Source organism: Acomys minous (assembly GCF_964271855.1).
Source record: "Acomys minous genome assembly, chromosome: 16".
In the NCBI taxonomy this organism is placed as follows: domain Eukaryota; kingdom Metazoa; phylum Chordata; class Mammalia; order Rodentia; family Muridae; genus Acomys; species Acomys minous.
In genome coordinates this window covers 58,264,453-58,399,575 of record NC_140498.1, presented here as the reverse complement: position 1 = coordinate 58,399,575, position 135,123 = coordinate 58,264,453, and the positions used below count along the sequence as shown (strand labels likewise).

The 135,123-nt window shown below is 49.2% G+C and overlaps 3 protein-coding genes across 3 annotated transcripts; 2 read left to right on the top strand and 1 right to left on the bottom strand.

Moving 5' to 3' along the window:
• Positions 1-28,659: 28,659 nt before the first annotated feature.
• On the bottom strand, positions 28,660-77,640 carry USP12 (ubiquitin specific peptidase 12). The gene is made up of 9 exons (XM_084761814.1): positions 77,217-77,640; positions 50,539-50,619; positions 46,394-46,607; positions 37,996-38,225; positions 36,243-36,319; positions 36,048-36,131; positions 31,500-31,697; positions 30,126-30,204; positions 28,660-28,909 (listed from the first exon to the last, which is right to left on the bottom strand). Exons 1-9 carry the CDS (start codon positions 77,262-77,264, stop codon positions 28,808-28,810), a joined length of 1,113 nt encoding a protein of 370 aa, XP_084617940.1. The 5' UTR covers positions 77,265-77,640; the 3' UTR covers positions 28,660-28,807.
• A 29,109-nt stretch (positions 77,641-106,749) lies between these two features.
• On the top strand, positions 106,750-109,744 carry RPL21 (ribosomal protein L21). The gene is made up of 6 exons (XM_084761833.1): positions 106,750-106,793; positions 107,850-107,928; positions 108,158-108,219; positions 108,797-108,909; positions 109,349-109,499; positions 109,609-109,744. The coding sequence occupies exons 2-6, from the start codon at positions 107,862-107,864 to the stop codon at positions 109,696-109,698; spliced, it is 483 nt and encodes a 160-aa protein (XP_084617959.1). The 5' UTR covers positions 106,750-106,793; positions 107,850-107,861; the 3' UTR covers positions 109,699-109,744.
• Positions 109,745-119,151: 9,407 nt separating this feature from the next.
• Positions 119,152-121,820, top strand: RASL11A (RAS like family 11 member A). Its single transcript, XM_084764068.1, has 4 exons — positions 119,152-119,409; positions 119,680-119,736; positions 119,871-119,950; positions 121,094-121,820. The coding sequence occupies exons 1-4, from the start codon at positions 119,286-119,288 to the stop codon at positions 121,559-121,561; spliced, it is 729 nt and encodes a 242-aa protein (XP_084620194.1). The 5' UTR covers positions 119,152-119,285; the 3' UTR covers positions 121,562-121,820.
• Positions 121,821-135,123: the final 13,303 nt, after the last annotated feature.

Below are 135,123 nucleotides of genomic sequence, written 5' to 3'. Positions count from 1 at the left end.
TACAGAGAGAGTTCCAGGACAACCAGGGCTACATAGAGAGACCGTGTCTTGTAAAACCAAAATAAATAAATGGAAGATAGGTAGATAGATAGATAGATAGATAGGTAGATAGATAGATTAAAATAAGGGACCTCTGTGGGCCAATAGGAAGACTTTGGAAGTCTCACCGTATAGCCCCTGATGGTCTGGAACTTGCTCTGTAGACCAGGATGCCCTCATACACACAGAGATCTTCCTCCTGCCTCTGCCTCCACAGCGCTGGAGTTATAGGAGCTCAGCACCCACACCTGCCTCACTGTGGTTTCCCTGCAGAAAGACCCAGACGCCCTTCACAGAGGTCTGCCCGACATGTGCTTGAGTTCTCCAGCAGACTTCTCACCCTGGAACCATTTCCAGGTGCTTCATAGGGGGCGTAAAGAGGCTCACTCTGTTTGGACACGATTCTCGCTGTTCGCCCTGAGGTCAGAGTGTAACTTCTGCGCCAGCAGCCCTTTGCTATATATCTAGGAAACCAATGCAACAACAATGCCTTTCCTAGTCTGTTGTTGCGAGAGGCATGCATTCCCACCTCCAGCCATGGACTGACTGCCCTTTTTACATGTGTGTGTGTGTGTGTGTGTGTGTGTGTGTGTGTGTGTGTGTGTGTAAAGTCTGTCCCCAAATACATTCGGCTGAGCAGCAATACGATACCTTTTCTTTTCGCTTAAAGATTTATTTATTATGTATACAGTATTTTATCTGCATGTGTGCCCACACACCAGAAGAGGGCTCCTGATCTCATTATAGATGGTTGTGAGCCACCATGCAATTGCTGGGAATTGAACTCGGGACCTTTGGAAGAGCAGTCAGTGCTCTTAACCTCTGAGCCATCTCTCCAGCCCAATATAATACCTGCTCAACCACAGAGAAGCAAAAGGCAAAGAGAGAGTGGACAATAGGAACCTCTAACCTTTAGATGTGAGATTTATTTTTCAGCTTGCACCTTATATATATATATATATTTTTTTTCAGGTTAAAAAAAATGATGTGTCATCCTACAATGCATTAAAAAGAAATGGGGGGGGAGTTAGTGGTGGAGAAGGAGGGGCAAGAACCACAACACACGTGAAGCCAGTCACAGGCGCCAGTCAGTCTGCAGCTGGTCCATGTTTATCTCTGACCATCCCCCGCGGCAGTTTGAAGCATTACAGTTCACTGATAACCAGAAATGAGTAAGCGCTAAGGCTGATCGTATGTCACCCTGCAGCACCAATAAAAAACCCATAACTCCTGCCCTGCGAGTACTGTGGCCAGCAGCCGGCAAAGGGATGGTTATATTACCCAGCCACGGGTTACAAATGGCTTTGTAAGCAGCGTCCTCCTTACCCAACTTAGCCTGCGTGGCCCTCGGGCTAGCACAGCCCCGGAGCAGATATGACACCATGCGCTTCCAAGTAAAGTGGATGTCTGAGGACTTAGCATTCCTGGACCCAGCCTTCTCAGAGCTCAGCTCCATCTCCATTCAATCCAAAGCTAATGCTTTGGTCATTTGGAGGATGGCAGGGTCTAGCTGGCCCCACTCCTACTATGAGTGACAGTCAAGGGGCAGTGAGACCCTTTCGAAGACTCTGAAGGCCACTGAGGCAGAGCCTCCACCCCCTGGAACCAGAAAAGGGGCACACACCAGCTGAGGCAGAAGCTTTTTTTTTTTTTTAATGATTTCTTTATTTTTATTTTATGCGTCTCAGTGTTTGCCTGTATGCACATAGGTTTACCACAGGCATGTAGTGTAGGAGCCTGATGAGGCCAGAAGGGGGCGTCAGATGCCCTGGACCTGGCGTTTCAGATGGTTATCAGCTGCCATGTGGGAGCTAGAAACCAAACCCAGGTCCTCTGCAAGAGCAGCCGGTGCTTTTAACCACTGAGCCATCTCTCCAGCCCTTGTTGTTACTGGTCTAAAGATGGATGACTACGAGAAAAACAAATGTGATTACTTTTTAAATTATAACCCAGGCCAAGGGCCGGTTAAGTACTTGGGGTCTGTCCCATGGGCTTTGTTCCACACTCCCAGCAGTTGGCCAGTCGGGAATATTGTTCAGTGACCAAAGAGACTGTTCTTATATCTTTAAAAATAAATTGGCCAATGGGTGTGGTGGCACATGCCTTTAATCTCAGCATTCAGGAGGCAGAGGCAGGTGGATCGCTGTGAGTTCGAGACCAGCCTGGTCTACAAAGCAAGTCCAAGACAGCCAAGGCTAACACAGAGAAACCCTATCTCAAAGGGAAAAAAAAAACAATAAACAAATAAATAAATAAATAAACTGGCAATTTAAAACATTTAACTAAATAAATTGGCCTCAGCTGGGTGTGGTGGCGCATATCTTTAATCTCAGCACTTGGGAGGCAGAGGCAGGAGGATCTCTGTGAGTTCAAGGCCAGCCTGGTCTAAAAAGTGAGTCCAGAACAGCCAGGATTATTTTTTTAATTATTTAATTATTAATGTATACATGCCTGCACACACACCTACATAGCAGAAGAGGGCATTAGATCACATTATAGATGGCTGTGAGCCACCATGCGGTTGCTGGGAATTGAACTCAGGACCTCTGGAAGAGCAATCAGTACAGCTAGGATTATTATCCAGAGAAATCCCGTCTTGAAAAACCAAATAAATAAATTGGCATTGTTTGCATAGTAAGGTGCGCACATTCTAGCAAAACGTTATGCGTGCACACACCCATGTAGGCAGCAGCCAGGTGATATTGCCAAAGCCCTGGTGTCCCCACACTTCTTCCAAACCCAGTCACCTCAGTCTTTCACCTCACCAGAAGTATCGTCTGAAAGTCTAGCACCATACCTTTATGGCACCTGGCTTTAGACTTTAAATAAATGGATTCACAGACCGCTTACTCTTAAGTCTCTGGCTTTTTATCACTCAACATTATGTATTTGATATTTTTGTGTATTTTTATTGACAAGGTAATATTATTATTGCTGCTCTTGTTATTATTTGGACACAAGATCTTGCTATGTAACCCAGGCTGACCAGAAACTCACAACCTTTCTGTTTTGGCATCCCTAGAGCTAGGATTGCCAGGAGCCTGGCCAATCCTCCCTGCCCCCCCACCCACCCCCGCCCCACATGTATGAGGTGTCTGGAAGGCCCTTTCTCCTATTTTTCCACTCCGATCACCACTTAATCTTGTCTATGCTCCTGGCACACAGATAATAGGACCCTTCCACCACGGAAGTTATGCTGGGGGCATCTTTCTTCTATAGGTTCTAAAGTGCTGGCAGTTGGGGTAGGTTCTGGGAAGCTGGTTTGGAAATGCTTTCCCTGAATGAGTTTAATCCTTGGCAAGAAACCGAGTTGGCTCTAGGGTCAACAAGAAATGGCTGTGCTTAGGTCTGAAGTCGTTGCTGCACTCTGCTCTCTCGGAGAGCGCTGGCCAACAGAAAACAGTGCCCCTGCTGGCTAGTAGCCCGGAAATGAGCAGGAAAGTCAAGCAGAGCTCGTGATGCACAAGGTGGTGAGCGATGCTCTGAAGCTGCCAAGAAAGTTCAGTGCAGGACCTTGCCCTCAAGGTCCTGGGAAGCACCACCACCACGTGGGAAACTAAAGCCTCCCCCACCCACCCACCCCACCCCCCGCCCCAAGACAGGGTTTCCCTGTGTAGCCTTGGATGTCCTGGACTCGCTTTGTCGACCAGGCTGGCCTCAAACTCACTTCATCCTCCTGCCTCTGCCTCCCGAGTGCTGGGATTAAAAGCATGTGCCACCTTTTTTTTTTTTTTTTTTAACTTTAAGGACAATTGGTGTAAATTCCGATACCAACTCTTAACAGCATGTAACTATCAAATCGGCCAGTAGGTGGCAGGCTAAGACCATTCATTCTCCATGGAGCAGCCTGCCAAGCTGAGAAGTAAACAGCCTCTCGGAGCAGGAATGAATGCGTCCCCTTCAACTCTGACTTTAGCCTTTAGCTAAGACCCGGTGTTAGGAATAAGACCTCTTGGTTCGGGCTGGAGAGATGGCTAGGAGGTTAAGAACACTGAGTGCTCTTCTAGAGGTCCTGAGTTCAATTCCCAGCAACCACACGGTGGCTCACAACCATCTATAATGAGATCTGATGCCCTTTTCTAGGTCACAGGTATACATGCAGGCAGAGTATTATATCATAATAAATAAATAAATAATTTTTTAAAAAAAGACTTCTTGGTTCTTGGCGCCACCCCGACTCCCACCCTGCGGGCGCCTGACCCCCTTTCCCTCTTAACCAGAAAAATCTCCCAAGTTAGAAAAAGACAACAGTTTGCTATAGGTTGCTTTTGAGACGTAAATATAGAGCTAAGAGGGTAAAATGTAAGTTACTCTCTTTGCATCCAAAGACGCCCCCAAGGCAGCGGCGACCCTCCAGAAGTTCTGAGTCCGGACGGTTCAAGGTTCCCTGAGTGCAGGGTCTCTGCTGACCCGAGAGTTCTGATTTCACCTGTCTGTAACATCCCTGGCCACCAACCCCAGACCCCTTCCCTCGCGGGTCTCCTACTCCAAGGAGTGTGTGTTCAGTTCAAGGATTTCCCCGCCTCTACGCTGAGCTCCCGTTTTAGCCGCAAGCTGAATGACTCCCCGCCGATCACACACCGATACCTGTTCAACTGTGTTTTGCTGTTGCTGCTGTTGTATTTCAGGCGCCTCCCACAAGAAGGAGCCGGGTCCTGTGGCTGCCTTTACAGTCCTGGTCACCATTGCTGTCTGGGGGTGCTGAGCATGTGGCCCGAGGCATGCACGCTTTAATTGTCACGTCTCTGTGAGGGCAGGTGTCCCAATTATCCCTCCTCTCTACAGATTCTCAAAACAAGATCTGCTCACAGCCACAGACGTTAGGAAGGCATGGTAACAGGAAATGCGGGAGGCTGCAGCAGGCATGTGGGGTCACCATGGGGCGACCGGCCTGCCCCCAGCCCATCTGTGTTTTAGGGGAAGATTCCCATGAGGTCGGTAAGGGCGATGACTGCAGAAATAGACTGTGTGGTGAGCAGGGACACACCTCAAGCATGCAACTCTTGCCCAAGAGCCCAGATACGGGGTCGCCTGTCGGCTTGGCTGTCAGAGCCTCAAGGATTCCCGCTAAAGAGCAAAGAACCAGAGTGCTGACTGCTGTAACTATGGAGATTTAACAGATGTACCATTTCAGGGCTCCGCTCAAGGATGGACCATTACAGAACTCCTTACGTTATTTTATGTGTCATAGGTCTGTGTGCAGTGCGTGTGCATTGCATGAGACTGTGTACGTGTGTGCTCTCGGCTGGAGCAGGGCATCAGGTGGCACGTTGTTGCCCTGGGCTTGCTGTTTCAGCTGGGCTGAGCGGCCAGCGAGCGAGCTCTTGGAATCTGTGTGTCTCTGCCCAGCATCGCTGGAGTTGCAGGCACATGCACCATGTGCAGCCACTACACGGGAGCTGGGGGTATCGACTCAGCTCCTCCTGCCCCCTGAACCCCACTTACAAAAACCTTTGAAGTATAGTCTTCCCCCACTTCCCTCTGTTAGTCTCGTGTGGCTGTGTTCAACCCTTCTCTGGCCCTTTTCCACACACACCGCCCCCCCCCCCCAAAGAGTTTTCACCTTTTAAATAATAACCATGTGGGGCTGGAGAGATGTTTCAGTGGCCAAGGGCATTTATTGCTCTTCCAGGGGACCCGAGTCCGGTTCCCAGACCTCACATGGTGCCTCCCAACAACCCTACAACTCTAGCTCCACAGGCTCTGGTGCCACCGGTGCCACCTTTGTGGGTTCGGGCACGTTAATAGCTGTCATTGTTCTGAAGCAAGCGGGAGCCACCCCCAGCTTGGGGGGACCGGTCCCTGACAACCTCCTGCCTGTCTGTGACCCTTTAATCAGCTCTAAGTGCGTCATCATGTTGAAACTGGACAGCAATGTTTTATTCCTTCCAGCCCGGGGTTCAGCTCTGTCCCGGAGGAGGGGTGGGCTGGGAGATCAGAGAGAGGCTCCGGGTGTGTCTGCAAGGCTGTCTCCAGAGAGTTAACCAGGGGGAAAGGAGACTCCCTGGGTGTGGATGGCACCATCCCCATCCGCTGGACGCTGGAATGACAAGGGAGGAAAGGAGGAAGCCGATGGGGCTGGCATCTCTCCTGCCCCTCCTGTACCACTCGCTCCCTGCTGCGTGGACTAACAGCCCTGAGACTGAACCGAAAGGAATCCTTATTTATCATGGGATTAAAAGCAACAATGACGACAAATCCTTGCAACTGACCAACACCTCACAATCACAGGAAATCTGGGCCATCCACACTCAGGGAGTCTGTTAGTAGACTCTCATGTCTTCCCGGCCGCCTTCCCTACACCATCCAATCAACGCTTCAGCCTTACAGCTGAAGGTCCTTCCCAGGCATTTAGTGTCTTCAGAGCCGGAAGCCAGTGGCAAGTGAGGCTCAAATCATTGCTTTGGGCTCTCTGAAGCGCCTCACATTTGGCAGGCAATTCCACTGAACTACCTTTGCCTCTGAAATAAAATTTCACTATTACACATGTACACTGTCTCAGTGAGGGTTTCTACCACTGTGATAAAACACCCTGAACAAAATCTTCTTACAGGAGGGAAAGGGTTACTCCAGCTTACAGCTCCAGGCCACTGTCCATCATGGAAGGAGGGCGGGGCAGGATCTCAAGGCAGGAACTGCAGCAGAAACCAGGGAGAAACACTGCTTACTGGCCCGTTCCTCATGGCTCGTGGCTCGCTCAGGACCCCAGGGCCAGCAGCCTAGGAAACGGCACCACCCACAGTGGGCTGTGCTTTCCCACATCAATCATTGGCCAAGAAATGGCATGAAGATTATTTACCAACTCCCCAGTTTCATCATCTTCTCCCTCGAAAACACACACACACACACACACACACACACACACACACACACACACACACACCACATGCCACATGCAGGAACACACACGCTGTTTGAAGCAGTCCTCCATTCTCAGGGTCCCCCACCCTAAATCTGCCATCCACTGCCAACAACTCCAGCAGCCTTTTCAGAAATGGTGCAGAACGCAGCACCGCTTTTGGCCTGTCTATCCCTGCCCCCTGACCACCAATCAGATGGTCAGGCCCCATCTCAGCCACATTTGATCCGTGGGAACTGTTTGTCTGCCCCACCCATCTCAAGATTTCAAATCACAACTCATTTCAAATCCTTTTCATAGTTGTTCCACATCTATACACTTCCTAGGTTCCCTGACATGAGTGGTGCTTGGGTGTGTGTGTGTGTGTGTGTGTGTGTGTGTGTGTGTGTGTATGTGTGTGTGTATGCTTGCATGTGCATGTACTTGTGTGCATGTGTACATGTGTGTATGGATGTGTACATGTGTGTGCATGTGCTTGTGTGCATGTGCGCATGTGTACGTGTGGTATGCTTGTCAGAGAGAGAGAGAGAGAGGGAGGGAGGAAGGGAGGGAGACTGTCCTTCCCTGTGTGTGCATTACAGCGCTGATGGGAAGGTATCCTGGCAGTCAGAGCTAAGAAATACCACAAAGTCACTCGGAACAACAAACCTCACACAAGAGATTTACTGGGAGAGAAACCCAGGAGCGCGGCTGCCTCTGCTCAGGTGAGAAGCAGCCCATTTATAAAGCTAACATATAAAAACATAAACATATACATCTGCGTGAGGCATGGCTTTGTGTTGATGCACGGTGTTACAGTGAGGTCGGACACACTCATCTCCTCAATGTTTGTCTTTTTTTTTTTTTTTTTTTTGAGGAGTGCAGCCAATGCTTGTCACCTGGCTGCACAGAAGCGAAGAGAAGGAACTGTGTTCCCATCGCTCAGCACCTGTTGGTTGGTCTCTCCCCAGGGTGGAGTGAATTCTTAGAGGTTGGGGACAAAGAGCATCTTCAAGGTCCCCAGGGAGAAGCCTCTTCATACGTACAAGGAGTGTGTGCCTGTGCATGTCTGTGTGCCAGTGCATTTGTTTGTGAGTGTGCATGCGGATCTCAGAAGTCAAACTCAGATGTCTTCCCCAATTGCCTTTCAATCTATCAGTCTATCTATGCATCCATCTATCTATCCATCCATCCATCTATCCACCTATCTATCTATCCATCTATCTATCATCTATCTATCTATTTATAATTTTATGTTTTGCCCTCATGCATGTCTGTACTGTGTGTGTGCCTCGTGCCCTCAGAGGCCAGAAGAGAGTGCTGGATCCTCTGAGGCTGGAGCTACAGACAGTTGTAACCTGCCCTGTAGGTGCTGGGAATCAAACCCAGGTCCTTTAGAGGGGCAGTGGGTGCTCTAAACTGCTGAGCCATCTCGTCAGCTCCAACTCGCCTTATGTCTTTGCTGTTGTTTTGTTTTTGTTTGCTTTCTGAGACAGGGACTCTTACTGAACATCACCAGTTGCCTAGAGACCCAGTTGCAAGCGAGACCCAGGCACGTCCTGCCTGCCCCCGTCATGTGTTGTATGTTGGATGCTGCATCCCAGCGCAGTGTCGCTGGGAGGTGGGACCTGCACGGAGGTGGTTTGGGCCATAAAAGCTCTACCCTCGTGCAGAGCTTGGCGTTGGTTATAAGAGGGGTTGAGGCTGAAAGCTTGACTTCTTCCTCTTTGCGGTTGCCTCACTTTCCATGACAGTGAGGTGCGGTGTGAAGGCCCTTGCTAGGTGCAGCCTAAACCATGAGGAATGTTCCTAATCTTCCTGCATCGCCCGGCCTTGGCTTTCCGTTACAGCGGTGCAAATTGGTGGGATAAAACATGTGTCCATACTCCCCTGTCTTCTCTGTCATCCTATCTCCCCCATCCAAATATTGTCTCTCAGTGCCCCTCACATCAGCCACTGCATGCTACCCTACTGTCCTGCCCTAGTGCTTACTCTCTCCTTCTAAGCATGGAACTCCTACAAAGAGCCCATCTCTGATTCCCCCACAATCTGAACAAACCCTGAGTCACCTCATTAAGTGTAGGAGGCACCCCAAGATAGGAGGCTGCCTTTGCCGAGCACCCACCAACCTCTGCCCATCTTCTCTAGGCCCGTACATCAACTCAGGAAACACGAAAGACTCCCCGTTGTTGGTCTCATGGCCCGGCTACGCCCTGTTTTTAAATGTGGTTGTTATCAATCAGCTGTGGTGGGGCTAACGGATCAATAATCAGCGGCCACTGGCACTAAAAATGTTGGAAAGCTATTGTTACTCTCCGACCCCCAAGAGGCCAGACAGGGAAGCTCTGTGTTGGTCAGGGGGGAAGAGGAAAAGAAAGGCTTAGAAAGCTTTCCGTGTGGTGTCTGTGGGAAGGAGCCGTCAAGGCCCAGTAAGCAGGTGCGGGGATGGTGGGGTCGGCTCACGTCAGTGCACAGGAGCGGTGCACAGTTTCTGGTACCTAGCTTTAGGGTGACCACAACAGCGTGCAGTGCCTCTGAGCAAGTAAGCGGCTTTGTTCGGCCGGCCCTGGAAGCCGCAGGATCCCAGACGGCAGAGCACACAACTCAGGCTCTAAACAACATAGCGTTCTGGTCCCTCCTTTGTTCCTGGAGTTAGTAGGGATAACGTGGCCCACGGCTGCACCAACAGCACCCCCGCCTGTCCGCTCCCCCCACTCCCCCGCCCCCAGCAGCACCTACATGAGGTCATCCTCTCTGAGCCCCTCCCTGGCTCCCCGTCTAGAAGGTGCCGCCCCCTCACGCTCTGCGCATGCTCTAGCGCACACAGCGCTGGCCACATGGGATCACAGATGTGTCTCCCCTCGGACAGAAGCTGGGCACTAGATCTGAACCCCAAGGCCCCGTCACAGGCCCTAGCTCCCTGTCACTTGAGTGGCTCAGCAAACATTTGCAGAATGAACAAATGAATCGCCATGTCTCCGTCTCGACTGGCACCCACTGGAGTGTAACGGAGGCTTTGCTGGGACAGACACTGGCTTTCGTGTGCTAACCCTTCTCTCCAGCCCTTCCTTGAAATCCGAACAAGGCATTAATCCATCTGCCCCTTGGGCCAGGCGGGCACCAGCTGGAGTGGGGCATCTGAACTCAGGAATTGATTTCCCAAGTGCACAGAGCCCGTGTGCACACCAAATGAGGCAGAAGGCCTGCTAATGAGGAGAGCGGCCCAGGCCTCAGCCTGCTGGGAAATGAGCGCGTCTCACCTCTGCCTGCCACGCAGGGCTCCTTGGCTTTCTCTCCCACGCGCCCTCACCTCAGACTGCTTCTCCCCGCCATCTTCATTCATCCCAAGCTTTAGCCAGTCTAGCTTTTTACTGAAAATCTCGGTGCATCAGAGGAGCATATTACAGCGAGCAAGAGAGAACTCTCCAGTCCTGAGCCATCCCTTGACCACTTACCTCCTCCAGTATGCTGTGGGACCTCCGCAGGCCAGCTCCTGCACAGATGGAGGCATGGACAAGAGCTTGGCAGCTCTGGGATCTCAAACTGGCAGGCTCCCCTCTGTGCCAAAGCATTGTCCTCCTCAGCTGTTGGGTGGCTTGTGACATTTGTTCCTGAGCACGAGAGGAAGAGAGCGGGGCGGAGGAACGCTAAGCTGCCTCTTCACCCGGGTCTCTGGGGGGCGTGGGGCCACGGGGCAAGACTGGGGAGGCAGCTGCTACCAGCAGCCCTGCTAATTCCCTGATCCCTCTGGGCTTCCTGCCACAGAAGTGCCTCCCTCTGCAAAAAGGCCAGGAGTCCTCTTGGGGAGGGCACAGCCGCAAGGAGTAGATCGGCCATGCAGTGCCACAGTTTGTGTTCGGTAAACAGTCGAGTTTCATGCACCAGACAGCAGGTGGGAACGGAAGCTACAAAGAGGGAGAGATTGGTTTTCCTCAAGGTACAGAGGTTCCGGTGGAAGGGTCCAATATGAAAACGTATTAAAGCCGGGCGTGGTGGCGCATGCCTTTAATCCAAGCACTCTGGAGGCAGAGGCGGGCGGATCACTGTGAGTTCGAGGCCAGCCTGGTCGACAAAGTGAGTCCAGGACAGCCAAGGCTACAGAGAGACCCTGTCTCGAAACCACCCCCCCCCAAAAAAAACGTATTAATAAAACATGACACAGTGGGCTCAAGAGGTGGCTTGGTGGTTAAGAGCAGGGCGGTTCGATTCTAGCACCCACATGGAGGCTCATGACCATCTACAACTCCAGCTCCAGGGGGTCTGACGCCTTCTCTGGCATCTGAGGGCACTGCATCCGTATACTGTACGTTCATATGTGGAGGCAAAGCACTCATACACATAAAGTAAAAACAATTAAATCTTGCTTTAAAAAAAGATTTATCCATTCATTATTTATACAGTACTCTGCCTACATGCATGCCTGCACACTAGAAGAAGGCACGAGATCTCACTTATAGATGGTTGTGAGGCACCATGTGGTTGCTGGGAACTGAACTCAAAGACCTTTGGAAGAGCAGGCAGTGCTCCTAACTTCTGAGCCACCTCTCCAGCCCCAAATAATTAAACCTTTAAGGAGCTGGAGAGATGACTCCGCAGTCAAGAGCAGGCTCCGCTCCTCCGGAGAACCAGAGTTCAATTCCCGGGCACCACTGGATGACTCCCAACCTTCTGTAACTCCAACTCTATGCACTCAGACTGGCAGGATTTGTGTTAACTTGACGCGATCTAGGGTCGTCTGAGAGGAGGAAGCCTCAACTAAGAGAATGCCGCGGTAAGACGGGCTGAAGACAAGCCTGTGAAGCATTAGTGATTGACGTGGGAAGCGCCAGCCCACTGTGGGTACCACCCTAGGCCGGTGCTGCTGGGTGCTATAGGAAAACAGGCTGAGCCAGCCAGTGAGCAGCATCCCTCCCTGGCCTCTGCCCCAGCCCACTGTGGGTACCACCTTAGGCCGGTGCTGCTGGGTGCTATAGGAAAACAGGCTGAGCCAGCCAGTGAGCAGCATCCCTCCATGGCCTCTGCCCCAGCTCCTGCCTCAAGTTCCTGCCGTGTGTGTGAGTTCCTGTCCTGACTCCCTTCAATGGGCTGTGACCTGGGACACATGAACCAAATAAACCCTTCCCTCCCTCCATTGCTTTTGTTTATTGTGCTGGTGTTTATCCCAGTAATAGTAACCCAAAGGCAGCATGCGCCAGCCCGTGTGCACACACACTTAAAAACAAAACCTGCCTGGAACACTGTATTCAGCCCATGATGGGGACAGGAGCCACCAGGTGGCTTGAAGCCTTGGCTGAGTCTTGGGGACATGAAACTTAGGAAGATGTAGGGACAGGGTAAGATATCACACCGTCCAAGGATGAATCAGAACAAATGGGGTTCAGCTTGGTTAGAAAACGTAAGTGCAGCCGGGCGTGGTGGCGGTAATCCCAGCACATGGGAGGCAGAGGCAGGCAGATCTCTGTGAGTTCGAGGCCAGCCTGGTCTACAAAGCGAGTGTAGGGTCAAGACTACATGGAGAAATCCTCTCTTAAAAAACCTAGATAAATAGAAAGAAAGATAGATAGATAGATAGATAGATAGATAGATAGATGATAGATAGATACATAGATATTTCAGGAAGACAGACCTCATGCATTTCTGGAGCCAGATGATCTTAGCTGTCTTGAGCTAAAATGTAGCCCACCTCCCTTAGTTTGTGTAAAGTTGCAGTAAAATTTTTTTTCTTTTTTCTTTGACAGGGTTTCACTATGCACCCCAGGTTATCCCAGTGTTTCCTATGTACCCCAGGCTATATCCTAGTGTTTCCTATATACCCCAGGCTATATCTCAGTGTTCCACTATGTACCCCAGGCTATATCCCAGTGTTCCACTATGTACCCCAGGCTATATCCCAGTGTTTCACTGTGTACCCCAGGCTATATCCTGGACTGAAATGGAAATAGCTAAGGAGTCCACGGTAAGTGCTGGCAGTACAGGTGTGCACAGGGCATCCAGCTAAAGTAGGAACAAATGACACTGGGGCATGGCGTTGGAATGGTATGTCCCATTACCCACTCACTCAGCTGTTCAGCCGCTATTTAAGATGTTACACAGTGCATCAGCACTTCTCCAGACACCATGGCTATGAAACAGTGGACTTCTCACCCTTGGGATATTTACTACATAGACCACATCTGACCCCAGATACGGTGAGGGACCTGGTGCTACCTTAGAGGTCATGGACGATCTGCCTTTCATTTTTCAATGTTCTCTCCAGGGCTGATGTGGAGGCAGAAAGTGAGTGAAAGCTCATGCAATAACTTACGTCAGAAAGGATCAGATGGGCAAAATAGAAACTGCATGCAGGAGGCAGAGTCCATAGCATTTCCCAATTTCACTAATGATCTAGTATCTGAGTGTAAGGGAGCAGAGACTCAACAGAGATCCGCTGCCCCTGACAGGAATAGCAGGAAGGGCACCAGGCAGAAAACATCGGATGAGGAGAGCAAGCAAACAGGAGGAAGTGCAGAGAAGTACCCGAGTTAAGTCAACTCGGTAGACTGAGTTCATTTTAAATACACACACACCCATCCCAAGAACACCAGTGATGAACGGAAAAACCTAGTTTTAAGTATCAATATGCAGCCGGATGGTGGCAGCGCACACATTTAATCCCAGCACTCGAGAGGCAGAGGCAGGTGGATGCTGAGTTCGAGGCCAGCCTGGTCTACAAAGGGACTCCAGGACAGCCAAGACTACACAGAGAAACCAAAAACAAAAACAAAAACAAAAACAAAAGTATCAATATGCAAATTTAAATGATACACCTGGGCTCAGTGATGCACATCTTTTATCCCAGCACTCGGTCTTGGTAGTGAGTTCCAGGACAACCAAAGCTACACAGAGAAACCCTGTCTCAAACAAAGAAAAACTGCCTAAGAGGCAGATTGTAAAACTAACTTAGGAAACAGAATAAGAAGCACTGTTGGGACTTACAAGCACAAATGTGGTACAAGAAAAGACCAGGAAAAAATATATATATACATATATATACGCCAGGCAAAAAATAAAAAATAAAAAGCTTTTTAATAGCAATACAAAGCAAAGGAAATCTACCATTTTCAATAAAGAGAATGCCATCGGCTGTCAGGGATGTGCAGCGATTGAAAAATGCCCACACATCTACAGCAGAGCTCCAAATACACACTGAAAAGCTGACAAACGGCTCTCAGGGGGAAAGGCAGGCCAGCTATAAGTTGGAAGGTGCAATTCTGCTTTCGTAGCCACTGACAGGACAATCAGACAGAATCTCAGCCAAGACATAAAAACACTTTGAAAACAACTACCTCCCAGGACAGAAGAGCCACACGTTCCAGTGCACGCAGTGCGTTCTCCAGACGAGATCGTGGACCGTGTTTTAGTGCAGGCGGGGGTTGGGGGTGGGGTGGGGTGGGGGTGGGCAAGGGAGATGTCAAAACTTAAGGGACACTGCATCTGTTCCCAGCAAGCACAGAGAATTTAAGATCAGCCACTGGAATGGCCAATAACCAACAATTTGAAAGTTCGTATACTTTTTGTGTTAGTCAGGGGTTCTATTGCTGTGACAAAACACCAGGACCAAACGCAGCGTCAGGAGGAAAGGGTTTCTTCCGTCGTCTTACAGTTTATAGCCCATCACAGAAGGAAGTCAAGCAGGAGCTACAGCAGACAGCTGGAAGACTGCTGCTTACCGGCTGCCTGCCGATGGCTCACTCACTCAGCTTTCTCATGCCATCCGGGGCCACCTGCCCTGGGGTGGCACCGCCTCCAGCAGGATGGACCCTTCTGCATCCATCACGAAGCAAGAAAATGTCCCACAGACTTGCCCACAGACCAATCTTATGGACACATGTTTTTCCTTTGTCCTTTGATGCCCCCTCTTCTCAGATAACCTTTAGCTTGTGTGAAGTTGGCAAGAAAACCAAAACCAAAAACTAGCCAATTTGCTTAGCTGTATATGTACGGAAGAGGGAGAAAAAGACAACAGCGACTCAAGTCACGAATCTAGGTTTCTTCCCAAAGATATTAAAGAAAGTCAAGACAAGCCCAAAGTTAACAGAAAGAAACAGATCAGAATACAAATGAAATGGAGCTGGGCGTGGTGGGGCACGCCTTTAATCCCAAGCACTCGGGAGGCAGAGGCAGGTGGATCACTGTGAGTTCGAGGCCAGCCTGGTCTACAAAGTGAGTCTAGGACAGCCAAGGCTACACAGAGAAACCCTGTCTTGAGAAACCAAAGAGGGTAGGGGGTGGGGAGAAAGAAATCGAAAACAGAAACCTAAAGAGAGAATCAATGTAATCAAAGTTGGTTCTTTGAAAGAGTCGATGAGTGAAGCTTCTGCCTGGGTGAGCAAGAGGGGAGGCGGTGAGGTTATGTCGTGGGTCGAAGATGAGGCTGGACATAGCGAACCCACCTAAGTGCCTCCCAGTGCACAGACAGATACCGTGTTATGTAAGGTACTCATGGTGGACTCAGACAAAGGGCAAACCCTGTCGTTTGTGACGACGAGGACCACTGTGGAGGGCGTTAGGAGGCAGGAAGTACGAATGTGTAACTTACTGGCGCCAAGGACGGCTCCCTGACGCCTGGCTCACGGTCACCGAGGCTATGCTGAAGGCAAGCACGGGCCCCTGCTCTCCAGACCTTCTCACGCACCTTGTGTCTGGGGAAGCACGTGACCCACGAAACCACAGCTCCTTCTTAACAGCCCTGGGAAAGCCATCTAGGGATGAGGTGAAACCGTCTGTTTAATTGGCCTATGAACTCTCACAACTTGTTTTTCAGCTCTTTTCTGTTTCATAAGCGTCTGGGAAAGCCACCTCCCGGCTGTCACCCTCAGGCCTGGACATGCTGTCTTGCTCTGTCATTTGTAAAGCACACACCACCCCCCCTCCCGCCCCGTGGGAGGCTCTCAGTTTATCACACAAGGCTAAAATGGCTTGTTGGTTTGTACCAGCTAAGAGGCTTGGGCGCTTGATCAGTGTCAAGAAAGATAAGGTTGTTAACAGCCAAGTAAATGCAAGAAGTATAGGAGGCCTCAGGGTTACTGTGTGCGCCAGTGACTTCAAGTGTCACTCAGTGACGGGAAATGGGAGAATGCTGAGAGGGAGAGAGAGAGAGAGATAGACAGACAGACAGACAAACACAGACAGACAGGAGACAATTTGAAAGAGAACAGAGGTTCTTGAGCAGAGATGTGGCTTTGATGAGGCTCAGGAGACCCAGGTTCTCTTTCCCAAAACACACTTTACTAAACATCAACATCTTTATGGACCGCATCAGATTTGAGACCAAAGCACAGAAAGAAGTCTTGGAAGAGGAAATGGGCTCCTGGAAGAGGAAGTGAGCTCCTGGAAGAGGAAGTGGGCTCTGTGTCCCATTTTCATATGCCCGGACCAGTGACAGAGTTTGCTGATCTCACAGTAAAAATGCTTATTATGCGAAAGGGAACAGTGACTCAAAGGCTGTGGGTTTCTCATTTATTAAAAAAGAAAAGAATGGGGCTAGAGAGATGGCTCAGCGGTTAAGAGTATTGACTACTCTTCCAGAGGACCCGAGTTCAATTCCCAGCACCACATGACCGCTCCATACGGGTCTGTAACTCCACGTCCAGGGAACCTGACAAAACACCAAATGCACATAAAATAAAATAAATATTTAAAAAAAAAAAAAAAGAAAGAAAAGAAAAGAAAAGAAAAGAAAAAAGTAGCCAGCACAGTGTCGGAACTCAGGCCAGGAATGGAGTGAGTGAGAATTCTGAATGTAAGAACATTCTCAAAATCCAAGAGCCGTGTGACCTCCGCATCTTCAGAGCGTGGGGTTGGAATTGTCCTTGAGATGGACTTCTCGGCTCCTCCCAGGATTGCTCGGTACTGCTTGCTGGTGTTACTCAACTGAATGCTGAGACAGACTGTCCTTTACACCCTCTATGGAAGAATATATTTCTGCTGTGTGCACCTTGTCCTTGTGGCTGTATACAACTCGAACTAATGAGAACTTTACCCATGTAATATTTTTCTTAACCCTCAGAGTCTAAATCGTCTGAGGCTCTGGATAAAGCCGGCTACCGCATGAGGCTTTAGTCAGTTCTATATTGGCTCCCTCCTCCCAGGGCCACTCTACAGCTGTGTGTGACAGCCGGCGACCTTACACCTGTCATTTTAAGGCTCGAGAGATGGAGGCAGAAGGACCATGAAAGCCAAGGCCAATCTGGGCAAAAGAACAAGACCCTATCTCAAAAAGGGGGGTAGGGGCTGGAGAGATGGCTCAGAGGGTAAGAGCACCGGCTACTCTTCCAAAGGTCCTGAGTTCAATTCCCAGCAACCACATGGTGGCTCACAACCATCTATAATGAGATCTGGTGCCCTCTTCTGGTGTGCAGGTGTTACATGCACGCAGAACACTATATAATAAATTTATCTTTTTTTAAAAAAAAAAAAGGGCGGGGGTAGGCTTTAGGTGGGCCCCTCCTTGTAAGTGGTCAGCAAGGTCTCTGAAGTTCCCAAAATAACACGGGTACTGCCCTGGTTGCACTCCGGAAGTAGGCAATAAGACCAACCCTCCTGCCGAAGAACCGTATGCTTTGGTTGTAGACTGTCAAGAAATCAAGCTGGGACTAATCTGGAGGTTTCCTCCTTGCTGGATAGTGTTTTAGTTACAGTTCTGTTGCTGTACAGAGGCAACTCTTAGAAAAAGAAAAGAAAGCATTTAATGGGGGCTTGCTTAGTTTCAGATGCTTAGCCCAATATCATCTCGGTGAGGATCATGGTGGTCTGAGGTACCTGAAAGCTTTACATCCTGATCCTCAGGCACCCTGAGAAAGAGGCAGGGCCTGGCCCCCATCCCTAGTGTAGTGCCACACTTCCTCCAGCAGGACCACACCTACCTACTCCAACTAGGCCACACCTATGGAAGCCTGTAGGGTCCATTCTTACTCAAACCCACCACAGATAGAGTTCATAGTGTCAAAAAGTGCCAGGCATTTTTCGGACAGCTGGGAGAGAAAAGTCAGCCCTAGTGACGAAGCTACCACTGCTGTTTCACTAAATGGGCATGCCGTGTCCATCAAACTGCCCCCTAAGTATTTACGTTCACACCAAAGACAGATTAGTGCAGCTCTCAGCATTGGTCACTCAGCTGTGGGTGCTGCCGCACGCTATACCACAACCCACCCGGCAAGGTATGCTTACAGGTGCAATAGCGGCACGGCTGTTCCGGGGGACATTTGCTACACTCCGAGTAGACCCGAGGCTCACTCCAACGGAGGGAATTCATGCCTGTTACTGTAAGCCCGCTCAGAACCAGTGACAGCAGCAGAGGAATACCGTCTGGGCGCCCCATTCAGCTCAGTGCCAAGGGATTGGTGTAGGAACCAGGCCCGACTGGGCTGCCTGCCTGTCTTGCTGTTTCATGTGCTGTTTCTAGCAGCTTCCGTGTCCATGTTTATGTTGGTTAGCTAGTCATGTTTACCTCTCTGAGAATGCATCCTCCCCTCCTCAGGACTTTTTCTCCTGTGCGTAATCACCTCTTGAGGGGTTTCACCTGTGAGTGGCGTTCCTGTTTTGCTACCTATAAGAAGGCTCTTTGAACACTGAATAAAAGCTACCGCTGCCGCTACTCTCTTAGCAAAAAGGACCTGCTGTGTTATTGTGAGTGTGTGTATGTGTGTGTGTGTTAAATCCACAGTCCCTCGCCTTTGACTCAGTACCGCCGTGGCGTGGGTGCCACAGATCGGATCCTCTCTTGCACCTCACACCAGTGCAGTCTCTCTCAGCAGAAGCCATTAGAGCTTCCGAGCTTACTGTGAACCACTGCATTACACTTCAGCACAGAACGAGAAGCCAAACCTCTTTATTCCCAATTCTAGACATCCAGTATTAGCAATGCCAGCTAGTGTTTACTCAACATGTACTGTGTGTTCATATTTAACCTTACAAAAATCTTGTCAAAGTAATTCTGTTGTTTTTATTAGTTTTACTGGTTTACTGGAAAACTGAATGATGATGAAACAGAAATTAAATGGATTTTTTAAAAGCTTAAAAACCCATGACTGTTGAGTACCTAGTGCTAAATGGGATGTCTGTACCACCCCCTCCAAACCAAGGAGCGTAAGAGCCCGAGGGGCTGTACAGTGCAGGCTCTTCTGGGGATGGCACGAGCCAGTGGCTGCGTTTCCGTAACAGTATGTGTCCAAAGACAGAGCTTCAAATGCAATGAGGGAAAAAAAAAACTGGCAAAACTAAGTGGAGGCATAAGACGGCTCAGCTAGCTCATTCAGTCTAGCACGAGCCCCTTAGACGGAGCCATGAAAGAATCCACAAAGACACCTGGAGTGTTCAACGTTCTCCTCACTGGGAGAAAGAGAACCAGCAAAGAAAGCAGTAAGGACGCAGGTGAACTAAACAACAGCATCACTCAACTGCATCCAACTGCCCGAGACCTGAGCCGAGAGCAGTGGAAGAAACAGCCAGCGAGACCGCACGTGGGCCATATGAAACCTTAACAAGAAAGGAAAGCCTGAAGCCGTATCGAAGACAACAGAACCACGCCGTAAATAACAGACTAACTGTTCAGTGGGAGCAGACGGCTGGGTTTTGTTGCTGGAGAGCTGAAGAGGTGACGCATGCGCTTGCTGGTGAGGTATGAAGCTGAGCAGAAGTGGGAGCCATCGCTGCGACTATGCCCAGGTGCCTGTGACATCGCTCCTGCGTAGCCATAGGCAACCGGAGGAAGAGGTGAGTCACAAGGCCACATATGCTTGGAGCTCAGTGGCATTGCACACGGAAGGACATTGACAGCAGGTTGTGCCAGCCCCATGCCAGCCTTGCAATGGAATCCTCACTCCACACCTCCTCCTCCTCCTCCTCCTCCTCCTCCTCCTTCTCTCTCTCTCTCTCTCTCTCTCTCTCTCTCTCTCTCTCTCTCTCTCTCTCTCTCTCTCTCTCTCGTCTGACTACAAGAAGGTAGCTCACTAGAGGGTTCAGGCTCTGGCTACTTCACAGTCCATCCCAGGTCCCTCTGATGTCCACACACTGTGCTGGCGTCTCTTTAGTGATCTTGTGCCCATCCCTAAGACACCACACACAGAGGCACAGCTGTCTGTGTGCTCTCACTCCAGTCTCCGCACCATAGCATGAAGGTAGCCTTGGAGATTTTCCCTTATGTCAGATTTCAGCAGAACACCTGCAAGGCTCCCCGCGCAGTCTGGACCTGAAGGAAAAGGCTGGTAGAGTGGGAGGCCGCCAAAGCAGGAAACGGCTTCTTCCTCCTCCTGCTTCTTCCCCACCTTGCTACTTCCCACAGGAAGTTGACGTGAATGGTTCAGTGCTCTTCTCTGCCCTCACCGACGACCAGGAGGCTCTTGGGGGTGCTCTGTACGGTGCTTTTGGGGAAAGACAAGAAGGGGCAGGTGGTTCGGGCACACTCCTGATGGGATGGGTGTGGGAGAACCTGGCTTTTCATTAGAGATGTTTCTGGAACAGTCTATCCTGGGATACTCTATGTATCCCTCTTTGCCCAAGACAGCCTTGGCTTACAGCTGTCTTTTAGCAGACAACTTACCGACACGTCCATGACTCTCAAAAGCATCCCACTTTGGCATTAAGATCCCACCATCCTTGTCATCCCAGGTCTTGGAGTGAATGCTAAAGCTTTTGCTCATAGTGTGTCTAGTGATTCGCAACTCCCTGTAACTCCAGAGCCAGGAGACCTGACGCCCTCTGCTGGCCTCTGTCAGTACTGCGCTCACGTGCACATACCCTCCACACATACATACAATTTTAAAAACTAGAGCTCAGTAGTTAAGAGTACTTGTTGTAGCCAAGTGTGGTGGCACATGTCTGTAATCCCAGCACTCGGGAGGCAGAGGCAGGCAGATCTTTGTGAGTTCCAGGCCAGCCTGGTCTACAGAGTGAGTTCCAGGACAGCCAGGGCTACACAGAGAAACCCTGTCTAGACAAACAAAAAAGAAACAAACAAAACAGATGAGTTAAAAATCAGAGCTTACAAGCAATGCCGGGACAACGGTCTTTTCAAAAGCACCCAGAAGATTCTCTTACGTGCTGAGAATTGAGAACCACTGGTTTTATGTGTTTCTTTTGCCAGGATGAAGAAAGAGGCCTTCTACTCTGCAGATGAACCCCAAAGGTGTCCTGATCTGTGATACACTAAGTGTCTTCGCTATCGGCTAGCTGCACACTGAGGCTGTGGGTGTATTAAGCACACATGAACGCCCCACTGTTTCATTCTGAGCAGGGTCTCAGCCTGTAGCCCAGCCTGGCCTCCAACTCAAGGCAGCTCTCCCGCCTCAGCCATCCAAGTGCCGTGATGACAGGCGCGAGTCACCACGTCTTTTACATGCACTATCTGAACAGCCTAAAAACCACCCTGCAAAGCAGCTCCCGCCCCTCAGGTTTCGTGTTATTTCAAACGGACTGGATGGGGCTAAGTGACTTGGTGAAATTTACACAGCTGTTTAGACAGGGAAGTCAGTGCCTGACGGCGAAGCTCCAAGCTTTGTCCTCAGGCTGTCTTGTCTTCAGACAACCTTCGGTGGGCAAAGGAGCTACGATTCAGCGTTGGAATCATCACCAGTACTTTCCCCGCGGATATTTCATGAATAAAAAAAAACCTCACCAGAAGCCCACTCCCCCAGAGAATTGTGGTGTCAGAAGAGCTGCCTGTGTGCAGGAGGCTTTGCTCCCTTCTTACTGTAATCTAATTTTGGAGAACAGCAAACCAGAGGATAATTCCGGGCTAAATCGCATTTTCATTTTTAATCAAGTAGCCAATGTAATTGATTATGTAATAATTCCATCCTCTGCTTATTTTTAATCCTCGGGACAGCAGTACCTCCCCCTATTAAACTCCTTTTGACCCTGGTTTTGAAGACTAGTTGCAATGCCCGAATCTGATGAGAGTCACATCCAGAACACGGAAGTGAGACACATCCAGTAACTGCAGAAGTGGCTTCCTAGGGAACAAGGGTCCACAGCGCCACCCTAAAAGGGCTGGCCGAGAGACTGGCTCCATCTTGTTTCCACACGGGATGGATGGCCTTGTCACTAACAGTCACACGATAAGAGTTTTGATTCTGTAGCTACTGCAGGGAAATCAAAGGGCTTGGCTGAGTTAGCCAAACACAGCAGCACCTAGTGACTGATGAACTCACACACTGTTTAGGAGGCTGAGCCCTGTGACGGCCAGCCTCATCTGTCAACCGGACTATGTCAGGAATAACCTAAAACCCAGAAGGCTGGGCAAACCCGTGAAGGAGGGTTTTTTCCCTAATAAACCGTTTTGAGGTGGGAACCCCATTTCTAATCTGGCTCTTCTGAGATGGGAAGACGCACCTGTAGGTTGGCCCACACCTTCCGCGGGCAGCCTAGGTAAGGACGTGGGAGAAGGGAGATGCTCTCGTTTTGCTCACTTGCTCTGCTTGCGCTACTGTGTCCACTCCTTCACTGGGGCTGACGTCTACTGCTTTGGGATTCCACCCTGTGTTGAAGACCAGCTAAGATGTGGATTCTTGGACCTCCTGTGGATGCACAGCCATTGTTGGACTAGCTGGACCACAGCCTGTAAGCCAGTCTAACCACCACCAGCCCCTCCCTCCCCCCTGCCCCCCCAGCACACACACACACAGGCACTGTGCGCATTGGACTCAAATGCACGTCTCTCCACCTCCACAACTACATAAGTAAAGAACTAAGTAGTGCTCAGCAGTTAATCTTGCAGGGGACCCAGGGTCTGTGTGTGTATGTGTGTGTGTGCGTGCGTGCGTGCGTGCGTGCGCGTGTGTTCTGTCCCCTAGAGAACCCTGACACAATTCCCTTCCACAAAGCATGAGCCTTCAGTGGTCATTAGTTCAGGGGACGTGGTTGTTCACAGGGCAGGTCAATTAAGAGGCCTCCTGGGAACGCAGCTGGCTGACCCCTGCTGACAGTGGCTCTCCAGGTTTGTGACAGTCTCGGGGTGTTCTGGATTGAAACTAACCATGAGCCCGAGGGTCAACCCCGTCTTCTTCGTGGGAGGCTCATAACTGTTTAATGAGGAAATGAGGGGTTGGGAGAAACGGCGACCCAGGTCCAACATGTGGCCAGGGCTTTTTCTGCATTTACCTTCCTCTTACAACATCCGCACACACAGGCTGAGCTGTAAGGAGGGGCCAAGTTTCAAACCAGTTCTAATAGGCAGCCAGACTGCTTGTTTACTTTAACTGTCCTGTGTATGCAGAATATGGGGAAATCATGGTGTACTGGTTAGGTTTTGTCAGCCGGACACCAACTAGATTCTACAGTCTTTGTGGCCCTTGCAAGGGAAGACACCCAGAGCACAGTCTTCCCTGGAGCCTGGCAGGCCACTTCACCCCTGCCTAACCTCAAGTCCCCACAGGACAGCTTTGTACATGGCACGAGTAGGGCGGAGGCTAATTGGTGCAGGCCAGACACGGCAAGTCTAGTGAATGGCGTGCCATCATGTCATTAGCATGCCCGGTCTCAGGAAATGATAGGCAAGGTCAGCTTACCAGAAACAAATACGAGTGACCAAACACTAGCCACCCAGCCCAGGCACAGATGTGGTCCTCTTTCTGCATCTCAGCCTTTTCCATCTCCCTCAATGGGAAGCTGGAGATAAAGGAATCACCCTAGTGCCCCTCCCCGTCATCTTACAGCCAAGTCCCATCTGAGTCTCCCCACAGGCCATGCTCCACACCAAGGTCACCACAGGCCACGCTCCACACTGTAGCCCAGGAGCACCCTATACAGGGCAAAGCTTTCCGATGCCCACTTTGGCACAGCATCACAAACTCTCACTCTGCATAACATCAAGTTAAGCTAATGTAATTTACAATTAGCTCTAACTAGTCAATTAGAATGGAGAACAGACTGTAATGCGCACAGACTGACATCACCATGTTCGTGCCACTGTTAAGTGGGCCTTCTTTTCAGTGGGTGTGGCGGGTTTGGAAGAAAATGGCTCCCATAGGCTCAGACGGTTGGATACTTGGTCCCCAGCTGGTAGAACAGTTCGGGAAGGATTAGAGGTGGCTTTATTGGAGATTGGTCACTGCAGATGGGGCTTTGAGGTTCCAAAAGCCACCTGCCATTCCCACTGTGCCCCTCTCTGCCTCTTATGGATCAAGGATTGAGTCAACTGCTCCACCACACACTTGCTCCACCACCACCACGGACTCTAACCCTCCCCATCTATAAGCCCAAGTTAACACTTTCTTTTACAGGTTGCTGTGGTTATAACTAAGACAGTAGGATTTTAACATTTTTATCCATTCAAAGAATAAATAGGCTCAGAACACAACGGATGGTTTAAAGAACGGCATACACACATACATGGGGGGGGGGGCTGTTGTTTACCTGTAGTTCTATTCTCTGAAGTCTCCCTCACGATTTTTTTTCTTTCTTTTTTGCATTTACTTTCCACATCATTTGGTCATCATCACACCCCCACCTAAAATATAGAAACAACTTTGGCAGCACATGTATGCACGCCCATGTGCGTGGGGAAGGGGGCGCATGAGAGAGAACAAGAGTGAGAGAGAGTGGGAGCGGGTGGGGGGGGGGAGAGCACACTTTTCCCTGTCTTCAGTGTTCGAGATTTCTCCATGGTCCCCTGCTGCACTAGAGACTTTTCCTGCCTTTTAATTTCTTAACTGGCAGAGAAAATGAAGCTACGAAGACCCCTTCGGCTGCATCACGAGGAGCCATGTCTACCGTGGACAGCACTGGCAGCCGCACTAACTGGGCCTGCGAAGGTCAGAACGGCCTTCATCACAGCGAACACACAGTTCTTCAAGGGCAGCTGTGGTTGTGAACTTGGGTACCAAGTCGTAACTACTTGGAGCCTCATGTGATCCTCTCAGCTGACTGTTTTGGTAAAGTTCTCCACTTCTGGAAGGACATCATCTGGAAGATGATGACGTCATAACTGACATCAAAGGACCTGAAATGCTCAATCCAGGGCTACGGAGACCAGCATTCAAACATGCTTACTTCAGAAGCTGGGGGGGCAGGCAGAAGGGACTTGGAGACACAGGATGTGTACTGACTGGTGCAAAGGGCTTTGAGGGGCGACTTCATCTGCTCACAGTGAAATGGACAACGTGCAACATGAAAACACAATCACCCCAGGTTTGTCGTCCTTGCAGTGTGGCTCACATGCTGCCTAGAGCGTTTCAGAGCCCTGACAAAGTCGGCTTCCAGACAGGGCTCTGGGGAATGTGAGGTCAGTTCCAGGAACAGAGGGCTGTGGGAGAGCAAAGGGCAGACCGGGGATGACAACCGCACATGAAGAGCTCATGTCACTTGGACTGGGGTCCAAGTACGTGCCGAGCACATCACAGGAGCAAAGGCTACACTGCCAGGAGGGACAGACAGACACTGGTCTCTGGGAACATTTTTACTGTTAATTCTACTAATCTATGAGCATAGGAGATCTTTCCATCTTCTGGTATCTTCTTCAATTTCTTTCTACAGACATGAAGTTTCTCTTTGACTAACTTACACCAAGATACTTTATGTTATCTGTGGCTATTGTGAAGGCTGTCCTTTGTATATGGGAGGTTTAATTTTTTTTTTTTAAATTAACCTTGTATGTAGCCTGACCTTACAGTCATTTTCTCCTATGAGGATCCCTGCTCTACGATGACTTTCGCTTGTATCAAGTTGACAAAAATAAAACAAAAATCAAGTACAGATAATGTCCACATATAAGTGAATACATATCTTCAGTGTCAAAATACAAACCAGGGGTTTGTCTTGAAGGGAAGCCAGCACATAAAAGCCAGCCTGGACTGGGGCTTCCCAAAGCCCAAGGAGGTGGCCTTTCAGGGGCAGCGGCGGCAGCTAAGGCCGAGTGTGATGTCCAAGTTGGTGAAGCCCTAGAGCCCTCTTTTTCTTTGCTCCCAGGCGCTCTGTGCCACCATGCCATAGGCCCAGCTCACAGGTCCAACTGCCGATGAACTGACAAATAAACCTTTCTTCCTCCTAAGATGCTGGACTCGGGAGGCGTAGAGAACACGCAGCAGACGGGTGCTCAGTAAGGAGAGCTGTTTTATCCTGTGCGGTTTTCTAGGCTCTCTGGAGAACAAAAGGACCAATCCAATTCCTAAAGTGTGTGCGTCTACTTGCAAATACAGTCTGGGCAAAAAAGAACAAATATATACTTAAAAACCAACAAGCACAAATAAGTCAACTTTAATAGGTATTATTCTGTATTCATATAGTGCCTTCTTTGAGAACCTTTATACTGCTTTACAGACTTCCTCTTTAGTTAATCCCCACAACAACCCTGTGAGGTAGGTGCTGCTCCCACGCACAGGAGGGAGACTGAAGCAGACAGGCTGAGCGACCTGCCCAAGGTCACGCTGTTAGTTCACGGAGCCCAGACCCCAGCGTCTGGCCTCCCAGCCACATCCCTCAGCAGAGACTCTTTAATGAAAACACCTTCACAGGAAGGACCGGGAGGATGTTATCAGTGAGGTCTTCCTATGGCCATCACGGAAAGAGAAGCCGACACATGGCTGAGGCCTCGAGGCCACTATAGCATATTTCCTTGCCCTGTCCGAAGCCACCCGGCTGCTGTTGTAAGTAACCTTCTAAAGGCAAAATCGCTCACAGCAGCCACACGACTCAGAGTGGGCTTAACTTAGAATATTTACTTTTAGTTATGATAATTCATAGAAACTTTTATTCTAATATACAAAATTTGGGACCGCTGCCCCAGCAAACATGTACATAATTACAATAACTAGCCTTGTCCAAAACTTGCATCTTCCTCATCATAATCACAGGCAAACCACAATCACCTGGAAAGGTGTGCTGGGTGGGTCACCTCTCACATCCTATACCTGTTATCCTCAGTCCCCAACCCAAACCCTGTATGTTTTTTACGTTTACTGAGTTTCTGATAAAATTCAAAATGTTTCACTTAGATCCATCTGCACTAAGAATAAAAGTAAATTTAGAGCCGACAGGCGCTAGTCCTTCCCCCGCAAAGGGTGCAGTGCAGACCTGAGCCAAGCGGGAGTGGCCGGCTGCCTGGGGGCCCAACAACGCGGCCGGAACTTAACCAGGCTTGTCTTGTGTTTTAAGTTCAGAAAACCATGTGCGAGCAAACAGCACAGTAGGTCAGTGCTGCTTGAGGCAGCCTCAAGGACTCAGCCCTATTTTATGCTTTCTCTCTGAGCACAGAGCTGCAAAAAACGCAGCTCTGAACTCTAACAGTTTGGTTTGCGCTCTCACGTGCACGTGTTCCCACGGCTCCGACTCTTCCACGCGCTCGACTGTGGTTCTCTGTGCAATGGTGGCAGATAACAAAACCCAGCCAGGGTAAGGCTTCAGAAACTATAAAAATGAGTGTGTCGAAGGTCATATTTTCCTCCCAGTACATCTGTCTCTGAAGCCCACTTAGCTAAGTGACCCTCTTACAAATCTGCTTATGGGATGAATACATGAAGTCATTTCCTGAGCTAGAAGGTACAGAAAATAAGTGTTAATCATAGCAGCACAAAAACATTTCTTTTTGCTGTTTGCTTCTCAGTCAACAGTTTTAGTAAAATAACTTTAGAAAATTGGGGGCTTGTCAACAGGCCACCACCAGTGCATGAAGAACAAATGTAGTGACCGGCTACCCCAGGACTGACCGCTGTGACTCTGCAGGTTATACTGAGCCACAGCCACACTGCCTGATGCTCAGGCACATGTGGAGGCTCCCCGTACTGTTGCTTAACTGCCACGGGGACCACACTGTAAGTGAGCATCTCAACATGGTTCTAATGGGATGGGTCGGGTGGAGTCAGGAGCGGGAGGCTTCACAGGCTCCAGCTATTCCCTGGCACCCGGCAGTGGGGGTGCTGGTGGATCTAGGGGTCCTTCCCAAGGCTAAAAAGAGACTAAAACAACAAAGCTGTGACAGGTTTTGGGGTTCCGGACGACAGTGTGCCGCCATCCATCACACTGGGGTTTCTTTTATCATTCTACCAAGAGAAGCTTTCTACTTTACTGAAATTAAAGCTTTTTTTTTTAAAGTGACAAACTGTGACCGAGAGCAAACACTCAGCCAGACAGTCCCTCCTGACAGTACTGACCTCGCTCACTGCAATCATCTCATGATTATCTTAGTGATTTCAGCTAGAATTTTCAGTTCACCTTAGAAACAGAAACAAACAACAGGACTACTTCTGCCGACAAAAAGGATTTGCTGGCAGAGTCGTCAGCACTGCAAACAACGCTTGGACTCCACCAGTTTAAGTAAAATAAATAAGGAAAAATGATCATTACAAAGCCAGTCTTCACCCTGGGGAATCAAGAACACAGCCCTGACCAACCGTCCCCTCCATGCGCATACACGGTGGTATCACCACACGCTTCTCCACAGAAGCAGAGTATCTCACTTCCTGACACTGGGCTCCGCGGCTGTGGGTTCTGGGCGTCAGGAAGGCAACTGCAAGGATTGGGCCCAAAGGAACTTTCCAGTATGTCTGAAAAGACCACTCAACCGCTCCTGTCCACAGCGTAAACACCCCACGCGCTCTCGCAGGGCGCAGTGTGCTCAATCAACCTAGCACACCCCAGTTCTCCCACTGCCCTCCCGGGAACTCATGGCTGGTGTGGGGACTAGAGGAAATGTGTTGGCAGCCGCAGCTGCTGTACAAGAGGAGCTGGTTTCTCTGATCCTACTTCCTGGTGTGGAACTGCACGGACAGCATGATTCCTGAGCAAAAAATTCAACTACTGTGATCGGAAGGGCATGTTAATCCATAGTCTTTGCTTTATTGTACGCAAAGTGAGCTACTGCCCCGAGCGTCCTGCGTGTCTCTGTCTTCTTGAACATCAGCGCTATCCTTTCCGAAGCAACCAGAGAAGCCGCAGAAGCTTCCGTCCACTGTGGCCCCTTCAGTCCCGAGACTGATAGAACAGGATGTACCCAGACTCCGAGTTCTTGGAGATATCGGATGTCAACCCGTAGAATTCTTCAATAGCTTGTGCATCTATTTTCTGTGAGGTAGAACAGAAACATTAGCACCTCCAGCTCTGACAGCAATGCTTTAAGTACAACGACCAACAGTGTCCAGTGTCACTAGGAATGGGGCCTGCGGTGCTCAGCCACGGCTGACGAGAGGCACTACAGTCACACTGGGAACACTCGAGCAGCAACAGGCACACTGGAACACTTGAGCAGCTACAGTCACACTGGGAACACTCGAGCAGCAACAGGCACACTGGGAACACTCGAGCAACAACAGGCACACTGGGAACACTCGAGCAGCAACAGGCACACTGGGAACACTCGAGCAACAACAGGCACACTGGGAACACTCGAGCAGCAACAGGCACAGCTCAACACAACAGCTACCCTGAGCCCGCACCTCTCTCTCCAAGTCTCGGCTGAACCACACGAAGCACGCTAACTGTCAGCTATCCTGGACATGTGAAAATGGTAAACCCTAACAGTCTAGCCTGATGCAGAGTCAAGGAAGGTGAGAGCATCTGTTAATAAAGGCGTGGTAGTGCACGCCTGCAATCCCAGCACTTGGGAGGCAGAGGCAGGTGGATCGCTGTGAGCTCAAGCGCTGACGCCCGAACACCTGACCACACTCGGAACCTGTGAGCCTGGTCTACAAAGTGAGTCCAGGACAGCCAAGGCTACACAGAGAAACCTTGTGTCAAAAAAACTAACTAACTAAATAAACGACAGTACAAGATGGTGACACTCAATAGCCAATGAAGTGCCACGTCTCCACTGCTGTTTCCACACAGCAGGGAGCAGCGGCGACGCCCCCCACGTCCCCCATCATTCCCGGCATGCTCTCTCTCCATGCCGACCACCTTGTGAGCTCTTCCTGCCATCATCATGGACTCTAGCCTTCTGAAACCATAGCTACACTCTTTTATAAGGTGCCTTGGTGCTGGTGTTTCATCGCAACAATAAATCCTAACTAGTACAACTGTAATTTGTTATATAGCGCAACACAACACATCTTTAGAAAAAGGAACATTTTTCTAGCATGGCAGTGGTGGAATCCTCCCCTCTTTGCTCGGGGCTGTTTAAGGCTGGCTGGCAGCTCAAACTCTAGGAGGAAGGAGAATTCAGACTAACTGAAAGCCCTGATCAACTGCCTACAATTCCCCATCAGCCACCTGCGAATGAGAAGCCACAAAGGAGAAAAGGAGGAAAAACACACAATTCCAAAGATATCAGGGAGCTACTTACTTCAACAATGTCGTCATCAAATAACAACCAAAAGTCATGACTCTTAACGATTGCAATATAATGGCCTCGATTGGGCCCACTAGGACAAAAGAGAAAAGGAAAGCTTATTTTAAAAATGGTACTTATATTACCTTCTTGTCCTGAAAGTCAGAGTTTGAAAAAAGACATTAAAAGAGAGAGAGAGAGAGAGAGAGAGAGAGAGAGTGTGTGTGTGTGCGCGCGCATGCGTGTGCAGGTGCCCAGGAGCTGGGGTCAGAGGCAGCTGTGAGCCTCCTGTGACTCTCAGCCTCGGGAGGAACAGTGTGCGCACGGCTCAGTGGTGCAGCACTTCCAGGGCATGTGTACGACTCTGGGCCGATCCCCTGCAGTAGTGGGATGCAGGCATGTGCATCATCCACACAGGGAGCACACAGGGAAGGATGCTGAGAGTGGGAGTGTCCAACGCCAGCCGCTTAAATGCTGCTCACAGCTGCTGATGCCCGAACACCTGACCACACTCGGAACCGTTTACCTTGCAAAATCTACTCAGGCAGCATTGTTTCAACACCAAGACAAAAAGGTGAAGGAACCAAGAGAAAGCCGAGCTCTAGCAGCTGAGACATGGGGCCTCCGACTAAGACTTGAGCAGGAATAAAAACAAAGGCATAGGTTTAAAATAGTAACAGTTTTAAGAACGGGTGATAAAATACCTAGCTCAAAAGCTAATTTCAAACCAGACTGCTCTTGAGAAATAAGAAGAATGTCAGTGAGCTGGGCGTGGTGGCGCACGCCTTTAATCCCAGCACTTGGGAGGCAGAGGCAGGCGGATCACTGTGAGTTCAAGGCCAGCCTGGTCTACAAATCGAGTCCAGGACAGGCAAGACTACACAGAGAAACCCTGTCTCAAAAAACAAACAAACAAACAAAAAAAAAAAAAAACCAAAAAAACCAAAAAAAAACCCCCAAAAAACAACAACAACAAAAAAAACCCCACCAAAACAAAACAAAACAAAAAACAAAGAAGAATGTCTGTGTCTAGCTAGGTGTTCCAGCACTCACGAGACAGGGCGGGGAGACCGAGCTTCAGGCCACCCTGGGCTTCACAGCAAAGACTTTGTCTTAGAAGGGTGGGGTGGCTCACGGGTTAAGAGCACTAGCTATTCTTGCAGAGGATGTGGGTTCAGTTCCCAGCACCTACATGTGGCTATCAACCACCTGTAACTCCAGCTCCAGGGCACTGATGCCCTCTTTTGGCCTCTGAGGGCACTGCACACATGTACAAGACAGGCCTCCCAGACACAGAGTCCTGCGTGCGTGCGTGCGTGCGTGCGTGCGTGCGTCTATCCGTCCGTCCCACTATGAAGGCCCGAGCACGCCCTCCAGAGTCACCATTACCTTCCGCAGTGAACCACAACAGCAACGAGGTCGTACATCCTGTCAGGGTTAGTTGCGTCTCCTGAAGTGTTGAACAGCCGAAGTTCTAAGGGAAACACCACTCGGTAGGAAAGCTTTGTGTAGCGATGAAGCTGGTCCATATACTTAAATCTCTTCAGGTGCAGAGCTAGGATCATGGGGAGTTTCTTAACTTTCATCCTGAACAATAAGATAAAGACAGAACCCAGAGAACAGTCACTGTGAGCTTAAAACTAAACCACTCAGCTGCTGCAATAGGAACCATGGTTTGGGCCCTGCTGAAATCTGACTTCGTTCTAGAAAAAAAATTCTCTTTTCTCTCTTTTCCCCAAGACAGTGATTCTCTCTCCAGCCCTGGCTGCCCCTGGCCTCCCTCTGTAGATCAGGCTGGCCTCGAACTCACAGAGATCCATCTGCTTCTGCCTCCTGAGTGCTGGGGCTGCAGGTGTGCGCTGCGGCCACCTGCCTGGAATACGTTCTTAATGAACCTGCTTCTGCTGCCCTTCATTTCAGTGCACCTCATGTGTTTGCTAACGACGTATCTACTTGTTGATATTTATGTTATACTGTGGCCCTGATATCTTATTTGAGTCTGAAGTGGGTCATGACCAGCAGAGACCGCTGACAACAGCACCAACTCATCCGGCCCAGGCACTGCTAAGGAGTGCACAGTGCCGTGCTGGGGGAAGAAGCCTCACAGAGGAGAGGGTCCGCGAAGACGCAGAGCATCGTGGTGGCCACAGAGCCAGTCCTCTTACAGCCGCAGGACGGTCATTTGTCCCACTGGCAATGACGAGCTGAGCAGCAGCTCCAGTGACCCCCAGCACACCCCAAAGCCAAACTTGCACCAGAGGGCCTGCCGCTGACATTCTGCAGCTCCGAGGCATGACAGCTTCCTGGAGCCCAGCAAAGGTTTGCATCAGAGACGCAGACACTGAGCAGCGTGCACTGCTACAGCCGGCATCCGCAACAGACAGGCTCGCTTCTCGGCCACAACAGAGCCTGATCCATCTAGCACAGTAATGCCTCCAACAGTAACGAGCCGGCTATGGAGCTCAGTCTCATGCACCACGGTCACCTCCACTTCCCACGCATGTGACGCTTTGCAGGGCAAACACTTCCACAAGCAGCAGGACACAGAAAACACTTTCTAGGAGCTTGGTGGATCCCAAAGCGCAGGCTTTTACACTACAGGAATAAACAGACCTACTCACTGGCAAAATGTGTTGTTTTGGTTGCTACTGATCGATAGACATGTGCTTGAGCCTGGTTACAGTGAGTTAAAATCGCTGTGCCCATTTAGCAGGGCGGCAAGAGCAGGTTTTACCTAGTGACCTAATCTCTGCTCTCAGCTTCCCTGACAGTGTCAGAGATGGGGTCCACCTCAAGCCCAGGACCTTAAATCCAATGCAAACACTCAACACCAATCCTATTGGCTCCTTTCCTTAGAGCACCCTAATTACACTGGGAAAGAGAAGACCCTTTGTGGGAGAAGGGAGAGCCAGAGACGTAGCTTTCCTAAGTTGTCAGCCATGCTCCAGGGAGTCACCCCAACAAACTCAATGCTATTCCAAGCTGGAATTCCCTGTCTGTCTTAAGTACCTGAGCTGAAAGGTGATCTCCCCAAGAAAACTCCCCAACAGCATTAAAGACTAAGTGAGAATAACATGGTGAGAATAACATGGTGAGAATAACACGGTGAGAATAACACGGTGAGAGTAACACGGTGAGAATAACACGGTGAGAATAACACGGTGAGAAAAACATGGTGAGAATAACACGGTGAGAATAACACGGTGAGAGTAACACGGTGAGAATAACACGGTGAGAATAACACGGTGAGAAAAACATGGTGAGAATAACACGGTGAGAGTAACATGGTGAGAGTAACACGGTGAGAATAACACAGTGAGAATAACAATGCCATATACTCTAGAATAGAACAAAATAACCTGCAAATTACAGAGTCCAGCTTTTAATTGTGAAACAGTCTAACATCGTATTTGCTTTCTTCTTCAATGCTATTTCTCCCAGGGTTACCTGCTTTCCAGTCCTCTTTCAACAATCAATTCTTTTAAACACAAAGCTAACATTGTTCTCTTCAATCCTCCATTGGCACTTTACACACTGGCCTTGACCTAGTACTGCTCGATGCCCCAATCTCTACTTTTTTTCCACTCTTCTTTTCCCCCCCCCAAAGACAGGGTTTCTCTGTGTAGCCTTGGCTGTCCTGGATTCACTTTGTAGACCTTGAACTCACAGCAATCTGTCTGCCTCTGCCTTCCGAGTGCTGGGGTTAAAGGCGTGCGCCACCACGCCCAGCTGTCCCCTCTTCTTTTTCTGAGCAATCTAGCTAGACTTTAAATGGGGCCAAGAAAGAGCAGTTTATGTAAGGAAGGGAGGAAAGACAGTACAGCCAGCTGAGGGCATTAGCAGGAGGGATGGGAGAGGGTCAGGCTGGGAAAGAAAGACTGGCCACTTACAGGGGTACTAACCAAAAAGATAAAGAAGACCAGAGCTAATCTCCACTATCGGAGACGGGCACTACAAAGGTCACACAGGAGACACAGGAGACACTGGAACAAGGCCCATACTGTCAGCTGCAACTGGAGCCACCCCCAAATTCATGGTTCTCAGTATAGACGGGTGCAGACGCAGACTTACACAGGACCACACACACCCTCTGCTCAGTTCAGCAAGGGCTCAGAGTCCTAGCTTCCAAATGCCATCCCTGCCCCACCGACAGGAGCACGGCCCATCACAGGAGCAGCTGGCTCCAAGTGCAAGAAGCTCAACTGAGCTCAGGGCGTGCGTTGAAGCACTGGGCAGAGCAGTCACCAGCTGAGCACCAGGAACAGGAACACTGATGGATTACAACCCCCTCAAACAGGAACGTCTCAGTGCAGTTTAATGAAAAATGAAGTATTTGTAATCTTTAAGTATCTCTACACTACTTAAAAATGACAACAGGGCAACAAAGTGCAGCTTACATGAGATTTCTAGGAAATATCCTTTTCCTTCCCCCCCCCCCTTTTTTTGGAGACAGGATAGCTTTGGCTGTCCTGGACTCACTCTGTAGACCAGGCTGGCCTCAAACTCAGAGATTCACCTGCCTCTGCCTCCCAGTACCTGAATCACAGGAGGGGACCACTGCATCCAGGCTCTAGCAAGTGTCTTAACCATCAGTTTGGTGGTGGCAGCAGCAGCAGTGTCACTGCAGAGGCCCAGCATGGCCAGCCTACCCCAGGAAGCTTGGTTCCTGGAGCTATTTGGACCTCAGGTCCCGCCTACATCAGTTAACCCCTTGTGCTCAGACTGTGTGACCAGTGCAGTTACTGCTGAATCCCACTTCCTTCCCGAGGGCCTGGAGTTTGGAGCAATGTATCAGAGAATGCCTATGTGACAAGCACTCGACACGACTCCTGGGCACGGAGCCTGCAGAGATGGTGTCACCAGGCAGAAACTTCAGTGTCCTGTGTCACTCTGCTGGAGCACGGCCTCCTGGAAGCCTGCCTGGCCTTGCTCTGTCCTCTGTGTCTTTGCATGGTATCTTAGCTATGAGTATGACTATATACCAAGGACCAAGTCCTAGGAAATGACCAGCACAGGGACACGCAGACACCTGGAACACAACTGTTTGCCACTTAACAGGACACATATCTGCAAGACTCCTTTCCAAGACATCTGAGCCAAAAGACTGGAGACACGAATCGTAAGTGTAATGAGTGGTTCTGGGCATCGCTCATCAAACAAGTCTCACTGGGCCTTAATTAACTGTGAGGGCGGACGTAAGACTGTGGGACTGCAGACACAGCTCAGTGGGTAAGAATGCTTGCCCATGTGTTTAAAAAAAGAAAATACCGAGAGCCAGGTGTGGTGGCGCTCACCTTTAACCCCAGCACTTAGGAGGCAGAGGCAGGTGGATCTCTGAGTTTAAGGCCAGCATGGTTTGCACAGGGAGTTCTAAGGCAGCCAGGACTACATAGTGAGACCCTGTAATTAACGCACGCACGCACGCACGCACGCACGCACACACGCACGCACGCGCGCACACACACACCAAATGGGGGTGGGAACATGAGAACAGGCAGGAGGACCACAGAGGCACGCTAGGTAGTCGCTAGCCGCAACAGTGAGCTGGGTTAGCGACAGACCCCAGGGAAACTAAGGCCGAGGGCATCAGGAGAACCCGAGGTCCAATGTCCTCCTCCACCTCTGCACGCCCACACATGCTAGCACCACACACACAGCTATGAAGGAACACTCAATACCCACATCATCCATGGCCAAAGCAGCATTAAAACAATTTCCAAAAAGGCTGGCAAATAGTTCAGTGGATTGAAGTGCTCTCTACACAAGCGGGCAGACCTGAGCTCAGATGGTGGAAGAACTGAGTCCTGACCATGGTCCTCAGCTCTCCATGCGTAGTGCCACTGCATACGCATGAGCACCAGCACACACACATGCATGTGCACACACACACACGCACACAACCCTCAGTCCCATTTTCCCTAAGAGGCGCTGACTTACCGTTTGTGTGCTTCCTGTTTGCTTCGGCACTCTTCACAGTAGTATTTGTATTCACTGCACAGGGTCTCTGTGTTACTAAACCCTCTGTGAAAAATACAAAATGAACTTAGGGACACTTGAAAACTACTAATTCACTTACAAATACCAAAACCAAAAGCAGGTATTAAATTGCAAGAGAAATAATTTTACACACACCTTAAGCAGTGAGTGATTGATGTGTTTTGTTCCACGTCAACAGAAAGGTCTAAAAAATCTTCATCTTTGCTGCTTATCTGTAAATACAGAGTTACTTCAATTACCAGGAAGCCAGTTTCCAGCTGCCTGGTTAAACGTATTATGCTCAAAAGACAACAACTTGCTTGGCCTGAAGCCAAAGGCACTGAGCAAATGCCCACCTCTCACACCTCCTACACGGGAGGACATCAGACACCAACCATGCATCTCACTGGACCAGACCCTCCTGCCCGGAGCTCACAGGCTGGAGATCTGGATGGGACTTGCTGGGACTCGTGATACTGCAGACACGATGTCCCTGACGCAGAGTGATAACTGCACACAGTGTAACGTGGGGATCACCATATTAAAGGCAAATGACTGAGTGTCACCTTCAGAGAACAGAGAGAAAAGAGGTGCACCAGCAGCCTGCATCCACCGGCTCCCTTCCGGTCAGCAACATCCCCCCCTCCCCAATGCACATGCACTCATGCCAGAACCCATGGAGCCCATCCTGCCCTTATTCTGATAAAGGCAGCAACATAATCCCTTTCTGCGGGTCAGCATAAGGCTTAGGTTTTTCAGGAAACTCTGTGCCAAGCACACTGCAGGCCACTGAAGACCTGGCTGGTAGAAGACACCCGTCTCTTACGAGCTACAACTGGTAAGTATTCACACACTTGAGCAGGACAGGGCCTGCAGCGCCCTCACATATCCCCAGAGGCCCAAAGTCTACATAGGAAGCTCACCCCTTACTACATTTCTAAACACGTTAAGTAACTATTTTGTTTTATCGAAGGCTGAAGTGTGCACACATATGTCTTCTGACAGATCAAAGTCCACTATAGTAAACATAGGGACACTCTCTGATCGTGTCCACTGCTGCAGTAATCCAGCACTGTCCTGCAGGGACCTGGCTCCAGCGACGGAAAGGCTCACACCCCGGCTCACACCCCAGCTCACAGCAGCCCTTCTCTAGCTGCAAAGCATCTTCACAGATGCTGCCAAGGGCACCTCCTCCTTGACCAGGTGAGGCCCGCCGAGGGTACTGTGAGGGCACACAGTACTGTTCTATTCCAACAACACTGTGCACAGATGAAGAAAAGGGGAAATAAACTGACACCCAATCCTGTGCCATACTGCGGTCGTTAGCAGCCCACACAGAGCATGGTAGCCGTGTGCGATGACTGTGGGACTGGGAAGTCCCTATCACCTAGCCACACTGTGGTGCGCACCATGTAACTCTGGGAGCAGCAATGCTGGTGCCCACAGGCCTACTGTGCTCCAGTCCCGCATGGGCACAGCACACCACGACGCAGGGAGTTCCGCTTTTGATTGACATCCCTTTGCTGCTCTTTAGCAAATACTCACTGCAGAGGAGCGCTGTGTCACATGGCAGCACTGCGCCCTCCTGTGCCAAGAATGCCCCTTGATGGTACCAACATGGAAGGATGGACAGACTCTGGGATGCCCCACGATGACGAACCATGCTTGGCTCGGTGTGTGTCCCCGTGGCTAAGACTTCCGACTATGCTTCCGTGGCCCTTACGTTCCCTAGCACCTCACCTTGCTAAGTTTCACTGGCATGGTTCTAAAGCCTCTTAAACTAAAACAAAATGAAGATATTCAGACTGCAGGATGCACCCTCGCACTGTCCCAAGCATGCCCTCGCCTGACAGAGCTACATGAAAGACAGAGCGACACCTTCAGGCTGACAAGTGTCCTGATGACTTACAGTTTCACACGTAAGACACCTGGTTTCATTAGTCAGTGTTCCCTGAAAAATCTCGTGGACCCACGTCGGGTCTGGTGTGCTGTTGTTCTCTTCGCTGTCCACGTCACCATTACGTAAGCGGCCATTTTGCTTCTCCTGTTTTCTTTCTTCTTGCAGAATATCCGCAATTGTGTTGAGTAGATAATTTAAGAACTCATGGGCATCTTGTTGCATGTAGTTATCAAACAGCTCTAAAAATAAAAGCAGGAAAGTGAGTGTACCTGGCATTTTATCAGAACTAGAAGCACGTGTTAATTATTGATAATATACAAGAAAACAGGAACTCGCGGCTCTAAAACAAATGGCTAAACTAGAGAGAAATAAAGTTAAGATGAAAGAAGCCTTTGAAAAAACTGCACTAACAGACCCACGGGCGCACAAGGGGCGAGAAGAAACAGCTCTTCGTCACCCCGGTTCTTACACAAGCACTTCACCAAGGGCAAAGCTGGCAGCGGGAGCCCGGCTAGCTTACTAATGAGGCGGCCAGAGGCAGTTTACGGAAGGACAGCACCAGGCCACATGCTCCAGTCTGATTTGGGAGGAGAGGCTGAGGCTTTTCAACTCCTGCAGGAGCCTGCCATGCAGCCAGCTTTAGGTGTGGAGACACAACTTTTTCACTTAGGCCACAGGATCACCAAAGTCTACTTAGGGTTAGAGCTTTGTGCATGCCCCTTCCTCAGAGCCCTGAGCAGATATGACACAAACACCGGCAGCCCATCAGGGCTGGGCCTGGCACGGCACCACGCTGAGCCCTCGGATCCTCTGAGTGCACAGGAGTTCTCTGCAGTCAATAAGCTCAGGCCTTGTTTACTTATCGCCCAGGGACCTTATTTTACAAGGACTGGAGCAAGTAGACTTTCCCCGTCAGGGAAAAAACGAGCAAAAACAAACAAACAAAACTTGCTTCCTGGGCTGGAGAGATGGCTCAGTGGTTAAGAGCACTGCCTGCTCTTCCAAAGGACCGGAGTTCAATTCCCAGAACCCACATGGCAGCTCACAACAGTCTGTAACTCCAAGATCTGACACTTTCACACCAATGCACATAGATTAAAACTAAATAAAATATTTTTTTTAAAAAAGGGAAGAAAAAAAAACAAAAACAAAAACAAAACTTGCTTCCTCCAGGCAATCGACACACCAGGCCCACTAACTGAAGAGCTGTACTTAGGGAGCTTTGGTTTTTCATTCTCAATGCATATTAAGGAAAACCACAGTTGTTTCTTTTAAAGCAAAAATAGGGCAGGGACTATAGCTCATTGCTGGAGCACTCGCCTAGCATTATGAGACCCTAGGTCAATTACACACACACACACACACACACACACACACACACACACACACACAAGCACACATATGAGCACACCCACAAACACACACCAAGGAACAAATGGAAATACATACTTAGGAAAAACGTAGAGAGTGTCTAAGACAGACACCATCTAAATTATGTCGTAAAGAGCTACAGGTGAGTGAGCACGTTCCTGCATCAGGGTCTTCTCTGAAGCCAGGCCTTTACAGAGCACCAGCAGCAAGTGCAAGCAGCAAGCCCGAAACTGTCTGGCCAGCCCCACGGCGTTGCCACAGTCGGCATCCTGCACCCCTGAGCCTTGGTCCTTGCTCAGCCCCAGGGACGGTAAGGCGCCAGCTCATGCAACTGAGTGAAGATTCAGAGAACACAGCACTGTACATGCCCGAAGGCCACTGCCCTGCCTACTGTGGACGACAACATTAGGGAACACCAGCTACATACACAACAGCGTGAGCAAAGGGACAGAGCAAAGGAGGGTGCACACCACGCATCCATAGTGTTCTAGAACTAACACAAACCCACCCTCGGCCACCTGAGTGGTCCTACGAGCTCAGGCTCCACCATGGCAAGGTCTAAAGTGAAGGCAATATAATGGAAGTCAGTGACCTTTAACCTTTGCTCTCAGTAGCAAACCCTCTGCCCTGAAAGAACGGACTGCTCTGTCCTCACTGACACACTACTTCCTTGAGCCAGGGCTCCCCTCGCTGCCACCTCCCTGCTGCTTCTAGGAGCTGTGTCTCAGCCCCTCTGCCGCCTCAGATTGCAGCTACATCTCTACCTTACTGCTGTCTTGCTCGAGTATCAAAGCTGCCACCAAAGGAAACACAGAAAGATCTAGCTGTGTAGAGGCCTGTGACCCTTTGACTCACACCGTATGCCAACTTCTCCCAGCCCACTGACGGACGGCTTGACTCATGGACTTCCCTAACACGCGGCAGCTTTAATATCCCAGTCAATTCCTTGACGAGAAGTGGCCTGTGTGGTGCCTGCTTCATTTGACCTCAGCACACAAGAGGCCAAGGCATAGTGAGCTCGAGGCCAAGCTAAGCTAGAGCTCAAGACCAGCCAAGGCTTCAGGGCAGCTGCCGGGGAGGAGTGACTAACTCACTGGGCAGGCAGCACAATGCTGGAGCAGCCACCATCTATAACACTGTCGTTTCCCCCCCCTTAAAACCACTTTCATATCTGGGGGTGGTGGCACATGTCTGTAATCCCAGCACTCGGGAGGCAGAGGCAGGTGGACATCTGTGATTTTGAGGCTAGCCTGGTCTACAAAGCGGAGTCCAGGACAGCCAGGACTACACAAAGAAACACTATCTCGAAAAAACAAAAACCAAATCAAACAAAAAGAATTTCACATATATGTATTTCTTCCAAAATAACAGCTATGTTTATTACCAAAAATGCAAATGAGTTTTTAATTAAAATCTCTTTGGGAAGGAGCAAGGGGGCGGCCCACAGAACAGGGGCTCCAGGTCCACTGAAGAACCATAAGTATCCTGACCGTCGGGAGTCCGCAGAGTGACCGGCACAGCAGGGCAGCAGCCTCTGCAGACTTTGGCCGCAATGTGCTTTTCAGTAAGCGTCATGCTCAATCTGCCAGAAGCTTGCAGTGACTGAGGGATGACGGCTTACAGCTCTAGCACATCGGTGGGAGCACAGAAGGGAGCTGAAGGGCTGCACTGTTTCCCTGTAAGACACTGCTTTTCCTATGGGTGGCTTCCACTCTACTGTCATAATGGGAAAGATGTGCTTCAAAACTGCTTTGGTTAAGTTAAGCCAGTTCATTCAAACACTCACTCATATTCAGTGAGCACCTACTACATGCCAGGAACACAATGGTGAGAAAAACCCAATGAGCTCCCTCCATCGTGGGCCTGACAGTCTAGGGAGAGAGACAGACAATTTCACTATTAAATAACTTATGAAAAGAAGCTATTAAAGTCCAAACACAGCTGCGACATTAATGCAAAAGAGTAAGAATTAGGTCATGGCTTACAATGGTTGACAGCCAGAGCTTTCATGAGAAAACTGTAGGAGGTCCTTGTAGCAGGCCAAGATGGCTACCCCCGCAGCTCGTTGGGGGTAGGGGGTGAGGCTGTCCCTGGGAGTGAGGTGTGCTGTCCTGGAACCTTCCAGGGATAACACAGGTGACGTGTCGCCACTCTGCTGGTAGCGGAACTCACGGGAGGGGAGAACCCTGACCAGGAGCTCCAGAAAACCCAGCTCACCAGAGCTGCTGCTCAGTGTCTGCAGACCCCACCATCAGCAAATTCACCAACCTGCCGATGAGAGGGCACAACAAAGAACTGGCCAGATCCCCCACGCCCGACTCTGGAAGCTGGGAAAAGGAGGCAGTTTGAGAAGTACCATGCTGCGTCTGCTGAGGAACCGGCCAGCACTGAACGTAACCCTACACAATCCTCCACCAGGCACTGAAGAGCTGTGAGCCCGTGACTGCTCGGTGCCTATTCTCAAAGCGGGCCATCTCTACCAGGTCCCTGTGCCTCTAGCTGACCGACGTCGCTGATTCCTGGGTATGAAATGGCTGATCGCCAAGAGGACAAGCCACAGCAGACACTGACGGCCCAGAAGCTGTTGAGCGAGCTGCTGGAGGCTTTTTATAGCAGAGGTCCTATGATCAAGAGGAAGCACAGCACATGAGATGGCAGAGGCCAACCGAGCCCTGGCCCAACTACTGCTGGTGGTAGCAGGAAAGACAGGTGGACAAGTCCAGGACACACTGCCACAAAACAACACTCAAGGGCCTAGAAAGATGGCTCAGTAGTTAAGAGCACTGGCTGATCTTTCTAGAGGACCTGGTTGGATTCCCAGCATCCACATGGCGGCTCACTTATCTTCTCTAACTTTGATTCCAGAGAATTTGACACCTTCTGACCACTGTGGGCACCAGGCATGCACATGGTTAACAGACATACATGCAGGCTAAACATCCATATATACTACTAATAATAATAAAGTTATGTTAAAAGGGAAAAGAAGAAAGAAAACTCTGTGCTGCTTATAGCGCGAAACATAACTGGGTAAAGTAAATATGGGAAACTTACACCTGTCTACTAGGTGTTATTTGCAAACTACTGGTATCTGCTCACTTGAAGGACACCCAGGCTTAAACAGACGTATTTACTGCTTTATAGACACCCACGGTTTTGTCATCACTCCACAACACCCGAAAAGCTGTTCTTCACAAGCAGCTCCATACGAACCAAGCCCCTTAGCTCAGCCACAGCTGTGTGGCTAGCACAGTGGGCTGGCAGGATTCAGGACGTGTTTAACATTGTTTGGATGAATGAATGAACAACTGAACAAAAGACAGGTGTTCAAACAAGCCATGGTGATGTGTGCAAAGGAAACGTGGCTCATAACAACTTGAAAAAATTTATATATACACACACATACATACTTGTTATACATAGCATATATAGCTAAGGTTCATAAGGTCAGAGCACAGAGCTACTGATAAAGCCTCCAGCCAACCTTAATGCCCATGAACTGTTTGGCTGGCAGTGAGCATTAAAACAATTCCATCACTGGCCTGTGCTGAACTTCCTCCACAGTAAAATGGCAAGCCTACAGGAAGCAGCGTGGGCCCTGAGAAGTGCTGCAGCCTCTGCACCCACCCTGCCCCGCCCCTCTCTGCCCCAAGCGTGCTGCCCTTGCAAGCCCACGCCCATCCACAGGGATATTCCCAAGCTCTGGACCGGCCTGTATCTAATGGTCTTCGTGGTAGCACACTGTTGCCGAGTGCCCTTTATGGCCGTCCTCCAGTGCACCTGTGCTGTGTTTCCCATCACGTTTACCCTAGGCTGTCAATTGGCTTCAACATGTCAAGTCTTTAATAGCACTTGGTCAGGGGCTTCCCGGCACCTACACCTTAGACGGCCACTCAGATTCCATGCCACCTCTGCTTTCTTCTTCCTGGCAAAGTCACACCACATATACAGTTAGTGGCACCTGTCCTGCCCTGTGGACACTCTGACACCTAAAGACACTCAGACACTTATTTCTGGATTCCCAGGCCTGCACAGAGCTAGTGCACAACAGGAAATCAGCATGTAATGATCAATGCGAGCCATCACCTAGTGTCCACCAGTCACCACAGACGGGGTACGTGTGGGGCTGGAGCCATCACACACAAGTCCTTACACTTGCCTAGGTATTAGAGTTAGAAGTCAAGGTCTGATCCTTCTCCAAATACAATGCCAACCAGCCTGCGCAAACACAGCTGAAAACGCATGCCGCCTCTACCACGGCATGGAGGAGGCTAAGGCAGGCAAGGCGGTCCAACAGCGGGGACCAGCAACACTGATATAACATGGGGTCCAGAGAGCTAAAATAAAGCGCCAGAAGGAAAACATGCGAAGACAGTACAGTAAGCGCACTCTCAGCTGTGTGCTCCCACATGAAATCCTCAAAGAAAACACAGAGGCCTGAGGTAAACGTTAGTGTGTTCCAAAATACATCTACAGATGCCAGCAGCACCAGTACTGAGAACTCTCTTCTAGTAACTGACTTCTGTGAAAAGACACAGTTATCATAAATATTTATTCCGGTAGCTGCCTCATTGAAACAGTAGTTAGGGAAAAAAAAAAACATTAGTTAGTAGGTCTGGTGCTCTGTCAACTTATTCTTTCTAAATAAAAACAGAACTTTAAAAGCCATCTATAAAAATATGTCGGGTTGTGACAAAGATAGGAAAATTCTTCAATTATGTAACTGAATATGACGTTCAAAACAGTGTAAGTTCAGGGCCTGAGCAACAGCTAAGTGTCTGGTGTAAGCTCGGATTCAAGGCTTAGTACTGCAGAAGGAGCGCGCGCACGCGCGCGCGCGCGCGCGTGTGTGTGTCTGCATGTGTGTGTGTGTTTGTCTGTCTGCATGTGTGTGTGTGTGTGTGTGTGTGTCTACACTCAGCCTAACCTGTGTCCAGCACAAGTCAATCAACCTTTAGAAGAACAAGTCATGGTGCGTTTAAAAAGCACAAGCATCCAGCTTAAAAAGCCAGTAAGAACACACTGCTAGCTAACCACATGGGAAATGGAGCCACTGTACGAACACAGAGGCGTGGTAAACATGGCACACCACTGTGCACAAGCACTTCCCACCGCACACACCTCCGAAGGCAAGCCTCGACTCAGACAGGATGACCCAACTCCCGTTAGTTTAACCCCCACGCCTTCAGCTGAGCTTCCTTCTTTCCTACAGGTTCCCCTGTGTAGCCCTGGCTGCCCTGGAACGCGCTCGCTCTGTAGACCAGGCTGGCCTCGAGCTGTGAGGTACCCACCATCGCCCCACCTGAGTTCCTTAAAAATAGAAAACCATGCAGATCTGGCATCTGAACAAGTAGGCGCCTCTCATGAGAGGGAAAATGTGGTGTTCGCAGGACTCAAAATGCTCTGCAACTGTAAGTAAAGTGAACACCTCCTCAGAATGCCTGTCAGCTTTAAGAACTGCCTCTAGGCATGCCATGCAGTGTGGGGTCTCTCTCCTGTCAGGGATCGCTCACTCTTACCAGTGCCTCCCCGCTTACTCATACACAATATAACTGCCCAGCTTAGAGGCACATCATACCCCATATACTAACTGCCAATCTTACTGCTGTTTCTCCATGACAGGTGCAGCAGACTAAACAACAATGCAATTTTATTTCTCCAGAAGCCTGGACCCCACAGGCTACCCAGCAGCGGCACATCTTACGAGGCAGAGTCTGCTGATGAATCAACGAGGCGGAACACCAGCTGCCGCTTCCCAGGAACTCTGCTGCCTTGGCCAAGTGCTGCACATGCCTTGGCCACATAACTTAAAGTCTTGTGAAAGTTAAATGAAAAGTATCTCAAAGAAGAAAGAGATGGGGGCCAAAGGTTGTTGTGCACGCCTTTAACTCCAGCACTCAGGAGGCAGAGGCAGGGGGATCTCTATGAGTTCAAGGCCAGCATGATCTACAAAGCGAGTTCTTGAACAGCCATCGGTACACAGAGAAACCCTATCTCAAAACAAATCAAAACAGAAAAGAAAAAAACAAAAACAAAAACAAAAAAAGAGGGAGGGAGAGGGAGAGAGAAGGGCAGAGAGAGAAGGGAGGGAGGGAGGGAGGGAGGGAGGGAGGGAGGAAGAGCTGGATGGACTTCGAAGTAACAAGGACAGATTAACATTTGTCCATTGTAAACCCTAAATGGCCTCAACTTGTGTGATTTTTGTTTTGTGGCCAAAGTAAGGGAAATAATGTACTCTCTACCTATGATTTTTTTAAAAGATAAATGAATTAATATAGGAAAGCAATATATAACCAATAAATCACATTCCATGGAAAATTTTGTTTTTGTTTTGTTTTAGGGGTTGGGGTGTGGGTATAGGAGCTTGTTGTCCGGCTACCCACACAATAGTTATCCCCGTGTCTCTGCCTCCTGAGTGCTGGGACTCCAGGCACATCTACCACACAGGGCAAAAACCTTCATTCTTGATCGAAGTGTCAAGTGGGCAAAAAGGAGGGAGGGTTCCCTATTCCCTGGCCCAAGGCCTTTACATGAGGAACACACTCCCAACACAGCTCAAGCCCCTGCTGCACTGTGCCCTGCTAACACAGCAGCTCTCCTAGCTCAGCCCCTGCTCTGCCATGCTAAGACAGCAGCTCTTCCCGCTCAGCCCCTGCTCTGCCCTGCTAACACAGGAGCTCACCTCCCCACAGGCTCCTGTGCTAGGGACTTAGGTCCAGCTGCTGATGCTTTGGGGAAGTTTATGGAACCTTCAGGAAGGGGTCCTTCCTTCAGGAAGCAGTCACGGGAAAAAGCTGGCCCACTTCCTGTTCTTCCTCTGCTTCCTGTGTAGGGCTGAAATGTGATCTCTCTGCTGGGCTGCCCCTGGAGCCATGTTCCACCCCTCAACAGTATGGACTACACTCCCCTCTGGTAACAAACTCTTTCTGCCCTAGCTTGCCTTTGTCAGAATATTCTAGTAAGAAGCTAACACAGTGAGGTAGAAGCAGACGCTGCAGTGTGTCTTCCCAGGACACGAGCGATACAGAGGCATTACCGTTTTCTTTTCGCAATCTCGTGATGAACTTCTTGGGTGGGATCACGCCGACCTTCTTCTTCTGGGTGGCTATACTGTGGAAGAGGTCTGCCAGGCAGGTGAGAAGGTTCTCCTTTTTTCTGGGCTGACTCTTGTATGCCAGAACTTTTTCCCGAAATGGACGACAAAAATAAAGTGCTTGAAGAACTGAGTTGCAATAGCAGGTATTCCCAAACTACAAGAGGAGAGAGGGACGTCGTTAGATGCCGAGAGTGAGGAGGTGAAGAGGGAGCAGCCCAGGAAAGCAGAGCACTGCAGCCTCACTGTTCTAAATCCCAGTTACTACTAACACTGGCCTTTATGTGGCTTAAAAAATCTGGCGCACATCTTGAATCCCAGAACTCAGGAGGCAGAGGCAGGCAGATCTCTGAGTTGGAGGCCAGCCTGGTCTACAGAGTGAGTGCAGGGCAGCCAGGGATACAAGAGAAACCCTGTCTCGAAAAACAAACAAAACAAAAAAACAAACAAATAGCACAAAATCCTTACACAAACTCTTCCAAGAAATACACGAAAGTAAAATTAGTGTATTTATCAAGGTCTCACAGGTGCTACATAGTAAGCAAACACAAAACATGAAACTAAAAGCGCAGTGGGCTGGGGGTGTCAGCCTTGGAGGAGAAGCCTATCAAGCGCCAGAGCCCAGTGGCCAGTGGCAGGCAGTCCTCCGCAACAGTCACCTCACGCTGCTCGCTGGCCGGCCGGCAAGCATTGCTGTGGTACTCTACTTCTATTTCCTCCCTTCAAAAAGCGCAGCGGGCACTGTCTTACAGAGTGAACACACGCTGAGATTCAGTCCCCTTGAGGTAAACGGAACCATCTCAAGTTATGAGCAAAGACAGAATCTGTGTAGAGCAACAGCAGCAAGGCGGAACACGGCACAGAACGCTTCCATGGTAAGAAAGCTTAACGCCTGGCTGTGGCCAACATTGCGTTTGCATGTTCGTCTTCCAAGAGACTGAGCAAACGGAGGTCCTCAGGCCCACTGGGATGCGCAGCACAGGGAGAATCTTTTTTTTTTTTCCTTTTTGAAGAAATATGAGGGAAAAAAGAAAAGATGAGAGCCTTCGAAAAGGTGTGACTTCCCATGTCAGGACTGCTCGGCAGAGCCAAGCTGGCTTCAGAAAGACACTGTGAAATGAAGACTTCCCAGCACGGTAGTTGAAGACTAGGCCGTGGCTCACTGAAAACACTGGCTATCTCCAGAGCAGGTGCACATGCAGGGCACACACGCAGCACCGTTTCTCTAGCGGTCAGCACACTCTGGTGCTGGCAAAGAGAGACAACATCCATGAGCAGGACACCCTCATCAAAGGATGTGTAACCCAAGTTAACAACTTCCACAGAAACAAAAGAAAAATAAAACACACCACCTCACAGTTACATCAGTAATGTTAACACGAGGACTCATGGCCTGTGAGAAGACAAGAAGAGACGCACAGGCTGAGACAGGAGAGGCGTCTGTAATGTGTACATATTGAGAAGACCGTAAGTAGGCTGCAGTAAAACACCACAACCACGGCAACTTGAGGAGAAAAGGGTTTATTTTGCTTACACTTGCAGGTCACAGTGCATTTCTGAGGGAAGTCAGGGCAGGACTCAAGGCAGGAGCCTGGAGGCAGGAACAGATGCAGCCCGGCCTGCTCTAGGCCTACATGCAGCCTGATCTTAGGGCAATCCCTTAATTGAGGTCCCTTCCTCTCAGATGACTTTAGCTTGTGTCAGGCTGACTTAAACCTATCCGGTACAAACCGGGTGTGGGGACACACACCTTTCATCCCAGCACTTGGGAGGCAGAGGCAGACAGACTGATGTGAGTTTGAGGCCAGCCTGGTCTACAAAGCAAGTCCAGAACAGACAAGGCTACACAGAGAAACCTTGTCTCGAAAACAAAAAACAAAAACTGTTCAGCTCAAGCCCCCACTGTGTCAACACAGCCTGTCCATCCTCTGAACACAGCACGGCAGGCAGAGGAGGCAGTCCTGAAGCCCTGCCCCTGAACAGTGCTCTTTTACTTAACTGCAATCAGTTCCGTTAGGAAACCAAGAGTCGGCATTCTTTCTCAACAATCAGCTAATCTTCATAATAAGTAGTAAACCCCCTTTCTGGTTTTTCGAGACAGGGTTTCTCTGTGTAGCCCTGGTTGTTCCAGAACTCTCTGTAGATCCGCCTGCCTCTGCCTCCCAAGTGCTGGGATTACAGGCGTGTGCCACCATACCTGGCTTCAAAACTCTTTCAGTTTTATTTTTTGTTTGTGTCTGTATGGTGCCTACTATGTGTATGCTGGTGCCCACTAAGGCTTAGAAGAGGGAGTTGGACAGCCTGAAACTGGAGTGACAGGTGGCTGGCAACCACTGTCTGAGAGCTGGGAACCGGACTCAGATCCTCTGCGAGAGCAGCCAGTGTTCTGAACCACTGAGCCTTCTCTCCAGCGCAGGACCGTGCTGCTGCTGCTAATGGTCCGCGGGAGCCTCGCACTGGATTCGCTGTGTGTACTGGAGAACGAATGAGAACAGGGCCAGGCACACAAACACGGGAGGCCACGCGTGGAGCAGCGAAGGGACAGAGCTGTACTCAGTGTGTGAGAAGCCTGTTGCACCTGCAAGTTCCTCACCAGCAAACACCACGGATGAACTTGTACAACCACATGATCAAGGTTCAAAACAATGCTTTCAAAGAACTTAGCTAATAAAAATTTTAAAACACATAAAAAACCCACCCATAACTAAAAATATATTAACCAGGTGGTGATGAACAATCACGAGAATAATCTCGTTTGTTTCCTGTAGGGTAATAAACTGCTTATCCCATGGTTTAGCCAGCACAAGATGCCAGACTCCCACAGGTGACTGCTAGGTGGTGGCCCAAAAGGGACGCCCATAAGGTGGGTCTAGTAGCAATTCTACCAGTGTACACTTTGTGGAAAAGCAATGAGGCCTGGAAATGCAGCTACTTACAGGCCTCTGCTTTAAACAAAACCCGGTGTGGTGTCCTCTCTCCTGCTCCAGCCTCCCCTCGCAGTTCTGGGCTTAGGATGCAGGGCCTTGCGCACCCTGCACAGCGCTTTCCCGCTCCCCCGGGGCCTGCCCTACTCCAGAGTATTTAAAGCAGCTCCAAAGATACAGGAGAAATGACTTGAAACACTGACCTCGGAATTATCCTAGCCATTCCTCACATCACCGCCCCCAAGAGCCAACACTCCCACTACCCTTAAGCAAAGCTGCAGCTTTAATACGGACTTAATCACACACATTGAGACAGACATTCATGCTTATGAAAGGACAGTTGTACGCCCCAAGTGTGGGCGTAGGCGGCTCAAGAGAGTTGAGCCAAACTTGATATTTAAGAGGCACCTATGAGTAAATAGTGTGATAATCCTAAAAATAAAAAAGTGGCAAACCAGCAAGAGAGAAGCAGAGAGGGATGGAAAAGTAAGAGCTGGGCAGAAAAGACTGAACATAAGCTGTCGGAATCCAGTGGTTTCTTCTTAGCTCCTTCCTCCTGACCTGACTGCTATGTAGCTTCAAGAGAACACTGCTCACAGTTACAATGGCCCATGCTTTCTGGATAGCATTTAAAAACAGTATCTCAAAATGAACCAGGCCTGAAGACCATACACCTAACTCCATGAGCTTCTCGCCAGAGCAGCATTCCGGCCGGCGCTGTGGAGCGGGCGTCGCAGGGATTTCGGGCTTCCACTACCAACGCATCCATACGCACCTGTGTACCACCAAGACTGAGGTTCAGCTATGTGAAGAACACGGTTGTTAAACTCCCAAGTGCTTGCTGGGCTTTAAGGACATCTTTATCCCGGCGGGAGACGCTCGCACCTGAGTGCCAGCTCTAGTTAAGCGACTCCAGGCTCAAGCGATCACTCGTCTAGGTATAGGTCAAACTTTTGCTGTGAGAATTTTGTTGCCAGAACTGGGAAATTGGGCCAACAAGTTAGAAACTGTTCAGGGAGTGTTTAAGGCCTCAGACAGCTTTATCTCCTTTCACCACTGGTCAGTTTAAAACCCTGCCGACACAATGAAGAAGTGCACTCGCTCACAGTCTCAACGCTCAAGGCTAGCGGAGGATTCTCTACGGCTGCTATCTGTGATACTTACATTGACTAATCCAAAATAGTGCTCGTTGACCGGAAACTGTTCTGGACCAATCTCTTTCTCTAATGCCGAGGCATTGGCGCCCTGTAAAACGAAAACCACAAATCTCAGCATTTATGGCATTTCTATAATTTCTAATCATACAGGCAGAGACATCCTTTAAAAGGCCATACTCAAATCACAGCAAACCGACATTACTAAAAACAAAAAATAAAACACTAAGAATGATATTGGAGATGAATAGCTTTTAATCACATGACTAAATACTACCCTGCACAAACTAGTCAGGAACCGTGCTCCTAGCACACTCCTCCACCCTAAGCGCTCAGGGAAGACTGCTGACTCCTATACTCTAACAGGACTAGACAGCTTGCTGGCAACCACCACAGAGCTCAGAGTATGGAAGGCAGGCTCGCACAGCGCAGGGCCAGCCAGGATGCTGCCCAGGCCTGGACTACTATCTATAACCCACTGTCCTAGAGGAAGACCCAGAAGTAAGGCCAGATGGCCAAGGGGTGAGCAGAGTTAGTGACCCCCGCACGGCTGACCCACAAAGGAACTCCCAACATGGAGACCTCTGGGATCAGAAACACTATAAAGCATGGAGCTGGAGTGCGACAGAGCACGCACCGCCTCCACTCACATAACTCTTCCTTTGCTCCAGCCCAGTGTAGGCTCCTGAGGCTCCTGCTCTGCTCTTGTCCAACACATAGTCTCCTCCCCGCTCTGCTTTCCTCTTCCCTCTTTTTTCCCGTTCTTCTCCCTAAGAGTGCAGCTGGCCTGACTGCTGGTCCTGATGCTGCAGCTCCTAAGAGCTGGGCTTATCTGTTCATCTTCATTGTTTTTCACTGTGCATATGTGTGTTGAGTTTGGGCACCATATGCATGTGTGTGCAGGTGTCCTTGAGAGCCAAGAGCTGTCACGTGGCGACATGCATGATAATGCTGCCGTACAGCACTGCCCATCCACTGCTGAGCGCATCCCCAGCCCCTGGTCCTGTTTCTTTACCTCTTTCTTTTCAGTCTACTTTTAGCCAAGAAATAATCCAGTTTTTACAGGAAGACGAAAATTGCCTGATCTGTCCTCACCGCTGGGAGAACAGGAAGAGGAAACACATCCCTTCCAACAATTCACACACGTGCCGAACCTCCTGAGAACCTGGCCCTACTCCGAGGGCCAGTGTGGTTTAGCAACAGCGTCAAACCCACCCAGGACACAAAGCCCCAAGATGCTCTAAGTGAACGGTGTTTCTCTACCCCACAAACGGCAAAATTCCCAACACACTGCGGAAGGTAGATTCAGTTCACCTGCAAAAGAGCTCTAATAAAATGCTAAGAAATTTGAGAAAAGAAATTACTAACACAAAATAGAAAGCACAGAGTAAGAGAACGCAGCGCAACAGATCACAGCTGCGAGGGGCAGAAGTGCAGAGGGACAGAGAAAATGGCCAACACCTGCCAACCAAGAGCAGGCACTTGGCACTGGCCCTAAAAGTCAATCGGGTTCTTAGAAAAGACAGAATAGTTACAGAGGTCAAAATTAAACCTGGTATTGCGCCACAGCTTTAACTCATTTTCCTGTCAACATGTGGCCAACTAACACCGTTCCATTAAAAATAGAAATGTTGCCAGGTGGTGGTGGCACGCGCCTTTAATCCCAGCAATTGGTGAGTTCCAGGACAGCCAGGACTACACAGAGAAACCCTGTCTGAGGGGAAAAAAATGTTTTACAAAAAAAAAAAAGAAAGATCCCATGAGAGCATGGATCCACTTGAAATGGCTATAGACACAAGCATCCCAGAGACCGGACTGTAAAGCCATAGGCCCAAGTCTGGCCTGCGCTACGTTAAATCTCTGCTGGGACCTGAGTTTCCTGAGGGGTAGCATTCTGTACCTCTGTGCCTTCCTTCCACCCACAAGAAGGCACGTCAGATCACGACACTTTTTTAAAACATGGACCGCACAATGCAAACGGTGTACCAAAGACCAAGGTCTAGAACAAAAGACGGGAGCACAGCCTCACCCATCGCTCAATACTGTTACCACGGGTAATCACAGCGTTAGACACACACTTAACACATAGACATTATGAACTTGCAGCCACAAGCAAATGCCAGGCCAGGCGTGCTCCTCTGACCTCCCCAGGTATATTCCCACAGTGAGGACTTTCCAGAGGACAACAGTGCGGACACCTGTGGACTGCCCTCTGATAGTGAAAAGTAGTAACATGTTGAACAATGCTGGAAAAGCAAGGATACCCTCTGCCGGTATCCCTCACCGACACAGGGAAACACACATCCAAGAAGCCTGCCTTCCTCCTCTGTGAGAAATACAAAATCACATAAATGCAAGCTGACATCCTGCAATGTTCTCATGAAAACGATTAGCTTATTTTATAACAAACATTATGTTCATAGAAATAAGCTAGAAATTAGGAATATCTTGTGTCTAAGGTCCACATCAAGGCTAGGGGTGGGGGAGAGGGGCTCAGGTTATGTCTAAGGTCAGGGGTCGGGGTGGGGGGCTCAGGGCATGTCTATGAGGACGTGTTATTTTGAAAATTTGATTATGAACAGCATACACTGTTTATGTGAGAAGGTAATGTACTTTAGTGAGAAATAAAGTATAACATCCAAACCTGCTATCTAGAAAATGTAAGTATGCATTATTGTACTTGGATGCTACACAGTTAGGTAAACTATTGATTCTCAGTTTTCCTGTTGTTTGATATTCCTCAGTTTCGTGTCCAATCTTATTTTAGAATCCGGCACTTCTCATCACAAGTCCAACACTGACCAGGGTCAGCTCAGGTCAGTGCATCAAAGAGAGGCAGGAGACGCTGCAGTGCCTTGAGGAAGCTAAGAACGCGTCAGGAGGGAGAGGAAGCAGCCGCAAAGCTAGGAGGGTGTGAACTCCACACCCCGAGAGCAGGCTGAGACAGTCCTAACACAGGGCAGTGCAAGACACTGCTTCATGCCGTGAAGGAGAGCAAAGCGTACTGCTCACACCGGTCCTAAGTGCCCTGAAAACCCTCCAAGGTCAGGAAGTGGTATGACAAAACAAATCATATTTATACCCTGAGTTCAGAAGCACCAGAGAAGAGTGTCGCAGCAGAAAGGGTGGGAACAGGGAAAAACACCTTCTAACTTGGTCTACTATGCCAGAAGGCTGAGCAGTAGCGAAAACTCTGAATCTGCATATCCGTCACCCCAAGTCTTGCTTCTTGACCTTGATTCTTAAAAACATTCAGCACTCAGGGGGTTGAATTCGAGATCACCTGGTCTACATATAGACTCTGGGCCAACCAAAACTACACAATGAGACCCCATCTTAAAAATGAAATAAAAATAATTTAAAAGTGCTGGGTGGGGTGGCACACACCTTTGATCCCAGCACTTGGAAGGCAGAGGCAGGAAAATCTGTGAGTGGGGTAATCTGATCTCCATAGTGAGTTCCAGGGCATCTATAGCTACAGGGAGATCCTGTGTAAAAAAACACTAAAACAAAAGAAAACCCTGTGCTCCAGCACTGACACCCCAGCCTGTGACGACAGCCTAGACTGCACTCTGTAGTATTTGGGGTGAGCATCAGCCAGGCCACGTGGCTGGGACACAGGCAGGCTGGCAGTGGACTGGCTGAGTGGCAGCTGCCCATGCCCAGGCTGCTCTCCTGACCTAGTTCTCACATGAACTCAGTTTTCTCTCCAGCAGGGAAGGGACCAGAGTTATGGCACGCGCTGCAAAACCACAGCGCTGACACACAGAATCCTAGACGGCACCATAGCACACACACAGCTCACATCTAAATTTTGGAGAACATTTCAGTCCTTTGAGCTCCATGTTTACACAGGCACAGAGCTGAGAACACTAATCATGCCCACCTCCCTGGAAACATGCAAAGAAAGATGAGAGCAAGTGCCCGGCACCTCAGAGCACAAACGTCATCTCAGAATGAGGACTTGGCATACGGCGACTCTGGGTAAAGCATATGCTATGACTAATAGCCAAAACGGAGCGAAGACTAAAATGTCAGCAGCCTCGCTGCCTCTTGAGAGACCGAACTCTGTACAAGCTCTACAGTGGAACTGCTGCCTCTGCCACCGCCAAGCTGGTTCCCACGGAGGGCATGTGAGTGTCCACCTCACCCCCAAAACGTCCAACCTCAGAGGGGGAGCCTTCCAGCAAGTCTTAAAGGACATCTCTCTTCTGGCAGGATGATAGGCGGTGCTTTCTCTTTTACCCATCCTCCCAGCGGCCCACGGTAACACTGAGCATGCCCATCAGTCAACCCAGAAAACTAATGTCAGGGCCAAATGCGCGCAGATTTAGATGAACTCCTAGCACTCCATGTATGCAATCCTTCCCACCCACAGCAGAGTATACGCACTACACCAGGTAAGCAAGCCAGGCGACAGGTGACACTCAGCTTTCTATAGTCATTAATAAATGATCAACAAAAACAACAGGCATATAACATTAACCCCCAAACCCAAAAGAGTCACTGCAAACTCAGCGCTCCCATTAAATGTGTGTTCATGGTGCCAACCTTCCCGCTGTGTGCCTCAGCATCTCAGTCTTACCCATGAGGTTCACCCCCAACCTTCTAAGGCAGCGAAAATGCAATTGTGAGAGGCTGGCCACATGCTAACTGACCTTCTTAAATTCTCTCTCTCTCTCTCTCTCTCTCTCTCTCTCTCTCTCTCTCTCTCTCTCTCTCTCTCTCTCTCTCACACACACACACACACACACACGTAAACTAACCTGCCCAGTCCGTACAATGCTCCTGGTGTGTATACAGCTCTAGCACTCACCAGTCATTACTGGGTAACTGCTTAGGGGACTCAGCCCTGAAGGAGACAGTTTCTCCCCTTCTCAGCAGTCCTTGGCTTCTGTCCCTTTTTGTCTAGGGTGGGGCCCTGTGAGATGTCCCTTTCCATGTCAGCGGGTCTGTTGATTGGTGCTGTGCTTGCTTTAGTCTTGCTTAGGCGGCCACACTGTTGAGGTATCATGGGAGAAGCTTCCTTGTCATCTCTGGGGAACGTACCCCCCTAGCAGACTCTGGTCCTCTGGCTCTTACAGTCTCTCCACTCTCTGTACTGGTGGTCCTTGAGCCTTAGCTGCAAGGCTTGTGTTGCAGATGGGGCTAGGCATCCTTTGATCAACGGTTTTATCTTCATTTTGGCCAGCTGTAGGTTTCTGTAATGTCTCCATGTACTGTAACATTTATTTAATGAAGAGTGAAAGCCCCACCTATCTGTGGTATGCAGATAAGTAATTACCACGCGGGCAGGAACTGTGCTGGCTTACTAACGTGAAGGTATGCGCTTCTCCACTAGGTCCATGGCTTCGCCAGCCACAGGGAGCTGGCAACACTTAGTTCCTTCTTACTGAAGGGGCCGTAAGTCCAATTAAGGTTAAGTTTAAGCTCTCGGTTGCCCCCAAGACTTAAGTGCCACTGCTGCGGTCCACAGGCGTTATAGCTGCGTAGGACTGTTGGCCGCTGCCTTCCCTTGGAAGCTTGGGCAGCACTTTCCAGTGCCACCAAAGCGTACCCTGAGGCATGAGGAGGCCCGCAGGCCCAATCCAGACCAGGTCCTCCAGGCCCTGTCTGAAGAGAGGCTTGTCACACAGGTCTATTTAGTCTCAGACTCACTGCGATATATGCTTATGTGAAACCTTTATTTTCAGGTCAGTATGGTTATAAAAGTTCTGGAATATGAAATCTTTTTTTTAAATGATCTTTCTTATATACGCATCCATCTTTCATTGAACACAAGATGCTTCTTTGACTATATACATTCGGTATTTACTTCTATATTTATGTATTTACTTAAACTCTGTATTGTAGTAAAATACGCATGAATATGAGATCTTAAATCTACAGCAACAAACACGCGCTTCATGCTTGTTATGTACTATCCGTCTGTAACAGAGTAACTACTAATTGTTAAGAAAGCACAGGGTGGGTGAAGACAGCTCGGAGCTAAGAGCACTCACTGCTGTGGCAGAGACCCAGGGTCAGTTCCCAGCACCCACAGCAGATCGCTGAACGCCTAAAACTCCATCTCCAGGAGCACTGCACATGCCCACATGAAGGCAGGCAGGCAGAGGTCTAAAAAGGATTTTTTTCTTTAAAAGGAGTCTACACCCAGAACTTTACATACATCACCTTAAATTTCTGAAATTTAATTCTCAAAACAAATTCTAATATAGAGATCCATATATATACATATATATGTATGTGTATGTATATGTATGTATGTATGTATGTTTAACAAAACCGGTATTCTCAGTTAATCCCTAAGGAAATTTTAATTATATTCTTTCTTCACTACATAATAAAAAATTCTTTACATATAACAAATCCAGACATTTTAGCTTGAAATACAACTTTCACATCTCAAAAGTTCATCTGCTCTAAGACAAGGCGTCCGTGACTATCCAGCCAAAAGAACAAAACAGTACTGCTGAGCTCAGAAACGCAGTCTTCACTGCTGATCTGATTTGAAAATATGTGGAACCCACAGGGTCGGGGAGGGGGGTGCTGCCATTCTCCACTGATGTAGAGTGTAAGCCCTGGGCTGGAGGTAGGGGTGGGCTAGGATTGTTTCAGGAGAAATGCAGACCAGGACAGGAGCAAAGGGCCGCTCTGCAGTCTGCTGACCATGAGGGCCGTGTGAGCCTTCGCTGTCAGGACCCGCATGGACCACAGTCTACACAGGCAAAGTCCAGGCTGCCTTAAATACATGAACAAATGAATGAACAGAACCTTCCCTCTTAAGATGACCTGCCAGCAGCACACAGAAAGCCTTAAATATAATGAATGAAATCTGGTGAGGACAGCATATTTACTGGTACCTCAAAAGTACCTCCCCAGAAATTAATTACAAAGTAAAAGACGGTAGTAATTTCACAGTGGAAAAACCTGATGAACCAGTATTCCTACTTGGAAAAATGTATAACCCAAATCTAATCATGAAGAAACATCAGCCAAACCCAACTGAGAAGAGCTGGCTTGTCCTGTCACAATGTCAAGGTCAACTGAGACCAAAACCCCGGCAATGGCCATGAAAAAAAAAATCATCAAATGGTCCAGAGAGAGTGTGTGCGCACAAACGTAATATCCTCCAAACAGACTTTGCAAAACTAGGTAAACAGCAGTGTAAGTAGAGGGCGCCCGCCTGGGAAGCTCTCCTGCTACACAGCAGCTTTCCAAAACTTCCAGTCGCCACAGAGGAGGAAAACTGCACGTCAAAAGTCAACACGGCCCAATCCCATGCCTCCCTCACGCCTCCCTCATCGCAGCAGGCTTGGCTGGGGCTCCTGTGCTCTAAGCGCACATGCTCCAGTGCAGCCCAGTTTCCAGTCCTCCTGTGGGCGCCTGGTATGCACTTCCTACCCCAGATGCAACGGCTGGCCTCTGCTTTCCTGGTGTGCCCCATTCATTTTTTAGTATACACGCTGGGGTGCTTGTTCAGGACTGTAGCTGGTTGGCTGTTGCTCAATGCTCGCTGACAGTAAAGCGATTTGCTTACAGGGAAGAGGACGCCTGCGGTCATCTGGACGGCAGTGGTAGCACACCCATTCTGTCCCACGTGAGTCAGTCACCTAGCACTCTTCCAGAACATGCCAGGCACCTACTTCCACCTCACAGTAAATCAGAGGGCAGAGAAGGAAACTTAAAGGCCACAGAAAACAAATAAACCCAGAGAGCCCTCAGTGTGGCAACCAGTCATGGAGGAAAAAGAAGAGGTCACACTGGGTTAAAGCAGGCATGACAATCTCGGCTGGACAGTGACTCCAAAGACCAAGGTGACGTTTCCAGCCTTGCTATGGAAACCGGCCTGAGTACCAGATGAGATCAGGAACCACATCACCATGACGCTCCCTGGGTAAGAAATGGAGATGTGGGCTGAGGAGACAGCGCAGCCAGCTAGTGGTTACTGAACAGTCGTGAAGGCCTGAGTTCAAGTCACAGACCCCATATGTAAAAGTAAGGAGGCTGGAGATGTAGGTGGCTTAGCGGTTAAGGGCACCGACTACTCTTCCAGAGGACTCAGGTTCAAATGGCAGCTCACAATTGTCTGTAACTCCAAGATTCAACACCTTCATACAGACATGCATGCAGGCAAAAACACTGACACGCATAAAGTGAAAATAAATTTTTAAAGTATTTTTTTAAAAACACTAAACTAAAAATCTTTTTTAAAAAAAGGTTGGCATGGTAGTGCACACCTTTAAGCCAGCCCTGTGAGACTGAGGTCATCCTGGTGTACAGAGCAGCCAAGCCAGCCAGGGCTAGAGCGTCTCAAAAGACAGACAACTAAATAAAATAAAGACGCAGTGCAGTAGAGTGAGGGGGACCCAGCAGCTTGTCCTCGCTGAGCTCCAGGCACTGGCCCCTCCCCTGCAGAAGTGGACAGTGTCTGGTCAACTCCAGCTGAGGTTGTCCTGCAGCCCCTCTGTTTGATGACCTCTAGGTAATCGCACCAGCTTATGACCCAGCCGCCCTGTGCATCCTGTGCGCCAGAAGACAACTCCTCATGGTGCACCCCACGGGTGCTGATTTTGCTCTGTAGCCATTTAAAAGCACACACTGCCTGCGGCCTGCGCCTTCACCTCTCCACCGTCCCTTCTGCTCTCCAACAACCGTGTTCTGTCTGCGCGTGCTACTCGGCATCCTCTGCAGGCCCGACCTACAGTGAGCAGATCTCTCACCCCCCTCCTCCCAAACGGCAGGTGCCCCCCAGTGAGTTCCCAGGGAGTCTCCTTCCTGGTGGACAGCAGGCAGCTCGAGATGCACTGTCTGGCTTCTGACGGAGGTCACTGTAACCAATTCCTCCTCCACCCAAAGCAGCAAGGCAGACCAGACCCCGCTGGGCCGGGGAACTGGGCTTAAACACTTTCTGTAGGAAACCGAAGCTCCAAGCAAAGACTCTTTGGAAATCAACTTTTTAGTTCACGGTCTCTTGCATGGCCATTTCCTCCCAAAGGCTGTTGCTCCTGCCGGGCAGCTGTTCAGAAGGCAAATTAATAACCAGCACAAACTCGCTCCCACAGAACTCACCCTACACTACCGAGACCCTGCTGCTCACTGTGACCCGAGCTCAGATCTAGTTCCGAGGCGATACTGACTGTCACGAAGGGCCGGCTGCCCAAAGGCCCTCCTAATAACAACAGCGGTAAGTTTTTGTTGTAATAGACAGAGAAGCGATAACACTGTGTTACAAGACTACAGAATGAGAAAAAAGAGAACAGCAAGAAGTATCTGACTTTAAGGGTACTGGGCAGGGGATGGAGAGATGGCTCAGAGCACTTCCTGCTCCTCGGAGGAATCCAGCTTGGGTCACCATGATATGCTCCCCACGAGCTCACCAGGCACTCACCATGCTCCCCACGCTCTCACCAGGCGCTCACCATGCTCACCACGCTCTCACCAGGCGCTCACCATGCTCACCACGCTCTCACCAGGCGCTCACCATGCTCACCACGCTCTCACCAGGCGCTCACCATGCTCACCACGCTCTCACCAGGCGCTCACCATGCTCACCACGCTCTCACCAGGCGCTCACCATGCTCACCACGCTCTCACCCGGCGCTCACCATGCTCCCCAGGCTCTCACCAGGCACTCACCATGCTCCCCGCGCTCTCACCAGGCGCTCACCATGCTCACCACGCTCTCACCAGGCACTCACCATACTCCCCACGCTCTCACAAGGCGCTCACCATGCTCACCATGCTCCCCACGCTCTCACCAGGCGCTCACCATGCTCCCCACGCTCTCACCAGCGCTCACCACGCTCTAGAACATTAGGTGAAAGAGTGGGAGGCTGAGCGGTCGTCCACAGCAGCAGTCCCAGCACCTGGACGCTAAGGCTGAAGAACTGTGCGTTTAAGGCCAGCCTAGCCTGCAGAGCGAGACCGTCCCCCCAATAAAACATCAGCAACACAACCAGAACGCTGCATGAGAGAACAGTCACTGAGCTGCACGGCTAGAGCAACTTAACAGGTGTTTACACAAGTGTTTACTGTGGCTCAGGTCTGATGTTGGTGGGAGGCATGGGGGCAGCCTGAGGCAGCTGGTAGCACTGTGTCCAGTCAAGAAACAAAGACGGGCGCTGGCGCTCAGTTTTGGAGCCTCCATCTGTGGAAGGGTCTGCAGTCACACTCAGGCTAGGTCTCCGCACCTTAGTTAAATCTTTCAGGAAATCCTCTCAGACATGCCCGGAGGTCTGTCTCCTAGGTGATTATGAATCCTCTCAAGCTGACAATCGAGATCAACGCCCACACTCACAAGACACACAAAATAGGGTAGGGAAGACAGAGGCATAGGTGACAGGAAGCAGGCCGCGAAAGGCAGATCCCGCCTCAGTAACCCTAGCCGTGAGTGGGCTACATAATCTAAAGGTGAGGTTATCGAACTACATCAACTAAATCCCAAGCCAGGACATGACGTCTCAGTGGTTAAGAGGGCATGCTGCATAGACCTCTAGCACCCACATAAAAGCTGTCAAGGCCATAAGCATGGCGGTAACCCCAGCACTGGGAGGACTGAGACAGGAGGATCACTGGGTTTTGCTGCCAGTGAGCTCCAACCTCACCAGGAGTCGGGTGGAGCGTGGCAGGGAGGGAGGATGCCTGACATTCTGCTCTGGCCCCCAGCACCCGCTATACGCACTCATAGGTCACATAAACACACGCAAGAAAACACGTTTCCACACGAGACACAACCAGAGACTTGTCGTCTAGCTCTGGGGAGTAGCTGAGGCAGGAAGACAGAGTTCCAGGTCAGCTACAGACAAAAAAAAAAAAAAAAAGGTAGGAAAGAAAACCAGAAACCAGTTTTCCGAAAGAACACAAGGCAAACCTCCAACAAAGCACTACCCCACAGAAGCCCTCAACGCACCAAAGAATCATACACCAGCAGCCCACTAGAATTATCCCAGAAACAGGAGGACACTTTGACTGCCCAAAATTAATTCCTACAATACAGATACGAACTCAATTTTTTAAAAAGTAAAATCATATGCTTATTTTTGACAGCTTTTCATAACCAAGAAAAACAAACGCACAAACCCGACAGAATACATGAGACATTCTCAGCCTGATAAAACAGACCTGATAAAAGCTCACCTGGAAGTGTTTGCCATGTGCACACAAAGACATGACTGTGATCCTCAGAGCCCACAGAGAAGGCCAAGAGTGGTGACATGTCTGCAATCGCAGCACCCAGGAGACAAAACAGAGTCTCACTGGCCTGGGGCTTGTCAGGTTAGGCTAGCTCTCAATAAGACACCTGATAAGATCTGTGCACACACACACACACACACACACACACACACACACACACACACTGCTGTATGTGCATGAACACAGGAAGCATCCGTAAAACTCAACAGAAAGCTGAGAGGTCTAGCCAGGGTGCAGAGAAAGGAGGAGGCAGCCATCTATCCACACAGCGCGAGCTCACATCAAGACTCACAAAGATGCCACCATAAGAGTTGTTGGAATGAACGAGCTCTGAGCGGCTGAGTGTGAGACCTAAGACCAATTATTTCGACATCTTTGCACTCAACAATCTTAAATAAGACCAGGATTTCATCAAAACCATCCAAATATACCAGAATCATGCAAAAAAGTGATTTACACTCTGCAAACTCTAAAAATTACTAAAAAAAACTTAAGGCTATTGAGGGGAACAGGAAAAAGCCATACCCACTCACCAATGGAAAACAGTAACAATGACAGCACTCTGTAAACTAACAGACTCAGTATAACCCGTCACAATGCCAGCTCACTGTCTGAACAGTGAAAACCTGACTGTAAAACCCATGTAGAACTAACATGTGACCCAAATAGTGATGAAGAAAAGAGCAAAGTGTGGCAACTCCTGCTTCCAAGCACGTGATGAAAGCCGTTCTGCACCAGAGGTCAGTCAACGACGCAGGCTGAGGTTTCAGTGGAGGCACATGCCTGACCCCGGCACTGGTAAGGCATCCTCTATATAATAAGTTTTAGGACAGCTTTGACACTGTCTCAAAAACACAAAACAAGGGCTGGAGAGATGGCTCAGAGGTTAGGAGCACTGACTATTCTTCCAAAGGTCATGAGTTCAATTCTCAGCGACCACATGGTGGCTAACAACCATCTATAATGAGATCTGGTGCCCTTTCTGGTATGCAGGTGTACATGCATGCAGAACATTGTATAAATAATAAATAAATAAATCTTTTAAAAAAACACAAAACAAAACAAAAGCCAAGGTCCTAGAAATATAAACCCACATTATTCATTCACCTCTGCTTAACATGTTTTTAGCAAAGGTGTTAAGGCCATTACTCGAAGGGAAATAGCCTCTGTGCGCACGCGCACTTGTGTGTGTATACAGTGTCTGTGCATGGTGTGGTTTGTGTATGTATGGTGTGTGTGTGTACAGTGTCTGTACATAGTGTGATTTGTGTGTATATGGGGTATATGTGGGGAGGATGTGTTTGTACAGTGTACAGTGTGCATGGTGTGGTTTATGCGTGTATGGTGTGTGTATATAGTGTCTGTGCATGGTGTGATTTATGTGTGTACGGTGTGTGTGTGTGTAGTGTGTGTGTGTGTATACAGTGTCTGTGTGTGGTGTGACTTGTGTGAGTATGCAGTATATGTGTGGGTGTGTGTGGGTGTGGATGGTGTGGAGGATGAGGTGGGTGGAGGGGGTGTAGTGGGAGGATGTGAATGCCATCTTGCACTTGGAGGCCAGAGGACCAGAGTCAGTTCTCTCCTTGTATCTTTACAGTAATTCCAGGGATGGAAGGAAGGCAGCCCCAGGCCTTTTCCTGCTGAGCCTAGTCAAGGGGCCTGGCCCATCAATTCTATCAAATGCCCAAGAGAAAGGAGAACGCATGACCACACTAAACTTGCTGGCCTGACATCATAGCAGCATTTACCTACCATAAGACACAAACAACTAAAACCCTCAATGGGCTTAAAAGAGAAAGCAAAATACGGGATGTAACCACAGTAGGACACACACAGCCATCGTCAATGGATGTAAATACAGTAGGACACACACAGCCATCGTCACGGGATGTAAACACAGCAGGACACACACAGCCATCGTCACGGGATGTAAACACAGTAGGACACACACAGCCATCGTCAATGGATGTAAATACAGTAGGACACACACAGCCATCGTCAATGGATGTAAATACAGTAGGACACACACAGCCATCGTCACGGGATGTAAACACAGTAGGACACACACAGACATCGTCAATGGATGTAAATACAGTAGGACACACACAGCCGTCACGGGATGTAAACACAGTAGGACACACACAGACATCGTCACGGGATGTAAACACAGTAGGACACACACAGACATCGTCACGGGATGTAAACACAGTAGGACACACACAGACATCGTCACGGGATGTAAACACAGCAGGACACACACCCATTCAGAGTGGCAAGAGCTCGGCACACTTTATAACATGGTGAACGCAGAAAATTACTCAAGTGCAGATAGCCAGTCACCACACGCATGAAGAACCAGGCCTGAGGCTGGAGGGAGGGCAGGGGCAGGGCGGTGTGGATGGAAGCTGTAAGTGGTAGGCCATGTCTTCTGAGATAAGGAAATGTTCTACACCTGACTCATCACTGCATGGCTTCAATATGCTAACCCACTGAACCTTATCCGGTAAAAGACAAGGGACATGGCGTGTGATTGTACCTAAATGTTTTGGGGGCTGGGCCTGGTGACACAGGCTTGTAATCCCAGCTGGCAGAGGCCAACTCAAGGCTGGCCTTGCCAACTCAGACCCTTCTCATATAGAACAGCAGGAAAAGGGCAGCTTATGTCTGTGATCCTAACTTGGGTGACAGACACAAGGAAACAGGAGTTCAAGGTCATCTTCAGTTGCACGTACACTTCTAGGCTGACCTGGGCTGCATACAAGACCCTGCCTCTAAAAATAAATAATAAATAAATAGATCTTAGCCCCCAAAGCTGGTAGACGTGGCACTTTGGTAGAGCACCTGTACGGGGAGGGCTGGGTTCAATACCATAAAGTGGAGGGGAGCAGTTTTAAGAAAGAATACGACACCAACTGTGCAATGTCCAATGAGGTGCTGCACCCACTGTATTTAAAGCTTGTTGTATCCATACTCAAATCCAGCTTTAGGCTTCAGTATTAATCTAACCTATGTGCACATGCACACAACTACACATAAAGTGACAGGAGTTCCATACACTCTGTAACAGACTTCAGGGGGGTGACAAGGCTGGGTGTGGTGTCGCACGCCTGTAATCCCCAGCACTCGGAAGGCAGAGGCAAGCAGATCTCTGTGAGTTCAAGGCCAGCCTGGTCTACAAAGCGAGTCCAGGACATCCAAGGCTACACAAAGAAACCCTGTCTAGAAAAAAAAAAAATGGGGGGGGGGCGAGCAAGCCTTCACTTCGGAACAGTGAAGAGCTAGCTATCTATCGTGCACTGTCTGGCGCCCTCCAGTCCTGCAGCCTGTGCCCTCGCACCCTCTCAGGGAGCAGCCTTGTCTACGCTGCTCCCCACACTCGCTCCCAGCACAGCCACAGCCACTATGAGCAGGGAGCACTCTCGTCCTTATCCAGTCAGACACAAACACTGGTTTTCTCTCACCCTCCTGGTATGTTTTCCCCTTGCCTTTCCTATTCTGTTGAACTTCTAGACTTACAAGGAAAATGAGAAAAATTAAGTTGGGAACTGTCCGTATTTTTTGCCTTATCCTAGCCTACCATACCATGAGCCCTCCTGCCCCACCCCAGGCTGCGAACCTTTCTCCCGGCTGGTCCTCAGTACCCCTCCCGCCCTGCCACTGTCAGGCTCCATCCAACCTGGGGAGGCTTTAAGGATACCCACCCATCCTTTGATTGATAGCAAGTTTTAAGACAGAAAGGGGGAGAGAACAGGGGAACATGGGAAGGAGCCCCTTACTCCTGATGGCTGAGAATATCCCCAGATTTAGAACCACGCCTGCAGGGAACCCTCTGCGGACTCCCCTGGGAAGTGCACCCGGAAGCACTCCCTTCACCTCTCTGACCTCCTCAATCTTACTACTGACTCTTCTTCATCTATGCTCCTAAACTGCAAGCAGGCCCTCCAGGCACCTTACAGTCTCCCTCAGTAAAGAAAAGGTCCTTGGCCAGGCGCTGGTGGCACACACCTTTAATCCCAGCACTTGAGAGGCAGAGGCAGATCTCTGAGTTCAACGCCAGCATGGTCTACAGAGCCAGTTCCAGGACAGCCAGGCTACACAGAGAAACCCTGTCTTGAAAAGACAACAAACTACTAAATAAATAAGCTCCTAGGATTAGGAACACACATATCAAAAGATTATTTTAGATTTACTTTTATTTTGTTTTATAAATATGAATGTTTTGTGGAAGGTACGTATGTACACCATGTATGAGCCTAGTGCCCTTGGCCTCCAAAAGGAGGCACTGGGTCCCCTGGAATAGGAGTCACACGCAGCTATGAGATGCCATGGGGGTGCTGGGGACAGCACCAGGTCCTCAGCAAGAGCACTAAGCCATCTCTGCAGCCGCTATGAAAACACTTTTAACCTTGTAAGTCCCTTGGGCAGTGCAACTTTAGAAGCCGCAAACCTCCTATATATAGCTATGGCTAGGACATTTAACTGCGACTCTCTTCCCTAACACATGTTCAGTCGGTAGCAAAACATTTTCTTATTAAGTTATAACTTTCTCTTCACACTGATTTGTCCCTTAATTCTTTTACTCGGTGTAAGTCACTAAATCCAGCTTCAGGGCTGGAAAGATGGCTCAGTGATTCATCACTCACACAGGAACTCCAGGGAACCCATCACCCTCTTCTGGCCTCTATGGGCACCTGCACACATTAAAACAGATACACAGACATAAAAACAAAATCTTTTTTTTTTTAAAGGTTTATCTGTTTTATGTATATGAGTGCTCTGTTTTCATGCACACCAGAAGAGGTAATCAGATTGCATTACAGATGGTTGTGAGCCACATATGGTTGCTGGGAATTGAACTCAGAACCTCTGGAAGAACAGATAGTTGCTCTTAACCACTGAGCCATCTCTCCAGCCCCCAAAATCTTTAATTAAAAAAAAATTCCCATCTTCAGCTGGGTAGTGGTGGTGCGCGCGCCTTTAATCTCAGTACTCAGAAAGCAGAGGCAGGCAGATTACTAAGGTGGAGGCCAGCCTGGTCTACAGAGCAAGCTCCAGGACAGCCAGGGCTACACAGAGAAACTGTGTTGAGAAGCCTCGGCTTCATGTGAACAGAGGAACCGGCAGAACACCTGGGGTCCTGTGGCAGCACAGGGCTGTGTCTCTGCCACCACGGCCAGTCTGATGTCGCCTTAAAGTGCTCACTGCAGCCAGATCACAGAGTGCACGTATGATCCACTCCATCCGGTCTCATGGCTTCTCATGCTACAGAGTTTGCACAGATCCTAGCAGCTGATTCCTGAAGGCTCCCTCAGTAACGACAGCTCTGCTGCGACTGAGAGTGATATCAGGACTCAACTAAAAGCTGCTCTGCTTGTGAAGGGGAGCAGAAACAAGCCCGTCCACAGTCCCCAGATCACAGACTGTGGTCGCAGGAAAGCAAAGCCGCCCAGGCCCACGTCCTAATCCCCAGAGCATGTAAATACACTTCGTTACAGGGCAGTGGGAAATTAAGGTTGCATAAGGGCTTAAGGTTGGTTTGCAGATTATCCTGGATCATCCAGATGGACCTCGAGACCGTGTGTGCACATACACACACTGTGTGATTCCGGGCTTCAGAAGGTCTAGGTGAGGGACAGGAAGTTGGTATCTGAGGTACGTACAAGTGGCCAGGGAGCACAGGCAGCCGTTAAGGTAGTAAAGGCAAAGAAAACTCAAGCTCCCCAGGGTCCTCCACAGAGCAGTCTGTCCAACACCCACTTCTCCTTGTGGCCTCCAGAGGCGCAGGGTAAGGATGGGCTGCTGCGACCTAGAGCTGTGTTCCACAGGCGCCAACGGAGATTGGTGTGCACATAAACGGTTTGGCTTATTGCAAACATTACCTATAGAAAACAAATGCGCCCTGATATTCTCAACATATGAAAATTAAACTACACAGCTCATCTTTCTGAATTACATATTTAAGAATTTGAAGTAGCCTTTTTTAAACAAATAGGTTTAATAAATGTGACCTCAAAATGTTGGTTTTAAAAAATAGAAGTGTGGGGCCGGGCGTGGTGGCGCACGCCTTTAATCTCAGCACTCGAGGGGCAGAGGCCGGCGGATCGCTGTGAGTTCGAGGCCAGCCTGGTCTACAAAGCATGTCCAGGACAGACAAGGCTACACAGAGAAACTGTGTCTTGAAAAACAAACAAAAAATAGAAGTGTGCTGGGTGTGGTGGCTGAAGCCTTTAACCCGGCACTTGGGAAGCGGGTGAGCTGCTGTGATGAGAACAGCCTGGTCTACAGAGTGAGTTCCAGGACAGCCGCGACTATGTAGAAAAACCATGTCTCAAAAAAAGACAAAGAATGGGGGCTAAAGAGATGGCTCAGTGGTTAAGAGCACCACCTGCTCTTCCAGAGGTCCTGAGTTCAATTCCCAGCGACCACATGGTGGCTCACAACCATCTGTAATGTGATGTGATTCCCTCTTCTGGCCTGCGGGTGTGCATGCAGACAGAACGCTGCATACATAATAATAAATAAATCTTAAAAAAAAAAAAAAAGACAAAGAAAAGAAGGCAGGAAGGACTTTGCAATGTGCATACTCTGATGGTCTTGCTGTTAACTGTAGTCTGCATTAGAGCCTGCGTGCCCACTCACTGTCAACCAAGCACCAGGTTAGTGTGCAAAGCGTCAACCTTTTTTTTCCCCTATTCCACATTATTTCATCCATAAAAATATGGAGCATTATTAACAAGCGTGTACCTATCTTTGCCCAGGGATCTTCATAAAACAAACAAATCCTTGCAATATCAGCAAAAGAAAAAACAGAAGCCAAGTCTTGGGGCTACAGAGATGGCTCAGCTGTTATGACACCAGCTCTTCCAGAGGACCTGGCTCTGCTCCTTGCACCCTGACAGCAGCAGCTCACAGCCACCTCTAAGTGTAGTTTCGGGGGAATCTGATGCCCTCTTCTGGCCCCCACGGGCATTGCATGCATGTGGTGTGCAGCTAACTGCTCATACACTTAAGTAAAACAGATGTAAGAGTTCTTTCAGAGTCATAACGGACAGGTTAGACAGCCACCCACACGGCAGAGGTCACTCTAAAGCTCCACAGAAGGCTGGTGTTACATCATCCTCTCCTGGCCTCTCGGACCCACCCAAGCACTTCTAACCGGAGAATATTCAAGTTTTCTTTTCAGATACCCTTGGAGAACACCCAGGAAGACCAACACTGTACACATTAGCCCAGCTTCCTTCTACAGTTTCATACCCTTTAAAATGTTATTACAATGGGGAATTTCCTAATACCAGAAGGTAACTGACCCTGGGCTGCAGCTGGAGCTCAATTAGGAAAGTGCTCACCTGGCATTCACAGAGTCCTGGGTTCAATTCCCAGGACCACTCAGAACCCCAGCACAATGTCCTCGCCTGTATTTCTAGAGGTAGACCCAAGAGGATCAGAAGTTCAGAAAGATGCCAGCAAGATGGCTCAGCGATCACGTCAGACACCTGCTGCCAAGCCTGACAGGCTAACTTCGATCCCCAGATCCCAGAAGGAAAGGCTGCCCTCCTACCTCCACATGTGCACTGTGACACATGCATGTGTGTCTGTGCACACAAACACATGAACTTTTAAGTCCAATGGTCATTCTCAGCTACCATATCAAATTCCAGGCCAGCCAAGGATACATAAGAGCCAAAAAAAAAAAAAAAAAAAAAAAAAAAAGAAAAGAAAGAAAGAAAAAGAGAAAGAAAAAGCTAACTGCTCTTCTGACTCAGCAAAGCACTGAGTTCCAGTCCCTGACTCTAACAGTGTTAGCGCCTGAGGCAGCCAGCTCACTGCCTCACACCACACTGTACCACCAGCAGTCTGTCCCCTACACACAAGACAGGGCTCAAGCTGGCCTCTTGCTAAAGCTTATGACCCTCCCGTCTCAGCCTCCACGTGTTAATTAATTATAGACCCGCAGCACCACGACTCACTTCAGACTTAACAGTCTTCTGTAGAAAGCAAAAGCCCTGATAGTTTTCTTCCAAAACAAACTCAAGTCACTCCCACCTCCTTTTATATAAGTTAAGTTCTATGCATATTAAACAAGTGTGTGCATATTAAACAGTCAGACCTTTCAAGTATTTGCCAGAGTTGACTGGGCAGTTCAAGTCAGCGGCCCATAGTCACACCTAGCACGTAATGTTTCTTCCGACACTTCAAGGTAACATATAGATACTGAGATAATTTCAACACAAGAGACAGGTCATCTACAAACAGGTGTGTCACAGAGCAACGGGACAAGGAAGGCTCCAGGACCGATGGCAACCAGGTGGCCCAGCGTGAGACAGCCTGAGCTCAGTAACTGCAGGCCGCGCCGGAGCAGGCCCAAGGTTCACTGACACACACACACCTGCTCTGATACAAGAGAGTGGTGTTCTATCGTATTTAGAATACGATAATAAAGTAAGGGGCTGGCTGTTGCTGGGTGGCAGAGCATGTGTTTTGCATGTGCTTAGCATGTACAAATCTCGGAGTTCAACCTTCCACATGTTACAAAGTAAACATCGGTCTGTTCTCCTCACACAGTGCTCCCAAGCCATCTGAACTGATAAGGCAGGCCAGGGTACCACGGCTCAGACAGTCACTGCTGTTCCCAGACTATTCAAAACAGAAGATGATCAGGCAGGCGTGGTGGCGCATGACTTTAATCCCAGCACTCCAAAGGCAGAGGCAGGCCGATCTCTATGAGTTCGAGGCCAGCCTGGTCTACAAAGTGAGTCCAGGCCAGCCAGGGCTACACAGAGAAACCCTGTCTCAGAAAACAAAACAAAACAAAAAGGATGATCAATTTCATTCTTAGCTTTCATGTTTTAATTTGATTGCTTCCTCAGAGGCACCCACTGCTAATAAACCAATGATGGTGATGGACGGATGAACTCGGACTCCAGCAAGTGTTTGCTGGGCTACAGGATTCCTCACCAAGGCAACGGAAACAGAAAGCAGCAAGAAGGGCAGGCACAGTGCACCGGGTACCACAGCCCTCGAGCTGCAGGTCGCTCAGCCTGAGCAGTCATTGTTAAAGACATGCTCAGGGTCAGGAAGGAAGCGGGGACCCTTAAGTAAGGAACCAATCCAAGGGCGTGCTTTTCTTCCCAACAGTCAGGCAAAAAGGTGTGCAAACCGAGTGAGCCACGTGTCGGGTGTACACCTGTGACCTGCATGTCCAGGCCTCAGGAGCTGAGGCACAGTGGTCATAAGCCAGAAGCAACACTGGGTTACATACCAAGATCCTGCCTCAAAGGACAAAAGCAGAACAAAGTGTCAAGGACGCAGCTTAGTGGCAGAGTGCACGCCCACCACACACAAGGTCCTAAGCTGAAATCCCAGGACGGCGTTGGTAAATAGCTGTGTGCATCAGACTGTTGGTGATGAAGTACTAAAATCACTAATGTGCAGTGAAGGCTCTGAAAGAAAAAAATGTGCATTTACTGCCGGGCTGTAATTCTGTATAAAGTCTGCAACACTAAAGGAAGCTGAGAAAATAAAGCATGATTATTAGCTCCCAAAGTGAGCACCGCGTATGGAGTCATGTACAATTCCTCAAGGGATGAGAGATCTCGATATCAGATCTAAAAGGAAACAATGCTTACCAAAAATTACCTAATTTGAGCCAGCAAGATAGTCTGATAAAAATAAAAAATAAAAAAGATGGCCTGATAAGAAAAGGTGCGTATCAGCCAGCCTGGCAACCCAAGTTCAATCCCAGGACCCACCTGTACACGGAGGGAACATGCTCACCATGTGCTTACACGCACATTATGTGTGTACATACACACACATGCACATGAATGACAATTTTATTAATTAAAAGAAATGTCTCAGAGGCTGGAGAGACGCCTTTAGTGGTTAAGAGTACTGCCTGCTCTTCCAAAGGACCCGGGTTCAATTCCCAACAACCACATGGCAGCTCACAACTATCTGTAACTCCAAGATCTGACACTCTCACACCAACGCACATAAATTAAAATTAAGTAAAATATTTTTTAAAAAGAAAAAAGAAATGTCTCGGGCTGGAGAGATGGCTTAGCGGTTAAGAGCACTGTCTGTTCTTCCAGACGCCCTGAGTTCAAGTCCCAGCAACCACCTACACCTTCTAATGCCCTCCTCTAGTGTGAAGGTGTACATGCAGATACAACATTCATGTAAATAAATAAAATCTTTAAAAAAAAGAAAGAAAGAAATGTCTCAAGAATAAAAAAAAGAAATGTCTGATTCAATCCTTGAATTCACAGATGACAAAAAACAGTTCAAAACACACACACACACACACACACACACACACACACACACACACACACACACCTAAATGTCAAAATCTGGACTGGAATTTACCTTCTGGCCCACCGGGTCTTTTATTACAGCGTGACATGAATACCTACTAAAAGCCTACTGAGTTTGTGGGGGTGACTGCTGAAGAGAACCCCCACAATGGGGTTGCACCTCAGGTGTCTGGGGTTCTAGGAACCTGGAGCGCACTTGCTTAGTCTTCCCTGAGAGGGTAAGCTGCAGAGGAAGAAGAATTAACGTGACTTTCTCCCAGGACTGTGGGCAGGGACCGGGAAGCAGCCTCATCTGCAGTGGCCTGGTCAGAATGGGGGTGTGGGGGGGGGGGGCGGCTAGAGTAAAAGCCGTTGACGGGTAGTGAGGTAGTGATCGAGGACGGAGTGGAAAGAGCCATCAGAGAGGCCACAGGACGCAGGGCCACCTTAGGACCCCACACTGCGTGGGCCGCTGTACCACAGGTTCAGCACTATACCTTTGCTTGTGTAAGTGCCCCAGATGAGGAAAAGCCTGTGTCTTATAGTCAATCTCATGCCTAGTGACTATCATGTTACCCTCTAATTCCGAGGGGTTCTCAACCTCTGGGTCCTGACCCCCACAGTGTCACATACTGGATGTCCTATATATCAGATAGTTACATTACGACTCACAATAGTAGCAATATTAGAGATATGAAGTAGCTATAACAGAATCTCACGGTGGCAGGGGGCGGGTCACCACAACATGAGTGACTGTATAAAAAGGCTGCAGCACTAGGACGGTTGAGAACCACCGCTCTGCCGGCCACCTAACTACCTGCTACCCTGGGACCCAGTCTGTCAATTCTCCATGCTTACTGGGCAAATGCTGAAACCACCACGATGGTCACTGCTGCCTGAGCCTGACCTGGGGGTCTGGGCAGAACCCAGGTTTACTGAGCAAGCCAGGGGCCAGGCTCAGCTTCTCCACAGCCTCAGCACTGAACTGGGGAAAGCTATGACAAACTGGGCAAGCTTCGAGGGTTTGGGTGATCATCACCCACAATAAACTCCAGAATCAAACACCTGGCTTCATCAGAGAGCTCCAGGCTAAGGGAGACTCGCCATCTCAGGAAAGAGTCCGGGCACTGGCGGCACTTGAGGAGTGGCACGCCAGCTCTGCCCTCTGCCTCCACATACGTGAATTCCGATTTGGAATTAGGACAGTATCTAAGAGACTCTTAAATGGCCCTAAACATAGTTCTGCCATTTCACATTCCATGTTTCCGAGAAGCCGTTCTCAGCGCAGACTTATAAAAGCAAAATACCAACGCTGCTGATGGCAAGAAGGAAGTAAGCGGAGAAGGGTGGTGCACGCCTACAATCTCACAGAAGAACCAAGAGAGGGGAGGGGAGGGGAGGGGGCTGGGGAAGGCGAGGTGATGACCCCCCACATTCCTTTAAATGAAGTGTAGACTCTAGAAGCACCCCTCCTCTTCCGAAATGATGTAAACTGCAAGCCCACAAGCATGTGCACTAATCCAGCTGGCAGAGGCAAGTTAGCCAGCTTTACCTGAGACAGCTTCAATAGGGTGGGTAAAGATTTCACTTCGGTCAGTCCCGTTCTAGACATGAGCGTGTTCCAAAGTACCACCTAGCAGACTGACCTAGCACCTACCTTGTGGCTTTGACTTCATTCACACCATGCTCCAATGGTCTATCATAGACAGACAGACAGACAGACAGACAGACAGACAGACACACACACACACACACACACACACACACACACACACACACACACCCCTCCCTGCCTGGCAAGGAGCCAAGCCAGTACTACCTCATGAAGAGAAGCCACTAACCTCCTTGCTTCTGTTACATCCAATCCCACTCTCCAGGAAGTCTTTCCCAACTAGGACTCTGACAGCCAGAGAGACCCGTGGCCAGCATCCATCAGCGCTGCCTCTATGCAACTCCCAGTGGGCAGCCATGGGGTGCTGCTGCCTTCCAACCACTGCCCCTCCGCACTTATCCAGCCGCTTTCTCTGCAGCTTGCTGATTATTAAGTACAGAACTAAGGACAGCTCAGGAGCTACCCTGCACCAGGCTGCACTGATGACCACCACCACCATGACCACCACACGGACGGTAAAGTAAGCGTTTCCCGAGACGCCTTCAGTGACCAGGCACACCACCAGGCCAAGCATCTCACTAATTCCCACGCAAAGGCAGAAAGGCAGTCATCTAAACCAAGGCGGAGCTGAAGAGACTTATGTTTATTTATTTCACCCAATTAAGCTCTGCGGATTTGCTCCGCACCTTATTTTGACACGTGAATGAGTTTGGTAAACTTCCCTATTTACAGAATAAAATTCCAACTCATCCTAAGTGGTTTCTCTGGATGTTTCGCAGCTGCTGACTCTCTGAGGCATCCAATTCTAAGTCCAGGCCGTTCCCTGCTCTGCTCCACACGTTCACCAGTCTTTAACGCAAACTCACCTTCACTGAGTAAATGAAGGATTTTTTCCCATTGTACACAGACAGACCTTCAGGCTCCCAATCAAATGACTGAGATTTCCACTTTAAGCCCTCACAGTCTAAGCTTGGTGTGATGGTACATGCCTGAAATCCCAGCAGCTGGGAAGTAGAGGCAAGAGAGCCAGGAGTTCAGGGCCAGCCACTACCACATACCGAGTTCAAGGCCGCCAGCCACCACCACATACCAAATCCAAACTCAGTGTGACCTACGAAAGACCCAGGTTTCAAAACACCAGCAAGGAAAAGGGAAATCAAACCACGAAGCTAATCCTCAAAAATCTAACAAAAGAAAAGGGGGGACACAGTACACCCGAGATCACAGAAATGCCTACAGCTGCCACAGGCCCTGCTGCTCCTGATGTTCACTCAGTTCTCAAAGATGGACAGCAGCCTGCCTAACATGGGGGCTACAGATCACGCTGCAAGCCCAGCACCTCCTCGGGGAGAACGTGAACACAGCCACACCCAACTTAATAGCATTCTGAAACACTCTCACTCAGGCCAGGCATGGATATCTGCACATTTGCCCCAAAAAACACACAAAAGCGAGCCCACCTGCACGCGTGTGCGTGCACACGCACGCACGCACGCGCATGCACACACTGAATGTGCCTAGGCAGAAGTCCTAAGGAGAGTGAGCTTGGGAGTGGACATCCTGGCACCAGAGAACCTGGCAGCCTCAGCGGCTGCTTTTTGTTGCTGTTGTTTGGGGGGAGGGGGCAGGAGGTTGGAGACAGGGTTTCTCTGTGTAGTCCTGGCTGTCCTGAAACTCAGTTCATAGACTAGGCCTGCTTCGTTATATATTATTTATTTACGGGAGGCACACAGGTCACAGTGTTCTTATGGAAATTTGTCCTCTCCTTCCACTACTGTGGGTCCCAGGAATTGAACTCAGGTCCTCTGGCTTGGCAGCAGCTGCCCTTACCCACTGAGCCATCTCCCTACCAGGCTGGCTTCAAATTAAGAGACCTGCCTGCCTCTGCCTCTCAGTTGCTGAGGTTAAAGGCATGCAAAAGCCCCACCCCCCTTGTTGCTCTTATATGCTACCTTACTACATAAATATTTCTCCCGGAAGTGAAATGTAAACACTGTGAAAGTAGGCGCTGTCTGTGGCTGAAGTGTTGTCTTCTGAGACAGGGTCTCCCTGTATTTAACTGCACCTACCTGGAACTTGTGATCTCTGCATCCAAAGGCCCCAGCTTAGCGGCATGCTCTAGAATCCTGCTGCGGGGCTCATCAGCAGGTGCTAGATGCATGCCTGAGGTAACTGAGTGAATCACACCTGACTCCTGGAACCCCAGACTTTGACAATGAACCATGACCCCAAAAGGTGTGGAGCGCTCAGCAATCTGGCAAAAGTATCACTATGAAAGAGTCAGTCATCCTGTGTGGCATGTCTAAAAATAATTACCACAACCAATCCCAGAAACTGCTAAGATACCCCCTTCAGAAAACCAGGAAAGAACACTTATCCACGTGAGAAAACGGACTCTTCAACGACTCCATCATACTATGACTTTGATGTTGTGGACTTTAGGTCCACCAATCCCATTCATCTTTTTTTATTTATACTGTTCCATGGACTCTAGTGGAGAATCCACTTTTCCTACCTGATTCTTCGCGCCTTCTAAAAAAAATCACTTTCAGGTGAAAGATGGCTTGGAGAACTTCCTAGATAAAATCCAAGACATAAAAGCACAACTGAAAAGTTCAAGTCTTTGGTAATGTGACTGCAGGCCCACGTTGCAAAGAATAACTTTTTCATTGATTCATAAATTGCAACCTCTACGTACAAGTTCTCAAAATTGCTTGTGAATTGGTCACATCACGTGGGAAAGAAACCGTGCAGAAAAACACGTCCGAAACCCACCCACGTTTCGCTTTATTCGGGGTCCCCTGTATTTCAACCCCACACAGTCTCCTCTATTAAACAAATGACAGGAAAGCTAAGGCAGCTTTGCACGATTAACGCGGATTCCCAGCGATGAGGCTGCCATCTGGACGGACACAGGTTGGGGACACACCGCCGCAAGAGTTCGTTTCTCCTCCTCGCCGAGTAGAAAATAGAGACTGTTTCCACAGTACTCTTAAAAGTTTCCACCGTCACACACCACACACGCCCCCTCCGCGAGCCTCGGCCTTGGGGCTCCACCTAGCCCCAGGAGGAACTCGGCCAGGACTTCCGTCCTCCCGCAGGACCGAGACCCTTCCTTCCTGCCGCAGACCCCCGCCCTAGCCCTCGCCCGGCCCCACGGAAACGCAGCAGCTACCGCGTCCCCAGTCCTCTGGCTTCCCGGTACCGGCCCCCACCCCCCGGCTTAGAGCCCCGGCTCCAGCTCTAGCCCCCCGCCCCCAACCCCGTCCCCGAGTCACCGGTGCCCAGACCCCGAGCTCCAGATCCGCAGCCCAGAGCCCCGGTCTCCAGCCCCGAGTTCCCCGTTCGCAGCCCCGAGCTCCGGTCCCCGGTCTCCAGCCCTGAGCTCCCCGAGCCCCGGTCCCCGACCCACAGCCCCGAGCTCCCAGCGTCCAGCCCCGAGCCCCAGCTCCGCCTGCTGCGTCCCGCACGCTTTCCCCACGGCCACTCGGGCCCCCGCCCCGTCCGCTCGCTCTCGAGCAGGCCCGCGGGCGGCGCCTCGAAGGCGGGGACCCGCCGCTCGGGCCGCGCTGCCGCCGCACCTACCATGGTACAGATGGAGGCGAATTTGGAGACTGTCATTAGGATTTCCATCCGCCCGGCGCCATCTTCCAGACGACAGTCGCGGCGGGCGGGGGACGCGGGAAGCCGGGCCGCCCGCTCGCTCCGCAGCCCGCGGCCGCACCCGGATCCTCCGTGGACCCACGCTCCTTGCCTGCCGGGCCGCCGCCGCCGCCGCCGTCGCCGCCGCGAGCGCTCGGGCTTCCTCCCGCCCAGCCCCCGCCCGCCGCCCGCCCGCCCCCGGCTCCGCCCCGGCGCACGGCGCAGCCGCCGCCGCCGCCGCCGCCGCCGCCGCCTCGGGGCCCGCGCCTGCCCGGGAAGCCGCTCACCGCACACCCCGCCCGGCGCGCTAGGGAGCGAGCTCCGCGCAGGCCCTTCCGCCCGGCCGCCCCGGCAGCGTCGCCACGCCCACAGCGGGAGAGCCCCGCCCACCGCGCCCGGGGTCACGCCCACGCCGCCCCGCCCTCCCGCGGCCCCGCCCAGTGCGCGTCGGGGGCGGGGCGGACGCCGCGTCCCGCTCGGTGCTGGGTCCTAGCGCGGGCCTCGCTAGGAAGAGCAGGTCGGGGTGATGGACTCGGCGGCGTAGGTGATCTCCTGCAGCCGTAAGGGGCGGCTAACCTACTGCTGAAACGGAAATCAGACACAGAGTCTGGGAACCCCGCCGAAGAGTCCCAAGTACTTGGTGTTTTCCTGGAGTGAATCATCTGGACCAGATTCCCTAAGAAAAAGACCAGTTAGATAAAAAGACAAGATTTAGCTCTTCGAGTTAGTAGTGGTGGGGGAGGAGAGGAAGGGAGCGAACTGTCCCCGCCTGACAGTGGGACATCAACTTGGAAGGTGTGAGATAGAAGCCGCAGCCGGCACGGGAGAAGCGCAGACAGTGTTAGCTAATGGGTGGGCCCGTCCTACCCGCACCAAAACTAGTAAAACTTCATAAAGTGCTACATTAGAAAGCCCGTAGCTTGTTCAGATTCGTGATCTGAGGGTGGGACGACCTCTTCTGCCTCTCACCCCACCCCCCACCCCCGCCCCCACCCCCACCCCCACCAGACCCGGTCTGTCGAATTTAGGGACCGAATGCAAACAAAGCTCTAAAATCTAACAAGCCTCACTTCCTACACTCAAAAGTATTCAAGAAACAAAAGAAATCGAGCAAAATGTAGTCGAGAAACAGACTTGTGGTACGTGAATGCTGTTTCCATAGCAATGCCATTGTGAGCGTGGGGGGAGGGGAACGCCCACCGACTGCAGCTGAATTCCACTGCCTATTCGTTCTCCCAGCGCCTACCTGCGCAGAGGCGGGGCCTCCGTCTTTACTGTAGATAACACGCCTAGGTAGCTATACCTTGGACTCTGGTTTACACCAGTTCAAGTCTACGGCAGAGTCTGTCTTCTTGCTGCCTCTCTAGTCTCCACAAGCCTACACCACCTACGTTTTAAAGGTCAGGATGGGGGCTGGCCATGTGGCTTACTTGGTAAACGGCTTGTGTTGTATGTAGATGTTCCGAGGTTTCATGCCAAGCACTGTATAAACCCTGGTAATGGTAAGCTCATTCTCAGCTATGTTGTGAGTTCAAGACCAGCCTGGACCACTAGAGTCCTTGTCTCAAAAAAACAAAAAAACTAACAACAGCAACAAGTGAATGACTAGCCACTAGGTGTGATGGCACACAACTGTAATCCCAGCATAAGAACAGTGAGTCTCTGTAAATTCAAGGCCAGCGTCTGGTCTACATAGCAAGTCTACAAGTCAGCCAGAGCTACATAGGGAGGCCGGCCTCAAACGTAAATAAAAACGTATACATGCATGTATTACAAAAAGATATTAGTAAAAAGCAAAAAAATGATTATTAAAATGGTGAGTCAGTTTGCTGCTTCAGCAAGCCTGTTAGATACATTTTTTTAGAGATTTATTATTTTTATTTTATGTGCATGAGTGTTTTGCCGGTTCAGGTGCACACACAGCGCCCATGGAGGACAGAAGAAGGCATCAGATCCTGGGAACTGGAGTTACAAAAAGTGTGAGTCAGGCCAGAGAGATGGCCCAGAGGTTAAAAGCACTGCCTGCTCTTCCAAAGGTTATGAGTTCCATTCCCAGTGACCCCATAATGGCTCACATCCATCTATAATGAGATCTGGTGCCCTCTTCTGGCATGCAGGTGTACATTCAGGCAGAACATTGTATACATAATAAATAAATCTTTTTTTTTTTAATGAGAAGATTTTTTTTTTTAAGGTCTGAGTCTCCACGTGAGTACTGGATATCCACCCCAGGCCCTCTGCAAAAGCAGCGAGTGCCCTTAACCTCTGAGCCATCCCTCCAGCCCCTTTGAATGCACTAAGTGAACCCTTACATCTTGAGTGACATTCATCTCTGCACCCCACAGTGGGTGCAGGGCACAGGTTCTGTCTCTCAAATCTGTTGTCTCTCCCTGTCTCTACTCCTTGACAGTTGATGACTCCGCCTCCTTGGCTGCCCTTAGTAATATGGTGTAGCTGTTCAGCAAGTGGGTGTCAATCAAAGCGGTGCTGGGAATGGAACGCAGGACCTTACTTTGGCTAGGCAAGAGTAATACCACTGAGTTACGCTTGCAGTGCAAGGGTTTTTCAAAGCTTGCTTCTGATCCAGCAAATAAAGTTATCTGTACAATAGGCATGTGTCTTATATAGGCTGCCCAAGATGGCATATAGCCCATAGGTCTAAAATCATGTTGGTATTTCAAGACTGTGTGTGTGTGTGTGTGTGTGTGTGTGTGTGTGTGTGTGTGTGTTTCCAGACAGGGTTTCTCTCGTAGTCCTGGCTGTCTTGGAGTCGCTTTGTAGACCAGGCTGGCCTCGAACTCACAGAGATCTGCCTGCCTCTAGGATCACAGGCGTAAGGCGTAAGGTGTAAGGGTAAGGTGTAGTTCAGTGGTAGGGTATATACTTAGCAAGAAGTCTTGGGCTCAGTCCCCAGCATCAAAAAAATAGTAATGTGCGCCCAGCTGCTAATTCCCCTCCATATGAGCGAAGCCATTTCACAACGATGTCCAGGATACATACACTCTTCTGTTTGTGACACTACATCTTCTGCCAGATGTTCCCTCATGTGGCGCCGATGTCCCGAGCAGCGCGATGGGTGCTGGAGGCCTGGGCCTTTACCCCCACATGGTCGCGCTGAGATCTCTCCAGCCTCGGCCCTTCTCCATCCACGGCAACGTGCGCCGTTGCTGCTCGGCTGCAGCATGCCTTCTCACATCCAGCGGCTCCCTAGCTTGTTTCCTTCTTCTTCAGCCTGTCCCTCATCTTCCTCACACCCTTCGGGCAGTTCTCCGTGGAGTCTGAGGTCAGGCGATGCCGGTACTCCTCCTCATCGGCCTCCGTAGACACCAGGAGCGAGTGACCCCGCGGCATCCACGTGTGTGTGTGTGTGTGTGTGTGTGTGTGTGTGTGTGTGTGTGTGTCCTTGAATGCATGCACATATGGCCAACGTGGAATAGTTGGTTCTTTTTTTTTTACCATGGGGAGTCTGGGGAGTTGAACTCAGGTTGTAAGACTTGGCAACAAAAGAAAAAATAAAAAATAAAAAAGACTTGGCAACAAGCGCCTTTACCTGCTGAGCCATCTCACTGAGTCAGCTAAGCGGCTTTGGATGTTTCAACTGCCTAGGCAAAATTTCTATACCAGGCTCCTCTACAAAGGCAGCCTTCCATGACCTCACCTCATACCTCCCTCATAGCTGTGAAGACAGAGCTGACAGCAGTACACGCATCGTGCATGCACATGTGCACGCACGCACGCACGCACGCACGCACGCACGCACGCACGCACGCACAGCATCCAGGAGGAACTAGCACCAGCGACCTCGAGCAGAGGAGTGGGCGGGGAACCGGACTCTGCCTTCTGCCACCTAGCCCTAGATAGGAGCCTGTGGGTGGCTTGGGGCTGAGGATCTGGGATTTTTGAAAAATGTGTATCAAAGGGCAGCGCAGCATGTTGCTTATCAGACTCACGTGTGGCCTGAGCTCAGGAAGGCTCGGGAGCTCCAGGTCACCCACCGCTGTTCTGGGCCATGCCCGAAGCCCCGCTTAGTGATCTGATGTACGGCAGAGTGGAGATTGAACGGGAGAGCTCGGCTAGCTGTAAGCACAGGAGTCGGCTTGTGTCCCTTGCCTCTGGGCCAGCAGAGGCTCCGCACTGGAGGGGCTTTGGGCCACGGGAGAGAATGGAGCCAGGGAGGAAGAGGTTGGACCTGTGAAAAATGAACTCAGGGAATGAGGAACTGGTTTTTGTTTGTTTCTTTAAATATTTAATTTTAATTTATGTGCACTGGTGTGAGGGTGTCAGATCTTGGAGTTATAGAACAGTTGTGAGCTGCCATGTGGGTGCCGGGAATTGAACCCAGATCCTTTGCAAGAGCAGGCAGTGAGTGTTCTTAACCACTGAGCCATCTCTCCAGCGCCGACAAACAGTACTGTTAGCGAGGAGGTGGTGGCGCACGCCTTTAATCCCAGCACTCTGGAGGCAGAGGCAGGCGGACGGATCGCTGTGAGTTCGAAGCCAGCCTGGTCTACAAAGCAAGTCTAGGATAGCCAAGGCTACACAGAGAAACCTTGTCTGGAAAAAAAACAAAACAAAAAGCAAACAAACACAAAGAACAGTACCGTTAGCTCCAAAGGGCGTGTCCAGCTCTTCCCACAGGAGGCACAAGCAGAGGCAGCCTCCCCCTCTAAAGCATGGGATGGTCGATGAAGGGGTCTCCCAGCAGAGGGAAAATGACATGCCAGAATGCGGGCGAGAAGGACGTAGATGGTCTACGGCTGTCACATGGTCACGTTGCAAAATGACTGGACAACACAAATATCAAAGGGGCAACCCGGCCCTCAGTGATGTCAGTTTAGACAGGCAGCTCTGCGACACCCCCACTGTCGTCATCCACCAGGGGCAACTGCCCAGCCTAAAACCCATCCCAGCTTAACCTGGTCTATAAGTGAGTTCCAGACCCAACCGTGCTACTGTGTGAAGCAATGTCTTTAAAAACTGAAAACAACAGCTGGAGAGATGGCTCAGCGGTTAGGAGCACCGGCTGCTCTTCCAAAGGCCCTAAGTTCAATTCCCAGCAACCGAATGGTGGCTCACAACCATCTATAGTGATATCTGGTGCCCTCTTCTGGCATGCAGGTATATATGCAGGCAAAGCACTGTATACATAATAAATAAATCTTTTAAAAAAACAAACACACTGAAAACAAGCAGGTGCATGTCTTTCATCCCAGCACTTGGGAGACAGAAGCAGGTGGATCACTGTGAGTTCGAGGCCAGCCTGGTCTACAAAGTGAGTCCAGGACAGCCAAGGCTACACAGAGAAACCCTGTCTAAAAAACAAACAAACAGAAAACAAAGCCAGGCGGTTGTGGCACATGCCTTTTATCCCAGCACTCAGGAGCCAGAGGCAGGTGGATCTCTGAGTTAGAGGCCAGCCTGGTCTACAGAGTGAGTTCCAGGACAGACAGGACTACCACACTGTCAAGAAACCCTGTCTCGAAAAACAAAGAAAAAAAAAAACCCTGAAAATAAGTTGTTCTTTGTTTTTCCTGATATTGTTGTTGGAATCTTAATGCTGGAGTCCATTGTAATTAAAGATGGTGAAGAATTCAGAGAAGAACTCAAAATAACAGGTCTGTCGCAGCACAGAAAATCCTGTCAAAAAGCCAACCAGACAACCAGAACTTGTAAGGATCATGCAGTCATTTGGGTGGCTTCAGAGCAGGGCTACTTAAACTGTTTTCACTCACACACAGTCCCTTCCACCCATCCTAATAAATAGCTGTGTGACTTGGAGAATAACAGTATATCTAAAGCAGCCTCCACAAACCAGGTAGAGTGGCCGAAGTTCAAAAGCAGCATAGTAGCCAGGTGCAGTAGCACACGCCTACTGGCAACATCTGGGGAGGCAGAGGCAGGTGGATCACTGGGAGTTCCAGGCCAGCCTGGTCTACCATGTGAGTCCAGAATAGCCAAGGCTACAACACAGAGAAACCCTGTCTGGAAAAAAACAAAAACAAAAAGCAAACAAACTGCAGCACAGTAGTTGGGCATGGTGGTGCGTGCCACTAAGGTGTACACCACTGTGCCCAGCTGCAGAGACACCACTAAGGTGTACACTACTGTGCCCAGCTGCAGAGACACCACTAAGGTGTACACCACTACACCCAGCTGCAGAGACACCACTAAGGTGTACACCACTGTGCCCAGCTGCAGAGACACCACTAAGGTGTACACCACTGTGCCCAGCTGCAGAGACACCACTAAGGTGTACACCACTACACCCAGCTGCAGAGACACCGCTAAGGTGTACACCACTGTGCCCAGCTGCAGAGACACCGCTAAGGTGTACACCACTGTGCCCAGCTGCAGAGACACCGCTAAGGTGTACACCACTGTGCCCAGCTGCAGAGACACCGCTAAGGTGTACACCACTGTGCCCAGCTGCAGAGACACCTCTAAGGTGTACACTACTATGCCCAGCTGCAGAGACACCACTAAGGTGTACACCACTACACCCAGCTGCAGAGACACCACTAAGGTGTACACCACTGTGCCCAGCTGCAGAGACACCACTAAGGTGTACACCACTGTGCCCAGCTCCAGAGACACCACTAAGGTGTACACCACTACACCCAGCTGCAGAGACACCACTAAGGTGTACACCACTGTGCCCAGCTGCAGAGACACCGCTAAGGTGTACACCACTGTGCCCAGCTGCAGAGACACCGCTAAGGTGTACACCACTACGCCCAGCCGCAGAGACCTTTTTTAATGTTCTTATGCACCACATTTCTTTTGACTTCTAACACAAGTGCATCAGTCATAGTGTGCAGACCTCAGCCCCAGTACCTCTGGCTGTTTCATGGCACAGCAGTATGGACTTGAATTCCAAATCTTTCCATCACTTTCTGACAAGTAGCTGCTAATTGTCTCATTGCCATGAGAAAAGAATGACAAAAGTGATTTTAAGGAAGGCGGAGTTTATTTTGGCTCAAGATCAAGGACACAATCCCTAATGACAGGGAAACTCAAGGCAGCGTCCAGTCAGGAAGTAGACAGCAGTGAATACCTCTTCCTGCCCAGATAGCATTTTTTTTTTCCTTATGCAGTTCAGGACCATGGGCCCAGGGAATGGTGCCTTCCACATCAACCTCAGCAATAAACCCTCAGTTCCCAGGTAAATGTGTCCCGAAGCCTGTCTCAGAAGTCAATCTAGCTCTGGTCAGATTGACAGTCAACACTAACCATCAGGGTAGGGACATTTAAGAAGCAAGACTCAGCCAGGCATTGTTCCCCAAGACTGTAAGCCCAGCACTCAGGAGGCAGAGGCAGGCCGGTCTCTGTGAGTTTAAGGTCTACACAACGCAGGAACGAGCGACAGCGTGGTTTCTTCAAAACTGGGCCATCCAGTTGAAGAGAGGAGTTTTAGGGAGGCAGTACACCATACTGGGGGGGTGGGGTGCTGAAAAGTTCAAGCAGCATCCTCATTTGAGATGGTTTCCAGCGCAATGGGGTTCTTGGAGGACGTAGCGGTCTCCCGGGTAAGTCACAAAGTGACCACGCATGGAACACATCCCCTTGCTTTCCCCGCTCCTCCTCTTTCTGTCTTCCCACCTTCCTCTCATACCCTCTCCTCTCACTGGTCCCTCCATTTCTTCCCCTGAGATGCCAACAAGTGTCAGAGTGCTTCTGAGTGTCCACGCTCACCGTCCCTCCTCCCTAGGCCTCTCCCCTCACCTCTTTTTTATTTTTTTTAAAGATTTATTTATTATTTACACAGTATTCTGCCCACACATGTGCCTGCCCACCACAAGAAGGCACCTGATCTCATTACAGGTGGTTGTGAGCCACCATGTGGTTGCTGGGAATTGAACTCGGGACCTTCGGAAGAAAAGATGGTGCTCTTAACCTCTGAACCATCTCTCCAGCCCCCCCACCCCTTTTTTTTTTTAGCATGGGAGACTTTTGCCATCAAATCTCAACCTATCTGATGGCACTTCCTCAAGGAGGCCTGGCCTGAGCCTGCTGTCACACCCATGACAACTGGGAGAGAATAGTACGTGTGCAGTAATTGTTACCAAATGAACTAAGGCTGATAAAAAGGCATGTCCAACTCTAGAGAACAGAAACATAAAAGTCCGGACTTAGGATATTGCCCAGGGTAGCCCATTTGCGATGGTTTCATCTCCACTACTGAGGGGGAAAAGGAAAAAATATCTGATATTTATATATACCAGATGGTGGTGGCTCGCACTTTTTCTTTTTTTTTTTTTTTTTTTTTTGGTTTTTTTTTTTTTTGGTTTTTTTCGAGACAGGGTTTCTCTGTGTAGCCTTGGCTGTCCTGGACTCACTTTGTAGACCAGGCTGGCCTTGAACTCACAGTGATCCACCTGCCTCTGCCTCCGGAGTGCTGGGATTAAAGGCGTGCACCACCACGCCCGGCTATGGCTCGCACTTTTAATCCCAGCACTTGGGGATGGGGGAGGGAGGCAGAGGCACATGAATCTCTGTGCGTTTGAGGCCAGCCTGGTCTACAGAGTGAGCTCCAGGACAGCCAGGGGTACACAGAGACACACCATGGCAAAAAAACCAAAACCAAAACAAAACAAAAAACAACTTTAACTTTATATATGTGTGTGTATATATATACATATGTATACATACATATATAGTTTATTTTACATATAATATTTATAATATATTATATAATATACATAACATATAACAAAGTATATATAAAGTTTATTATGTTCCAGCCAGCATAACAAACATATAGCCCCGCCCCCCAGCACTGTTGATGTCCCACTGGCCTCTCAGACTGTCTTCTTCAGGCCTCTGTTCCCCAATTTGTTCCTCTTTTTGTTCAATTCAAATAACCCTGGGAAATGCAGACACCCCCCCCCCAAGTGTGAGAAAACCTCAAGCACGCACTCCTGTTTGTAACGTCCCCAACCCAAACTCTCTCATTTCCTCCTTGCTTCTCACTTCTCCTTGCAGGCTGATTTGCTGTTGTTTTGGTTTCGTTTGGTTTTGGTTTTTTCGAGACAGGGTTTCTCTGTGTAGCCTTGGCTGTCCTGGACTCGTTTTTGTAGACCAGGCTGGCCTCGAACTCACAGCTATCCGCCTGCCTCTGCCTCCCGAGTGCTGGGTTGAAAGGGGTGCGCCACCACGCCCCACTGCGGGCTGATTTTTGTCTGCGGAGGCACAATTTAGCTGTCTGTTTGCCACCTGCATTGCAAACTCTGGGCCCTGGCTTGTGGCCTTAGAGTCTCCTCCACATTCAGATTTGTGTATCAGCCCTCAGTGAATCTCCTTCCCCGTCCTCCGTGCCCACTGAGGATGCCTTCTGAGAGGTCATGCTGCCCTCGGAGGAGTCCTAAAATGTTCACTCAGGGACTCAGTGGTAAGAGACAGGCATCACTTCCCCTTCTATGGAAAAAAAAAAAGGCCATGATTATAAGAGCAAGACACAACAAAGACATCCCGAAATATCTTTAGAACAAAGAAACTTCTGGAGCTCCAAAGATGACCAAGTTGGTACAAGTGCTTGCTGGGGTGGAGGGCGGGGGTGGGGGCAAGCAAGAGGACCTGAGCCCAATCGCTAGCACCCACACGGAAGCAGGACCCAGACTGCATAGCTGTAATCCCAGAGGGGAGGAGGATGGAAAATCCTGCTGGTCGTCCAAACTAGTGAACTCCAGGTTCAGTGAGAGAGGCTGCCTGAAAACATGAGGTGGAAGCCGCCTTTCATCCCAGCACTCGGGAGGCAGAGGCAGGCGGATCGCTGTGAGTTCGAGGCCAGCCTGGTCTACAAAGCAAGTCCAGGACAGCCAGGGGTGCACAGAGAAACCCTGTCTTGAAAAACCAAAAGAAAACAACAACAATAACAACAACACAAAGTGGAGTGCTGTGTCCAGTGCTGGGGCAATGAGGGATGAACAGACAGACACACAGACACAGAGAGAACTGGGGTTGGGAGGCCAGGGCTACAAGGCATATTTATAGAGCGACATCTTTAAATTACTAAAACACAATTTTTCTTTTCTGTTTTGTTTTGAGACAGGCTACAAACTCACAACTGTCCTCCCGAGTGTTGGGATTACAGATGCTCAACACAGACACGCCTGGCTCACAGCTAACCCTCTTCTGAGAGGAAATAAATGCTTGCTCTTTAATTCGTGGGTAGACAGTGTGGTCTTGCTGCTACCTAACAGCCAGAGCCCACGAAGGCAGAGGGAGAGGCCTAAGAAGGCCGGGCCAGAGGTCAAGCGTGGGTGCAGCAAGCACAGGCGTCTTGTTTTCCCTAACTGGCACAAGGCAGCCACGATGGTGGCAGTGACAGATGGGAAGAAGGGAAGTGAACCCAGAAGTTTCTCACTGTGGTAATGCTTTTAGTGTTCTAGCCTCAAGGCACGGAGAAAAAAGAGACTTGAAGGGTCATGCACCGGATGACCACAATCACATGACGTGGGAGAACTAGCCCCATCCCACATCCCAGAGGAAGATCAGTGGCCTCTGAAGCACTCAGCCTTCTCTGGGGTTTTGTTTTGTATGTTTCAAGGACTTGGCTTTAGTCTTCCCCAATTCCTTGGGAATCTACTCAATTCTCCTTTGGACACCGACATTTTTTTAAAACAAGAACTACACACAGGAGCAACTGTATCTGCTTTAGGGGACAGCCTAAGTAGTAGAAGTAGTATATTAAATAGGATTTGTGTGTGTGTGTGTGTGTGTGTGTGAGAGAGAGAGAGAGAGAGAGAGAGAGAGAGAGAGAGAGAGAGAGAGAGAGAGAGAGAGAGAGAGACCGAGAGACCGAGAGACCGAGAGACCGAGACAGAGAGACAGAGACTGTGTGTTTATGTGCACCATGTGCATGCAGTTCCAGAAGAATCCAGAAGAGGGCACCAGATGCCCGGCACTAGAGTTACAGACAATTGTGAGGTGGCCGATGTCGTGAGTGCTGGGAACTGAACTCAGGTCCTCTCCAAGAGTGAACATCAAGTGTTCCTAACAGCTGAGCCATCTCCTTGGTTTCCACCCCAAACATTTGAAATTCGATCTTCAGGTCAAGCCTCCGTGGCTCAGACCCAGTGCTGTGAATCCAGCCTGAACACTACATGGCGCAAACTGTCCCCAGAGCCACTTCCTGCTTCGACAATGCTCATGATAGATGCAAATTTGGATCTACAGTGCTGAAGGGTATAGGTTCAATCGTGAATGCTGACTGACTCTGAGGAGTGGAATACTATAGGCTTTACTTTAACATTTCATATTGAAAATGTGTATTTTTTTTCTTTCTTCTTTATTTTATTTTATTTTTGGTTTCTCAAGACAGGGCTTCTCTGTGTAGCCTTGGCTGTTCTGGACTCACTTTGTAGACCAGGCTGAACTCACAGAGATCCGCCTGCCTCTGCCTTCCTGAGCACTGGAATTAAAGATGTGCACCACCACACTCGGCTCATAACTGGGTTGTTTTTTGGTTTTTTGTTTGTTTGTTTGTTTTTGCTTTTTGTTTGCTGCTGTTGCTGTTCTGTTTCGGCTTTTCAGATTTTTTTTTATCTATTATGTACACAATGTTCTGCCTGCATATATGCCTGCATGCCACAAGAGTGGACCAGATTTCATTATAGATGGTTGTGAGCCACCATGTGGTTGCTGGGAATTGAACTCAGGGCCCTTGGAAGAACTGCTAGTGCTCTGAACCTCTGAGCCATCTCTCCAGGCCATAATTAGGTCTTTGAAGAAACCAAAGGACTCACTACATGCCTGTCAGGATCTTGCATCTTCCTCCTGTAACCTCTGAGAGTCAGCCAAGCAGCTGAGGTCATGCCCGGGTTATACCCCTGTTGGGGAAGCTGAGCAGAAGCCACTAGGTGCACAAGCTGGAAACCTGGGCATGGTTGCTTCTCTTTTTCTCTCCAGCCCATCTCCTCCCGAGGCCCAGTCATCTCCATCTGTGGGTGCCTCATGGTGGGTACTGGTCCTTCGGAGCCCCCACTTTCACATTGCCTGTGATCAGGGCCTCATGACTCCCTGACGGTCCACTGCACCCGCGTCTGTCCCACGTCTCCTCTGGTCTGTGCTGCTCCTGTCCAGGCACCCCCAGATGCAGGTCTGGTCAGGTGTCCCATCGCCAGCCCCGCCCCCCACCAGGCCCCCTCTCCTTCCCACCCACCTCCGGCCTTCCGCCAACATCCTGAAATTGATTGCCTTCCAGGGTGCGTCCATTAGCCTCCACCTCTGCCCACAGTTGCTCCCTGCTGCCTGGAGTGAGCACAGTGGCCTGCCCTCTGCTGTAGGGTCTGTTTACAACTATTTTTCCTTGTTGCAGGAGCTTCCTTAATCTTCCTAGGGAGTCCTGGTCTCGGCAAGGGATGGGGAGATGAGGCTACAGCTGCTATTCATTCTGTTCCTTGCAAATCTCTTTCCCTGGCCCCAAGATGCACTGGAGTGTCAGAAGCCCTGAGAAGGGCATAGCCCGCAGGGAAAATGGGTGTACCTTTTTAGTTCACAGTCTATTAAATGGATAACCAATTTCTCTAACAAAATAAATAGTTCTTAGCCAGGAATAGTGGCACACAGATTTATTATTATTATTTTATTTATTTTGGTTTTTCGAGACAGGGTTTCTCTGTGTTAGCCAGCCTTCTCGCTTTGTAGACCAGGCTGGCCTCAAACTCACAGCGATCCCCCTGCCTCTGCCTCCCGAGTGCTGGGATGAAAGGCATGCGGTACCACACCCGGTTGTGGCACACAGCTTTAATGCCTGCACTCAGGAGGCAGAGGCAGGAGGATCGCTGAGTTGGAAGCCAGCCTGGTCTACAGAGGGAGCTCCAGGACAGCCAGGGCTCCACAGAGAAAACTGATCTAAACAAAGAGCAAAATAAAACAACAAACAAACAAAAAAACCAGAATGACAAAGAGGATGTCTAAGAGCTGACTATGACAGCTGTGCTGGAACACGACTGGAATCCTAGGACTCAGGAAGGCTGAGGCAGGAGGATCACGAGGCAAGGTCAGTGTGTGCATCTTAGCTGGACCCAGGGGCAGAGAGAGAGGCGTGGGGGAGGGGTTCATGATCAACAGGGTGCAATTTTCTAATAATGAGATTTAGGCGGATCTCAAATAATTCAGGCCAGTCTTGGACTTCCCGTTCTTCTTCCTTCTATCTTCCCAAGTGCCGCACAGCCACGCCTGACAACGAATTTTATTCAATGCTCATCCTTTAGATCCTAAAAAGGAACTTAAACTGGGCAGTGGCGGCGCACGCCTTTCATCCCAGCATTTGGGAGGCAGAGGCAGGTGGATCACTGTGAGTTTGAGGCCAGCATGGTCTACAAAGAGAGTCCAGGACAGCCAAAGGCTGCACAGAGAAACCCTGTCTTGAAAAACAAACAACAAACAAAAAAGGAATTCAAACCAGGCAATGGTAGTGCACGCCTTTAATCGCAGCACTCAAGAGGCAGAAGGAGGCAGAGGCAGGCAGTTCTCTGTAAATTCAAGGCCAGCCTGGTCTACAAAGTGACAAAGTCAATCCAGGATAGGCAAGGCTGTCTCGAAAGACACAAGAAAGAAAGAAAGCTAAAAAAAAATTTCATTCAACCTCATTTGCATTCATTCATATGTAACATCCACGAGTTTATTTTAAAGCGGATGAATTGCTTTAATATTATATCTCATTTTCTTTCATCCCAAGAGCCCAGATGTGAGTCAGTAAGACAAGACGTACCTCAGTGACTGCTTTCCAGAATTCATACACCTCTACCATGAGTAACATTTTTATGATTTCAAAAATGTTCAACATGAAACAAGAAAGCCCACATGTAGCAATCGCAGAGAAAATTTTTGACAAAAGCGCAGAAAGAGAGGGCTGGTTTATGGAACTTCAAAAAGAATTCAATTATCAATCACAATTTGAAACCACCACTGAGAAGGACTTGCAGCACAGGAAGGCCCGCCCCTTCCGGCAGGGGGCGCTCTGGATCAGCTCAGCCCTTCCGGGGTTTGTCTTCTCCCACGGGAAGAACCAGCTGCCTTCTCGCTAAGTGTGGGTGGGGGGGGGGGGGAAGGGGGGAGATAGAATGAGCATTCAAAGGGAATTCCGCAAAAAAATAAAATAAATAAAGTAAAAGTAAATAAATAAATAAATAAAGGGGGGGGAAGGAATTCCGCGGGGCTAGGTGTGCAGGAACATGCTGTAAATCTGGCCTTCGGGAAGATGAGGCCAGAGCATCACAAGCTAGAGATCCAGCCTGTGGTACATAGCCAGTCTAGGGCCAGCCTAGGCTACACAGAGAAACTGGATCTCAGAGAACAAAGCAAGACTGGATGTGTAGGTAGCTCAGTGGTAGCCTGGCTGTGCAATGTGCTGCAGGCCGCCCGGCTCGCCTTGGCTCTGTGCCTTCGCCAAGTCCTTTGTGGGAAGCATTGTTTTTGTTTTGTTTTGTTTTGTCACACTCTAGCCATCTTTTGCCCTGGCTGACTCATTCCTGTCCCCTCGAGGTGTTTGTTTGAGCTACTAGTCATTTTGGTGGCTTTCTCTGAACTCATCCCTAGGCACCTCACCTTTCCTGTAAACCACAGAGGTTAGAGCCGGAAGCACAGCCACTGGCAATTCTGGAATGCTGGGGACATAATCCCTCTCTAAAACAAAGTTTAAAAATAAATAAATAAATAAATAAATAAATAAATAAAAGCTGTGAGCAGTTGTGCCCCCAAAGAGTAAATAAGCAAATCAATGGGTCTAACGGTACCCTTAAGTCCTTAAAGAATATCATTAAAAGGAGCTGGACAGATGGCTCAGTGGTTAGAGCACTGGCTGTTCTTCCAGAGGTCCTGAGCTCAATTCCCAGCATCCACCCTGTGCCTCACAACCATCTGTGACTCCAGTTCCAGGTGATCTGATGCCCTCTTCTGGCCTTCACGGGCACTGCATGCACATGGTGCACATAAGCATGTGCAGGAAAAACATTCACAGATATTTAAAACAAACAAACAAACTACATACATAGTGTTCCATGAAGGAAACCAAAGTATGAGGAAAGAAACTATACATATCCAGGGGGGCTCCCGTGTTCTAGCCTCACCTCCCCAAGCCTCACCCCTGTGCCACAGCCACTGCGATGGCTCATTGACATGGGACAATCATGGTTTGCAATTTACAAAAGTCTTGAAAGATAAGGTCTCAATTGCATATTCACATAAAATGATGACTAAGCAGTATTCACGTGAAGCAGACCAATATATTTTAAGTTTTTTTTTTAATGTCTGTCTATGTGTCTGTGCCTGTGTGAATCTATGTGCATCACCTATGTGCAAGAGTCGGCACTTCAGAAGAAGGCCTCGGAGCCCCCTGGAACTGGAGATACAGGCTGTTGCCAGCTGCTGGGATGCTAGGATGCTGGGATGCTGGGATGCTGGGATGCTGGGATGCTGGGATGCTAGGATGCTGGGATGCTGGGATGCTAGGATGCTGGGATGCTGGGATGCTAGGATGCTGGGATGCTGGGATGCTGGGATGCTGGGATGCTAGGATGCTGGGATGCTGGGATGCTGGGATGCTGGGAACAAAGCCTGTGCATGAGCCATTAGTGCTCTCGGCTGCTGACTCATCTTTTCGGGCCCCTGTAAACTGTTTGTGAGTCATTTTCTTCTTTTTAAGTATTTCAATGGTTTCCCCGTCAAGATGACACAATAATTGTATTCCATCTGCTGCAGCATGGGCCGGGGGTGGGGGGGGGGGGGGTAGTTCAGTTGGCAGCATGCTTCCCTGGCATGCCCGAGGCCCTGGGTTCCATCAGTACCATGTGTAAGGTAGATATGGTGGCCCAGGCTCAGTGCTGGGCACCTGGAATCAAGATGATTAGGAAGTTCAAGGCCACCCCTGCTGCATAGTGACTCCGTGCCTGTCCTGAGACCGGGATCTGTGTTGGGACTTGGTCCCAGTACAGCAGTCCTGAGGTATGGGATCGAGGCCTGTCTTGTGGTCAGGTCAAGTCTCCCAGGACTGAATTTGCTACTTCCTTTGTGGTTTATTCTAAAGTGAATTTGACTTCTTCATCCGCCGTTCTGTTTCTCTCCTCTCCTGGTCTCTCTCACACGTGCTCTCTCCCGTTTGCCACGTCACAATGCCGCCACACGCGAGACCAGGAGATCCAGTCTTGAAGCTCCCACTCCCAGCACTATGAGCTAAATAAATCTTTTTCTTCTCCTCTTCTCTTCCTCCTCCTCCTCCTTATTTTGTTTGTTTATTGTTACTTGATTTTGTTTCTGAGGCAGGGTTTCTCTGTTTTAGCCTTGGTTGTCCTGGAACTTGCTCTGTAGACCAGGCTGGCCTCAAACTAAGCGATCTGCCTGTCTCTGCCTCTGAGTGCTGGGATTAAGGGTATGTGCCATATGACCTGGCTAATTCTTTTAATGTACTCAACATGTGGGGTTTGTTCTAACAACAGGAAACAACTAAGGCATGAAGAAAAAACATCAAAGCTTTAGCCTGACTCAGGAACGAGAGGGTTAGTTGTGAGAATTAGAAGTGTAAAAAGGGAGAGGGGCTGGAAGCCGGGTGTGGTGGCGCACGCCTTTCATCCCAGCACTCGGGAGGCAGAGACAGGCGGATCGTTGTAAGTTCGAGGCCAGCCTGGTCTACAAAGTGAGTCCAGGACAGCCAAGGCTACACAGAGAAACCCTGTCTCGAAAAACAAAAACAAAAACAAAACAGAAGGGGGGGCTAGAGAGATGGCTCAGAGGTTAAGAGCACTAACCGTTCTTCCAAAGGTCCTGAGTTCAATTGCCAGCAACCACACAGTGGCTCACAGCCATCTATAATGAGATCTGGTGCCCTCTTCTGGCATGCAGGTGTATATGCGGGCAAAGCACTGTAGAGGTAATAAAAAAAAATACTTCAAAAAACAAACAAACAAAAAAACCCTGTGGTATGATTGAACAAATACTGTTTCTGAGACGGCTCAGCAATTAGTTTATACTGCTCTACCAGAGGACAGGAGTTCAGTTCCTAGCGCCCACATCAGGAGACTCACAGCAGCCTGTAGCTTCACAGGGAAATGGATGCCTTCTCTGGCCCCATCAGGTACTGCACTCACCTGCATCTTCCTGAACACCAGGCACTTCCAGATTTTAAGCGTGTATTACTTTTTCCTTAAATAAAAAATTCCTGAGGGCCTTTCTCATCCCGTTTTAACTTGACTTTACAGTTTTCTAAGCCTGTGATGCAATAGTGCCTGTGGCTTTTTTTTTTTAATTAATTCCTGGTTTCTTGAATTCCACATCCCCCCTTCTCTTTGGAATCCCTGTTCAGTTAGGAAGGCACACATCCTCAGTTAAGCATTTTAAAGAAAATCATATGTAGAAATAAATATTCTGAATGCTCAAGATTTTTTTTTAATATATTTTTTTAATTGGGGGATGGAGTGGGGTCATGAATGCAAGTGCACACAGAGGCCAGAAGAGGACAACAGAGGCCTGGGAGCCAGACTTACACATGGTGGTGAGCTGCCAGGTGGCTGCTGGGAATCGAACCAGAATCCTCTGGAAGAGCAGCCAATGCTCTTAACCCCTGAGCCGTCCACCTCTCCTTCATCACCACCTTTAGAATCACACAGCCTGTGAGCTGTGGCACAGAGCGCAACTCTGGCATAGGAGTGCTCGTGTTAACAGTTGCCTACGCTGTCTTTCAGGAACTTAAAGATCACACAAACCAATGGAAACCCCCAAACCTTTTCTAGGTCTGTGGGTTAGATCTGTGTGTGACCTTTTGACATCATGGAACTCTATTACATATCTTATCCCACTGACTGGCATACCACACAACAGACAAAGCAGGTTTGGCTCAAAAAATAAAGTGGAATATATATATATATATATATATATATATATATATATATATATATATATATATACACACACACACATATATATGTGTGTGTGTGTATATATACATATTTTTGTTGTTGTTGTTGTTGTTGTTTTGTTTTGTTTTTTTTGTTTCAAGACAGGGTTTCTCTAATGTTGTCTTGGCTGTCCTGGATTAGCTTTGTAGACCAGGTTGGCCTCAAACTCACAGGTATCTGTCTGCCTCTGCCTCCCGAATGCTGGGAATAAAGGCGTGTGTCACCACTGCCCGGCTAGTGGAATTCTACATATAGCTTACATATTTCCTTGAGCGTGATGTCCGTAAGCATCATCAGAGGGTGCTAATTAATATTTTGTTTGGTTTTGTGAATTCCTGCCAGAGTCTCCTTACGTTGGCCAGACTGGCCTAGCATTGCAGCCTGTCTCACCCTGGCTTCTCAGTGCAGCCGAACAGATGCGCTTCCCCCACGGCTTTAGTGAGCAGGAAAGACCTAGACCATCAGTAACGTACAATGTCCAGGAACAGAGTGTAAGGAACTCCCCTGTAAGCCCTACACAGGAGAAATCCCAAGGGCCTTGGGGTCTGTGGGGGACATTTTTTAGAAGGTGTCAGCCCTAATGCTTGGGACACAGGGCTTAGCAGCAGTCTTGGGATTGCAGAGGCAACTGAAGATATGTTTTGGCTTTTGCCCTAATTAATTCCTGGGTAACCGATAAAGCTACCAATTCTGAGTGGGGACAGAGTATGACGAGCACCGAAACATGTCCAGGCTGCTTTGCACAAACCTGACCATTGGACTCCACAGAGGAAATGAGCCTAGCAAACAGAGGTACCAACGCTCCAAACCTGTCACCTTTTTAACTGATGGCTTTTTTCCCCCCCACCTGAAAAGTATCCATGATGGAATGCACATGTCAGGTCCTGGGTCACAAATGCCTAAGTAATGTCAACTGCCCGCTGTAGAAACACTCAGGAACATCCACAACAGAACAGGTGTTAGCATACAGGTATCTCCACTAGCCTGCCTCTAGGTTGCTTAGCAACCTATAATGTCATCACCTACCGCTGCCAGGTGTATGCCAGACTATAAAGGGGCCAACCTGGCACCTTGTCTCTCTCACTTTCTCTTACTCTCTTACTTTGGCTCTCCCTCTCTTGTTCTCTCTCTGGGGAGCACCCCCCCACCCCACCTTTGACTCTGTCTCTCTCTCTGCCCACTCAGGCTCTAACTCCTCTGCCCTTCCCTTCCCCTAAAGAAAACTCTCTCTATCAGATCTGTTGTGTCTCTCACTCTACTTTTTCTAATGATAACGAGTCCTCACCTCACCCGCCCATCAGGAGCCTCACAGAGGGACCAGTGAAGTGTCTCAGCCACTAAAGACACTTGAGTGCAATTCCAGGAGCCCACAAAAGCAAAGGAGAAAACCAACTCCCCAAGGCTGTCCTGACATGCTCCCATCTGCTCAGATGCTTCATTCCTTCTCACAGGGCAGGGCAGGGCTCATCGGAAAGGAGGGTCTTATAACCCATTTTCTAAAGGAAAGCCAGGTAACTTTTTCTTTGGGAGGAAAGGGCAAAGGGGAATTCTTTCTAGTTTCTGTGACAGTTATAGAGTTCTTTCTACTCTCTAGATCTCTTGACATACACCCATGGGCTTCCAGGGACTTCCCAGAAGTCACTGGATACAGGAAGAGAAGAGTGGGCCAGATTTGTTAGCAGATCTGTGTGGTAGAATGGAACCTTCTAGAAACCAGCTGCTGAGCTCCAAAAAGCCTGAACGTTGGAACTTCCACTGTTAGGGTTTCACACACAGTAGGTCTGCAGCAGAGGCTTGAAGAGATGAGGTAAAAAAGCAGGCATACCCCCAAGCCCTTTCTGCAACACCCAGGCCCATACTAACAACTCAGCCTCATCCCGGATCCTGGTTGGTGCTAGAACTGAGTAACTTAACATACTTGACCCTTTCCGGAGCCCAGCGTCCCTCTCAGCTCACCCATGAAACCTACCTGATTGTTCGGGGATGGTCTGATGTATTTTAATGTTAATTCCTGCTTGTTGTTTCTGTGACCCTTTTGTTTAATAAAAAGCCATGCCTCCCGGGCAGGGCAAAGGAGATAGGTGGGGTTTAGAGAGAGAGAAGGGAAAGCTGGAAAGAAGAAAAGAGAGACCACCACGAGGAGAAAGGAGAGAGATCTAAAGTGGAGAGAGGTACGCTGCCACGGGTTAGATGGAGGAGAAGCACGTGGCAGAAAGTAGGATGAAACACCATGGTCCTATTACACCACGGAGTTACAGCGAGCCCAAGCCAAACCGTGGGTACGCCACGGCAGCGACTGATTTATTCCACAAGTAAATGCCAAGGGCAGCAAAAGGCTTTGGAGAAACGCATCAATTAAAAGAAGTCTAGAAAGCAGAAAAAAGTAATCATAGGTGACCTTTACTTGAATCCTGGCTTTTAATTTACAAATTTGTAATTTAATTTTAAAACTGCAATCAAATTGCAGTGCAGTCAGGGACAGGGTAGTTAGAAAGTGTGGTAGTACTTGTTTTTGGGTTGGGTATTGAAATGTTTCTGGCTGAAATGAGCCGGTAGCTGGGTTGTTTGTTTGTTTTTAGAATAATTCAGAAGAGGAGGAAATGGATGCTGATGTGGCCAAAGAAAAAATGAGCTGCACGGTGATACATGTTGCATTACACTAACCTAGTCTATTTAGGATTTTTTTTTTTTTTGTGGGGGTGGGGGGTGAGGAGGTGGGGGTGGGGGAAAGAAACTTTTAAAAATCCAAAGCATCAGCGCTTGAAGCATGTTCAGAGGAGAGGCCCATAAAGAGATCAGGACACAGGGCCAGAGCCTAGGATGGCGGTGAGGAACTAAGATCCTCAAATGCAGTGAAGTACCAGAGTGAGAAACAGCTCTAGGACTGGAGAGATGGCTCAGAGGTTAAGAGCACCGCCTGCTCTTCCAAAGGTCCTGAGTTCAATTCCCAGCAACCACAAGGTGGCTCACAACCATCTATAATAAGATCTGGTGCCCTCTTCTGGCCTGTGTGTGTACATGCAGATAGAACACTGTATACATAATAATAAATAAATCTTAAAAAAAAGAAAAGAAAAAAGAAAAACAGCCACTTTTCTTTCTTTCTTTCTTCATTCTTTTCTGTTTGTTTGGGGGTTTGTTTTTTTAAGGTTTTATTTTTATTTATTATATATACAGTCTCTATCTACATGTACACCTGTAGGCCAGATGAGGACATTAGATCACATTATAGATGGTTGGGAGCCACCATGTGGTTGCTGGGAATTGAACTCAGGTCCTCTGGAAGAGAAGCCAGTGCTCCTAACCTCTGAGCCATCTCTCCAGCCCCCTGGTTTTTTGTTTTTTGAGACAGGGTTTCTCTGTGTTATCTTGCCTGTCCTGGACTCACTTTGTAGACCAGGCTGGCCTCGAACTCACAGAGATCCACCTGCCTCTGCCTCCCTAAATGCTGAGATTAAAGGCGTGTGCCTGTAAAAGGAGCTTTTATTCTCCTGGCTCAGTTGTTGTCTGGGAGGCTTACTGCCTCCTTCTGCTAACCTAGGCCTAGTCCTGGAAGGTTCTAGCCTCCATACAATCTAAGCTAGGCCTAGATATTTTCAGCCTCTGACTGAGACTTACTGCTTAATGAGCTCACCCTTTCTTGTTCTTTCTGTGCTCTGGGCTGCCTGGCTCAACTCAGCTGTTCTGGCTCAAACACCTCTCTCATCTTACTGACTCAATGTGGTTTCTCTCTCGGCCTGGAATTGCTCTGCTTGGCCTCAAACCAACTCAGCAATCTGCTCTAATCTTCTGGCTTCTTCTCATTTTCTGGCTCGTTCCATCTTCACCTGAGTTTTCTCTCTGCAGCCCATTTCTCGATTACTGTCCTGGTAAAACTGCCTCCTCTCTCTGTAAAACAGCCTCTTAAGTAGCTTCCCTTTCCTCTCTCTTCTCCAGAGAGTTGGGTGTATCCTATTCTGTCAAATCTTTTCTGATTCGTCACCTTTTCTGCCACTCAATTAGATACCACTTTCCAACATGAGTGCTTCCTTCTACAAACTTAACTTTACCTTTGTTTGGGATTAAAGGCGTGTACCACCATGCCTGGATCTAAGCTTTCCTTTACCTGATACTTGCTTTATACCAGGCTGGCCTTGAACTTAGATCTGTTTGCCTCTGTCTCCTGAGATTAAAGGTGTGTTTGTATTCCAGCCGGATCACACAGACCCAGAAGGTCTTTGAATGTAATCTCCTGCCAGAGCAGCCGTGTTCTGAATTAACATTCCTGTGTGTGAGCCACCACTGCCCGGCTATTTACTCAACTACTGTAACCTCAGTAGTTGGACATTTTGGTTTAGAGGAATCGCCTGCGAGTCCTTCATTGTTCAAAAAAGTCCTGAGTGCCCTCTAGAAATCTCCGCTTTCTGCCGGGTTTTTCTAGGTTGCGTGTAGTGAGATGAGCCTCTGAATAGAGTCCTTTCCACAACGTTCACACTCAACCGCCTCTTCCGGAAGTAGACAATAGCGGAAGGGAGCAAAATTAAACAGTCTAGACCAGGAAGAGAAAGAAAATCTATTTCTAGTTCTATTTTATTAGAGGTGACTTGTTAGTCAGAGGACGTTAAAATTATCCGGAACAAAAAAAAGAACGAGTCGTTTTAAGAAGCACTCCTCTCTTTGTCCTTTAGCACTACTGCGTGAAGGGATTACACCTGTGACTAAACTCTAGGTGGCCACCAAAGGGCCAGGGATGCAGACCGGGGCCCTTCTGGGAAGCAGACACGCAGACTATCCTGGTGTGGCCGTCCTTACAGGTGACCCCTCACCATGGGCCAAAGCTCTTAGAGGCTACATTGTGCTGCAGCTGCTGGTCCACAGGGACCATTAGTGCTCAGCTGTACCAGACTGCCAGCCAAATGGGACAGGCTAGGAGCCAGGCACGCATGCCCTTGCTTGTGGGTGATGGGCAGCACCTCTCTGTCTCTGTCTCTGTCTCTCTTTCTGTTTCTGTCTCTATCTCTGTCTCTCTGTCTCTGTCTCTGTCTCTCTGTCTCTCTCTCGATGGCTGTCAGAGGAACTAGCCAAGGAAAGAATCATAAACCTAAGTCTTCACAAGAGCAGTGAATGGGCCTTCAGAAAGGATCGATTTCCCCAAACTAACCTGAGCAAGAGCACACAGTGACGGGGGAGGGGGTGGCTCATGGGCGGGGTGTGTGTGTGTGTGTGTGTGTGTGTGTACTACGTGGACCAATCATGGGACTTCTCCCTGAGAAATGGTGGTCTGTTGCCCGGACCCAGAAAGCCCGCTAGAAGATGAGCTCGAGGACTTGTCTTGGTGTCACCTGCTTCGGAGCTTCCCAGAGGCCACTTCCCAGCTGTGTTTGTGGAAAACACTGCAAGGGGACCATAATAAATGTTCATGGCCTGTGGCAGCGACGATTCAGGACAATTAGGAGACTAAAAAAGCTAAGTAATGAAGATGTCAGAGGAAGGCATAGCTCAGGGTGTTCAGGGGTTACACCGTCCGGGACGCCCCTTTTCTCTGCACTCTCTGGCCTTCAAGCCGGGCCTGGCCAAGCACTGACTTAGTGCCAGGCCACACAGGGCCAGTCTGAAAAGGACTCTGTGCTGCCTTTTCTTTGTTTTGCTCTACATGTTTAAGGAAGTTTCTGGTCTACAAATCTTATGGGATAGATTCCAGTGGCCTCAGGGGACAAAGAATACTCTTCTAAAATGAGTTTGATGGCTGGGTAATGCCGGCTATTGTCCCGGCTGCCCGAGAGGCTGAGAAGCTGCTGCAGGAGGATAGCTTGAGCTCAGGAGTTTGAAGCCAGTGTGGGGAGCATAACAGGTCCCTATGTGAAAAGGGGGTTCTGAAAACTCACAAAGCAGCAACAATTTGGGGAGAAATCCAGAGAAGGCACATGACACCACTCAAAATGTGCCAGTTCTCAATTACACACACACACACACACACACACACACACACACACACACACACACACACACCAAGAATGTAAGAATGTCCATTCATGAGGAAAAAGTAACGTTTAACACTCGCTTTGAGGAAGACCTACTAGCTAAAAACGTCAAATCAATTGTCTTAATATACTTTCAAACAGTTTAATCATTAGAAAGACCCAAAAGAACTAAAGAGAACAATGGGTAAATAAACAGAAATGGTGAAATGAATGGAACAGAAAATTTAGAATTTAAAAGTATGATAACAGGCTGGAGTGATAGCTCAGAGGTTAAGAGCACTGGCTGCTCTTCCAAAGGTCCTGAGTTCAATTCCCAACAACCACATGATGTGTATATGTATGTGTGTGTACACAAGTGTATGTGTGTGTCTGTGTGTATATGTATGTGTGTACATGTGTGGATATATGTGTGAGAGTGTATATGTGTCTGTGTATGTGTTAGTGTGTATGAGTGTGTATGTGTGAGTGTGTATGTATGTGTGAGTGTCTGTGTGTGTGTGTATATATATATATGCGTGAGTGTGTGTGCGTGCATACCATGGGGCATGTGTGGAGGTCAGGGGACAACTCTGTGAAGTCAGTTTCCTCCTCCCACACTTCCCGGGTTCTGGGGACGTAGCTCAGCACACGGAGGTGTATGGCGGACACTCTTCCTACAGAGCCATCTGACCAGCCATGTCATCCCTCTTCCTTCAGCCTGGGGTCCCCGATCACAGGGCGACACCGCCCACATCCATGGTGGGTCTTCTGTCCTGGTAAAAGCTGGACAGGAGCACCCTGGCACCCAGAGGTGTGTCTCCCAGGTGATTTCAGAGCCGGCTGTAATCTTCACAAGGATGGGACAGATTTAAGCAGCGGGGACATTTTAGTCAGTCTGGAGAAAACAGTCCCAGCCTCGGACTCTGAAAGCGTGGTACTGGCAGCAGCATCAACGCCCGACAGACACTCTCACGCTGCACGTCACGCTTGAGCTATGGATCCCGGTGCGGGGACCTTCCAGAGCTTTGCTTCCAATGACTTTACAGGAATATTTCCATGTCACCGTGGTTCATTACGATGACTACTGTCTGTTTCCAAAAACAGCCCATTTCAGAATTTCCGAGCATTACAGCAAATTTCAGCCAGAGTGATTTTTCTAATGGATCTAAAAGTCTTAATTTTTGCTCAGCAAGTATGACAGTCAAAATAACTTCCTCCATTCTTCTTATCCTGGTAAAATGCAGCCCCACACCTGAAACAAGATGTTCAGTCATCTGCCGGAATCCTCCAGTGATGTTATACACAATCCTAACTGCTCGCCCTTCCACACGACAACCCGAAACACAACCTTGGGAACACTTTTGTGAGTCTCTCTTGAAAAACGTCCCCCAAATAAAACATTTAAAAACACGTAGCAACCACTCAATTCCTATTATTTCCTCACAGAGCTGGTTGGATTATGAGCACTTTTTCCAGATGTCTAAAGACGGGACAGAATCCGGCTAGGCACATGATGCCTTTGCACCTGCCACCTCAGCCCTGTGAAAGTGGAAGTTGGCCCCTCAAGTTCAGGCCAACCTGGGCTATAGAATAACATGCTTTCAAAAACACTTTAAAAATAAAATCGGCACATTTACAAATCCAAGTTTAAAAAAATGTCCAACCTCTAGCTTGGGGCAATTCAACCAGACTGTACTAAATGGCATATACAGGGGGAGGAGGTCCCCCTCAGTCACAGTCATAGGGGAAGGGAGTAGGGGAAATGGGAGGGAGGGAGGAATGGGAGGATACAAGGGATGGGATAGCCATTGAGATGTAACATGAATAAATTAATAAAATAACATTTAAAAAAACCGAAGCCGGGCACGGTGGTGCACGCCTATAATCCCAGCACTCGGGAGGCAGAGGCAGGTGGATCGCTGTGAGTTCGAGGCCAGCCTGGTCTACAAAGCGGGTCCAGGACAGCCAAGGCTACACAGAGAAACCCTGTCTTGAAAAACCAAAAAATAAAATAAAACTGAAAAAAAGAAAAATGGAACTGGCTCCCTGAAAAAAAGAAAAATGGAACTGGCTCCATCCGTCCACGGTCCTGGGAAACGGTGCAGGTCTAAGATCACCGACGACAGATATCTGGATCAGAGACTCAGCCAAAAAGCATAATAGGTGAAACAAACAAACATACATTCCCGGCTTTCCTCTGCGCAACAGATAGATTGTGCATGCATGTGTGGGCTACGGAGGGACTTCTCCTTCCGGTGAGTTCCTGTCATTTATGCATAATCTTTGATTTTCAGTGCACTGGGAATTTAGCCTCAGGAAGTTCTCAGTTCAAGTCCCCATAATCAATCCGCTGTCAGCCAAGACAAAAGCAAACTGCATCAGTACTCCAATCAGTATGAAGCAAGCGGTGGAAGCAGTGTGTATCTATCTGGGCCTTTTTTTTTTTTCTCATATGTAAAGATTGGCTTTGTCAGGCACGGTGGCCCACACCTTTAATTCTCCACACTTGGGGAGGCAGAGGTTGATGGATCACTGTGAGTTAGAGGCCAGCATGGTCTACAAAGCAAGTTCAGGACCGCAAAGGCTACACAGAGAAACCCTGTCTCAAAAAACAAAACAAAGGTCAGGCGTGGTGGCACACGCCTTTAGTCCCAGCACTCAGGAGGCAGGGAAGGTGGAACACTGTGAGTTCAAGGCCAGCCTGGTCTACAAAGTGAGTCTAGGGCAGCCAGGGCTACACAGAGAAACCCTGTCGCTGTCTCAAAAAACCAAAAAAAAAAACAGACAAAAAAAGTTGACTTCATTGAAGACTTGTCGTTCGCTGTGTGACACTTGTCCTGAGGAGACACAGCACAGATGTCTATTCACCAGAAAGGAAAGTGAACAGATCAAAGGAACAATACTACAGAAGTCCCATTCAGTGAACCAGTGAGTCTATTGGGGTTACTTACAGGAGTGTGGGTGCGGGGTGACTTACAGGAGCAGGGAGGACTCAAAGGCAGCTGCATTACTCAAGTACATGCTAGAAAGGTGACAGCTCATCAAAGATCTCTGCACAACTTGCATGCATGCATGCAGCTCAGACAGAACAGGGACTCTCTTCCCGACAGTTCAGCTGGCCTGAGTCTCCCGAACAGTCCTTACCAATTATGCAATGTTGAGGAGGTATGGGTCTTGTGTATCTAATCAATTTTGGGGACTTCTGGGATTTTTGAGTTGTCAACTCACCATCTTTTTTATTTTTTTTATTATTTTGTTGTTTGTTTTTTTTGTTTTGTTTTGTTTTGTTTTGTTTTTCAAGACTGGGTTTCTCTGTGTGTAGCTCTGGCTATCCTGGAACTCACTTTGTAGACCAGGCTAGCCTTGATTTCACAGAGAGCCACCTGCTTCTGCCTCCAAGTGTTGAGATTAAAGATGTATGCCACCAAGCTGGCTTTACTTCCCAAATTTTAACAAGCCACTCCTTAGAATTTCCTGAGTTTTTAGGATGTACTGAGTTTTTCTTTTTCTTTTCTTTTCTTTATTTTTTATTTTATTTTTATTTTATTTATTTATTTATTTATTTATTTATTTATTTATTTATTTATTTTTTGAGACACGGTCTCTCTGTGTAGCCCTGACTGTTCTGGACTTGCTTTGTAGACCAGGCTGGCCTTGAATTTAGAGATCCACCTGCCTCTGCCTCCCAAATGCTGGGATGAAAGGCATGCACCACCACACCTGGCCCTATTTAAACAACTCTTAGGCTAATACTTATATCATTTTGGTTACACTCAACCCAAATCAAGTAAACTAATTAATAGGTTGAAAAACAGAAAAGTTGGGCCAGATACAGTGGTGCCCAGGAAGCAGAGGTGGGCACATCCCTCTGGGCTTCAGGTCAGTCACAGCAACATAATGAAACAGTATCCCAAAAACAAACAGATTTCTCTGGGGATAAAATTTTGCTATTACTACAATAAAAATTATGGCCAGGTGTGGTGGCGTATGGCTTTAATCCCAGCACTAGGGAGGCAGAGGCAAGAGGATCTCTGTGAGTATGAGGCCAGTCTGATCTACAAAGTGACAGCCAAAGAGAGTCCAGGACAGCCAAAGCTACACAGAGAAACTCTGTCTTGGAAAAAAAAAAGATAAAAGCTATGTATAACTAACTATACATAAGTTGATCACAGACATTAAAGTTTGCTCAGTAATTGAAGCCTCTTATTAAACCCCTGGTTACTTAGATCAGTTATGTTTTTCACACACTGACATAGGGTTTCAATGTTTTTATAGAATCTTCCGGTTAGACCGTCATCAACTACCATGAACGAATGGAATTTCAAGCAAAGAATCTAATCCTGGCTGGGATTGTCACTCAGTGGATTTTTACTGAATTTATTATTGGGGTTTGTAAGCAGGACGTGGTGGTTTTCAGGGTTCATAAATATTGAAGGCTGACGCTTGGAAGCATGTAGGAGCTGAGGGAAGTGAGCCGACCCGGGTCATCAGGTTGTCCGTGAGCATGGCGATCCCATCAGCTCACTCCCAAAAGTACTCAGGCCAGAGTAACCACCAGACACACACTCTAGCCTCGTGGCTGTACTACCTCACTGAGCGCCTGCGTTCTGGTTTTGCTGAAGGTGGAATTACCTTCCCAAGAGTGCACACCAGGGACAGAAATCAACACTCCCAAATTTACACAGGGGACTAATTCATAAGAGGAATGAGGACCCGAGGGCCTGTTATAAAACAACAATGTCCATCTCTCAAATTCCTCATCTGCGATTAGAACTTTCTTTCTTTTCCCAGAGTCAGGGTTTCTCTGTGTAGCCTTGACTGTCCAGGACTCGCTTTGTAGACCAGGCTGGCCTCGAACTCACAGCGAGATCCCCCTGCCTCTGCCTTCCAAGTGCGGGGTTCCAGGTGTAGGTTCCAGGCCAGCCTGGTCTACAGACTGAGTCCAGGCCAGCCAAGGCTACACAGAGAAAAATCTTGTCTCCAAAAACCAAATAAACAGAAAGAGAAATATAAATAAGATAAAATAAACAAGATAGGGGAGTGTCCCCATTGGCCCAAATCTACAGGTACGAAAGGAAAGAAACGCAAAACGAGGTTTGGTTTTTTTCCTGAGACAGGGCGTCACTCTGTAGCTCAGGCTGGCCTCGAACTGGAGATGCTCTTGCCTCTGCCTCCCGATGGCTGGGAACAGGAGCACGCGCACCACGCCCGGCTCGTCACTCGCTAATAGACCATTAGGTGCGTTGTGCAGCCACATCTGGATTGAGACCCACACAAATGACGTTTTCGTCCACACGTAATTGCTCGCCTACGCGACCACACGCGCCCTAGGAACACTGAGACGAACCGCACCGCGGGACACTGGGAGACCCTACCCAGAGCACAGGGGCGACCTCCTACGTCACAGGACGCACGGAACGTCAGCGCGTACGGAAGTCGCGCCCGCGAGGACCCCGATGGGGCCTGTCTAACGCAGTGCCTGAGGGAGTTTTCCTTGGCCTGCTGCCTTTTACTCTGCGTAGAGGAGAGCGTCCTCAAGCGTCTCCCTGCTATCTGAGTGAGGCGGTCCTCCGGGAGAACCTCGGGAGAACCCGGCGTTTCTCCTCAGGCGTCGCCGCGGGCAGCCCGCGGGCCTTGTAAGAGCGCGCGGCCCCGCCCCCTTCCTTTTGGCCGCAGCAGCCATCTTGCAGGTTGGTACGCGCGTGGCTCCCGCGCCTTGCGCCCCTCACACGCTGCGTGGGGGGCCGCGGGCCGCGAGCCTGCGTGCTAGGGTCTTGGGGAGAGTGTCTGGAGGTCGCTGGCTCGGGCGGTGGGAGCCAGGGGGGCTTCTGTGCGACCAGGCCGGGCGGGGCGTCTGCCTGAGCCCAAAATTGAGCATGTGCTGTCGGGTTAGCGCGCAGGATTCGGGTTGGGTTTGTTTAAGCCTAGACCTGGCTCGGGCGAGCAGGGTGCCCGTCGGGTGTCCTGGTAATGATGTACTGAGGATCCCTTCTCGGGGTGCAGGAAACAGAAGTTGGTAATGTGCAAGTTGCATAGGAAGGGAGGGAACGTAAGGTTAATGCTACCGCATTAATGCGAAAGACTAGACGAGCGAGTTGGTTCCCTCTAGTACACCGTGCTTTTGGGGCTATGGCAGGCATTTCTGCCCTGGATGACTGAAGTAATGCAAGCCTTGTTGGAAGCCAAGATGTAGTTCTAAATACATTCAGTAGGTAAGTTCTTAGATGGTGCTAAATTAGCTGCCAGTTGAGTAGTTGCCGTGTGCCAAGCAAGCATCGTTGGGGGGGGCTCTGGGTAGATATTACTGTTGTCACTTAAAAAAGTAGAAAGTCCATTTTCAGGTAGGGATGTGAGCTAGTGACTAGGTGGATCAGATATGGCAGGGATCTGGTTCTCTCTGTGCATGCTTTGTAATGCATTAGCAAGTGGAAATGTAGAATTCAGAGATTCATGGCAGAAAATGGGTTAATAAAGGAAATTGAACAGCAAGAAGGAGCAGGCTGAGTTTTAACATCCAGGCCTCGGGGCTCTGAAGACCTTAGAAGAATCAACAGCACCTATTTACAACCCCCGTCCTTGGGAGGCTTAGTGGGGGGGGGAAGGTGCTGGGTTTGAGGGAGCCTGGTCCCTGACAGATGGTTTTGGGGTGTGTGTGGTGATCCAGGTTTCTAAAGGGGATTGTAAACAGTTGAGGGGGGGTGTTAACACTAAGTTGATACCTGACTGCTAACTTTTTCTGGTTTCAGTAACTCGCCAAAATGACCAACACAAAGGGAAAGAGGAGGGGCACGCGCTACATGTTCTCCAGGCCTTTTAGGAAGCATGGTGAGTGGTGTGGTCCTCCTGAGGCTTGTTTCTGTTTATCTGTGTTCTAGACCATTAAATGGGCACCAAGGGTTTACCCCTGTATTCCGTCATAAGCGAAAGTGTGGGTCTCATAGTTAATGTCCATGTAAGCTTGTGCTGGCGGGATTGTCCAGTTGGGTGTATGTAATTTCACATTGAAGACTAGGACCCTTGATGAAAGTGTGCCTGATCTTTTTCTCTTTTGCAGGAGTCGTTCCTTTGGCCACGTACATGCGAATCTACAAGAAGGGTGATATTGTAGACATCAAGGTAATTAGAGTGGGTGGAAAGGCAACACTACAAGTTAGGAACGGGAAGGAGATAGCACAAAGTGGGGGGAGGGGTTAAAACAGTTTATAAATTAATTGTTAAAAAGTCAAGAATGGGGCCAAGTGTAGTGGTGCACTTGGGAGGCAGAGGCGATCACTGAGTTCAAGGCCAGCCTGGTCTACAAAGCGACTCCAGGACAGCCAAGGATACACAGAGAAACCCTGTCTCAAAAAACTTTTTTTTTTTTTTAAGTGTCAGTGCTGGCCCGTGTGCTTTTCATCCCAGCAATTGGGGTGCAGACGAGGCAGATATCCTGAGTTTAAGGCCAGCTGGGCTATACAGTTAGAGCCCATCTCAGAAGACAGTGGGGTTGTTTTTATGAAACCCAGTGAGGGCAGTTGACTGTTCTGGTACTGTGGGACTTGATGATGACTGTCTATTTGATTGCTTGATGCAATGTGAAAACCACATTTCACCGGCTCTGAGAGTTCCTGAGTTGCCATTTAAAAGGAACCTTGGTTACCAAAAAGGATTGGAGAACAGGAATTGCTGGAATAATTCTTTGTCTCCTGAACAGGGAATGGGTACTGTTCAAAAAGGAATGCCCCATAAGTGTTACCACGGCAAAACCGGAAGAGTCTACAACGTCACCCAGCATGCTGTGGGCATCATTGTGAACAAGCAGGTTAAGTAAGTGGAAGGAGCGCCTTTTCTTTGTGACCACGGAGTCGGTCGTGCACCCCCTTTCACTTTGCCAATTGGACTTAATGTCTTCATTGGCCATTCAAGTGGGGCAAAGGAAATACCTTTTAAAACTCAGGCAAACTTAAGTGTTTGTCTTGTAATGTGTCAGGGGGAACATTGACATTCATTGGGGGAATCTGTGACTGAGAGGTTGGTGCTGGTTATAGAGTAAAGGTTCCTAACAAGCTCCATTGTCCTGGTTTGGCTAAGTTACTATGGTTGAGGGGAGGGTGTTGAGAAAAGTAGCTTTCAGGTGTGGTGCCCCAAGGCCTCTTCTTTGGGTGAGAGTGAATGGCATGCGTGTTGAGTGAAGGGTTGGCTTACTAGGGAACTGTCAGCGCAGGGTGTTTGTGAGGGGGCATTTAGAATGTATTGGTCTTTCCAGGGGCAAGATTCTCGCCAAGAGAATCAACGTGCGCATCGAGCACATCAAGCACTCTAAGAGCAGGGACAGCTTCCTGAAGCGCGTGAAGGAGAACGACCAGAAGAAGAAGGAGGCCAAGGAGAAGGGCACCTGGGTCCAGCTGAAGCGCCAGGTGAGAGTGTTGAAAGCTGGGCTCAGTCATTTGCTAAAGTTTAGGAATTTAGTGCTCATGAATTCAAGAGAACACTGGAAGGTTTCTCATCCTTCTCTTTCTTCACCAGCCTGCACCACCCAGAGAAGCGCACTTCGTGAGGACTAACGGGAAGGAGCCTGAGCTGCTGGAGCCCATTCCCTATGAATTCATGGCCTAATGTGGAAAGGAAATAAAGGGCCTGGACTGTAAACTGTTTTTCTTAAGTTGAAGTGTGGTGTCTTCTCCCTTAAATGTTAAAGCAAATTTTAATTGTGCTAGTTCATTGTCTTTGCTGTTCAAAGTTTACTATTATGTTCTTCCAAATGATACACTCTTAATTGGAAAACTGACAAATATTAAACAAGGAATTATGGGGGGGTGGGGGGCTGAGGAAACACCAGTGTGTGGCCAGGCTTGGTGGTGCAGTTCTAATCCCAGCACTTGGAGGCTGAGGCAGGAGGATCTTCAGGGCCTGATTGGGGTACATTTTTTGCTATCCCAAAGTGGGGATATTGGGGAGTGGGTGCCATGTGGTGTTCCCACTTTGATGGTGGCGGCTTGTGGCTGCATTTTCCAAAGGGGGCAAACTAAGCCAGGAGAGGGCTGGTGGTGTGGCCACAGACATTTTGTACTTGCCAGGAAAGCCTTGTGTCCTGTTGGGATGGGTGTTGAGTCTAGCATGGAATTTAGGTAGCAGAGTTGTGTACCTTTGACCCCATTTTAAAGACTTGGTGGGCCTGGGAAGTCCTGTACCCAGCTTCGCTTTTCTGCTGCTCTGGCAAGTTGTGCTTGCAGAGCCATGTTCTCCTCAGAGTGGTAAGATAGTCTTCTAGTTGGCTTTCTCTGACTTCCATTGTGCGGGGCTTGTGTTGTGCTAGCTTCTGGGGACTGGCATCTCTGGTGCCAAACGCTGGTGGCTCACAGCTTGTACTCATTGCTGTGGCAGCAAACTGCAGCTGGACAGTGAAGGTGAGTGTTCTCTAGTAAAATACTCCGTGTGCATGAGTGAGACGTTGCTTAGTTAGCTTCAGAAATCCTGCAGGAGCAGTGGGGCTACTTATAAAGAAGAGGAAGTGGAGCTAATGCTGCTGCTGTGGGGGAGTCACAGCTCTGACAACTAGTGATGTGCTTGAACCACCAGTCTACACAACAGTGTGGGTGAATGTGTCCTGTACGGTTCACAGAATGCTTCTGTTCTCACTTCAGTCTTGTTGAGTCAGGCAGGGCTCTCTGCCTATGCCCACAACAGTCCCCAGCTGTGGAGAGTTCGGTTAGGAATAGGGTCCTTCTCTGGTCTTGTGGTTTTTCTTCTTGGCTCATGAGCTCTATGGCTCATTGTGTCACACTTAGGGACTTGTTTTACTTTAGAGGTTTTAACAGACTCCAAAGTGCCGTTTTCAGTTGACTTCAGAAACTTCCAAACCCTTGTATTAGCTGTAGGCTTTGTTTTTCTTGGATGTTGAATACCTCAGCAGCATTCAAATCTAAAAATACTTCACCATCTAGTGGCACCTGCGTACAGTACCAGGAATGCAAGAAGCACACAGCAGTGAGTGTGCCAACAATCTCCATTGGGTGGACTTTTTCGTGACAGTTTTGAGACGTGAGGACTGCCATGTGTAAGGAAACTAAACCTGGCAGAACTGACATTTGATACCTTGATCTTTGTTAACAAAGCTTCCTTCAGGCTTTGTTGCCATGTGGAGACTGGCCTCTGGGTGGCTAATGTGTCTGCATGGATGGTCTTCATAGTCTGGGATTTTTTTTGTTGCTTTGGTTTTTCGAGATGGTTTTTCTGTAGCCTTGGCTGTCCTGGACTCACTCTGTAGACCAGACTGGCTTTGAACTCAGCGATCCACCTGCCTCTCCTTCCAAGTGCTGGTATTAAAGGTATGCACATGCCCTACCCCAGTCTGGGTTTCTTAATCTGTATGTTTGGGCCATGCTTTGCAAAATTAGTGTTTCTCCAAGCCATTTTGCTCATGAACATTTGGGATCCTTATATCCCCTGGGATGGTATAGAAAGACCTGGAGACCTAAGACAGCTTTGCTCTTTCCCAGCCGCTCCTGCTGTCTGTGGCCTTTTGTTGCCTCTTTGGGAGTGGGAGCGGGGTCCACAGTGAAGGATTTACCCTGACCTGAGGAGGAACCTGCACTGGGAAGGCTAGTGAAACTGGCAGTGGTTCCCAGCCTTCTAATGCTGTGTCCATTTAATCCAGTTCCTCATGTGGTGACTCCAACCATAAAGTAAGTCCATTGCTACTTCATAACTGATGTTGCTACTCCTGTGAGTCATAATGTAACTATCTGATAAAGCGCCGCAGATCCCTAAAACACAGCTGGCCAAACTATAAATGTACGTAATCTTTTTTTTTTCTGTGTGTGTGTGTGTGTGTGTGTGTGTGGGTGGTTTTTCGAGACAAGGTTTCTCTGTGTAGCCTTGCTGTCCTGAACTCACAGCGATCCGCCTGCCTCTGCCTCCTGAGTGCTGGGATTAAAGGTGTGCGCCACCACCGCCCGGCTAAATGTACGTAATCTTTAGAGATAGGCTTCTATACAGTTCTGGGCAAAAGAATTTGGGGAGTTGGCTCAGTGGCTGCACTTGCAAAGAACAGAACTGTTCCCAGTACCCATGGCAAGCATCAGCAGGTACATTTCCGGGGCTCCAACGCCCTCTTCTGGTTGCTGAGCATACTGCACATACGTGCATAGAGATACAACACAAGTTTTAAAATGTTTTGCCATGTGGTAGCAAAACTAAAATGCCTTTAATCCCAGCACTCAGGGAACAGAGGCAGATCTCTTGAGTTCTAGGCCAGTCTGGTCTATGAAGCAAGATCCCAGGGCTACACACAAACTTTGACTTGAAAAATAACAAAAAAGGACTGGAGAGATGGCTCAGAGGTTAAGAGCATTGGCTGCTCTTCAAAGGTTCTCAGTTCAATTACCGGCAACCACCTATAATGAGAGCTGGTGCCCTCTTCTGGCTTTCAGGTGTACATGCAGGCAAAGCACTGTACATAATAAATAAATTTAAAATAAAAAAATAAGCTGGGGGGTGGTGGCGCACACCTTAAATCCCAGCACTCAGGAGGCAGAGGCAGGTGGATCAATGTAAGTTTGAGGCCAGCCTGGTCTACAAAGCGAGTCCAGGATAGCCAAGGAAGGCTACACAGAAACTCTTGTCTCAAAACGAAAAAATAAAAGCTTGCCCTTAGCACTCATGAGCATCATTAGACTACAGATTTGGTTGGAGAAATGTTACTGAGTGGGTTTTGTTTCCTTTCATCTTTGCAGTTTCTGGGGGGGGGGGGTGTCTTTATGACCCACTCCTGGGTTTCATGGCTTTGAATGCCACTTGTATCCCTACAGTGACCGAGGCCTACAAAACCCTCCATCCCAAGCTGTGGCTTTCTGACTTTGTCCTTGGGTGACTTCTAGGCCTAAGCTTGGATATGGCCACACTTCCCCTCCTTGCTGAGCCCTTGATATGCCAGGCACATGCTTCTTCAAAGCTAGAAAGCTTGTCCTACATAGATGCCTGTGGTCTGTCCTCTTTCTGTATTCAGCCTCTGCCTGGTTTTTGTCAAGACCGCCTCTTAATAGCCTATTTTAAAAAAAAATAGCAAACTCCTTTATCATTTCTGTTCCTTTATTCTTTCTGTTGGGGAGTCTGACGGTTCATGAACTTACAGCTTTTTATTAGGTCAGGAATCTGCTCTGCCAGGGATAGAGGGTGAGGGAGACAGTGCTGTACAGCCCTACATCTGGAAGAGTGACAAACTGGGAGGTGCAGAGGACAAATATGTGAGATGAACCAAAGGGCACTAGGGATGTGAGAGAGGACACAGAGGATAGTTGGTGGCAGGGCCCTTGTTTCTGGCTAAGCCTCCTGGTAATTCATTGCATATGCAGGAAGAGGGCAGTGGGTCTGACAGAAACGGAGGGTGCCCGCAGCCTTCTGCCCTTGCGCAGTGCCCAGGATTGTCCCTTTCCACTCCAGGTCCTCGCCCTCAGCCTACAGAGGCCTCTTTTTTCCTGGTTGCCAACTACAAATCTGGCTTCCACCTCTACCGTTCTGAATCACCTATCCTCAGAGGTTGCCAAAATCTTGGTAGTTAACATATTTAGAGACTTCTTTCAAATTACTTTTTATCTCCCCAATACTTGGCAGAGCCAACCGGTTTTCTTTTCCAGGAACCTCTGCACCTCCGCTGAGATGCCACCTGTCAGGCTCTCAAGGCGCCACCATGTGCTGTTTTCTTTGGTTGTCTAGTTACCAGCACCAGTGTGACCTGTGAAGCCGCTGACAGTGCAGACCATACCAGGCATGTGCACGCCCTTAGTCCCAGCAGCGCGGCAGAGCCAGGCAGGTCTCTGAGTTAGAGGCCAGCCTGATCTACAGAGTGAGGTCCAGGACAGCCAGGGCTACAGAGTCCCAAAAAACAAGCCTCACATAAAAGAAACCAACAAAACCAAAACAAGCAATAGAGAATAACACTTGAGACTGACTTCTAGCACGCACACGCACACACACACACACACACACACACACACACACACACACACACACACACACACACAGACACGTGAGAGAGAGAGAGTGTGTGTGTGCTGGGTGTGGTGGCACACACCTGTAATCCCAGCACTCAGGAAAGCAGAGGCAGGCAGATCTCTGTGAGTTCGAGGCCAGCCTGGTCTACAAAGTGAGTCCAGGACAGCCAGGGCTACACAGAGAGACCCTGTCTCAAAAAACCGAAAAGAAAAGAAAAACCAAATGATACAGAGTAAAGACATTGGTTGACATTGGTATGGATGGTGGATGGGATTGTTGTCAGGGCAAACCTCCTGGAGGGCTAGAATTGAAGCTCCCACGAAGCTGGAAGAGAGTTGACAACTGCCCGATCTGATATTACTTGCTATTTGCACATTCTGCGCTTCACACTCATTGTAGACACCCACAGCCTTGGGTAGTGTTTAAGCCCACGCATTCCTATTGCTGAGACCCACTCGGCGTCCTGGCCTGCGTTGGCTGCACCACAGCTTTACATAACTTTAGACACAAATAGGAAGCACAATAGAACCCAGGCAGCCTTGAATCAGGAGAGCCGCCTATTTATAACTCTCTGGCTTGGTGGCTTGTCTCCACAAAGGGGTCAGGTGTGTGTATCTGTGAAAGTGAGGAGCCTTTCCGAGGAGAATGGAGGCACACTTCAAGCTCTGCGAAGCGAACTGGAGCATAAATACCACAGACAGAGAACAAGCTGTGTTGACGATGTTAAGCCAGTGAGTCTCAACCCCTTGGGGTCAAATGACTCTTTCACAGGGGTCACATATGTATATCCTTCATATCAGATATTTACATTATGATTTCATAACTAGCAAAATCATATTTATGAAGTAGCAACAAAAGTAGTTTTGTGGTTGAGGGTCGCCACAACACAAGGAACTATATCAAAGGGCTGCAGCAGTGGGAAGGTCGAGCACCACTGCCTTACACAGAGTGGCAAGAAATAGAGGAATGAAGAAATAGCCTTAAGCTCATTGATTGCTTGATTGATTGGTTTCTCAAGATGATTTCTCTGTGGCCTCGAACTTAAGAGATCTGCCTGCCTCTTTCTCCCCAGGGCTGGGGTCGCAGGCGTGCACCACCACCATCAGGCCAGCTTCAAGCTTAAACCAAGGCAGTTTTCCCCCTCCTGAACATTCTGCATTTCTGTCACAGGAAATCGAAGGGCGTTTGTAACAGATTGCATTGACCCCTGCTCAACTGTCATTCTGGGTTTTTTTGTTTTTTGTTTTTTTTGTGTGTGATATTAATAGTGTCTCTAGCTCTCTAGGAGGAACCATGGCCACTGAAGCCTTTTTTTGGGGGGGAGGGGGATACAGGGTCTCTCTGTGTAGCCTTGGCTGTCTTGGACTTGCTTTGTAGACCAGGCTGGCCTCGAACTCAGAGATCCACCTGCCTCCCGAGTCCTGGGATTAAAGATGTGCACCACCACGCCCGGCCCCACACCAGCCTTCTTTGCCAGTTGTTTGATCACTGCTCTCCTTTGTTTTAATTTGTCTTCTCTGGCTAATAAGATGTAATGGATACTTTTTTTTCTTTATGTGGTGTTTCATGTAGCCCAGGATGGCCTCTAGCTTATTATGTAGCCAAGGATGGTCTTAAACTTGTGATCCTGCAGCTTTGCTTCCTGAGTACGGGGATTCCAGGTGTGGGCCACCACTTCTCGTTTGCATGGAGCTAAGGCTAGAACCCAGGCCCTCGGCTGTACTAGGCAAAGGCTCCACCACTGAGCTATGTCCCCAACGGAAGTACTGTTTACCTTCATAGTTAAAGAGGCAAAGCAAGATAGTTCGCCCCTCCTATTTGGGGGAGAATTTGATGCTGCAGAATCCATCTTGTGTCCATCAAGGAGAGGCGAAGAGACTCCAAGAAACAACAGGCCAGACGCCACAGGGCTTCTTAACAGGCTCCAGAAAGGGCACTTCCTCAGCGGCCCCCTAAACCCTTTCCAAGTTAGGGAGGAAGGCCCTGCCTCCTGTCTCTCTGAGTAAGCTGAAGATGATGGCCTCGTGAAAAGATTACAGTCTGTACCACGTAACTGCAGCAGGCTTCTCTTGGAACATCTTTTTCCAGATCATCAGAGCAACAAACATAAGCAGGACTGTTGGCTTGTCCGTTTCATCCAGTGGAGTCAACATCTGTCTTCTACATCTGTCTGGTTTATCAAGTCAGCCAAATGGGGTGTGTGCACTTGTGAGAATGTGTGTGTGTATGTGTGTGTGTGTACGAATGTACATGTGTGCGTGTGTGCGCGCTTGTGAGCATGTGTATGCGTGCATGTGTACAAATGTACGTGTGAGTGAGTGTGCACGTGTGTATATTCCCATACTCCTTCCTTGTGGAAACCAACAGCAAACAGATATTCGAATCATAGCGACAGCTGAGTCGGCCAAGGGGCCGGAGACACTAAGATGGCAGTAGGGATGTGGCAGAGATTCCACCATGTCTTCAGGAGAGGAACAAGAAAAGATCTATTCTAGCTGGCTCAGGAACATTCAGTTTTCTGCAGGTGGGTAGGCAGGGAGATAGGCACAGGAGGGAGCAGAGGAAATCCTGGAACTTAGCAGCTACACAGTGACCTGAGGAAGTGATTGAGGTCAAGGAGGGGTCACGGACCTGGCGTGGGCTACTGGGTCAGTGGGAGCATAATTCTCTGCCTGCATGTACACCTGTAGGCCAGAAGAGGGCATCAGATCACATTACAGATGGTTGTGAACCACCATGTGGTTGCTGGGAATTGAACTCAGAACCTTTGGAAGAGCAGGCTGTGCCCTTAGCCACTGAGCCATCTCTCCAACCCTAGACGCACATTCTTTGTCACATGTCAGTCCTTCCCAGTGTGGCTTGCTGCTCTGACCTGAAAAGGGTGGGGCGTAATTTCCCCATCTTTTGTGCAGAGGAACTTTTATCCAGAAAGTGGCTGCTCTGGCAAGAGATCACATCCAAAGGCCTTCTAGGTTGGCGGGAGTGGTGGCGCACGCCTTTAATCCCAGCACTTGGGAGGCAGAGGCAGACGGATCTCTGTGAGTTCAAGGCCAGCCTGGTCTACAAAGTGAGTCCAGGACAGGCAAGGCTACACAGAGAGACCCTGTCTCGAAAAACAAAACAAATCAACCAACCAAAAAAGACCTTCAAGGTCTGTGTGATCCGGCTGGAATGCAAACATGCCTTTAATCCAAGAGACAGAGGCAAACAGATCTGAGTTCAAGGCCAGCCTGGTCTAGAGCAAATATCAGGTAGAGAAAAGCTTAGATCCAGGCATGGTAGTACACGCCTTTAATCCCAAACAACGAAGGTAAAGTTAGTTTGTAGAAGGAAGCACCCATGTTGGAAAGTGATGTCTGACTGAGTGGCAGACAAGGTGACGAGCCAGAGAAGATTTGACAGAAGAGGATACATCCAACTCTCAGGAGAACAGAGAGAAAGGGAAGCTACTTAAGAGGCAATGGAGAGAGGGAGGGAGGGAGGGAGAGAGAGAGAGAGAGAGAGAGAGAGAGAGAGAGAGAGAGAGAGAGAGAGATTTACCAGGACAGTAATAGACAGGTTGCAGATGAGGACCGAAGGAGCCAGAGAATGAGAAGGAGCCAGAAGATTAGAGCAGATTGCTGAGTTAGTTTGAGGCCAAGTGCAGCAATTCAGAGGCCAAGAGAGAAGCCAGATTGAATCAGTCAGCCGGGAGCTCGGAAAGGACAAGTAAGGGTGAGCTCATTAAGCAGTAAGTCTCAGAGGCTGACAATATCTAGGGTGAGGTTAGACTGTACGGAGCCTAGAAGCTTCCAGGACTAGGCCTAGGTTAGCGGAAGGAACCGGTAAGCCTCCCAGACGACAACTGAGCCAGGAGAATAAAAGTCCCCTTTACACTTTTGAATTCATGGCTTGCTTTGGTCAACAGGACGCACCAGAGGTGATGGGTTCGGCCTCAGAGCCGCCCACCCAGCCTCCAGAGGCCTTGGAGCTCCTTGCCAGATCCTGGATGGGGCAGGGGTCAGATACCAGACCTGAGTGAGCCCGTGGAGGAACAACTCAGTCTGTCGTTTCCCTACGGCTCATAAATTCTCTGTCTCGGCCTCAGAGAGCTCAACCACACATGTTGGAGCCTGAAGTAGATTAGGAGCAAGTGAATTGTTACACGGAGCCGTTAAGTTCTGTGTGGTTTGTCTTTCCCGTGCAAGCTAGCTGCCGAAAGACGAGAAAGGGCTGCTGGGCAGAGGAGACTGAGAGCTTGGAGGTCTCACCACAAGGCTCTGCTTTGCTGTGGTGGGCTGCAAGAGCCAGGCCCCCCCCCTCCCATCCCCAGCCTGAATCCCACCACGCAACTAGCAGGAAATGCTTGGATAGCGAAGTAGCTCCAGAGCTGGTGGTATGCTCTGCGAGTTTGAGTCAGCTCACCCCTGTAACAGCGGAGAAGGGGTTTGGATGCTGAGCTGCGGGGAAAGACTGCCCCCTAGGGGAGCTCATAAGTAAGTGACCACAATTACCTTTAGTCACAGTAAATGAGTTAAGTTAGGGCTCTACTCTTTTCCACAGTGATGTCACCTCTCGGTACCCTTTTAAAATGTTTTATTTACTTATTTATCTGTATATTTAAATTTGAGACCTGGTCTTATGTATTCCAAGATCTTCTGGAACTCAAACCCTAAGGATGACTTTGATCTTCTGACTCTCCTGCCTCTACGACCTAAATGCGAGGATAGCAGGCCAAGGTGCCACCACACCCAGTTAAAATCAGGGTTCTCATTATCAGTACTCTTTGACAATAAGAGGCACAAAAATTGGGTCTCTTTCCCATTTCCCCAGAAACATCCAGTGTGTTGCGGCTTTTTGCTCTTTCTGGTGGCACAGCTCCACTCTCAAGTTCACCTTCAGGCTAGTGGCCCAGGCTGGCGGCTGGCATTAGGTCTGGGCAGATACAATTTGAGCAAGGGGCACCCCCGCCGGGCGAGCAGAGAGCGTCAGGCAGCCCGGCGGAGCGCACGCCCGCGGGTGACAGTCCACTGCGCGCTCGCTCGCTCGCTGCTCCCACCACTCCAGGAAAGGGGCGGGGAATGGGAGGAGCTAGAGGCGGCCACCGCGCTCCCCGGAGCTCTTTAAAATCCGCGAGCCTGGACAGCTCCGCCGGCCGCGCGGCATCCCGGCGCCGTGTGTCCCCCGCGTGTCCAGCCGGCTATCCTGCAGCGCGGTCGCGGGACGCGCCCATGCGGCCGCCCACAATGTCTGGGCACTTTCTGCTGGCGCCCATCCCCGAGTCCTGCTCCGACTACCTCCTGCCCAAGGACATCAAGCTGGCGGTGCTGGGCGCGGGTCGAGTGGGCAAGAGCGGTGAGTGTAAGCAAGGGCTCGCGCCGCCCAGGGGGTCCCCACCCGCAGGGATGTGGGAAAGACCCCTGCCCGTTGGTACTCTCAGCAGTCCACTCCTGAGCTCTGGACCGGGTTGGCTCCTCCTGAGGGTCGCTCCAGTCCTGTCCATCACCTTCCGCCCGGAAGGCACTCCGCTGCGCCCAGGCTTTGTCCTGGGTACCTGGAGGACGCGCGCTGTTTGGACCTCCTTGACCCACCCCGTCAGCTGATTCTCCTACTTCCTTTTTCCAGCAATGATCGTGCGCTTCTTGACGAAGAGATTCATCGGCGACTACGAACCCAACACAGGTTAGAATCGCTTCGTGCTCTCTAGAGCCTGTATCTGTTTGTCCTCCTCCCCCCTCTTCTCGTTTTTTTTTTTTTTTTTTTTTTTTTTTCTGATCTGAGCGTGGGAACTTAAACGCATCTTCCTCGTCGTACAGGCAAACTGTATTCGAGACTCGTCTATGTGGAGGGGGACCAGCTATCCCTGCATATTCAGGACACTCCGGGAGACGTGCAGGTGAGCACTGTCAGGAAGGTGTGAGGTGCAGCTGACATTGAGGTGACTGGTTGCAGGTCCTGTCTAATGTGCATTTAAATTTAAGCGCGAGCTATCATGAGTGAGTTGAGGACCGGGATGCTGGATGCCAGGGTGGGGGTGGGGTGGGGGAGAGAAATAGTTGATTAGAACCAACTTCCTCCTAAACACCACTTTTAATTAATTATTTTGAAGATCGTGTCTTGCTATGTAGCCTTAGCTGGCCTATCGCTTACTTTGTATAATAAGTGCTTTGTCTTGCGTTTAGAATCTTTGATGCCTCGCCCTCCCAAGGGTTGGGATTACAGGCTGAGCCCCTGGCTCCCAGCAGCAGCTTCTTTTAGAGCCCTGGCTGACCGTCATTGCCTGGGCACTTCCAGGAAGTTTAAAAACAACAGCCTTGGGGCTGGGGTGGCGGAGGGCGGGGAGTAGGGGGGACGGGAGGGGGGGTGGGGGGAGGGGGAGGAGGGGTTGGGTTAGCTCAGTAGCCAGCTTTTCACTCCCAGGTCCAGCAACACATTTAAAAAAAAAAAAAAAGCAAGGAGTAGTGGGATTCTGGATTCTGGGGGAGAGGGTCCACTCTCCTCCCGGGGGCTCCCCTCCAATTCCCCCACTTCCATCCCCCAAACAAAAGTTACTGGGCTGTTTTCTCAAGCCAGTAATTGCAATCAGATAGCCTCTCGCCTATCAGTGTGGAATGCAACTTAAGTAATTGCTTAGCTTTTGGGGGGAGGGAGGGGGGAAGGTCAAGAGCCCAGAGAAAGGAATTTGTTTCTTCAACGTTCTCAAGAAGTTGACTGCTAAAAATATTTTTTTATGGGCTTGGGAATAGATATTTATGTTGGATTGTTTCCAGAATTTTTGTTTGTTATGAATTAGTTCCCTGAAAACCAAACCATTCTGGCCTGTAATTATTCTTAAGTGGTTGGAGTTCACTGGAGACTGTACATCCGAACCAGCTCAGAAAGTAACCCAGGTTGAGCGTTTGTCTGAGGCTCGCTCACAGACAGAAGCCTCTTGCAGAAACTGGGTGGAACCCGACAGCTACATGTAGCGATTTTTCTCCTTCAAGGTGATGTCCTGTTTGAGGTTCTCTGAGCAGGTCCCCCCCTTTTCTTTCCTCAGGCCCAAGACAACCTCGTCCAAATGGTGGATTCTCTGTCCAAGTCCGTGCAGTGGGCCGAGGGCTTTCTGCTGGTCTATTCCATAACAGACTATGAGAGCTACCAGTCCATTCGGCCCCTTTTCCAGCACATCCGGAAGGTCCACCCAGATGGAAAAGCGCCTGTCATCATCGTGGGAAACAAAGGAGACCTTCTGCACGCCCGACAGGTGCAGACGCATGACGGTCTTCAGCTAGCCAACGAGCTGGGTAGCATCTTCCTTGAAATCTCCACTAGTGAAAACTGTGAAGACGTCTGTGACGTGTTTCAACATCTCTGCAAAGAAGTGAGCAAGCTGCACAGCCTCGGCGTGGAGCGGAGGAGGGTCTCCGTCATCCCCCGGCCTCGGTCTCCCAACATGCAGGACCTGAAGAGGCGGTTCAAGCAGGCCCTATCCTCCAAAGTAAAAGCACCCTCTGCGCTGGGGTGAGCCATCTCCGATAGACTGGCATCTTTTATTCTTCTTGTTTTTACTAAGCATTTGTGCTGCCATGAAGACTGGGCCTTTCCCCTTTAAAACTTATTCAGAGTTTATTTTTATAATCAGTTTATTGGCTTTCAAGTGTATGTGTATTTCTGAAAATTCAAACAATGATTGATTTGGATTTTTTTTTTTAATGAGAGAGGTTTTTTTTTTTCTTTCTGTAACTGTTAGCCACTTTTCCATTAAAGGCAAAATGGCAATACTATCCCTTGTTTTCTGAATGTCTTTTTATAGAAATCTTGCTTGCACCAGAGCCCAGAAGTGTTCAGTGTTTGGCCCTGAGTCTGCACTCCAATTGGTGTCTTGCAGTAGGGAGGGGGTCATGCGGTCATGCAGAGGGAGTCAGCCGTGGGAGAGAGGTACACGGAGGAGGGAAGGGGTTTGAATAAGTACAAGATGTCCTTAATTAGGGCGCTTCTTCACAGTCAGGAAGTTGACACTGGTTTTCCAGCACAACGAGATGTTCGAAACTGATGCCAACATGTTACAACCGTCACTATCTTTTTGTACAAATGCGAGCGTAGCCTCTCTACAGGAGGTTTAAAAGGCTGACACACGCCTGTGATTCCAACCCTCAGAAGGCCGAGGCACAAGTGTCAGGCCATTCTAACCCATATATAGAAACCCTGTCCAAAAAAAAACAAAAACAAACAAACCACAAAAACAAAAACAAAAAAGCAGTGTCTGGAGCCTGGAGAGATGGCTCAGCCCTGGCTGCTCTTTCAAAAGACTAGGGTTTGAGTCCCAGCATCCTGCACGTGGACCCTCACCACTGTCTGCAACTCCAGTTCCAGGGACCCTGACACCCTCACGTAGACATGCATGCAAGCAAAGCATCAATGTATGTACAGTGAGAACAAGAAAGTTATTTTTAAAACAAACAACAGGCTGGGTGTGGTGGCACACGCCTTTAATCCCAGCACTCGGGAGGCAGAGGCAGGAGGATCACTGTGAGTTCGAGGCCAGCCTGGTCTACAAGGCGAGTCCAGGACAGCCAGGGATACCCAGAGAAATCCTGTTTCAAAAAAACCAATAAAATAAAATAAAATAAAAAATAATAAAAATAAATAAATAAAAAACAAACAACAGGGCTGGAGAGATGGCTAAGAGCACTGCCTGCTCTTCCAAAGGACCTGGGTTCAATTCCCAGCACCCACATGGCAGCTTACAACTGTGACTCCAAGATCTGAAACCAATACACACAAATTAAAATTATATGAAATTATTTTTTTAAAAAACACACAAGCAACAATGGGGACGGAGCTCAGTGGTAGAACGCGTGCTTTCTGTGCTCAAAGTTTTGGGTTAGATTCCCCAGGACTGTCAAAAAAAAAAAGAAAAGGAAGTGCCCCTTTCCAGGATTCGAACTTTGCTCTCCAGGAGTGACCTCTGCTCTCCTTCCCTTCCTATGTCCCTGACCCTCTGCTGCACAACGAAATAAGACAATCAAAGTATGGTCACACGAACCAAAGGCCACTTTTCTTGGGCTCACTATGTCCACAGAGAGAGAGGCTGATGTGAGGTAATTTCACAGGCAACACACCCAGGAGACTGGGGCATTGATTCCTGGTGGGTAAGGTCCAAAATTGTTGGAGTCTCTGCCACCGTCAGGGTAGAAGCCTCTGGAAAAAGGGAGCGTATAGCTCAAGTTTGAGGGAGGTCTTGTTTGGGGAGGCCTTGGGGGGGGTTGAACTCAGGAGCTTGGGAGTTGAACCCAGAGCCTTACTCTCTAGCACTGAGCTGCACCCCACCCCTGAGGCACATTTTTACTTGTGTTCTTTTTAGTGAGAGGCTGGTGATGGCCACTATGGAAGTTGCGACAAATGAGGAGCGAGGTACAGGGTTTTTTTGTTGTTGATTTTTGTTTTTTCAAGACAGGGTTTCTCTGTGTAGCCTTGGCTATCCTAGACTCATTTTGTTGACCAGGCTGGCCTCGAACTCACAGCAATCTGCCTGCCTCTGCCTCCCGAGTGCTGGGATTAAAGGAGTGCGCCACCTTGGCCAGCCTGAGCTGCAGGTTTTGAGGGTGAGGTTTTGGAGGTGTTTGGCTCTCTCAGAAGCTGTTAGGATAGTCAGGCCCCAGTTTCAGCTCACAGCATGCTCGCTCATAGAAATCCAGTAGTTGAGATCAGTAAGTGGGACACTGACTAACTCACCTATGGAGTCTGATAAGGAGGCTTCTGTAACCTTGCTGGAGGGAGAAGGCGGTCAAGTTCTCATGTATATGGTCTGGCCAGAAGTTACACTGTAAGGGAACGGGAACATACTACAAATATAAACTTCACAAACAGCTATGTGCACGCAAGGCCTGTCAGCAGTCTGTGTTTCTCTACAGGTCCACTTCCGTCTCTATCAAGGACTTTATAGTTCCTTGATGCCTGGAAAGACCACGTGAAAAACCAGAGAAGGGATGGAGAGATGGCTCAAAGGTTTGGCTCACTAGCTGTTCTCCCAGAGGACCTGGGTTTGATTCCCAGCACCCATAAAGTTGCTAATGACTGTTTGTATTCCCAGTCCCAGGGTATCTGACGCCCTCTTCTGGCCCCACAGGCACTGCATGCACAGGTACAAACACCCTGCAGAACGCAGACAGAAACATCCATAAATGACAGACAGGGGGCTACACAGAGAAACTCTGTCTCAGAGAAAAAAACAAAAACAACAGGGACCTCCCCTCCCCCAAAGTATACACACATGCACACTGTGCCCGAACACACACCAACACACACACACACACACACACACTCAAGCACACACATACGCACACACAGCCACAGCACATGTGCATTCACACACGTGCAAGCTCACTGCTCACACATACACATGCACACACTGCTCACATGCACATGCGTGCACACACTCACACGGACACATGCACATGTATACACATGTATGTACTACACATGTGCATAAGTCACATACACACACATGCACACAATGCTCACCCACATGCATACACACTCTCACATGCATACACACACACACACACACACACACACACACACACACACACACACACACTCCACCTGATAGTACCCAATAGGACTGTCTGCCTTTCCCAGTGTACTCCAGGCTCTCCCCGCCTGAGCACAGACTATCTCTTGGTCTCTCATACTTTTTCCCAGTCTTGACCTAAGTCAGGGCTTGTGCTAACTTCTCTTCTGCGACTCATGTCACACGTTATATGCTAGGGTTGGCTCAGGGATGCCTTTCTGGGTCTCCTTAACCATGCTATATAACCAAATGGATGGCATCAGGAGCACGCGTTAAGGGGGCACAGTTTACGGCTGTGTACCCCAGCTTCTTTCAGCTAATGCCCACAGCGTTTTAGTCTATTTCATCTTGGTTTTTTAATTAATTAATTTTTAAATTTTTAATTTGTTCTCTTTACATCCTGATTGTAGTGGCTCCCTCCCACCCCCACCCCAGTTGCATCCCTGTCCCACCCACCCTCCTTCCCTCCCCCTCCCTCCCCCCTCCCTCCCCTAGTCCTCAGAAAGGGGAGCCCTCTTCCCCTAACATCTGACCTCAACCTATCAAGTCTCATCTGTCTACCTGTGTCCTCTTCCTCTGTGGCCTGGCAAAGCCGACCGCCATGGGGAGGTGATCAACCTACCGGAGTCCACGTCAGAAGTAACCCCTACTCCCATATTTTGGGACCCACAAGGAGACTGAGCTGCCGATGGACTACATCTGAGCAGAGTGTCTGGGTCCTCTTTATGCATGGCCCTTGGTTGGTGCGTCCTCTGCCAGGATTTGTTAGCTCCATTGGTCTCCTTGTAGAGCTCCTGCCCAGGGTCTTTCTGTGTAGCCTTGGCTGTTCTGGAACTTGCTCTGAGGATCAAGCCTGCCTCTGCCTCCCTAGCACTGGGAGGGATTAAAGGTGTGCACCTCCCACGCTACCCCACTGCTAGAGTGCTGGGATTATGGACAGGCGCTGCCACACCCAGTTCCACACAGTGCTGAAGACCAAACACAGGGCTTTATTCTCAGCCAGCATGGCCCACTACTTCCCCCAGCCCAGGAATATTTTTCAGTAAATATACAATGAATGAATGTACTATCTTTTTTTGTATGTGCCGGAGGAAAATAATAGGAAATTATAATGGAACAAATGATGACACCTGCAAAATAAGAAAGGGAGCTTTTTAAATAACATTTACCGAGCAGTGATGGCAAAGAGCTCGGCTACTGGCTTGGGCAGCTTTCCATCACTGTGACAAAACACTAGAGGGAAAGTCAGCTTACAGGGGAAAAGGGTTGACTTCGTTCAGCAGGGCGGTGGCCACTTAGCCTGTGCGGAGACCAGGACGTCACGGCAGGAACGCTTGGGAGAGCAGAACTTCAGGGTGTGTGGGACACGGAAAGGGGCTGGAATACCATGGTCCCTTTTAAGCACACTGCCCCTCTCTGTGAGACCCCACCTCCTAAAGTTTCCATCGTAGTACAGCAACCAAGCTTTGGACATAAGACTTCGGGGGACATTCAAGATCCAGTCTATAGCAGAGACCGTTTCTCTTCCACCCAAGGGCACCTCTCCCCCAGACTTGCCATATCAAAGAAAGTAAAAAAAAAAAAAAAAAAAAAAAAGGTCAAACAAGTCATGTCTAAAAGATTATACAAACAGGGCCCAGTGGTACAGACCTATAATACCAGTTATCAGGGAGGCTGATGTGGGACGGTTGTAAGTTCAAAGCCAGCCCAGGCAACTTTAAAAAGGCTCTGTTTCAAAAGAAAAAATAAAATGAGAGCTGGGGATACAGTTTAGTTCTAGATTGTGTGCCTAGCTTGTGTCATAATGGGAGAGGTACAAATTTCTAAATACTCAAAAATATGGGCTGGAGAAATGGCTCAGCGGTCAAGAGCACTGGCTGCTCCTCCAGAGGTCCTGAGTTCAATTCCCAGCACCCACATGGCAGCTTACAGCTGTCTGTAACTCCAGTTCCAGGGGTTCTGATTGGCACACAGAAAATAAAAAAATTTATAAAAATACTATTTAGAATCCTGTCATCTTTTGAGAAGTGCCGTCATTGTTCCCGATGCGCCTCATGCCCTCAGAACCAGGATGATTGCTTTCTTCCTTACATTTCAGCTTGTTCCTACGAATCTTAGCTTGTGCAGGGTCCACACAAGACTGAGTCTCTTATCATTGCCATGACGACAGTGGGGCCCAGATCAGTGCCTGGTGTCAGGGCCCCTCCTGCTAGCAAGACTCTAGGTTCAGACACCCAATTAACATATTTACATAACAGACGCTAAGCAACAGGCTTGGATCGCACAGCTCAGAAAATGAGTCCCAGGGGAGTTTCAAACAGAGTCCAGCCTCGGTAGGCTCAGGCCGGGTGATGGGCTAAGTGGGGAGGGTACAGGACCTCAAAGCTTACTTTCCACACAGTTCCCGAGAACTGGCGCAACAGGGGAACAAATTGGCTGCTTCGTGGCCTGTGGTCCCTGTTCCAGCCCCTGTCTCCTGGGGCACATACTGCTTAGAGAATATCTGGGAAGCTCTTGGGATGGTTGTCTTGGAGACGGAGGATGTAAGCAGGCCACTCCCGGCCAGGAAGTGGGGAGTTCTTGGATTTGTGTGCTAGGAAGGAAGTCTGAGGATTTGGACTCAGATGGGCAACAAGAAAGCCGTTCCATCCCAGCACTCGGGAGGCAGTGACAGGCGGATCTCTGAAAGTTCGAGGTCAGCCTGGTCTACAAAGTGAGTCCAGGACAGCCAAGGCTATGCAGAGAAACCCTGTCTCAAAAAGCCAAAAGAAAATTTAAAAAAAGAGAGAAAAAAAAAAGAGAGAGAGAGAGAGAAAGCCATTCCAGGGGAGCTTGCTCTAAGCCAACTTCAGAAAACACAAAGTGGGGGCTGGAGAGATGGCTCAGAGGTTAAGAGCACTGACTACTCTTCCAGAGGTCCTGAGTTCAATTCCCAGCAACCATATGGTGCCTCACAACCATCTATAGTGTGATCTGATGGCCTTTTCTGGCATGCAGGTGTACATACAGGCAGAGCACTGTATACATAATAAATAAATAAATCTTAACACACACACACACATACACACACTCACACAGCCAGCTGTGATGACGCATGCCTTTAATCCCAGCACTCGGGAGGCAGAGGCAGGTGGATTGCTGTGAGTTTGAGGCCAGCCTGGTCTATAAAGCGAGTCTAGGACAGCCAAGGCTACTCAGAGAAACGCTGTCTCAAAAAACAAACAAACAAACAAAAAACAACAAAACAAAACAAAAAGATGCCATACAAAACGAGAAGAAGCACAGAAAAATCCAAATGCTATTATCTGTCTTCCAGGGTAGAAATCCCAGAACCCTGGACAAACATCTCAGCAGGATGTTGGCATCTTGGGTGGGCACGCAGAGGTGTCGCTTACTTCCATCCTTATCATGGGGTAAGATCGTGGCTGCCCGTGGTCCTGCCGCAGCTAAGGGTCTGGCATGTATCTCCTAGGCTCACATTTTGAAGAATGAACTATCCAGCCATCTTGTTGCTATTGGAGACAAGAGATTGGGCACAGGAGGTGGAACCTTTAAGAGGTGAAGCTAAGTGTGTGTGTGTGTGTGTGTGTGTGTGTGTGTGTGTGTGTGTGTGTACATGCAAAGGATGCATGCCTTTGGATTCTCTTTTGCGTCCGGGTGACAGAGTGATTGGTCTTCCACCCTTTTCTGATATTTTATTTTGTGTGTATTTATGTTTTACCTGTGTGAACGTCTGTGCATGCACATAGCACATCCTCAGATGCAGAAGAGGGTGTCAGATCTCCTGCACAGAAGTTAAGGATCTGCCCTGTGAGTGCTGGGAATCAAACCCAGGTAGTTTGCAAAAGAGACCAGTGTTCTGAAGGGCTAAGTCGTCTCTCGGGTCCCAAGGTGAATCTTTTGACTGTACCATGTGCTTCTGCCTTGATACCTCCTGCCTCAGCAGAAGCAGTGAGGCAAAAAAAAGTCTGCAACCTCCAAACCTATGAGCCTAGGATTACAGGCGTGCGCCACCGCACCCGGCTATGATTTCTACTTCTTGCTAGGCAGTTATTTGTATTTCTAGCGCAAAGACATTTGGTGTGGCAAATAAACCATTTTTCTATTTCATCACTGTCTAAAATATAGGCTCCTGTGAAAGACTGTTAAAACTAGTCTTAATCTACAAGGAAAGACATAATGACAAAAAAAAAAAAAAAGAGGGCCTTTTTCTAAATATGATAAATCTATATGATGATTTGTTGTAAGAGCCAGGTAGGGTGGTTAAAGCCTTTAATCCCAGCTCTCAGGAGGCAGAAGCAGGTGGATCTCTGTGAGTTTGAGGGCAGCTTGAGTGAGTTCTAGGACAGCCAAAGTTATACACAGAGAAAAACCCTGTCTTGAAAAACCAAAACAAAACAAAAAAATTCACTGGACTACTCAACAAAGTTCTATGCAGTTGGCCTAGACTAAAAACTTGAGATTTATTTACCTATTTTTATTAATATGTACGTGTGTGTGAACCTGTGTGCACCACATGCTTGCAGTGCCCATGACAACCAGAAGAGGGCGTCAGATCCCCTGGAACTGCAGTTACAGATGGTTGTGAGGCACCATGTGGGTGCTGGGAGCTGAACCTGGGACCTCTGCAAGAGCAGCCAGTGCTCTTAGCCTATGAGAGCCTCCCAAGCCCTAAGACAAAATGTTCTTTTAAATTGTAACAAAACATGTTTTTTATGGGGCTTATTGCTCAGATGAGTTAAAGCATTTATTAGCACTTCTTATGTGTTGACTGCGCAACTTACACCTACAGCCAGAATTTGCCCAGAGATACTGACCTCTCTCTCTCTCTCTCTCTCTCTCTCTCTCTCTCTCTCTCTCTCTCTCTCTCTCTCTCTCTCTCTCTCTCTCTCTCTTCAAGACAGGGTTTCTCTGTGTAGTCTTGGCTGTCCTGGACTTACTATGTAGACCAGGCTGGCCTCGAACTCATAGCGATCCACCTGCCTCTGCCTCCCGAGTGCTGGAATTAAAGGCATGTGCCACCGTGCCTGGCGGGCTCTTACCTTTTTGTGGTTGTTTTGTTTTTCAAGACAGGGTTTCTCTGTGTAGCCCTGGCTGTCCTGGACTCGATTTGTACACCGGGCTATCCTTGAACTCAGTGATCCACTTGCCTCTGCCTCATGAGTGCTGGAATTAAAGGCGTGAGCCACCATGCCCAGCTAAGGGCTATTACCTGTCCATGCCTGTGTCCATGGCACCCTCTTTGGGTAGCTTATTCATTCTGGGGGCTCAGAGGAACCTGTTTAACATATGTAGCTTGACCAAGTGTGGTGTCATTAAATCCCGAGTGCTGGGATTAAAGGCTTGCGCCACCGCTGCCTCACAGCCGGTAAAGAGTTTCTTAAAAGGCAATTGAGCCACAGACTGAGGTGAGCTGGAGAGCTAAGGTGAGCTTTGTTCTCTCAGGATGCTGAGGCAGGGCGCCTCGCCTAGCTGCTCACACACCCCGTCATGGTGTACTCACTGCAGATGGAGGCTGGAGGCTGTGCCTGTTTCGTGGTGATGCTTAGGAGAGACCATGACAACAGTGAAGGCCAGGCCCAGGGAGGCAAGCTTGCAGCTGTCCTTTGAGAAACACCGATGTCCAGCACAGTCAGGGAGGAGGCTGGCTCCCAGAAGCAGCCGAGGGAGTCTGGCTGCAGTGACAATGATTCCGTGTGCAGGGGACAACATAAGAGGTTAGGAACAGCTCCTGTGTCCTCTGATCAGGATAACAGCCGAATGGACAGAGCTCAGAAGGTGCAGGAGGGACAGTGTGAAAGTGGGGAGCACAGGAAAGAGGCAACTGAAGCAGGAAGGGGACAGACATCGAAGGTTCCCCAGCGTCTGCAGAATCCCAGCAGAGAGCTAGCTGTGTGAAGAAAGGTTCCACATTCAGAGACACGGAGGCGCCTGAACTCAGAAGGTTAGACAGCAGGAGGCCTGGAGGGCATGGGGCAACGGAGAGGGCGCACCTGTGACACCCCTCGAGAGCAGGGGGGGCTTTAGGAAGTGTGGCACCCCTCCCTCATGCTGAAGGGCAGACAGGGCGAGGCTCCCCGACCCAGGTATTCTCTGTGTAGCCTTGGCTGTCCTGGACTAATTTTGTAGACCAGGCTGGCCTCGAACTCACAGAGATCTGCCTGCCTCTGCCTCCCGAGTGCTGGGATTAAAGGCGTGCGCCACCACCGCCCAGCTAAGGGCTCGGCTTTTGCACCAATTCCCTTTCCCTGTAAGGTTGCTTGATTTCTTTCCTTTCTTTTTCTTTTTCTTCCTTCCTTCCTTTCTTCCTTCTTTCCTTCCGCCCCCTGCTTCCCCTCCTCCTTCTCTTTTGGTTTTCCAAGACAGGGTTTCTTTTGTAGTCCTGGCTGTCCTGGACTCACTCTGTAGACCAGGCTGCCCTCAAACTCACAGCGATCCACCTGCCTCTACCTCTGGAGAGCTGGGATTACAGGCGTGTGTCACCAAGCCCAGATAGGTTGTTTGATTTCGTAATGATCTGAACTTTACAAAAAGGTAGTTGTACACTGTTCATATGTGGCTTGTTTCAACTCAAGGGTTAGATTCACACCTCAAGAAGTAATGTTTTGGCCGGGTGTGGTAGGGCACACCTTTAATCCCAGCACTCGGGAGGCAGAGGCAGATCTCTGTGAGTTCGAGGCCAGCATGGTCTACAGAGCGAGTTCCAGGACACCCAGAGCTGTTACACAGAGAAACCTTGTCTCAGAAGTAATGTTTTGTGTTTAAAACGTGTGGTGTATGTGTGGTGTTTACATGTGAGTGTGTGTGTGTGGTGTGTGTGTGTGTGCAATCTATTTGTCTGTATGTGTGGTGTAGGTGGATATAAATGTATGTGTTGTGTTTGGGATATGTGTATGCACATGTGCATGTACTATGTGTGTGTGCATGTGAGTATGTATTGTATGTGTATGAGTGTGTTGTATCTGTGTGTATAGTATGCGTGAGTGTGTGTTGTGTGTGTGTATATGTACTGTATATGTGTGTGGTGTGTGTGTGTTTGTATACATGGGTATACACGAGTGTGTTCTGCTTGTGTGTGCATGTGTATATGCAGATGCACTTGTCTGTGTGTGGTGGGGGCAGAGGTCAATACTGGGTGTCTCTCTCTATTGCTGGGGCTCATGACGCTCCTGCCTCTGCCCCCCAGAGCTGGAGTGGACTCTCAGTTAGCGCTGTGCAGGTCAAGGCTGGCAGGCCGCCGGCCGCTCCGCCCTCCAGGAAGCTACCTTCAGGAAGTTGATAGTGGGTGCCTTTCGGTCTTGTTTCTCTTGTGAGAAGGGATGCTGGTTGGAACACAGGGCTCCACTGGCCTCGCCCGCTTAGTTCCGGCAAGTTTTAGCCTCCCTAAATAAGAATAGAAATAAGACAAAACTTTTTTTAAAAATATATTTATTTATTTACTTTATGTATATGAGTACTCTGTCTTCACACACACCAGAGGAGGGCATCAGATCTCATTACAGATGGTTGTGAGCCATCATAGAGTTGCTGGGAATTGAACTCAGGACATCTGGAACAACAGTCAGTGCTCTTAACCTCTGAGCTGTCTCTCCAGCCAAACACAAAACTTCTATTGTAGAAATAATTCCAGTTCTTTTTTCTTCTTGTTTTTGTTTTTGTTTTTGAGACAGAGACAGAGTTTCTCTGTGTAGCTCTGGTTGTCCTAGAACTCACTTTGTAGACCAGGCTGCCCTTGAACTCACAGAGATCTGCCTGCCTCTGCCTCTGCCTCTGCCTCTGCCTCCTGAGGGCTGGGACTAAAGGCCACCCACTGCCCAGCCTTCCTTCTTTTCTTCCCTTTTTGGAGACAGTATCTCACACAGTATCCCAGATTGTCCTAAAACTCACAATATAGCCCAGCCTGGCTTTAACTCATGACAATTCTCCTGCCTCACGTTCCAAATGCTGGAATGACAGACTTATGCTGACATATCTGTCTAGCTCGGCATGGTTGTTTCCGGCTGCTCGCATAAATTGTCACACTCTTGCTGACTCCAAGAACACGAATGTGTTAGCTCCCATTATGGAAGCTGGAACTGTGGTCTCCTTGGTCTTACGCTAGAATGCGAGCAGAGGCCCAGGGTAGCACAATGTTTGCCTAGATAGTTGGAGGCCCCCAGGGGCTTGAGCCTGCACCAAAAAGAAAAGACTGAGCAGGATTTCAGAGCCGGGAGAGCCAAGGGGAATCTGGGTCTTTGACTGGCATCTTCTTGCACTCTTTTTATGTTCTAGAAGTAAGTCCGGTTTCGGTTTATGGGAACTGGAGGGGCAGGTAGAGAGAATACCAGCTATTCCCAGCTTTGCCCGTAGGTCAGACTCCTCACCACCAACTTCCCGTGGTGCTGGTGCATGAGGGAGGCTACTCGCAGCTGACAGCCCTTCACTGACACACCTCAAGCATCGAGCCTGTCCAGTCCCACAACATGGGTCAGCCTTTCAGTGTTGACCCACACCCAGACAGCACAGAACAATCTCACTGCCCTAAAACTCTCCTCGGTTGAGCCAGGGGTAGTGGCGCACGTCTTTAATCCCAGCACTCGGGAGGCAGAGGCAGGCGGATCGCTGTGAGTTCGAGGCTCAGCCTGGTCTACAAAGTGAGTCCAGGACAGCCAAGGCTAACACAGAGAAACTCTGTCTCAAAAAACAAAAACAAAACAAACAAACAAAATCTCCACCTGAGTCTCCTTTTATTTTTGCGCTGTTTACTGTGTCCATATTTTTACACCCTTTGGAGAGTCATGTAGTTAGAGTCACATAACCTATGACCTTTTAATATTGGCTTCTTTCACTTAGCAACAGGCATGTAAGATTCTTCTGTGTCTTTGTTTATTCTGGTTTGGGTGTCCCAGACTCACTCTGTAGCCCTGGCTGGCCTTGAAGATCCACCTGCCTCTTCCTCCCGAGTGCTGAGATTACAGGCGTGCACCACCACAGCTGGCTCCTCTGTGTCTTTTTTTTTTTTTTGAGACAGGGTTTCTCTGTGTAGCCAAGGCTATCCTAGACTTACTATGTAGACCAGGCTGGCCTCGAACTCACAGAGATCCACCTTCCTCTGCCTCCCGAGTGCTGCAATTATAGGCGTGTGCCACCACGGCAGGTTCCTCTGTCTTTTTTTTTTCCCCCTCTGTGTCTTTTAAATGGCTTATTTTCAATGCTGAATACTATTCCATGTCTGGCTGTAACACATTTACTTAGTGTGACTGCTACCTTGGGCTGTTAGGAACACGCATTCATATGTAAATCCTTGTCTGGGTCCAGTTCCCTACCTAGAAATGGGATTGCTAGATCTCGCGGTAGCTTCAGCTTTGGCAGCTGTGCCAGCTTACCTTTGCATCAGCAACAGGTGAGGGTTCCAGCATGTCCTTACTGGCACTTGCTATTATCTGCCTTTGTGGTGTCAAGTGGATTTGATAAGGGTCCACTGTCCAATATGTGTGTGTGTGTATGTATGTGTGTGTGTTTACCATTTTCATGTGGTGTGCATATGATGTACATGCATGTATACACATGTGTGTGGTGCACATGAATGTGGAGGCCCAAGGTTGATTTTGAGAATCATTATTGGCTGCTGTTTCATCGAGGCAGGGCCTCTGCCTTCCCTGGCTGGAAAACAAGTTGGCTCCTATGCCCCACCGGCATTTATGTGGGTTCTAGGATTTGAACTCTGGTCCTTGTGCTTGCACAGTGGGTGCTTTAACCATAAAGCATCTTCCAGTCCAGTCATACTCTTTACTGTATCTTTTCTTCTCTACTAAGAAGTCCAAACTTATATTTATTTGTCATGTCTTGAAGTCTCTTTTGATCTAGCTGTATTTACAGGCACATGCAATTTTAGAAAATAACACAGTCCGAGTGGTGTTTTGAACTTCCTGTGCGGCCTATCTGAAAGGCATCAGATGCTTCTGGAGAGGTGGCCTTTCATTCTTTGGCACACAGCAGTGTCTTCCTGACGTCTTCTTTGTATTCGAGGAGGGAGACAGCACTTTAAACCTTCTTTTTACTGTGTCCTCGCTGCTCAGAAAATCAAATCTCACAAACACTGGTGCCTGGCTGACCGGCCTGGGTAGGAGCCTCCACGAAAGGGGCCAGTCTGTCCTCCGGGTACCGAGATGACTGCCCGCCTCCTTGTTCTTGGGGACTCAGTGGTGTCCACTGGTGATTGATTTAGGGATCTTGCAATCGGGCGCTAACTCCACTCACACAGCGTTAAGCCTCTGTGTGCCCCCTACCCCCACTTGAACGGAAGTATTTGCCTAAGCGCTGAGACTTAATCCTGCAAATGGTATACAAACAAAATCATTCATCGGGTGACTGATTTAGATGCTCAGAAATAGGCCTGAGCCAAGTCACTTTTCCCACACTGACATGCAAATGCAGCCGCCCACGACACCGCTGAATCAAGAGCTCCGCTGACTTTACCCACAGTGCGCTTGCTCAGCAAGGCAGCGCTCTCTCTCTCTCTCTCTCTCTCTCTC

What these genes read in the sequence shown, in the direction of transcription:
- USP12 (XM_084761814.1), bottom strand. Translation starts at nt 77,264, where the DNA reads ATGGAAATCCTAATGACAGTCTCCAAATTCGCCTCCATCTGTACCATG. An exon ending in TCGCCTCCATCTGTACCATG is followed by an intron (nt 50,620 to 77,216) that starts GTAGGTGCGGCG and finishes TTCGTTTTACAG; the next exon opens with GGCGCCAATGCCTCGGCATT. An exon ending in TCAATCACTCACTGCTTAAG is followed by an intron (nt 36,132 to 36,242) that starts GTGTGTGTAAAA and finishes TATTTTTCACAG; the next exon opens with AGGGTTTAGTAACACAGAGA.
- RPL21 (XM_084761833.1), top strand. Translation starts at nt 107,862, where the DNA reads ATGACCAACACAAAGGGAAAGAGGAGGGGCACGCGCTACATGTTCTCC. An exon ending in ATTGTGAACAAGCAGGTTAA is followed by an intron (nt 108,910 to 109,348) that starts GTAAGTGGAAGG and finishes TGGTCTTTCCAG; the next exon opens with GGGCAAGATTCTCGCCAAGA. An exon ending in GGGTCCAGCTGAAGCGCCAG is followed by an intron (nt 109,500 to 109,608) that starts GTGAGAGTGTTG and finishes TTTCTTCACCAG; the next exon opens with CCTGCACCACCCAGAGAAGC.
- RASL11A (XM_084764068.1), top strand. Translation starts at nt 119,286, where the DNA reads ATGCGGCCGCCCACAATGTCTGGGCACTTTCTGCTGGCGCCCATCCCC. An exon ending in GGGTCGAGTGGGCAAGAGCG is followed by an intron (nt 119,410 to 119,679) that starts GTGAGTGTAAGC and finishes TCCTTTTTCCAG; the next exon opens with CAATGATCGTGCGCTTCTTG. An exon ending in ACACTCCGGGAGACGTGCAG is followed by an intron (nt 119,951 to 121,093) that starts GTGAGCACTGTC and finishes TTCTTTCCTCAG; the next exon opens with GCCCAAGACAACCTCGTCCA.